The sequence below is a fragment of the Mercurialis annua genome, linkage group LG6 (genome assembly GCF_937616625.2).
Source record: "Mercurialis annua linkage group LG6, ddMerAnnu1.2, whole genome shotgun sequence".
Lineage (NCBI taxonomy): Eukaryota > Viridiplantae > Streptophyta > Magnoliopsida > Malpighiales > Euphorbiaceae > Mercurialis > Mercurialis annua.
The window spans coordinates 40,876,769-40,998,664 of NC_065575.1; the positions used below are offsets into that span (position 1 = coordinate 40,876,769).

The 121,896-nt window shown below is 31.2% G+C and overlaps 11 protein-coding genes and 1 long non-coding RNA gene across 21 annotated transcripts; 8 read left to right on the top strand and 4 right to left on the bottom strand.

Moving 5' to 3' along the window:
• The first annotated feature begins 10,831 nt into the window (after positions 1–10,831).
• Positions 10,832–12,888, top strand: LOC126686339 (bidirectional sugar transporter N3-like). Its single transcript, XM_050380378.2, has 6 exons — positions 10,832–11,024; positions 11,099–11,135; positions 11,252–11,462; positions 11,542–11,703; positions 11,787–11,906; positions 12,415–12,888. Exons 1-6 carry the CDS (start codon positions 10,979–10,981, stop codon positions 12,658–12,660), a joined length of 822 nt encoding a protein of 273 aa, XP_050236335.1. The 5' UTR covers positions 10,832–10,978; the 3' UTR covers positions 12,661–12,888.
• Positions 12,889–14,816: 1,928 nt separating this feature from the next.
• On the top strand, positions 14,817–16,196 carry LOC126685939 (uncharacterized). The gene is made up of 2 exons (XR_007643753.2): positions 14,817–15,003; positions 15,930–16,196. It is a non-coding gene; the product is annotated as an uncharacterized LOC126685939 (long non-coding RNA).
• Positions 16,197–18,313: 2,117 nt separating this feature from the next.
• LOC126685843 (rRNA-processing protein FYV7) lies at positions 18,314–19,519 on the top strand. Its single transcript, XM_050379816.2, has 3 exons — positions 18,314–18,599; positions 18,688–18,797; positions 19,066–19,519. Exons 1-3 carry the CDS (start codon positions 18,425–18,427, stop codon positions 19,342–19,344), a joined length of 564 nt encoding a protein of 187 aa, XP_050235773.1. The 5' UTR covers positions 18,314–18,424; the 3' UTR covers positions 19,345–19,519.
• Positions 19,520–24,240: 4,721 nt separating this feature from the next.
• On the bottom strand, positions 24,241–27,925 carry LOC126686942 (protein TRANSPORT INHIBITOR RESPONSE 1-like). The gene is made up of 3 exons (XM_050381246.2): positions 27,314–27,925; positions 25,796–26,288; positions 24,241–25,492 (listed from the first exon to the last, which is right to left on the bottom strand). The coding sequence occupies exons 1-3, from the start codon at positions 27,775–27,777 to the stop codon at positions 24,695–24,697; spliced, it is 1,755 nt and encodes a 584-aa protein (XP_050237203.1). The 5' UTR covers positions 27,778–27,925; the 3' UTR covers positions 24,241–24,694.
• A 26,913-nt stretch (positions 27,926–54,838) lies between these two features.
• On the top strand, positions 54,839–55,640 carry LOC126653869 (uncharacterized). Of its 2 annotated transcripts, none has more exons than XM_050347860.2 (2): positions 54,839–55,153; positions 55,245–55,640. In XM_050347860.2, the coding sequence occupies exons 1-2, from the start codon at positions 55,126–55,128 to the stop codon at positions 55,505–55,507; spliced, it is 291 nt and encodes a 96-aa protein (XP_050203817.1). In that variant the 5' UTR covers positions 54,839–55,125; the 3' UTR covers positions 55,508–55,640. The 2 variants fall into 2 exon arrangements, with proteins under 2 accessions (XP_050203817.1, XP_050203816.1); XM_050347859.2 differs by having other exon boundaries at positions 54,846–55,153; positions 55,256–55,640.
• A 269-nt stretch (positions 55,641–55,909) lies between these two features.
• On the bottom strand, positions 55,910–59,211 carry LOC126653865 (tubby-like F-box protein 3). Of its 2 annotated transcripts, none has more exons than XM_050347849.2 (6): positions 58,511–59,211; positions 58,024–58,111; positions 57,652–57,784; positions 57,386–57,565; positions 56,774–57,259; positions 55,910–56,283 (listed from the first exon to the last, which is right to left on the bottom strand). In XM_050347849.2, exons 1-5 carry the CDS (start codon positions 58,859–58,861, stop codon positions 56,785–56,787), a joined length of 1,227 nt encoding a protein of 408 aa, XP_050203806.1. In that variant the 5' UTR covers positions 58,862–59,211; the 3' UTR covers positions 55,910–56,283; positions 56,774–56,784. The 2 variants fall into 2 exon arrangements, with proteins under 2 accessions (XP_050203806.1, XP_050203807.1); XM_050347850.2 differs by having other exon boundaries at positions 57,652–57,781; positions 58,511–59,210.
• A 4,624-nt stretch (positions 59,212–63,835) lies between these two features.
• Positions 63,836–68,392, top strand: LOC126653864 (sodium/hydrogen exchanger 1-like). Of its 3 annotated transcripts, none has more exons than XM_050347845.2 (15): positions 63,836–64,094; positions 64,557–64,752; positions 65,422–65,540; positions 65,623–65,720; positions 65,818–65,877; positions 66,192–66,238; positions 66,331–66,525; positions 66,608–66,654; positions 66,738–66,804; positions 66,901–67,001; positions 67,088–67,189; positions 67,302–67,440; positions 67,525–67,587; positions 67,720–67,803; positions 67,891–68,392. In XM_050347845.2, exons 2-15 carry the CDS (start codon positions 64,591–64,593, stop codon positions 68,221–68,223), a joined length of 1,617 nt encoding a protein of 538 aa, XP_050203802.1. In that variant the 5' UTR covers positions 63,836–64,094; positions 64,557–64,590; the 3' UTR covers positions 68,224–68,392. The 3 variants fall into 3 exon arrangements, with proteins under 3 accessions (XP_050203802.1, XP_050203803.1, XP_050203805.1); XM_050347846.2 differs by lacking the exon at positions 63,836–64,094 and adding an exon at positions 64,192–64,432; XM_050347848.2 differs by lacking the exon at positions 63,836–64,094 and adding an exon at positions 65,287–65,320 and having other exon boundaries at positions 64,660–64,752.
• Positions 68,393–68,891: 499 nt separating this feature from the next.
• Positions 68,892–73,779, bottom strand: LOC126653868 (classical arabinogalactan protein 26). Of its 2 annotated transcripts, none has more exons than XM_050347857.2 (2): positions 73,230–73,779; positions 68,892–69,273 (listed from the first exon to the last, which is right to left on the bottom strand). In XM_050347857.2, the coding sequence occupies exon 1, from the start codon at positions 73,681–73,683 to the stop codon at positions 73,249–73,251; it is 435 nt and encodes a 144-aa protein (XP_050203814.1). In that variant the 5' UTR covers positions 73,684–73,779; the 3' UTR covers positions 68,892–69,273; positions 73,230–73,248. The 2 variants fall into 2 exon arrangements, with proteins under 2 accessions (XP_050203814.1, XP_050203812.1); XM_050347855.2 differs by having other exon boundaries at positions 68,892–69,278.
• Positions 69,313–72,503, top strand: LOC126653866 (protein NETWORKED 3C-like). Of its 4 annotated transcripts, XM_050347852.2 has the most exons (4): positions 69,313–69,457; positions 69,592–69,758; positions 69,872–69,998; positions 71,559–72,503. In XM_050347852.2, exons 3-4 carry the CDS (start codon positions 69,902–69,904, stop codon positions 72,281–72,283), a joined length of 822 nt encoding a protein of 273 aa, XP_050203809.1. In that variant the 5' UTR covers positions 69,313–69,457; positions 69,592–69,758; positions 69,872–69,901; the 3' UTR covers positions 72,284–72,503. The 4 variants fall into 4 exon arrangements, with proteins under 4 accessions (XP_050203809.1, XP_050203810.1, XP_050203811.1 ...); XM_050347853.2 differs by having other exon boundaries at positions 69,313–69,494; positions 69,592–69,998; XM_050347854.2 differs by having other exon boundaries at positions 69,569–69,998.
• Positions 73,780–76,918: 3,139 nt separating the features above from the next.
• Positions 76,919–80,103, top strand: LOC126686196 (probable indole-3-pyruvate monooxygenase YUCCA10). The gene is made up of 4 exons (XM_050380246.2): positions 76,919–77,657; positions 77,952–78,185; positions 79,197–79,319; positions 79,819–80,103. Exons 1-4 carry the CDS (start codon positions 77,046–77,048, stop codon positions 79,978–79,980), a joined length of 1,131 nt encoding a protein of 376 aa, XP_050236203.1. The 5' UTR covers positions 76,919–77,045; the 3' UTR covers positions 79,981–80,103.
• A 15,834-nt stretch (positions 80,104–95,937) lies between these two features.
• On the top strand, positions 95,938–98,879 carry LOC126686487 (probable indole-3-pyruvate monooxygenase YUCCA10). Its single transcript, XM_050380545.2, has 4 exons — positions 95,938–96,589; positions 97,617–97,850; positions 98,441–98,563; positions 98,638–98,879. The coding sequence occupies exons 1-4, from the start codon at positions 95,984–95,986 to the stop codon at positions 98,797–98,799; spliced, it is 1,125 nt and encodes a 374-aa protein (XP_050236502.1). The 5' UTR covers positions 95,938–95,983; the 3' UTR covers positions 98,800–98,879.
• Positions 98,880–99,067: 188 nt separating this feature from the next.
• On the bottom strand, positions 99,068–108,223 carry LOC126686485 (protease Do-like 2, chloroplastic). 2 transcript variants are annotated; one of them, XM_050380544.2, is made up of 21 exons: positions 107,863–108,223; positions 107,630–107,776; positions 107,474–107,524; positions 107,292–107,365; positions 107,127–107,190; positions 106,820–106,864; positions 106,356–106,463; positions 105,678–105,755; positions 105,303–105,369; positions 105,075–105,133; positions 104,738–104,837; positions 103,882–103,961; positions 102,802–102,858; positions 102,174–102,277; positions 101,613–101,700; positions 101,440–101,525; positions 101,302–101,326; positions 100,555–100,626; positions 99,928–99,982; positions 99,799–99,855; positions 99,068–99,714 (listed from the first exon to the last, which is right to left on the bottom strand). In XM_050380544.2, the coding sequence occupies exons 1-21, from the start codon at positions 108,049–108,051 to the stop codon at positions 99,467–99,469; spliced, it is 1,854 nt and encodes a 617-aa protein (XP_050236501.1). In that variant the 5' UTR covers positions 108,052–108,223; the 3' UTR covers positions 99,068–99,466. The 2 variants fall into 2 exon arrangements, with proteins under 2 accessions (XP_050236501.1, XP_050236500.1); XM_050380543.2 differs by having other exon boundaries at positions 99,799–99,859; positions 99,932–99,982; positions 107,863–108,222.
• Between the last annotated feature and the right edge of the window lie 13,673 nt (positions 108,224–121,896).

Below are 121,896 nucleotides of genomic sequence, written 5' to 3' on the forward strand. Positions count from 1 at the left end.
TTATTTAAAAAAATTCATCTTATAATATTTTTTCGTTTAAACCCTGACCTATGAAAAAGTTTATTTGAACTCTTTTTTTTTTTTGAATTTTTATTTTCGTCTCTACCCTAAAAAGCTAATTTGACTTCTTTTTATTTAGAAAAATATTCAAAATGATCCTTTATATTTAGTGTATATTCTAACTAAACATTAATATTATTAATTGTACAAAAACACTCTCTTCCCCACAAAAATCAATAAATAATTTACGTTTTTTTAAATTAAATATTTTACTATTCCAAAACACGTTCCTCTTTCGGAGAAGTAGCTGCTCCTCCTTCATGAATGAAGGAGGAGCAGCTCCGCTCTTCCTTCCATGAAGGAGGAGCTGGAGCTGCTGCTCCTCCCTGAGAGGAGGAGCAGCATCTCCTTCTCAGGCGAGGAGGAGGTATTTCCTCCTCGTCTGAGAATCGGAAAAAAAATGAAAAATTTCATCTTTTTTTTAAATTCAGTATACGGTTTGTAAATTAAAGAAATGTGGTGGTTGATCGGAAATATTGTTTATTTTATCTAATTTTTAAATAATTTTTTTAAAAATAATTAATTATTAGAACTTATTTGAATATTTTTAAAGTTGGAGAACATGTTTGTATTTTTTTAAATAGAAAAAAATATGATATAGCCCTTCTATTTAATCATTTATAATGTTTTCGTCCTATAATTAATTTAATTGTCAAAAATTTAAATTTTAGGGTAGAGACAAAAATAAAAAATCAAAAAAAGGATACAAACTAATTTTTTCCTAGGTCAGGGTATAAATGAAAAAATATTATAAGGTGAATTTTTTTTTAGGTAAATATTCCTATTTAAATTGAGTAGTTTGTATTATTTTAAGGACATTGAAGATAGAATCTGATACCAATGAGTTTATAATTCAAATGGTAAACTATTAGGTCGTTGGTTCAAATTCTCTCACAAGTATTCCCATTTTTTAATTATAAAAAAATTAAAACCTGATACGGTCATAATTTCATGAAGAAAGCTATTTCTTTGATGTGTGATTATAACTAGGGCTGTCAATTTCGTACACGGCCCATTAATACGACACGACATAAAGTTAAACGGGTTCGGGTTGAGTTTATATGGGTTTGAGTCATAAACGGGTTTATGACTCAACCCGTTTATGACACGGTTTAATAGCGGGTTAAACAGGTTAAACCCGTCTAAGACACGTTTAAATCTATTTATTAATTATAATAATTAATTAGATTATTATATGTGACCAAATATATTCATATAATGCATATCATTTACTAATTGTTGTTTGTTGTATTGAGATTTATGGTTATTTCGGTGTTTTGTTGTTTAATTATACTCATTTAATTAAAAAGTACGTTAAATAGATTACATGGGTCATTAATAAACGTGTTAAACATGCTAAACATGTGATCTGTTATGACCTGTTTTAATAAACGGATTAAACAGTTCAACACGTGTTAACCCGTTTATTGGGTTTGATATTTTGACACGATTAGTAAAACGAGTCAGGTTCGAGTTTAGAGAAATTATCTATTTTAAAATGGATACACGACACGTTTATAATACGGTGACACGAATTGCCAGCTCTAATTATAACCACTCGTAGCATGACCCATCGGAAAAATTAAGAGCAAGGTAGTGAAGCAAACACCAATGCTAATTACTATTCATTCACTTAAAAGAATGCATTGGCATTTCAAGTAAAAAAATTTACCGAAAAAATTAAAATCTTCATTGACAATTCAACTATAAAAATTTCAAATCTAAACACAGCAATTCCGCTAGATATTATAACAACCTTCTAAGGACTTTTGAGCTATTAAGTACCACCCAACAAACTTAACAAACACTAAATCTAATAATAGATCTAGCTAAACATATTACAAACTTTTTTAAATGAGCTCTTTTAAACTCTCAGAGCATCCACAATAGAGTGCTACTTTTTATGCTAAATTTAGCATGAAGAAATGGCAAAACGCTAAATTTAGCATAATTTTTTAATTTTAACTCCAATGCAAAATTTTAAAATAAATACTATAATTGCTTACTATGATAATTATTTATTATTATTTTTATTATATTATTAAAATTTAATCATATGTTTTATAATTTTCTACAATATACTACGATCACGTACAGAAGTGATACTCTTCGGCTTGTCAATATGGAACAAATAATATTTATTTTTATTTGATATAATAATGAGTTATTTTAAATAGATCAATTGTTATGTGAATCAATAAATTAAAAATAAAATATTTTAATATGTTGGCGTGCGGTCTATAATTAAAAAATTTAATCAATCGAGATCGTAAAAATAAAAAAGAGAGCATAAAATTTAAAATAAAAATAAATAAAAAACAACGTAAAGAAAATAATGAATGCTAAATTTTGATTAGTTGTTCAACTTTAGCATATACTATAATGAGTGCTAAATTTAACATGCAATATAGCATATGCTAAATTTAGCATGTAGTATAGCATTGCATTGAAGTTGAATTTTATGTCTTAATGTTAAATTATAATATTAGCATGCCAATTTAGCATTGTATTGTGGATGCTCTCACACTGAAAACCATTAAAATCATATATGACCATTTAAAAAAAAAATGTTTTGGCTTAAAAGAGTCATTTAAGAATGTTAGTGGTCGTTTTGCACCTCAATCATGAGGAGGATATAAGTAATCCTTAATCTAAAGGTTAGGAACAAAGATAATCCTTTTTCCTTTTACATAAGCTAATCTTTTAATCTCCCTTTAGCAACTATAAAATATTTATGACTATGTTTGTTCGTAAAATTGATGAGAAATACAAATAATATTTTATTTTGGTAAAAGCTCTGAAAAATTACCGACCTTTTATTATTTTTTCAATAACACCCTCACCTTATAATTTTTTTAATAGCACCCTATTTCGTATTTTTTGATTTCAATAGCACCCTAAATTTAAAAAAAAATGATTTTATTATTATAAGGATTAAACTTTTTAAAATAATTAAATTTAAGAGTCATTTTATACTTTTTTTCTACTTGGACAAATTCAAATAAATCCCTTAACTTAAAAACCTTTCAAATAAATCCAAAAAAATAAATAAATATATATTAATAATTTAATTTTAAATAAAAAAAACTGAACCCGCTCCGGAAGAAGACGAGCAGCTCGTCTTCCTCCAGCGAGTTGCTGGTCTTCCATGGGGAAGACCAGTAGATCCGGTCTTCCGCCATGGAAGACCAGATCTGCTGGTCTTCCATGGAGTAGCTCGTCTTCCTACGGAGCGGGTTCAGTTTTTTTTTTAATTTAAAATTAAATATTTATTCTTATATTTTTTTTATTTTATGAAGAAGATGACGTTTATGTATAATTTAAAACATTGTAGAATATTTAAAACTTATGATATATATGAAGGATTTTTTTTGAATATTAACCAAATGAAAAAAGTTCAATTTAATGCTTCAGGGTGCTATTGACACCGAAAAATATGAAATAGGGTGCTATTGAAAAAATTATAAGGTCAGGGTGCTATTGAAAAATAAATAAAAAGTGGGTAGTTTTTCAGCCTCTTTGCCTTTTATTTTATATAAAATAATCATTTTTTATTTTGGTTTAAAATTTAGAAAAATAACGATAATTGTCATGAAATATTTTTTTCTAAAAATTAAAAAATGACTATCTTATTTCTTTTAGAAATGATTATTATATTTTATATGTATCCATTTACTCAAACCAAATATCGCTTAAGTTTTTCAAAAGATCTGATTCTAAATTAATCATAATTTTCATATCAATAGAGTAGGCCTAATTGTAAAAAGAATGTAAAGTTTTACGGGTAGTTGTAATTTAAATCAAAATATTTAATTTCAGTGATAATGTTTCGGTTTCATTATTTTACTGCAATTTTAGTCATTTTTTCTATCAATTTTATTTTTCAATCTTTTACCTCATTAGATTACCTATTTATTTAATTTAATTTTTCTAATCATTTTTAACTTCAATTTTTTTTCGTCAACTACCTTAAATAAGTAGTAGAAGGATCATCTCCCATTTCGAAATAGTGAAGCAATGATGTATAATAATATTGTTTGTTCAACCAAAATGTCTATTGAACCCTCCTTTTCTTGTTATCAATTATCATTGGTTCTTGTTGAACCAATGTTTCTTTTAATTTCTTGAAAGGGTGAAATGCCCTGCAGTAGGCCATCATCCTCGTCTGGCGAGTTGTGGAGAAGCAGTCTCCCCCATGGGAGAATTCATCAGCCCCATGATTTTGTGTTTCTCCACACTGGACACCAGTGTTAATGTTGACTGAGAAAATTTTAGATATTGTGTTAATTCAGTTTATAATTATATATAATTTTATTTTCTGGATTAGCGTATTGTTAATATTATAATTCATTCGAATCCTATTGACTGCATCTTACTACCACAATTAAAAAATCCATGTTAATTTCTTCCAATAACTCAAAAATATTTAGTTCTTATACTCTATAATATTTGTGATGATACATTATTAGTTATCTCTGTTTTTTTTAATCATTTTAATATATTAGTTTATCATTATAATCTTGTGTCTTTAATGCTCATAAAATTATCATTAGAATAGTTAATACAGTACTTTCAAAAAAAAAATAGTTAACACATTTCATGCACGAAAGATGTTTTAAATGAATTGATTAGGTGTTGGCCAGAAACAATCGTAGTCTTACTGTCTTATTCTTATGAATTTCAAAGTGCAAAGACTAATACAAATATATTAACATTCGTATGAGTGTTTTAAGCAATGTTTTAAAACCCGGACCGGCAAGAGAACCGCTATGCCTTTCGGATTAAGGTTCAACCGGTTGAACCGGTCCAACCGTTGGTTCAACCGTTTAAGTAAAAATTAAGACATCTTAATATAAATTATAATATATTTAAAAATGAATCTAAAATACATAATAAAATAGACTTAATGTGATTTTTACTGGACTTGAATAGTTTTTTTATAAGTAAAAATGAATAAATTAATATAATTTTTATTGGACTTCAATAGTAAAAAACAAATTTAACCATAACTCTATAATAAACCTGGCCCAATAGGCAACTTATGACCCCCAACCTTAACCTAGCTATTACTATTATTTTTCTCAAAACCTCACCCAGCCGCCACAACCATCTATTTTCTCACCATCAAAATATTATGTATCACAACTTATAGACTCTACTGCTTAAAAGCATAAGCATGGATTTCTAAAGATAAAGCTTATAAATAATTTACTACTGCACTTTCATTTTTTAAGGAACCAAAAAATGGCTGCACTTTCATTTTTCATGCTGAGTCTATCTGAAAGACTCCAACCGCACCAACATCGTCCCTACGGCTGCCATCTTAAATCATCCCTTTTGTTTAGGTTTATAAAAAACCGGCCGGTTTTAAAGGTTTTTCCGGTTCAACGGGTTACCGGTTCTTGCGGGTTTTTCCGGTTCAATCCGGTTGAACCGGAAATCCGGGTATTAAGGTACAATTGACCCGGACTGACCTCCGGTTCCCGGTCTAACCGGTTGAACCGGCCGGTCCGGTCCGGGTCTGAAAACACTGCTTAAAACCTTTCTATACTATATATAAAAGTACGGATGGGGGGCAGGCAAATTTACTGAATAATCCTTTTTAATTTAATTTATCGAATAATCCTTTCTAAGTTATTACTAAATAAAGGTTTTATAGTCATTAACTAATTAGTTATTTAATTAATCACTAAATATATATTATAATTAAAGTTCTAATTAGAATAGATAGCTAAATTATCTCCTATTCGCTAATTTTTTTATCAAATATTTGCTAATTTAATATAGAAAAAATAACTAAATTGTCTCCAAATAAGTAGGAATAGCTACCTTTTAATTTTAGATTGATTGAAGTTGAACTACAAAATCAAAATACTAATCAATATATTATTATTTAAATTTCTATCATATTACTGTTATATATATATATAATTAATAAAATTAAATTAATTATTTAATTATGGTTATATTAAACCAAAAAAGAAGAAATTCAATATATCAAATTTTTAATTTGATTGGACTCAAAATCAAAATTTTCCAAATCCTTATTTATATCTATATCTATACTATATATAAAAGTACGGATGGGGGGGACAGACAAATTTACCGAATAATCCTTTCTAATTTATTACTAAATAAAGGTTTTATAATCATTTACTAATTAGTTATTTAATTAGTCACTAAATATATATTTTAATTAAAGTCCTAACTAGAATAGATAGCTAAATTATCTCCTATTTGCTAATTTAATATGAAAAAATAGCTAAATTGTCTCCAAATAAGTAGAAATAGCTACCTTTTAGTTTTAGATTGATTGAAGTTGAACTACAAAATCAAAATACTAATCAATATATTATTATTTAAATTTCTATTATATTACTGTCATATATATAATTAATAAAATTAAGTTAATTATTTAACTATGGTTATATTAAATTAAAAGAAGAAAAGATTCAGTATATCAAATTTTTAATTTGATTGGACTCAAAGTTAAAATTGTCCAAATTTTTGATTTGATTGGACTCAAAATCAAAATTGTCCAAATCCTTATTGGTTATTGGAACATTTAAATGGACGGGTTGTACACCATTAACAAGTTACTATAATACTAGCTTTAAGGAGTTATCAAGTGGTGGTTGAACCGGATGACGTGAGTTTACGGGTGATGGGTGATGGATGAAGTTTGATCGAAGATTGATTGAAGATTGCACTTAATTAGCGAAACAGTTAATAATTAATTTTTGTTTTCGTAAGTAAGATCTGCGAATCAGACAGCATGTTGTCTGTTCCATGTCAGGTCATCGGGTTTCGTTTTCGAATTATCCCGAATTTCTTACAAATGTAACTGTTTCATATTCGATTTAATGAAATTTGATGAATTCAAAAAAAAAAATACTAGCTTTAATGTAGGTTGTTGGTGCCTAACTTAATTATTTTCAAAGAATAAAATAAATTATTATATATAAGTTTAGCTATTTAATATCTTCTACTTTGCAATACGGTACATAATTATAAATTTAATTATTAGTTCAAATATTAAATTATTCAAATTAATTATTCAAATATTAAGTAAGATATATTATTAATTAAATCTATATGTTATTGAAGTTAAGTAATTAAAAATTTATAATAGGATATATTATATTATTTTTACAAAAATTCTAACTAATTTACTATTGATTATACATAAAAAAATCAATATAATTATAATAAATTTATTAATATGTACATTGACGAGTTACGCTACGAACTACGTGCGTAACACGTAATGCGAAACTAGTATGATGAAAAGTAATAATAAGATAATTAAACGTAGAGAACTTCAAATCTATTTGACATTATTTTCTTTTTTTTGTCTATGTCTTGGGAAAGCAATTGTAGTGATTGAAACACGAAATGTTAAGTTTTTTTTTTCTATAATTGGAAAGGGAAGAGCATTTGTGCGAAAAATTGAACTTACGGCCTTAATATTTTGTGTTCGGCGCTTATACCATTTGAACTATAACTCATTACTTATTGGTACAAAATGTCAAATTCGGAGTGCTTTTTTTTCAATAACATAAATTTTACTTTAATTAATCTTTTATACCCAATTTTGTTGGTAATTAATCTTAAAAAATCACTTCCTCAAAGTTTCTATTTTTATGATTTACTTATTCTAACCAAAACTTTTTTTTAGGAAATTACTCTCGAACAGTTATTAACCACATTGTAAAATCATTTAACTAGACTAATACACCGATCTATTTAGTACTAAATTGACCGGCAATGTGTATGCTTAATATATTATGTAATCTCTGGATACTATACCCCTCCAATTCTGAACTCTATCATATTTTGATGAGTGCATTTACACATAGCATTTCTTATCACTTAAAACCTAATCAGTCTAACCATATTAATTAATCATTAACGTACACGACATGCTATTCTTCATTAAAAAGAAATCACAAAATTCCAACAACAACTGTTGCAAACTCTGCCTAAATGACAATTTGTTTGTGTGCTTTCCAACGTTCTAAATGGAAAAACTTTTAGGGTTTGCATGTAGAGCAAAATAGAGGAAACTATATAATACCAAAAAAATCAAATACAGAAGCATTAATTAAATTAACACATAGACAATATATACGCGTAAGATTAAATGATAAAGAGAGTTCGTTCTTATAACAGAAAAATCAATTCTAAACTTTCTAAAAGCTTTTAAAGTGTATTTGCTGATATCATTTTTAATTTTATTCTTGCAAATCGATCGACATATTTTGTGCTAAGTGACGAGGAATATATTCAAGTATTACTCACTAAAAACTTAAGTATAAAGAATAAATAATAGTATGATAGTAATTGAGATAAAATATTAATATAAAATTATTGACAAAAATAAGTAGAGGTAGCCACGGTTCATAACTCAGCGGTTCCAGTTCGGAACCGGCGGGTCACGGTTCAAAAAATGGAACCGGCCCGAAACCGCCTAAGTGACGGTTCCATGCCGGTTCGGAACTGGACGGTTCCGGTTCCGGGTTCTAGACGGATTAAAAAATTGAAAGTAAAATTAAAATTTTATTTTTTAAAAAATATAATTTGAAAATAGAATAACATGTGATAATATTGCAAGAAAATAACGAAATAAAACAAATTATAAATATTATGTTAACCAAAAAAATTAATTAAAATAAATTATATATATATATATATATATAAACTCGCAATTGTTTCGAACTTTCTCTTTTTTTTGGAGGAGAATTCAGATAATATTTTATTTTTGTAGCATCATATTGAAATTTTTCAACATTAACGATAAAAAAGTAAAAACCGAGGTCTTTCAAAAGGGTTTCTGCCTCCTCAGTGAATGTTTTGGTAGACGATATGATTTTTTAGAACTGTGGTTTTTTTCAATACCTCAATGTTGGGTTCCCGACTGATTCTACCATAGAGGCCAACGATAGACAATAACTCCGCCCCGAACACAGCTTACAACTTTCATCGTACTGTGCTATACATACATATATATATTACAATTAATTAATTTTTATCAACGGGTTGACATTTGAACCGCCGACTCACGATTTAAAAAAATTGAAACTGGTACAGATCGGTTTTTTAGTAAGGCACGGAATATATCGTTAAATATTCAATATGATTCCACAAGATCTAGTTTCGTTCAAGAAAGGAATTTTAGCCCTTGGATCGATAGAGAAGGAGGGCAGAGCTTTTGGTTTTTTCATGTTGTCAAAGAGTTGAACAATTAAAATAGATGGCATCGGTTTTTCCATGATTGCAGGCCGATTTTTATCTGGTTCCGAATTTGAACGGTGCGGAGCCGAGTTTGACCGGGCCGATTTTGGGCTGATTTCAAATTAGTTTTGAACTGGTTTTTACGGGCTTATCCGGCTCTAGAAATAAGGACTGAATGAAATGCCGTTGGAGATGTAACGGCCTGTGGGGCCTTCTTGGGAAACTGTAATTTATTCTCACGTGCAAACTCCATCCCTAAGCAGACGTTTAATTACGATTTTAATAAAATGATTAGAGTTAATCATACACTTTTACCGTTTTGTCTTCTTTTGTCTCAATCATTTGCTTCACGTCAGCCAATGGCTCAAGCTGCCTTCCCACCTGGCGCCCTAAGCCGATCTCCTCGGCTCTCTTACCATAGTTTGTCCCCAACTTGAAAGAATTAATTAGAATAATTTCGTGTTTACTTTTTTACAGTTAACTTTAAAAATAAGACATGCACATTATTTAAGAAAGTACTAATTTGTAAATCTAACTTGATTGGTAAAATGAACGTATCTACCGATAACTATAACGTTTTTGCCAAATATACCACGATTTTTAAATCTTACCAGTTTAATTTGTCGTCTTTTAATCTTTTGCCAAAATATACCCATGTTTTATTTGGAACTGATGTAGTGCAAGGTTGTATATATATGCTACATAAGATACATTTTGCACATGTAAACGAATAATTAAAATTACGCTATATCAGCTCAAAACGAGTCTTTGGTATATTTGGTGAAAATTAAAAGATAAAGGATTAAATTGGAAAAATTTAAAGATCGTGATATATTTGACAAAACACTAAAATTGTGGGAAGCTAAGTTCATTTTGCCTCATAAATTCAGTTTCTCTTATTCAATTATATAGTTGAGCAAGGAACTTATTGTCTCAAGAGAAACAAACGCCAAATTTAATTTACCTTTACACGACATCACAACGTCAATCTAATGAAACCTGGCAACAGCAAACTACCAAAAAGAGAAGAGAATGGGACTCAAAAGACTCATTTATCATGCTCTCGATCATCAAAAGCTGATTCAATAATCATATTAAGTAGAATATGACGAGAGAAAAAAGGAAAATAAAAGATAGAAAAAATTTAAAATTCGCACTCAAACTATCAAAATTTTAATTCGTTTTATTCTAATTACTAAATTTAAATTTATTCATTAATGAGCTATATCTTAAATGATATAAACGTCGAGCAGCAAACTTTTAGGTGGTGGGTTTGAACATAAAATTTTTGGACAAAAATACATAACTAATTAATTCTACTTATTTTATTTATAGTTTTAATTTAACGTAAAATTTTCGGTAGAAATAAAATTATGCATACTAAACAACTAAGTACGCTAGGTTTTATATTAGCTTACAAAATATGCGAGAACGGCTTAATTGTTCTTTATAGTTTTAATTGAAGAAGTGTCTAAAGTATGAATAGTTGCCTTGTCAGCTCCTTCCTCTTTATAGCCTTATATAAGGAAATACAATTTCTGTAACGAAATAAGCATTTTCAAGCAAGCTAAATTAATTAAGATAGCTCTTCTTGCTTGGTGATCTTGCTTTTATAAATAAATTAAATTAAATATCAGCGGATCACCTCGCGGAAGAGCTTCTTATTATCTAATTTATTCCAAGAATGGCATTAAATGATCCCCGTTTCGTTCTTGCCTTCGGGATTCTTGGTATATTTCTCTTCGATTCTCCGATTCAAGTTCTTTAATATCGATACTTATTTTTTAATGTTTTGCATTTTCAGGTAATGTGGTGTCATTCCTTGTATATCTGGCTCCATTGTAAGTTGATGAAATTAATATATAGTTTAAATTTTTACAAACGAAACGCTGAAACGTAGAAGTCGATATAATATATTATAAACTTAAGTATTGTTCTTGAATATGTTTTGTTTCAGGCCGACGTTTTACAGAGTAATAAAGAAAAAATCAACAGAAGGGTTCCAATCGATTCCGTATTCAGTTGCACTGTTCAGTGCTATGTTAACTCTCTATTATGCGACTCTAAAGGAGAATGCAATTCTTCTCATTACTATAAACTCAATTGGCTGTCTCATAGAAGGCATTTACGTAACTATATTTCTAATCTATGCAACACAGTCAGCAAAGGTATTAAATGTTTTAGGTTTTGTTTTACTTGTAGTACACGTTAACGAAGTAACAAACTGAATCATTTATATTTCTGCAGAAGTTAACGGTGAAACTGCTGGTGTTTTTCAACTTGGGAGCTTATTTGTTGATAGTATTATTAACGGCAAAGTTGAGTCATGGGTCTGTTAGGGCACACATTGTTGGATGGATTTGCGCCGTCTTCTCCGTTTGTGTGTTTGCTGCTCCACTTAGTATCATGGTATCAAATGTTATTTCTGTGTATGTTTGAATGAAAAATAGTTAGGATTGTGAATATTAATTATGATTGAATGTTGATTACAGAGGCTGGTTATAAGGACAAGGAGTGTGGAATACATGCCATTCTCACTCTCGTTTTTCTTGACTCTTTGTGCTACATGCTGGCTTGGTTATGGACTTGCTGTTAATGATTACTTTATTGCTGTAAGTACTCCTTTAATTCATCAACCTTTTGTATGCAAAAATTGGGTTAATCTTTTCATTTCAGTTACTGAATTGTAAACTTTTTATATTTTTATTATCATTTTTATTTCATTTTTTTTCATTTTAGTAAACCAATTTTCATTTTCCCAAAACCAAAATTTATTATTAGAGTTTTTTTTTTTTGGAATAATTCTAGTCTACCACGTTATCTATAGAATAAGTCACTTATGTCATCAGGCCGCTTAGTTTTAGTTTGGTTTTATGATTCAGTTTAGTTTTAAAAGTAAAAAGATTTCAGTTATTCATCAAAAAAAACATCAGTTAAATATTTGTACAAACCAAAATAATAAATAAACAAAAATCAACCAAAGAAACTAGTTTAGTTTGGTTTTATATTTGAAATTTTCTAAAAGTTCGGTTTGATTTGATTAAAAAAAATTGAGTTCGGTTTAGAACCGAATGGTGTACTTTACTTAATTAACCGCTTATTTTTGTTTGATGATTTCAGTCACCAAACATCCTAGGATTCTTGTTCGGAATAGCTCAGATGGCGTTGTACATGATCTACAAGAACAAAAATAAGGAACAGATCCTGCCTACCACCAACTCACAAGAACTAGCAAAAATTGAGCCTCAAAAGAGCAAAGATGGTCTTCAAAATTCTAATGCCACCAACTTAAACCCTAAACAAGAGCAAAAAGCAGCAGTACTCGACGGAGGAGCAGCAGCAGCTACTGGACTCAACAATGCGTAAACTTGTAGCCTTTTCTGTTCTTATGAACCTCACATCAGACGCACTATATGATGCTGATTCAGAATAACTGCTCTCGAGCGGATTATTATACATGTTGTTCATCTGTAGCTTCAAATTCTTCGGCGATGAGGGTTTTCATTTCCTGCATATTTGACCGGTTATACTGGCCTTCTGTCAATAACTACTGCATTTTTTATGAGCAATAAAATTCAGAGTTTACCACCATTATTTGATTTCTCTATTCGACGGATATTTCTGACAAATTTTTATATAGACTTAGTCTATCACGTCATCCATAGACAAATCAATCTCATTATGACACGTCATTAAAATGGTGGCGTTATTGTAATATTACTATTAAACGGTGTAAAAAATAATAAACGAAATTACAATAACGCCAATTTAATGATGTATTATAATGTACAGCCGACCCTCTAATAATTAATAACATGATGGATCAAAAAATTATTAATTATTAGAATTATTAATTTATAGAATTTGTATATGAAAAATTATGAAAATTATAAAAGATATCAGGATAATGTTAAAAAAATTTATAAACTATACATATTTTTTCACTTTAATCACGAATTTTAAAACGTCCCAATTGTATGAATTTTTTTCTCAATCTGATACATGAGGTCATAATATGCTTACGTGGCTAACAAATATGATGTTCACCTAAATAAAATTATTCCAGTGAATGAGTGTCACGTCAACATATGTATCAAACTGAGAAAATAATGCAGCTATGTGCATACAATTGAGACGTTTTAAAGTTCGTAATTAAATTGAGAAAACATTTATAGCTTATAAATTTAATTAATATTGCTCAATATATTTTAAAATATTTGCATCCATAGACCTAATATTAATGTTATATTATAAAAAAACCAATTAAATACACTTCACAATTATTCAATTTAAAATAAATAACTTTGTATTTCAAAAATATCGATTTGATATTAAATTAAAAAATAATTATCAAAAAGATATATTGATAAAGTACAATAACTTTTAATATCTTTTTTTACTGGCATATGAGAGATCTTTTATTTTAGTAAATAATTAAGTTTACATAACGCTTTTATCTCTCACATATAAATTAAATTAATATATTATATTTATACGTAAATATATACATTTCTTTAAAAAAAATCTCTCTAATAATTAATATTCATATAAAATATATTTAAAATTTTATTAATTATTAAATAATAGAATTATTAATTATATCCGACGTGTAACAAAGTTGGTTCCCTCAATTTTCTGTTAATTATTAGAATTATTAATTTATTGAATATTAACTATTAGAGGGTTTACTGTAATTGGCTTAATATATAGATGACGTGGTAAATTAAATCTATGTAAAAAATTCTCGAAATTTTTTCTCTAAATATCTGTATTTTATTCATTGGACTCAACCAATTAAATGTTATAAGATTTTACATATTTTCAATGATATATAATTTTCTAACGTATGTTGGCTTGAATCGATAAATAAATCACAAATAGGGTCTATATAAGAACTTTTTGCAACATTTTTCAATTTTATTTACGAAAAATAAATTAACGGCTTAATATCTTAAAAATATCATTATTTTACGGATGAGTGGTATCCATTTAGTGGCTAATCAGTCTCTTCTGGATGCCTGCTTTCTTTGTATCATTATTTATTTTTAGACGAGCTCATTCAGTTATATTGAGGAGTCACATATTTTTATAGTTCTGACAATTTTATTAATAAAAATTAACCTTTAACAAAAACAAAATGCATATGCTAATCGTTAATCAGTTTTTGGCCGATTCTGATTTCTGATTTTTTTCATTTCTTTCACTAGTTTGATCTAAAGAAATTTTAAAAAATAAATAAAATTTATTAAAACGAATATTTTTGAAATCGCCGAACCGTCTAGTTGGTAATTATATAATTATGTGATCTCTATAATTATTGAGATTTATGTTTTCATTTTCAGTTTATAAATTACTAGTATATAGTATCTATTAAAAAAACTTAAAAAGAATAAATTAAATTTTAAAATTTGACATAGAATATAGTAATTTATTTACCTTTGAAAGAATGATGAGGAAATTAGACGGTACACATAAAAAATTAAAATAATTACACTCTGCACTTAAGTAGTCTTTTAATTGGGATCAACACTTTCTAAATTGAAGAAATTAAATATAACACGTAATTTTTGAAAATAATTCCAAGGATACGTGTTGTCACGTGATAGACTTGATATGTTTGGGACCGTTCTCTTCCATTTTTTTCCCGTTCTCTTCCATTATTTCTCTCTATCTCAAATCTCCGTCGGAGAATCGGTTGGATTCTGGCAGGTAACGATAGATCTTCAGAGTCAAATTCTGATGCTCCACAACCCATTCTTAATTACAGAACGTTAAAAGTTTAAGACAAATTTAAAATCAAAATTTACTTTTTTGATCCTTAAATAAATCTCTGCTGCATTAATTTGTTGTCATATGAGTTTTGGATGTTGTTGGTTTAACAATAGAAACAAGTTGTGAACAGATTTATGGAAACATTATTTTTCCACGCTCATCGAGTGTTCGATAAAATTCCTCAAAGGAATTCATTTGTGAAATTATTCTTGTCAGTGCAAGAATAATCTAAGAATGACTCTCAATGAGATTCGCAAGAACTGAGCTTAGCTATGCATATTGGAAGTTTTATTTCATTCACTGAACAAGAGAGGTGTTGCTTTTCCATAATTCTTGTTTCTTTTTTATACGTAAGGAAAGAGTTGAGTTATATTAGTGGAAAGTGACCTTTATTGTGATCATTGCCTATATTATTAACGTCATGGTATAAGAAGCAAAAATTACAAGGTTGTAGCATTACAATTATGGGTTACTTTGCGGATTCGTTGGATGTTCTAGAATAAGGACATGAAAGCAAATGGAGCTGATTATTTTGAGCTCAGTCAGGTGCTAAATTGATTTGACTTTTAATGGATATAAAGTCAAAAAGATGTTTAGTGTTTCTTGTATTGATATTTATAAATCTGCTTCACTATAATGCTTCTCTGCTGCTTTTTATTGTTCTACAAACTGTTGCAAGACTATTTTCTTATCAAGCTACAAATGTTGCATACATGTCTAGTTTGAGGGGGGCTAACACAGTTACTTCTCAACTGCATCACTAAACTTATGTGGATGTGTTTGATAAAAAGGCTTAACAAATAGTGAATCTTTTTTTTCTCCTTTCTTTCTTTCACTTATGATTAGTTTTTGTTTAAATACAGGTTAGTGCTTTTGGTATGGCTCATCATGATGAAGATGATAAGAATAAGGTCGCCGGTCATGAGCATCACACTACTACTTATAAGGAAACTAAGTTTTAATTATGAAATGGACCTAAACTTGTTTACTATGTTTTAGTTCCTTGTTGATGGTTTTTCTTGTTTATGAGACCTGTGACTATATATGTATTGGCTTCTGTAAAAATAAAGAGTCTCTCTAGGGAGATTGTTATGAATTGCTGCCATTATGATAAATACTTTGTTATTGTATACATTATTGTCTTTACTTGTGCTAAAAAAGTTTTAAATTTGAGTTGCTTGTAAGTATATAATTACTCACAAATATGTTTATCTAATAATTAAAAATGAAGAAAAATAATAAGTATATTTTATGTATATTTTATATATATTTTTATAAAAAAATACTAATAAATATACTCTATGTATATTTTGTGTATACTTTATAAAAAATAATAAGTATACTCTATTGATTGTACATTTTGTATAAATTATATTTTTTTAGAAAATAATAAGTGCATTTTGTGTATATTTTATGTATACATTATAAAAAGTAATAATTATACTCTATATATTTTTTATGTATTTTTTGTGTATACTTTATAGAAAATAATAATTATAGTTTATTTTATACTTTGTGTATATTTTGTAACTCCAGTCTGTGTATTCTTCATATACACTTTTTGTATATTTTTTAATTTTAAAAAAATAAATATACTATGTGAATTTATTGTGTATATTTTGTAATTTTAAAATAATATATATATTTTGTATATATTTTGTATATATTTTTTGTATACTTCTAAATTTTAAAATAATAAATATATTTTGTGAATACTTTTTAATTAGAATATATTTTCGAATAAATCTTGTACTTTCTTTAGAAAATAATAAGTATTCTTTATATATAGTTTGTGTATACTTTATAAAAAATAATAAGAATTTTTATGTATTTTATATATATATATATTATAGAAAATAATAAGTATTTTTTATATATATTTTGTGTATATTTTGTAATATCAACATAATTAGTTTTGATACATTTGAATAATAAATATACTTTTTTTATAAAATAATAAATATACTTTTTATATATTTTGTGTATACTTTGTGTATGTTCTTATAAGAAATAATAGATATATTCTATGTACTTTTTCTGTATACTTTATAAAAAATAATAAGTATTCTTTATATATACATTGTGTATACTTTGTAATGTCAAAATAATTAATTTTGATACATTTATATATATTTATGGTAAATAATAAATATTTTTTTATAGAAAATAATAAGTATATTTTGCGTATTTTTTATTTACTATATTTTGTGTATGTTTTATAAGGAATAATAAATACACTCGAGGTATATTATGCGTATTTTTCGTGTGTATTTCATAAAAATTAATGAATTTTATTTATTTTAATTGTTTAAGAATTAATGTAAAAAGATAATAGTACAGTATATATTAATTATTACAGTAACTTAAAAGTCAAAAATATAGTTTATTGCATGAAATCCATGTGTCAAATGAAATTCATTAGAACACTTTTAGCCACCCACCTATTAGTAAAGCATAAATGTGTACTGACATGTCAACTAATTAAAGTAGTAATTAGCTATTTTTTTTAGTTTCGGCACTCTTCATCTTCCTACCCTATCTAGTCCTTTTTTTCTTTTTTATCTTGTATTTTTTTTTGACATCAAGGGCGGTAGCAGTGTGACCAGGACCAACAGTAGAATTGGTTAGAAGATCATCGACTTGACCAAAACAGCACCAGTTCTTCTTCTCCATGCACCTGCTACTGCTTAAGCTCCAGCTCGCCAACTTCTCCGGCCCCATTTCACCACCGCCGTCTTCCTCCATCTCCATCTCCGCTGTTTTCCAATTCTATTTTATTTCTTCATATTCTTTTTCAAACACTGATTAAGTGTTGGGTGAGAAAGATTTTAATAATTAAGTGTTAAAAAAGTTTTTGAAAGTTAATCACGTATTGACCCCAATAAATTTGAGATTTCCGTATATTTGGGATTACTTTTTCCTTTTTAAATAATTTTCAATTTTTCCCAAGAATGATTTACAAAAAAAATTAAAACGAAATAATTGATTACAAACATTAGTTTGATACAAATATTACTTAAACAGTTAAATAAACAGAATAAACGTAGAAGATTTTAGATGTTCAGACACTAGTATAATTGTTTTAAAATATTCTCAAAATAGTTGTTTTGTTTTTTGTAAAACTCCCGGAAAAATTCCAAAACGATTAAGATGATGCCGTATAACAGAGCAAGGAAATCAGTGCAACATTTGGGCCTGGCCCATGTAACCCTTTCCACAAAACTACATCGTATCACTTCCTATCATCGCTTTACTAAATTTCATGCTTACTGGTCAAAATTAGGGCTCCAGAATTGTCCCCTGTTTTCTTCAATCAGACTCATCAACTGCACCAAATTAAACCTAATCGGACAAAATCATGAAGAATCGAAGCTCAATTAACGACGAGGTAAACAAGAATGAGAAGCTTAAAAGCTCAAAATCCGTAAACATGAAAAAGAAGAACATGACGCGATTAGGAGGGCGTGGGCTTTCTCTTGAAGTGTTTGCTAATGTAAAATCAACGAGCAGTCACCACAATCCCGCAATTAAAAGTAACAAATTTTCAATTCTATCATTTAATTTTATGTTTTGCAATTTGCAGGTTGTTTATTAAATTTCTTCTTAATGTTTGATAATCAGAGAAGCAGAGAGAGTTTTACAAGAATGCTAAATGTGTGAACCAGTATAGGAAAAAGATAAAGCAGCAAATTCAACCCAATGATTTGTCTTCAGCTGTTAGACCACGGGAGGTACGGACCATTTTGGAAACGGTAGACGTTGATTGAATGAAGTGTCGGTTGAATACGGATATGGAGAAACAGGACATTTGTTTGTGCTACTTAGCTTAACTTAATAGTTTAGTGGTCAAACAGTTGGTCTGCTTATCTGGTAGTACTTTTGGTTTTACAATCAGCTTTCGATACATGTTTGAAAATCGAGTTTTAGGTGTCCCGATGAAGTGGAGATTTGTGTGTGTGCAGAATTGTAATTTTCGTTTACTACTTTGTGTTAATACAGGGTACTAAGGAAACTGCAGAACCTAGTAAAACGATCAATAAGAATAAGAACAAGCAGAAGCACGGTTTGAGAGAATTATATGAGAAACAACGTGAAGAGAAAGAGAATGCGAGAATTGAGAGGGAGGCAGTTTTCAAAGCGAAGAAAGAAGAAAGAGAAAAGGCTGAAGCTCGTAGAAAAGCTGAAAGAGTGAAGATGTTCAAGAAAACCCGACATGGTCAGCCTGTTATGAAGTATAGAATTGAGCATCTTTTGCAGACCATTCAAGGTTCGAATTAATTTTGCAATCATATAAATCCAAGCATGGTTCTTATTGTGGTTTTATTGCGTGAAACATGGTAAACAAAATGAGTTGCTGTTGTAATAGTTTTGATGTCTGAGCAAAAATTGTTCTTTTGTCATGCTAGAGTATGCTATTTAACCTTAACGAGTCGAGATATATTGATCATTGAAATAGTTCTGAGATCCGATTGCTTTCATAATCAACACAATTCAAAGTATAAAATTCTTAATCTGAATATAAATTAAGACAAAGTTTAAGTATACATAGAAACAACAGAAATGAATTACAAAATAAAGTCTCACAACTGCAAAACTTCAAACTACAAGTCGTATGTGTTTATAAATTTGGTTGCACAAAAAGAACATTTAGAAATGCTACAGAAGAAGAAATTTATGGATAATGAAGCATGACTACGAATTCTTGATCTTAAGCAAAGCGACTCATCACGAAAGTTCTGCGACGAGGAGGGGCGCTGCAGATGAACATGAGTGTTAAAGCAATGAGAAGAGCCATTAAAAGTCCCTTGAAATCAACTCCATCTTCTTCAATTGACTCTAAGATAATCAACTTCCCCATTGTTATCTATTATAATGAACCAGAGAAAAAATGGTTCCCCTTAAATGGAGTCTATTATTTTCGATTAAGAAGGTGATGATGTATGCGTTTGCTGTGACTTTGGGCAGGTCAGTGTAATTACATTTTCAATATAGCCAGCGTGGAATTTAAGCTTTTGAAAGACTTGATGACTCAAAAAAGAAGACTTGATGACTTGTTACTTGTTAGAATGGTACAACTAGTGGCTGTAATTTAACTACCCAAGTTGTGTTTATATTTGTCATTCTTCTACTTTAGAGTTTAGACTTTGGCTCTTGGTCTTTTGTTTATTATATATTTAGATTTCTAAGGTCGGTGGTATATTTTTTAATCCAATGCAAGAGGAAAAAATTGAGGTTTTTACCCAATTAGACATCAAGATTAACTGTAGTCTCTATCACTCTAAAATGGGTTTTTGTTTTTTATGATAAAGAGGAGTACAATTTATAATTTATAATTATTACATCATTTCAATTTATTCATCCTGATAAATTTTGTCATTTTGATTTTGATGACGGATGTTGTAAAGTAGAATTCGTTCTTCTAGTTTTAGGCTTCAATTTTCAAGTATAAGCTTTTCAGATTGGGATTCTCTTAAATTCATTTCAGTTTGAGAGAGTTAAGTTCACAATGTACACCGTTTATTATCAAATAAATGAAGTAGATGAATTTAATTAACTTTTTTGCTTATACAATTCATTTGGTAAAAGATGGTGTAAATTTATTGAACTTCATCTCAATATCTTTATTTAATGTGTTATAGAGGAAAATACTCCTTTAAGGTATTTATTTGCAAAAAAAATCCATATCAAATGATTCATTTATCTTTCCTATCTAAAAAAAATCATCATTTTTTTGGTTCCAAGCCATAGATGGTGTTTTTGTTTTAAGTCATACGGGGTCTTTTTGTAACATGGTTTTTGTATTTAAATAATTGAGCCCGGTTTGCCAATCATAGTTTAAAGGATTCAACTTAATCTAAAGCTATACACTCCGCTTGAACCAAATTAGTTTTTTTTCTTCTTCAAATCCGATTTTTAAAGGATTTAAATATTTTTAAATCAAATCAAACTACCCGGTTCAATTAATTTTTTCAGCTCGGTTCTGTATGTACTAAAACTTCACTGAGTATTTTTACATCCTCAATATTAAACAAAACCCGTAAATAAACTATTTTTTTATTAAGTTAAACCTAACTGAGCTGAAAATATCGATTAAATTTGTGTTTTGTTATTCATCAAAAAAAAATTGTGTTTTGTTCGAATTATACATGCCCATAGGTACCTGGAGCTGGACTAAGTTATAGACCAAGCCCAATTTACTGTTCAAGATTAAGGCCCAAAATGAGCCTTTTTTACCAATGAAGATAATAATAGCATGGCAATCAGTCCAGTAAATCAATGAGAGGGCCAACATGACCATTCCGAGCCTAACTGCAGTTTCACTTTCAACGTTACTATAAAACTTAGGACTAATTACTATAACTCCCTAAATTTATATTTTAAATTACTGTTTTTCTCTAAACTTTTCAAAAATATTATTTTTACAATCTTGAAAAATTACTAAAATATTAGAGAAAAAAATAATATACATTTCTTCCAAAATTCAGAAAATAATAATTATTATTTATACCTAATAGTGAAATCCTAAAACTTGAGCACCTTCAAATAATTAAATTTTGGAAAAATGGAGATAAAGTAAAAAAAAAGTATGGCAACAAAATGATTGAGATGATTATTAATTGAGCCCAGAAACCACGATGCTACAATCATTGATTCGATTCCCTGAGTTGGCTCTGTTTTTCAAGTTTTATTTTCTCTATAAAACTATTCAAACCATGCAATACTATCATTTATTTACTGCGTCTACTCATCATGAAACCAAAACAGTCAAAATTAAAAAAAAGGTGATGAAATCAGATTTGAGCGACAATCATAGTAAACAGAATATTACATTATGATAGATCATAAGTACATCAAACGTGTGGCCATCATCACCCAATAAAATTGATTTTTTTTTTTTGCTGTGGTAATACTAAGAAGTTAATTTTGATAAATGCCCCACTAGCTAGCAGAGATGTACATATACATGTAGTTTTATTTAATTTTAAGGATACCCTTTTCTTATTATATGGGTCAGTATGTTTAAATTGGGTGGGGGAAGTTGGGTTTGTTGGGACATGTTTCACATATAGGATTGTGTAAAACTTAAATCTAACAAATAACTAAACTTAATCAATAAATTTAACTCGATTCAATTTAATAAAAAAATGATCTTTTTGGTTTGTTTCAAAATTACTATAAATCAAATGGAATTGATCTAAAAACTGACTGAATATATTCGCTCGATTTAGTTTGAATTTTTATTTTTTTCCGTTTCAAAATTGATAGGTGATTTAGGATAAAAATAAAAATCTATAAAACAAGTCAATCTTAAAAATTATCTTATTTTATTTAATACAGTATTATTTCGTTTTTTATCTAATTATAGTTTAAGGTAAAGTGTTATACTAAATAAAAAAAATACCATTAATTATGTTTTTTAAAATTTATATAATAATGAGAAAGTGAATAATTTTATGGACATAAGGGAGTATAAAATTATTGAATGAGTTATTTTTAGAACCAGTAGCAATTTATTATAGTAGCAATTTTATAGCAATTTTGTCTTTTAGCATCTTTTATGTTATTTTCAATGCATTCAAACTATAATTAATGAGGATATATATGACAATTAGTCATTCAAACAATAAATTACTGCCTATAATTTGGGACAAAAAAATGCAAATAGTGCCTATCAATTTGGGACGGAGGGAGTATATATTTTTAAGAGATTTAAAATTATAAAATTTAAAAAAGTAAGAGATTAAGATTAATTTTTTTTTTGAGTCCTGCTTAGAATTGTATAGTATTTTCATACATAAATCTTGTAAGTTTTTGTGTAAAGTCTTTACACATCAAATAATACGGAATAAAGAAAGTAGTAAAAAGTACTAGTGTTACTGTGAGTAAGTTAGGGTTGATGGGTCATCAGAGAGCAGGTGAAAGTGGCGGTGGTGAGGCGGTGGTGGCGGTGGTGGAGGAGGGAGGATGGAGAAGCAAAAAGTAGTGGACACAAACCAATGTGACCGAATCTATCACATGGCACAACAGTCGATAAATTTGAAGAAACAATTTCAAATATATTTTAAAAATACAAATTAAAATAAAGTGAAAGTTACAATACATTACCAATACACCTCAAGGGCCACAGAGGTCAGGCCACCAACCTCACAGTACGCAACCTTTTTCTTTCTTTTACTTTATTATTCACAGTCACTCTGTGAAAAAAAATTCACTGAGGACATTCATATAGTATAACTAATAAAATAAAAATCTACAACTTATGTCATTTTTTAAATCATTTTTCACAATCATTATATTCAAGTCTTTCAGCTGATCGCATTTAATCATGTAAATTTAAGTGTATAAGTTAAACTTTTTAATTGTATTTTGAGAATTTTTTAAGTAAACTCGGCACGCCGCGTTATTTTAAATTGAACCAAATCTATCTAAAATTTTCTCATCTATTTTTAGCTAAAATAGTACACAAGCTAAGTCCTTTTTTTTCATTTTTTAATGAGTCGCTAGTCTAATTTAATGTATAGTGGAATTAGATTTGATCTAGTCTAACTCAAATTCTAATCTTCTTCATCTTTTTAGTTAAGAGATGATGAATTTTTGAGATTCAAGAGAGTTGGATTTCCGCTACAATTATGGTATCATTTTTTTCAAAGATCCGAAGACTTGTAATTTTACCAGGTATGACAACACCAAAAACGTCCGTTCATTTGACATTTCTCAATTGTATATCTAGGTAGTAAAACTATAGTGTATGTATTGTTCGTAATCTCTATCTATTTCTCCATTTTGGAGCGGAGCTAAACATGTATTTGCCTATTATTAATCATATTCATTCTGATTAAAAAAAACAAATGAGTTTCAAAATGTCGGTTGATTAATAATCAGGTAAATTTCACTTCCCAACGTAAAACCTGACAGGAAATAGCAGCAGCCAGTTTGTACAACATGTTAATAACACATCACATGACAGGGCTTTCATTAATCAAAATCACAATCTGACAAGCAACCAAAGATTAGACAGTAACAGAAAGCTGACCCCTTCTTTTATTACAATCCACCTTAAATTTAACCTATAATTCTCAGGATTTTCACCTGAAGCCTATTCATTACCGAAACTAAATAATTATGATTGCAATTTCTGCCAAAGATAATAAAAATAACTCGGTCAATTCACAGTTGAGCTAGAAATCATAATTATTCTTGGAGATAAGAGGACCAAATGTTGCAATGATGACAATAATTATGATAAGTTTTCAATTGCATAACATTCCAATTAACACATCATCACTTCTTGTCCATTCTTCAAGAAATAAAAAATGCATGAACTCTTAGAAATTCTGCAAATAAAACACGTAAATAACGAGTCTGATTAATCAGTGCTACAACGAGCAGCATCAGTTTCTATCGCTTTATTAACAGCTAACCAGTAACCAATAGCTCAGTCGATCTGTAAAACGGATGGCATTCGAGCTTTCAAGCCTTGGTTTTACCTTCCACACCTTGTTTCCGCATACGTACCAAGCTACAGGATATAAAATGTGTGATAATGAGTAGCATATGGAGCATGTACCTGCTGCATTCACTTGCCGAAGTAAGGCCTTTGGGACTGAGAAGGAAGCGCTGAGATTTTTCATGAGAATCTTAATGCAGAGTCTTCGTCCATTGTCCAAACAAAACCAGGCATGTCAATTCTAGGCCCGGCAACAGTTCTATAAATATAAAGCTTCTCAACGGGACAACTTTCTGGTCTCGAATCCGGAGGTCCCCTCTCGTCGATTACTTCTACATTTAGCCTAGGCATCTTTTGACCTAGCAGTTTACATGCTCCAAAACTCACAGAGCAAGAAGACATCCAAAGGGATCGCATTGTCTCCAGCTTTGCAGCATTGGCCAAAAGAGCCTTGTCCCCAAATGGGCAGTCTCTAATCTCTAGTTTGCGAAGGTTTTCACATCCAGACAGCACATGATGGAGTCCAAGATCACTATCTCCGGCAAAAGCTACAGATAGCATCTCTAGCTTTTTGGCATGAGTTCCAATGTACTCAAACACGCGGTCAGTGAGAAGACCTGACAAGGATAGGCGCTGGAGATCCTTGCAGTGTTGAACGATAGCTCCGAAACCATCGTCCAGTGGCTGAAGAGTTACATAATCAGGCGTTCGTGGTTCAATAATGCAAAGACGAAAGCGAGTCATGTTTGGACGATTCCTAGCTATTGTAAACAAGGCATCATTAGTCATCTGGCGGCAGAAATACAGAACAGACTGAAGCTTAGGACAGCCTTCTGAAACAACGACAAGGCCCTGTTCCGTCAAGGATACATTTGGTTCGGGGCCGAATGGATCAGATGGGAATACCCTCAATTCTTGCAGGTCCTTACAGTTTTCGGCAAGAGCTTCCAGGCCAGCATCTTCGATGTAATCCAGGACCTGCAATCATTCCCTCATTAGCTTAAGAAACTGAAACAGAGACTAAACACTCAAATCTAATCCTATATCAATTTTGCACCTGAAAACTTTGTTTCAACAGTAACTAAAATGTTCTAGCACAGTCAAATGGTGCAAACAAATTGTCAAACCAATATCTCATCTGCGACCAAGTCAGGATAACATTTTAAAGTTACTTAAGACTACTAACTTTATTATACTTATCACCAATAGCAAAGTACAAAAAACATTGCACACAAACAAAATCCTGGCGAAAACTAACATTCATTGTAGAAACAAACTTACCAACAAGCGCTGCAAACTGTGACATTGACTAACGAGTTTAATAAGATCAGGGCTTTGAATGGTGGCATAGCTCAAGTTCAATGACATTAATCCAGAACAGATAGGGTAGATTACTGGAAGGTAACTTGGGACCACATCCCAAAACCCAGATAAACTTTTTAGCTCCTTGCACCCAGAAAAAGCTCCAGACAAAGTTGAGAAGACATCAGGCCGCAGCTCAGCAGAGTAGGCACCTGTGCCCAACTCAACCAGCTGAGGAGCACGGCGAAGTATGTTAGCAAGCCTGTCAAGGGGCACAGCACGGTTGAGCCGAAGAGTCATCAGATTGGGGCACCGGCCCACCAGGCGCTCCAGGGATGAGTAACTCACCTCAGACGCTAAGCAGGAAATGTTAAGGGAGACCAACGATGTGAATGAGTCAGGAAAGTGGCTCAACCAATGCCCACTAGGATCATCCACTTCACTTTCCCGCAAATCCAACTCCCTAAGATTCCTACAGACAAGTTGCATAGCTAATAAGAACAAGGTTCACGAAATTGAAACAAATATTTAAATAAAGTTGTTTTATAACTCCATGATAAAGATTGTGGTCCATAATTGTTGCAATCACTGAAAATGACAAGACTACCTAACTTTCCTCAACAAACATGGTTCCAACATACAGTCATTCAACTTGTATACTAAGCCGGCCAAAATTATCACACATTAAGAAACAATCATCTCCAATCCAACCGTCCAAAATTCAAATATGAAAAGTACATTGGAGATGTCATTCCTTGCTTTAACTCACATTGAACATAATAAATATCACAAATAAACTTACAGCAAGGAAATAATCTATCACATATAAAAAATCCATCCTTCTCACTGTAGCAAAAGGAAATAATGCAACAAGAATATGCGCCCGGAATCTAAAACAAACCCACATTGTACAAGAAGCAAGCTTCCAAAATCTAGACAATCTTATACAAAACTCAACCACAAGAACACAAATCAACATACCGGAAAAGCAATGTAATGAAATCTTCACTGGATTTCGAGTTATTTTTTTATTACAGGAACAAGTAAAAGCCCCAGATCTAACACATATAACCAGAAGCAAATGTTCCCATTCAAGAATTTGAATCTATAGGTAAAAAAATCTAGAACTAAATCCAACTAAACCATAACAATAAGTTAATAACAGTACCTGTTCCACAGTTCAAACAAAAAAAGTTGGATTTTTACACACATTCATCATCATCATCATCACACTCATACACAGTCACCATAAAGCCATAAAAAGTAACAAATCTACACTCACAAACTAATAAAAGAAAAATCTCCCTTGTTGCGAAATCTAAGCAATTAAAATCTACTATTATAAGAATTATCAATGTTAAACTATTCCACTTCTAAAAGTAGATATAAAATTAAAACCAACTCAATTTTCCTCTTTAACATCCACATTTTTTCACTAATCCAAAAATAAAAACACTCATCTTTAATTTTAAAAAAAGGATTAAAAAGAAAAAAAACCTGCAATTAGAAGCAATGGCAGCAAGCCCATCAGTAGAGAAACCCTCACAAGAAGAAAGAACCAAAACTTTGAAATTCTTAAAAGACTTAGAAATCAACTCCAAAGCTTCATCACTAACCACCATTCTCTTCAATCTGATCTCCTCCAGCCACGGATAAGCGCTGCTCATCGCCACTATCCACGGCAGCACATACCCGCCCCATCCCTCCGGCACCAAGTTAAAATCCGCAAAATGCGGCTTCCCCTTCAGCTCCACCGATCTCACCTCCGGAAACCGACTCACCACCATTCTCGGACTCACCGCGTAGCAGTTTCCGATGAACAGCTTCCTCCGACACCATCTCTCAATCTCGTACCATGACTTACAGACCACTGATATAGAGTTCCTGTCTTTATCGCACTGTAGGAATGAGAATACATGTTCGAGAACTTCTTCCGGGAACGAGCTCGCCATTCTCAACATTAATGCCGGTACTGTGACGAAAACGGTGTCGTTTTTGGAGTTTGGAGTTTTTTGGTTTAGATCTGAAAGGTTAGACTCTCACTGAGAGAAATAATGAGATTAAAAAGATGAAGAGACCATTTTTTTTTTAGTTTGGAGCAAATAATGTTGTAGTAACCGGGTAGTGAGGTTAGGTTTTAACTAAGGTTAAACAGTGAGATTTAAGTGTTGCGGTTTTGACACGTGGATGTGAGATGAGTTCTTACGCCGTTGGATCTGCGGTGGATGGAGGAGAGATCTTATCCGTTGGCGACGAAGAAGAGCCGCAGAAAACGGGTGTATGTCAGAGAGAGCGTGGAGCCACTCTCAAATACGTGGCGAGAACTTGAAATTGAACTTCTCTTCAATTTATCATTTATTGTGTGAGAGAGAGAAATGATAAAGTGTGATGACGTGCAGAGAAGGGATGGTGGAGAGGGAATCTCATGATTCGCGTTGCACGGCTGGATCTGAGGGATCGGAGATCAACGGGGACCACTTACCCTTAGGAGAGAACGAAAGAGTGTGATCAAATAACATGATGAATGATCTGATGTGAGATATTGTTATTTGGGTTGTAGGATGACATCATGACCGTCCAATCATATTTGACTCTTTCATCTGATGATTTTAATTTGACGACACAATTGTACACTGTGCACCCTCTGTACAATAGTCGGTAAAATCTAAATCAAATAGTATTCAGCTTCAACGGCTCTGATCTCTTTACTATTAATCAAAAAGTACAAACGAGTGCATATAACACTTTTCTCGACAGCGTACGGACTGCTGTTATTAGCAAAACAGTTTTTTCTTTTAATTTTATGCACATTAACCTATAAGGGTAAATAATTCATCTTTTTTCACAGTAAACTGTTACAATTTATTTACCTCAGGTGTACCGTACACTACCATAACACAAAATTATTGAGTGATTCTCAGCTTTTCGATTATTGTAAATGACGAGATTGTCCCTTATCTCTTAGCCATAGTTACCGCCTCTTTCCAGGAAAATGAAGGGGTACTATTGTCAGTGTCTGAAAAGGACATGGTATTATGGGATGGCCCTGTCTCAAAGCATGGAGTCCATAGACCTGTCCTTTTTATGTCTAAAAGCTGATGTGGTTAAAAATCAACGGTTCAGATTATAAATTTATTTGAAGGAAAGATCTGAGCTGTTGGCAATGTAAACGCAGCTTTTTGTCTTACTTATGTAGAGATGAACCATTTAGATTAGCATATACTAACTACAAATATTAAATAGATTAGATTAATCATTGGAATAAAAATAATGCAGCAATGTATTAATTTAATCTTTTGAATTTTTTATTTTAATATCAAAATTTATATTTTATTTAATTAAAATTACTACTGGTTTGCTCAAAATAACTTATTTATTTAATAAAATAAAAAATAACTTAAGATTCTCATAATTATAAAAAAAACTGAAGACTCTCATAATTTTATTTTTCTATATATAATCACATTTTAAAAGTAATGTATTTATAATTTCATATCTATAAAAATAGTGAAAGTAGATTTAAAATATTAATTTATTTTATCAAAATAAAAATATTCTTAAGCTCTTTATTTTCCTTTAAATATTAATTATATATTCATTTCTTGTCGTATATTTTTTAATTCGTTAATATTATGTTTATATTTTTTTTAATATATATTATATTATTTTTTTATTAACATCAAATAAAAAAATACTTAAAATCTCACAATTTTCTGATGTTATTTATGAATATAGAAATATACAAAAAAAAAATCGGGCGAAAATATATGAGTTAATATAAGATTAACTATTCTATTTTCTTAAAATCATATGTGAAGTTAGAGGGTAGTCAAGGGGCAACTTTTACATATAGACAAAAATATCGCTGTATCTTTGAGTTAATGTAATTAAATTAAATGTTAACCTGCGAAACTTAGGTGTTAATGAGTTAACCATATAAAAATGTTGAATTAAAGAAAGAACTGAGAAGATGAGTTGGCCAGATTAAAATTAATAATAAAATTGTGATTAAGACTATGATTAATTAATTAGAAGATTATTAAGCCCACGCTTGGTTCTCCGGGAATCTTTCTTGCCCTCGAGTGGAACAACTTTTTTCTTTCAAATTTTATAATTTTCTTAATTAATTAACTAAAATATCACAAAATACTACATCACTATCGTATTTCCTAGTATAATTTAAAAAATAAAATTATAGCAATTATCAAAAAAAATTATCATAGCAGATAATTCATTGTTTATTTTTTCTTGTTCAATATAATTTTGTGCATTATTTATAGTTTTTGATAACATTGTATTAATCTTCAAGTAATTCTATAATTTTATGGATTTTTTGTTTTGGAACAGATGTATTAAGGTTAATTAATGCTTTGAGGGATTTAATTAAATTTTAAGATATCGGTCCACTTTGCTTGTAGTTAATTTCTAAACATATAATATAGTAGTATATTTTATTAAAACAACCACACGTGAAGTAGTGGTGCTTCCGAGGATAAATTGCAACTAAGTACGAGATTGCATTTAGGGTTTATGTAGTTCAAAAGAAAAGTAATGTAACAATGGAGATTGGTTCAAGTGATAAGTGGCTTGATATCGTTTAAATAAGATTTCGGGTTCGAATCTTGTAAATGCAAAAAATCTCTATTGGCAGACTCATCTACCATGACAGTGCGCGACACGGGTCAAATTCGGATTAGTCAGGGCGAAATTTTGGAAACCGGATGGGCAGCCAAAAGAAAAAAGAAAATTAATGTGCATGTTTATATAAATTACTTTTAGATATTAATTGATTTGTTAGTTTAACAATATAATCAGATCAAATAGAATAAATAAAATCGATAAATCTAAATTCAATTAGATTCTAAAATTTAAAAATGAATTTGAGTGTAAATATATATTTCCTTCGTTTCTCAAAAATAGATAAAAGAATAAAACATCACTTCACATCCTGATAAAAAGATTTGTCGCCATCAACAGCAGGTATCGACCCCATACCAGACTTAAATGGAGCAATACTTAATGAAGGGTTAACACCCTCAAAAGAATCCGGAACCTCCTCAGCAACTGGCTCCAAATCGATGACTATAACTTCAGCAACCTCTCTTGAAGAGACAGCCAAAGTTGGGGGCAAGCACCTCGACAATGTCAGCATTAACCACAACAAATTGAACCGCCTTAACTTAGATAAGAGCAAATAGGTTGAATTGCCCCAGCTAGCTTAGAGATGAGCAATTTCGCTCATAGGAACGTCCATATCTATTTTAACATCGGAAAGAATAATACACATGACAAATTCATACGATATATCAGCACGGCCTTTTGGAAGATACTCCTGTCACGACCCAAATTATTGAGCCGAGACCGGCGCTAGGGAATGGGAGTGGTAGCTCCGAAACCCGTAGCAAGCCTAAAACCTCTAATAATTTTTCGCAAATAAAAGTATAGTACATAATATGTATTAAAACATTTTCATGAAAACCCCTTTCAGATAATTCATTTATAATTATTAATATCATATTAAAGTTTACAATATAAAAATATTGTTTGAAGTCAAACTGTTTATCTAGTACTGACACCTACTGACTACTGCAGCTTTAGGAACTCACACTTGTGCAAGTCCAATGACTTCTGGCACAACGGAGATGATTTGTCTGATCCGACTTCTAATACCTGCAAACATCAGAGTGAGGGGTCAGTATTTGGGAAAATACTGAGTGAGTATGCAACTTATCATCGGTATTATCAAAATACACATCGCATACTCAAACTTATATATATCTATCTCGATATGATATAAAAATAACATAATATTTATAAATAACAGATCCGACCGAAACCCTAATCTTAAACTCTGAACTTATCTTATTCCGAATATTCGAATCAAACTGATCCAAATGGTCCGACCCGGGAGTGTTCACACTCAACCACGTCAGCCGCGGCCAATCTCTTATTCTCCAAGTGTAAGTTCAATTCACTGGTACATTCAATCCACTAGATACGGGGCTCAGGTTACTTAACCGAGTTCGCTCTCGTGGGGCTCAGGTTAATTTAACCGAGTTCACTCTCGTATCGCATTCTTATCGTATGCGCATTTCGTAGTCTCATAGACAATCTAGACACGCTAGACTGACTCAAATACTGGTGATCACACAGCCTATTGACACCCAATAGGTAGTTGATTTCTTCGGATCGCATGCTAGATACTCATATTCAAACAATGAATATAATGGCATTCATATAATCATATTCATCAAACATACCTTCTTATATAAGCAAATCATATAAATGCGACGTATTGATAATCATATTTATAATATATCAAAATAACTTTAATAATGATAATACGCGAAAGTAAATTGCCACTCACAGTGACCGCTATCCAAAATTGCACTATTATAATCCCGCAAGCGTAAGCTCCATGCGTCGTTCTATCCCTTAGCTATTCTGGCCCGTCGATCCGGTATTTCACCGATACGCCAGTTACTTATTCGGGTGACCTATACATTAAATCCGTAAACGTAGGTTTAGTATCAAAATCCTAAGTTATAAACTTAGGTTATCACGATCGTATCTCAAATACGACTCTCAACTTTCTCTTAATCACACCTCTCTTTTAAACGTCCTAATTTATGTTTTGATATTCAATCGAATCGTGATTGTTTATGCGACTTGAAACTGTCTGAAATCAAGTTTCCGCGTCGCGTCAGGGCCCAGAAGGCCCGATTCGAAAATCCCCCTTTGGCGAAGGACTGCACGTTCGTGCAGCAGTGTACTGCACGTTCGTGCAGTAGAACGTGCAGTACGCTGCACGTTCGTGTGCTCCACGTTCGTGTAGTGTACTACACGAACGTGTGCTACACGTTCGTGCAGTCTGCTACACGAACGTGTACTGCACGTTCGTGCAGTCTGCTACACGAACGTGTACTGCACGTTCGTGCAGCAAACGGCTGCCGATGTGCAGCTCCGGGGTTCATTCCCCGGGCCAATTCCGACGTGCTTAAACGTCCAAAATCGATTCTAGCACGATTTCCATTAATAACCATCTCAAATATCATCAAAAACGCCAATAGAAACGCGATTACGATTCGTTTGATTCGTTAAAACGAAATAACCCTTATTTATCAATTCTCATAATAAAAACGTCAAGCTTACCTCGATTTGAAGCTTAGCGATGATAGAGAATCGAATTCTGAACGAATCGATATAAAGAACTCGCGATTTGAGCGAGAAACGGCGAAACGGCGGCGGAACGTATCGATCGCCATTTTCCTTCTGCTCCTTCCCCTTTCATCTGGAATCATCTGATTCCTTACCAATTCATATATACATAATTGGCTAATTGTCCATTTTGATCCTTTATTTCTTTAACTTAAACCAATTCTCTTTTAAACTTTCTAATTTAACCAAACGGTTAAATTATTCTTTTAACTCAATTACTTACGTATTATTTATATCCAAATAAATAATACTAATCCATAATTATTATTTCCCGTCAATAATCTTTTAATTACTATTCTCGAGATTTATTTGGCTAATTTACGTTTTGGCCCTTGAACTTTTCAAAAGTTACAATTTAGCCCAAAACGCATCCGCGTCCAAATTTTAAAAGGTCTCCGATTGACCCGAAACTTTTACCACATATACTATAAAATATTTCGCGGGCTTTGGCGAAATAATATCCCTTCGGGTCTTATATGGTTAAATCACCATTTTAGTCCCTGTACTTTATTTTGCGACTTTCTTAATATTTTTCTTTTCCAATTCTAATTCCAACTCTAGAACTGAAATATAATATTAAATCTTTCGCAATAATCCTTTCGAGTCCGTCCTGCTAAAATTTAATATTTATCCTAATCTCTCGGAAATCTTTCTGATATCGCCACTCTAGCGACTTAACACTGGACACGTGGTCCAATTAACTACTTAAATATTTTGGGGTATTACATTCTTTCCCCCTTATAAAAATTCGTCCTCGAATTTTCATATAACTCCTTGACTTAACTTAAACCCTTAACTTTTTGAACTTCATTCATCCCTCCATTTCTGTACTCCTTACAGATTAATGTTAATCGTCATTGACGATTTTTCATATCGTCTCCGTCTTTCATAGTGTTTTTAGCCATTTTCTTATGTACTATAACTTCTTATAGTCGTAATTGAACTTTCAGTCCCTTATTGATGTTCAATGATAGCTTATCTTAATAATATCCTGTCCATTCTCCTTAATGGTTACACCATACTTGTCTTACGGTATTTGTTGGTATATGGAATCGTTATTCCAATCCTTGTACCTCTGGTGCAATGACATTACTATAAATGTCAGACCTTTCTTGATATCGTATTTCTAATCTATAGTGTCTCTAGAAGTCACTTGTTATCGTCATCCTTTGACGGTCTTTTCTACTCACTTATTGTTAGCAGAGTTTCTTAAATTTACATTACTTGAATTACTTGTTCTAAGTAATTGCCTTACTTTCAAGTTGCAAGTCACTTTCGTAGTATATCCTTATCAATAGCTACAAGTGTTATCTATACTACTTCGATACGTCTTTTGATGTATCGTTATTCTTTCATATCCTTAACAACTCGTTCTACGTTGGTCTATAAACCCGTAGATAACTTATACTTGGAGTTATTGAGGTAATGTCTTTAGATTTCTATAATAACTTTTTATTCCTTTCCTCCTAGTTCCTTGTCATCACACTCCTTATGAGTACTCTTATTCACGACTTATTCTTGTCGTCGTCTTACATATCATTCTTTATTGCCGCATCTCCAATCGTCACATCTCTAATTATCGTCGATAATCTTAAGCGTTGTTTACATTGGATTACTTCAGTATCCAATGTACTAACGTTCACTAATACTTATGGAATTCCTTATGGAATGTATTCCCACACTGACATTTATTCTGTCAGCACAACTAATATCAGGCCCACTTAACATACTCTTTTAACACTTCTTAATCCTTAATGCGAAATTTATGTCAATTCTTACATTCAGTCTTCGCAACATCTTCCAAATCTTTTTCCTTTATACTATCATGTAGCGTTAAGCTTACTTCTCATTTTTGTCCATATCGTAGATGCACTCCTTTGTAATCTTTCTTTGATTCCTTGTTCTTAGTTAACCAATAGGATAAATAGTCTAAATGCTATGATCCTATGGTATTCCTTTTTGTGTTCCTTATTCACGCTCTAATCGTGTTTCTTAATCCTCTTCTATTGTATTCCTTGCTTTCCTTTTCATCGTATCTCATATATCGCTTATCACTTACTTTTAATATCCACAACATCGATCACTAATAGAGAGTTTGTGGCTTTCCTCGTCTAAACTTTTCGATGTAGTGCGTTTCAATCGTACCTATATCATTTTATCGTATTTGTACTATCATCATGGCCGTCTGTAAAGCCAATCATATGCGGGTATCACCTCTATCGCATCTCGTATTCCTGATATTTCTCATTTCAGCACCATAAACGTCGATCACCAACTAAATACTGGGTCGCAAATCTTTTGCCTGAATTATCGACGTAGTGCGTTCTTAATTACTTATATACCGTTCTTTTGTACTCTTACTGACATTTTAACTGTCAGTAAATCGCATTCTATGTCTATGTCCTCTTTATCCTTCTTTATTTCCATATGTCTGTGACTATATAGAGTTCTATTTCTCTAATCTCCTTGTCGATTTTCCACGTGACTTTTCTCTTTTTCTTTTCCTCGATCACTCTTATCGAGTCCCTTGCGTCATACGCAGGTTATCCGTACTTTCCTTTACTCTGATTAATTTATCATACTCATCATGCACCTTTGGCATTCTCTCGAGCATACACAGAAAGTCAGTGGAATACAGTCTCACTAATAGTGTTCCTTGTGATAAGGAGCGCATTTGTCTCCTAACCTGATTCAGAGCCCCTTGTGCCTGACCATTGGCTATCTTTGCATCCTCCCTCGGCTTGTGATATTTCCATACACTGGACCAGAAATGCTTACTCTAGTATTCCTTGACATCGGACTAGTATGATAACTCTTCTTCCTCGAGTCCTCTTCCTGAGGATCCCTTTCTGGGAATGTATCAAACAAGTTTGATCGTACTTAATCCTCTAAGGATTATAGTCAATTTCCTATATTGATCACGTCATACACTTTACTCTTTATTTGACCTAACTTGAAGTTTAAGGCTAACACTTCACATACATCCATTACATTTGTACTTTTCACAACTTACTATTCCGCTTCATAACCGAAATCTTAAGGTGGAAGTTTCAACTCTCAATCCACCGATTACAGTTCTTGTTATTTGTCTCTTGATTTAAGTACCTTGATCTTTCCCGATTATCCTTACCAGAACTAATAGTCCAAAGAATTTTCCTAATCGGGTTATAAACTTAATTCATATTATCTGGTCTATCACTGCTCTTAATCACTTGTCGAAATTAATCATGGGTGGAATCTTTCATCAAGACCCTAATTCGGCAATACAGTTTGTCCTTTATCTGCTTGATATATATGAGCATCTTACTTTACTTTTCTTAGAGAATCTAGCATACCACTTGATCCGATAAACTCTTTTAGTCTTATCTTAAGTAGACTAACATTAAATCTCTATAGGTGTTCATTTCTTCACGTCGATACTATCTTTATATCCATCGTCCTATCATTGTCACACAATTCCTTATATCGGTTGTTTTTACGGCTAACTGATTTATAATGACGTTGGGTACTGCGGCACTCCCGATGCCTGTACATTCCCACTTTATCGTGTTGGGTTCCCGTTGACCTTCATCACATTTCTGGCCTTTGCAGGCCAATTGGACTAGGTTGCATTCACCTTTGTCACCTCGATCTTCTTCTTGCGCCTCATATACTTGCTGTACAACAGCACGCGTTCGTGCAACTCTTCGTTCCTTGTATAGCGATTATATAAAGGAATACTGATAAATTCCTTAAAATATAATCTCTACTAATCATCACGTCTAATCGCTGTCCACGTACGTTGGACTTTAGGAATATCTCCTTCCTTTTTACCTTTTATGATTACGTTGTTTATTGCTAGTCTTCTGAGTATTCTAACTCATTGTAGACTTAGCAATTTACTAAAACATATACTCGCGTTGTATATGTTACACACATATATCATCATAGCTAATAGCATTTACGTGGTCAGGATTCAAGAAAATCAGCGTCCCCTAGATTTTCTTGACTACACATTGTAATTTAAGTCTTGCGAGCATTCCGCTCACACAGATTTAATCAAACATCAAGAGTATTAAAACATAGCATACATGTCACACATTGTTAATCATATATGTTTTACTATCCGAACACATATCTATTATCCTAGTCATATACTAGTCTGTCTAATCAAGGCTAAGTTCATTAACTAGAGGCATAAATCATATGTTCTCATAACTATACGTATTCATTCGCCTCATAGCCTAGATAACAGCTTGCTCGCGAGCATCTCACTTCCGTCTCAGAGTTCTGGTCTAGGTATACTCACATTAAAAACAAAACTCTTTGAAAACTCTTTCAAATAAAACGACTCATTTAAAAATTTCATTTAAATCTTAGCAAAATTGTGCACTAGGGTGATGACGTCTCTCATCCCCAAAGAGTTGCCACATCTCACCTCTTCGTTTGAACATAATGCATATGATGCATGTCTTATTAATGCATGTATTGATGTATGTAGTGATGCATTTCTATCAATGTCATGGCAATTATCAATGACTATTACGGGTCTAGGCACAATTAGGCTTTTAGAATCGTTGAAACAAATAACTTTTAAAAGTTATAAACTTCGAGTTTTGTAAGTTCTCTAGACCTTTAAACTCTGCTTCTGGAAAGTTCCTCAACTTCTACAACTTTACATTTTTCCTTCTCACTCTTTCTGAAATTTCGATCGATCGAATCCAATAACATCGCTCATGCTATCTGGTGCTAAGCACACATGTATATATAACATCAAATCGCAATCATAACAATTATTTTCTATTCAGAGGAGGCAATACATCTCCCAGAATCTTCATCTGAAGTGCATATCATATATGCACGTCTCATCAAAACAATATATACGTATATATCTCGTATATACGTGTCACAAGAAACAAGTAAGCATTTCATAAATCAACTTATCATACTTATCTCAAATCAAATCACACTAACGACTTGGATCAGACAAACTCCAACTCTATAGCTGCAGTAGTTCCTAGGTTACTCAACCGACAAACACATTTTAGCAGAGGTAACTGGACCAACTGCTCTGATACCACAATTGTCACGACCCAAATTATTGAGCCGAGACCGGCGCTAGGGAATGGGAGTGGTAGCTCCGAAACCCGTAGCAAGCCTAAAACCTCTAATAATTTTTCGCAAATAAAAGTATAGTACATAATATGTATTAAAACATTTTCATGAAAACCCCTTTCAGATAATTCATTTATAATTATTAATATCATATTAAAGTTTACAATATAAAAATATTGTTTGAAGTCAAACTGTTTATCTAGTACTGACACCTACTGACTACTGCAGCTTTAGGAACTCACACTTGTGCAAGTCCAATGACTTCTGGCACAACGGAGATGATTTGTCTGATCCGACTTCTAATACCTGCAAACATCAGAGTGAGGGGTCAGTATTTGGGAAAATACTGAGTGAGTATGCAACTTATCATCGGTATTATCAAAATACACATCGCATACTCAAACTTATATATATCTATCTCGATATGATATAAAAATAACATAATATTTATAAATAACAGATCCGACCGAAACCCTAATCTTAAACTCTGAACTTATCTTATTCCGAATATTCGAATCAAACTGATCCAAATGGTCCGACCCGGGAGTGTTCACACTCAACCACGTCAGCCGCGGCCAATCTCTTATTCTCCAAGTGTAAGTTCAATTCACTGGTACATTCAATCCACTAGATACGGGGCTCAGGTTACTTAACCGAGTTCGCTCTCGTGGGGCTCAGGTTAATTTAACCGAGTTCACTCTCGTATCGCATTCTTATCGTATGCGCATTTCGTAGTCTCATAGACAATCTAGACACGCTAGACTGACTCAAATACTGGTGATCACACAGCCTATTGACACCCAATAGGTAGTTGATTTCTTCGGATCGCATGCTAGATACTCATATTCAAACAATGAATATAATGGCATTCATATAATCATATTCATCAAACATACCTTCTTATATAAGCAAATCATATAAATGCGACGTATTGATAATCATATTTATAATATATCAAAATAACTTTAATAATGATAATACGCGAAAGTAAATTGCCACTCACAGTGACCGCTATCCAAAATTGCACTATTATAATCCCGCAAGCGTAAGCTCCATGCGTCGTTCTATCCCTTAGCTATTCTGGCCCGTCGATCCGGTATTTCACCGATACGCCAGTTACTTATTCGGGTGACCTATACATTAAATCCGTAAACGTAGGTTTAGTATCAAAATCCTAAGTTATAAACTTAGGTTATCACGATCGTATCTCAAATACGACTCTCAACTTTCTCTTAATCACACCTCTCTTTTAAACGTCCTAATTTATGTTTTGATATTCAATCGAATCGTGATTGTTTATGCGACTTGAAACTGTCTGAAATCAAGTTTCCGCGTCGCGTCAGGGCCCAGAAGGCCCGATTCGAAAATCCCCCTTTGGCGAAGGACTGCACGTTCGTGCAGCAGTGTACTGCACGTTCGTGCAGTAGAACGTGCAGTACGCTGCACGTTCGTGTGCTCCACGTTCGTGTAGTGTACTACACGAACGTGTGCTACACGTTCGTGCAGTCTGCTACACGAACGTGTACTGCACGTTCGTGCAGTCTGCTACACGAACGTGTACTGCACGTTCGTGCAGCAAACGGCTGCCGATGTGCAGCTCCGGGGTTCATTCCCCGGGCCAATTCCGACGTGCTTAAACGTCCAAAATCGATTCTAGCACGATTTCCATTAATAACCATCTCAAATATCATCAAAAACGCCAATAGAAACGCGATTACGATTCGTTTGATTCGTTAAAACGAAATAACCCTTATTTATCAATTCTCATAATAAAAACGTCAAGCTTACCTCGATTTGAAGCTTAGCGATGATAGAGAATCGAATTCTGAACGAATCGATATAAAGAACTCGCGATTTGAGCGAGAAACGGCGAAACGGCGGCGGAACGTATCGATCGCCATTTTCCTTCTGCTCCTTCCCCTTTCATCTGGAATCATCTGATTCCTTACCAATTCATATATACATAATTGGCTAATTGTCCATTTTGATCCTTTATTTCTTTAACTTAAACCAATTCTCTTTTAAACTTTCTAATTTAACCAAACGGTTAAATTATTCTTTTAACTCAATTACTTACGTATTATTTATATCCAAATAAATAATACTAATCCATAATTATTATTTCCCGTCAATAATCTTTTAATTACTATTCTCGAGATTTATTTGGCTAATTTACGTTTTGGCCCTTGAACTTTTCAAAAGTTACAATTTAGCCCAAAACGCATCCGCGTCCAAATTTTAAAAGGTCTCCGATTGACCCGAAACTTTTACCACATATACTATAAAATATTTCGCGGGCTTTGGCGAAATAATATCCCTTCGGGTCTTATATGGTTAAATCACCATTTTAGTCCCTGTACTTTATTTTGCGACTTTCTTAATATTTTTCTTTTCCAATTCTAATTCCAACTCTAGAACTGAAATATAATATTAAATCTTTCGCAATAATCCTTTCGAGTCCGTCCTGCTAAAATTTAATAATAATCCTAATCTCTCGGAAATCTTTCTGATATCGCCACTCTAGCGACTTAACACTGGACACGTGGTCCAATTAACTACTTAAATATTTTGGGGTATTACAACTCCAAAGGTAACAACTGACACCTAATATGGCTATATACTAAAACAGGCAAAAGCAGGCGTTGGAAAATACAATGAGAAGACAAATCAAAATCTAGAATAGACTCAGACAAGCTCAAAGGCGAAGGCAAAGTCTTCACCAACTTAATTGAAAAACCCCTTTGGAAAACGCAAAAAAGCGAAGTCATGTGTAATAATAAGGTATTTCGATCTCCACCCCTCTAGTAAACTAATATCCAACCGTCCTTTTCTACCATTGGCGAAAATCAAAACAGTATCATTCCTAGATGAACAGACAAAGTAATGGAACACGTTCATATAATGTGATTGCCCCCGAAGCCTACATGATTCTAGAAAAGCAGCTAAAATCTAGATAGTTTCGGGATGAAGCTCCCCGGGGGCAATCTATAAATCATAATAAAGTTCAAAAATAAAAGGATCGAGTGGAATTCGAAGTCCATCAATAAGTTGTTCTTAAAAAATGGCAACCTCCCAAGGCAAATCAGGATAGCCAACAACCCTTATGCGATAATCGGGTTTTCTAACCCCATAATTTGAAGAAAAGTTATATTTAAAAGGAATCTCTAAGATTTGAACCTCGGATAGGGACGACTCCCTAAGGGACATACAATCAAATTTAACTTTCACCCTCCTAACTGGCATTTTTAGGCGAGGAAATTGACGAACAACCAAAATTGAAAAGGAAAAAGAAATCAAATCAAAGAAAAAAATAGAAAATGAAATAAAATCCAAAAAAACAGAAAATCGCAATAAATAAAGTGCTATTAGAGAAACGCAATAAAGGCTATGAAAGTATTTGGGATTGAATAAACAAGAAACTAAAGATGAAAGATCAACAACAAAAATTTAAAAATCCAGAAAAATTATAGGAAAAAGATGATGGTAAAAAAATAGATAAAACAAAGAAATGAAACGAAGGAAATTTTAAGAAGAAGGAACGGACAAGACGTACACAGTATAATGAAGCCACGTGGCACGAATCCAAAAACACTTAATAGACACATGTCACAAAGTGAAAATAAAGAAAAGTCAAAGGATCCAAATGGCAAGTAAAACGACCCGCCAAAAGATAAAACGATTCGCCAAACAAAAGTTAAAAGCATACAAGGCATAAATAATAAGGCTTTAGTTTACTTGTGTAGGACTAATAATGGAAACTAAATTCCAGCATATATATAATGGAACCGAGTCGTAAAGGATCCACTTTTTCGAATAAATCTCAGAACTCGCCTAAGGTGAAAACCCAATAATAATATTCAAGTCCATGAGACGTCGCCATGCCCAAAAGTTAACGAGGGATTCGCCTGAATCCCCAATAAAACCGAAGGATTTGGTAAAGATCTGAAATCAAGTCCAAAACGTGTCCTCAAAGACCTGATTATACGAAAATATAATAATATCTAAAAGACCAGATATACAAAATCACTTTTTTATTTGGAGACTGACTCCTATCTGGGAAGATATAACTCTATTTAGGAAGATATTCCTAAATAGGATTCTTATTGAATAAGAAATCATTTTCCTATTCAAACACACCCTACTATATAGGTTTCACTTTCCTATTTAGATTTTATAAAGTATTACTTCACTACTATATAAGGAGTTTGAGGTATGTCTAAAAGAGAATTATATTTAATACGCAAATACTCTGCTCAAAGCTCAATACTGAACTTTGGCATCAGAGAGTTAATCGGACAACCATCGTCTGATTAACCTTCTACCATGTTTTGCAGATTTAATGAAAGATACAGAAGGCATATACATTATTCACCATATAAAAATGTTGTAAAAATTACCCTTCGTACATGACCACTTAAAAATAATTTACTTTCTCTTAATTTTCATTTATAAAATATTGTTTTTTAAAAAAATCATAAACACCAGAAAAACATCAAAAATACAATTCTGGAGTTTGGTGGCCGGTCGTTGGAATTTGGCTCAAACAATTTTGGTCAACGACAGTCAACACGTGGTGTGCTCACTATTAACCGGTAGATTTTTAATTTATTAACTGTATTGTCTGAGTGTTTTACAAGTGTTTTTAGGTGCATTCTAATTGTTTTTTTTGTGTATATTTGATCTTGTTGACGGTTATGCATGAGTGTGTGTTAAGTATTTTTAGGTATATATTAAGTGTTTTATTTGTATTTTTTAGTATTTTCGGTGTACTCTCAGTGTTTTCATTGCATATTTGATTTCATTGACCGTTATGCATGGATATGTTTAAGTATTTATTAGGTGTACCTTAAATGATTTCTCCGGTGTTTTTTCTTTTGTATTTTTTAAATACTTTTGGGGTGTATTTCTGGCATACTAATACTGAAAATAAACTAAAAGTAGACTTAAAATAAATCAGTTTAATTTTGATTTACTTTTAGTTTATTTTTGTGTTTTTTAGTCCGGTATTTTTATAAATATCGTTTTAGTATTTCAAAAAATTAATTTTTTTGCTAGTATTTTTATAAATAATTTTTTTGCTTGTATTTTTATAAATAATTTTTTTGCTTGTATTTTTATAAATAATTTTTTTCAAATAATTTGAAAATACCACTATGAATTGGAATACAAATTTTCATCTTAAACATCAATTAGTAAAAAATTGAGTGAGCAATATTTTAAATCTCTACATAAATAAATTAAGAATATGATAAAAAAAACTAATTTAATTTTATATTTTCGTACAAATCAAACTTTATATAGGTTTGCGGGATTAGAATTATTCTTAATTAATTGAATATGATCTATCATATTCAATCAATTTACACTCTTTTCAAAAAAATGAATAATATAATTTAATTTAATGTTTTCTAAAAATTAAATTTATTTTTTTATTTTTTTAAAATTAAATTATTTCTTTTATAATAAAAAATACTATAAATTATATTCAAACAATTTCAGGGAATTTTGATCCATTTTACACTGAGTAATTATTATTTTTATGTTGGCCATTGCATTTTGCATTGAAGTCTAATGGGTTGCTTTAACAACCTCTAGCAGATTGAAAATTCTGCATCTAAACAAAAGTAGTTCAAAAATTAATACCCATTAATTTTGATGGAAAGTTATTTTTCCATTATATTGTTGAACACGATAAATGTAAATGAAAAAAAAAAAGTGATATAACAACAAAGATTGAATAGAGTGGCAAGAGATTATTCTTTTTTTAATGGCTAAATCTATGCTGAGATTTCTATATTATATCATTTTTATTTCCGAAGTCTTTATGCTATTTTTTTTGTTTTTCCAATCTCTTTTTTTTTTAGTTAACTTTTGATTTGTATGCCCTTTTATGTGATTGGAGGAAACAAAATTATCAATAGAAGGACTGAAAAAACTAAAAAAAATTAGCTAAGTAGAGGAACTAAAAAAACAATAAATTAGTATAAAGACTTCCAAAATAAAAATGACATAATAAATTCTTGTATGAGTTGTGTCATTTTTAATCAAAAAATTTGAATTCAATTATAAAATTTTATAATAATTTTCAAAAATTTCCAAAAGAAATTTTATTTTTAATTCAGTCCAAATGTATATGTACCAAAATAGTAGGGATGATAATTGAGACACTTAATCACCTGAATCTTTTTGATGGGCATACAGCCATTAAAGCCATTGATTACATCTCCCCAACAGCAACATCTGCATTTAGAGCTAACCATGTGATCTCCACAAATATAAAATTCAAAATCTACCCATCCAACATCATTAATCATAATGCCTCAAGTTTATTTAATTGCAATCAACACCTTTACTCAACTTTTCCCAATTAATTTGGTCCCAGAAAAATTATTCCCAAATTATTCTTATAAAAATAATTATGTAAGTATCTTCTTCAAACTAGAATGATCTAAATTTTCTTTTGCATTATTATTGTGACGATAATTAGTGGAGATTTATTGTCTGAACAAATAAATGGAATAATTGAATTAAAAGATACTCCATATGGCTTCCAAATTGAGTTTTAAACAAGAAAAGAACATCAACTTTTATAATTTGGACCACATTGAACATTTAATAAAACCATTTAAATGTCATTTTTAAGGAATCAATATTCCAAAAACCATACGATTCCCTTGTGCCTTTGTACGATGTTTAGTATTCCCCTGGACCGCATATTTTTGGTATTTCAGAAGATAATTTATATTCTTATACTGTGAAAAAAATTAATTTGAAGATAGATGTTAGATGGATTTTGAAAGGAAAGAAAATGGAGTCGCTTAAAGAATGGAAATGTGGATAGCCTCACCTAGTAGATGGATTAGAGGTTTGCAAAAATTTAATTGGACTATAAAATCAAATCAAATTGAATCGAACTAAATTGAGTTGTCTCGCTCAATTCAACAGACTCGAAATGATTTGGTTCTTAGTTCATACAGGTTCCGTCTTTAAGACAAATTTTGAGCTTGTTCGGACCATCTTTTGGTCTAAGTAAATAAAAGTTGTACAGTTATTTGTCATCTTTCCATGAAAATTTTAATCACATGATTTGAATATTTCTAACTACAGATATGGTCTGGCACTATATCTAAATTTTCAACTATCGATCTAAACTTTCCGATATTGATTTAATGGTTACTTTGTTTGCATTTGGCTTTTATTCTCCATTCTTTTTCTCTTTTGAGTTGATAAAAATCAATTTGTCGCACTTTATTTCATTTGTAAAATTATCATCCAAAACATTAAGTATTTAAATTTTATATAAAATATATACAAATAAAGTGAAAAACTAAGTACATAAATCTCCAAATTATACGAAATAACACACTGAAACATACTTTATTAACAATATAAAATAGGCATAAAATAGAAGCTTATCAGTATTTTACTCCTTTTTTAGAGTTAATTACATAAAAAAAATCACGACCTTTACACGGAGTTTTATTTTAAACACGAACTTTAAAAGTTGGCATTTAAAGACACGGCCTTTCATTTTTTCCAAATCTATCACCAAAGTAAATGTTACGATCCGATTTCACGAGGCAAGACCGGCGCTAGGTAATGGGAGTGGTAGCTCCGAAATCCGTAACAAGCGTAAAAATACTTGTAAATTTTTCGATCTTATATATCATGTTTCATATATGAAATAATATCAAAATACATGTAACCCCATTAGAAACATACAATAGAGTTAAAACGCATTATACAAATACATAGTCAAAAATATCTAGACTCATGCGGACTATTAGAATGAAAACCTTCTTTCATGTCTTGTAATCATTTGAGAATTAAAACTTTGAAAACTTGACTCTCCAAATCATAGCTTACTCTTCCTGTAAAATTGGCGGAACAACGAGGTCAGTGTAAAACTGAGTGAGTTCACCGAATTACAAGCAATATTACATAAAGGGGTGAAAACGTTTGAAAACTGTTTTATATAAAAAATACTCTTTTCAAATCATACTTTTCATATTCTTCATTTTCTTTCATAATTCTTATTCACTTCATAAACATATAGTTTATGTTATATTCATACTAGATATCTTTCATTTCTTAATTTTGGAGTTTTTCTTGTATCTAATAGTTTCTTAGATTTTCGATTGAGATCCTAGATCGTATCGTCGTAGTAGATCCTTATCGAACTGAACTTCTGAAAAGTCGATTGTAACTTGATCCTGATGGTCTGGTCCCGAGATGGTTCCATAGTTAAACACAATCATCTGGTACAATCCTGGAATAGTTCCACCGAGTTTAAGTCGTACCATTCTTATAACTTCATCCTGATTGTTTGGTCCCGAGATAGTTCAATTACAATTTTACTGTGATTTGCAATTACAACACGAATTTTAAAACTTGACAATGTTAGTCAACTTTCATTTTTGACAAATCAGAATACAAAGTTAGGAAAACACTAACGTGAATATTATAATATACAGCCATATCAACATTTCTATTGTTGCACGATTGGTTGGTGTTATAATTTATCAAAAAAATAAAAGTTGATAACTAACATTGTCAAATTTTAAAATTCGTGTTGTAATTGCAGAACACGCTAATTTTTTTAATTTAAATTGCAATTAACCCGTTATTGATAATCCAGTTTTTAACAGTAATTTTACATTTGAATTGCAGTTAACTAGACAAATTAATATAAAATCATTCATTTTTATCATATACGACCAAGTATAATCTTCATATAATTGAAAAACATCTATCAAAATTATATTACGATTGACGAAATTAAAAGATTAGATTATAAATTAAGAAAATTATTATTTTTTTTAAATTAACTACAGTTGAGTTTGTTCATGTAGATTTTTGGGTTGCTCGGGATGTTTTTGCATTTATTTAAGCTTTAAATTCAATTATTTTTTGAGATTTAAGGTTTCTCAAAGTTTAATTGAAGTATAGTCCAAAAAAAAAAATTACAAGCGTAAATAGTGCACAAGATATTTTTAGTTTGTTTTATGCGGCCAACTTTTTTTTCTAATTTTAAATTTTATTTATAGTTCATGGGATCAAATGTCAAATTTAATTTGATATTTTTAGTTTTTTTTATATATTTGATTTATTTCAATTTATTCTGTTTTTTAATATAATTTAATTTTTGATAAAAAAAATATTAATAAAAAAATATTTTTAAACAATTAGACCAAAAGAAACTGAATGCATCAATTGGGAGTTGTCAACCTTTTTCGTCTTTTATGCTGAATTCATAAATATTGTTGCTAATTAGATGCTTCTTGAGAGGCGAAAAAAACAAAATGATTTGTGGGCAACTTATTTTGACCATAAATTAAAAGGGAAGAATGGGTTTGAGATGAGATGAGGTTCACTTTCTCAATTCATTAGATAAGGCTCCCGCCCAAACCCTAGAAATGGATTACTTCAATTTACTTATTATACATAATTTCACCTTTTTTTAAGGGCTTTTTACACAAACAACCTACATTTGCTAATTATTTACTTTTATACATGACATACTTTCCACTTACTAAACTACCACACACGGAGCTAATTATAACTTTTATACGGATCTTATATATTCAGCCCTAATATCACAATTTCATTTATTTTCTCTCTCCTCATCATTCATTCTCTCTTCTTCTCAGCTCATATTTCTCTCTCTTCCTCTCACCTCATTTTCCTCTCTTTTCTCTACCGTTCTTTATTTTTCTGTTCTGTCGTCTTCCGCTTCGCCGTCCTTCGCTCCTCCGTCATCGTTCTCATCATCATCTTTGTTGTCATCTTCGCCAACGTCATCATCTCCTCTACTCGTCGTCGTCATTTATTTGATTTCAGATCTACAATTTATCCATTCTTCTTCTTTTTTATTTTCAGATCTATACTTTTTTTACTGTTTCTCACCATTAAACATGTATAGAGATTATATTTCAAGAATATAATGCTAATTTCATGTTATGTAATATCAATTAATGGTTATATGAAATAATTTTTTGTTATTTCTGCATTTTTTTGTGTTTGGTTGTATTTCTGTGTTTTTTTATTCTGCAGCTCGATTTGTTGATGATGGTTGATTGCTGAAATATTATAATAATTACAGTGATGTTGATTTTATGTTGATTTTGTGTTGATAATCAGTTGGTATTTCCTTAATTTTAACATTGAAAAAATTTATTCTAAAAAATACATTAGCAAATTAGATAATTTTGTGCGTGAAATAAACTGAAAAAAAAAAACAAAATTTAAATGAGATTAGATAAGAATATGTTAGCATTATCATGTTGACAAGTTGTTGATTTCTTGTTGATATTTTATCGATTGTCACAATTTTTCAAAAAAATATGTTTTATTTTATTCCTTATGTTGATTCGTTGTTGATTTATTGTTGAAATTATGTTGATATGTATTTCAAATTTTTTTGATTTTCAATTTTATGTTGACATGTTGTTGATATACTGTTGATAACATGTTGATTTTTCAATCATTGAAAGAAAAATAAAGTTAGTCTTAAATTGATGTATTAATGAACTATTGATATGTTTTTGATAATATGTTGATTGTTTTTGACGTAAATCAATCAATGTTCTCATTTTACAAACATCTTGACTAAATTAACATTAATTGTTGATTCGTTGTTGATTTATTGTTGACATTATGTTGATAAATATTTTAACTTTTTTTGATTTTCAATTTTATGTTGACATGTTGTTGATATACTGTTGATAACATGTTGATTTTTCAATCATTAAAAGAAAAGTAAAGTTAATCTTAAATTGCTGTATTGATGAGCTGTTGACATGTTTTTGATAATATGGTGATTGTTTTTGACTTAAATCAATCGATGCTCTCATTTTACAAACATCTTGACTAAATTAGCATTAATTGTTGATATCATGTTGACATTATGTTGATAACTTGTTAATATGATAGTAGTAATTCTACTAAAGAACAATAAAGGTACAAAATGTTTAAAATAAATGAATCAGATAAAGATGTTAGCAGAGTAAGTAATCAAAACAATATGAAAAAACAACAACAATAATTCAAATGAAAAAAATAAAATTATTCTTACATATAAAAATAAAAATATATTAAATATACACCAACACAACAGTTCACAAATTAAAGAAATCTATTTCAAAATATATTTTCCTCAATTCTCTTTGCAGTTGCACAATTTCTTCAAAATCACTTGTATAATTGTTTTGTGTTCCACCTCTCATACCTAACTAAATTTCGATAAAGACAGCTATGATACAGTTTCATTTCATCCAACTAAAGTTTATTTCACAGACAATATTATCTTATTTGTCAATGTTAAAATAAAAAGAATCAGTAGATATCAACATAATATCAACATAAAGTCAACATAAAATCAACAACACTGTAACATTACAATAATTCAGCAATCAATCATCAATAACAAATCGTTCTGCAGAATAAAAAAAACGCAGAAATACAACAAAACACAAAAAAATGCAGAAATAACAGAATTTTATTATATAAAATCACAAAATTATTATATATAACATGAAATAAGTATTAGATTCTTTAAAGATACTCTTTATACATGTTTAATGGTGAATCAACAGTAAAATATAAACAAATTACAGATCTGAAAATAAAAAAAAGAACAAAAAATTTCAGATCTAAAATTAAAAAGATAAAAGAAAGATGGCGCGGCGAGACAAAGGCGGAACGATGGAGGCGAAACGGCGGAGGCGCAACAGCGGAGGCGAAACGGCGGAAGTGAAGGAGTAGAAATCGTGAATTTTTTTTCACAACTCAAAAGAATTTACTGTTATATAAGCAAGAACGATTGAGATAATGATGAAATAGAAATAAAAATGAGAGAAGCAAGAGGAGTCGTGCAGTAATGGAGATAAACGCACAACAAAATCGTGGAGAAGAGAAGCGAAAATGGCGGAGAAGAATGAAGAAACCGTCAATTGAGAAGGAAAATAAGAAAACGGTAAAAAAGAAAGAAATCCAAAAAAAAAGGTTAGGTTTCATAAAATTGATGGTGTGAAAAGTAAAGATATGCATTGGGCTGTATAAAAGTAAAGTCTAGCCCAAATCCTGTATTTTATATAAAAAGCCCTTTTTTTAATTGTTGGTTTTTGAAGACTAATCACCTAACTTTGCAAAATGGCAATATATAATTGGACCATAATTCTAATCCTTAATAACTTTGGATTGACATTGTATTTTGGAGGGCAAAAAGAAGCCTTTCTAGACTAAGTTTAGTACAAAGTTAAAAGCAATGTTGGGAAAAATGCATTTATCCAATCATTAGAATATCCTACTTTGACATGCTAATTCCTCAATATAGAAAACTAATCCATAAAATTACTTCAATTTATTTAAAAATTTATTGTCCTCAAACCAGTGGTAAAGTTACTATTTAAATTTGAGACTTTCATATTCAATCTTTCTTATCCCAAAATAATAGCTACAATTAATACATAATTTAACCTTCAAATTATATTATCTTTAACACTTTTAGACTAATAATCACTAATGACTTCTAACTTTTAGGTCTACGATCACTAAACCTCCTGATTTTTATAGCGGCGCTCGCTAAATCTTCTAAGGATGAAAATACACCTGACACCGTCTTTGGTCAACTGTCACGTCACCAAACTACCCTAAAAAATTAAAACACTCAGAATACCCATAAATTTAATTTTTAAAAAAATTCACATAGCCTAAACTAATTACTCCTAAACAAACCACTTCATCCTAACCGCCGCCCACATTTTCACTGTTCTCAGGCCACCGCCACCCGCCGCCACCGTCAAATTTTTTTTCTGGCCGTCTTTTTTTATTTGTTCTTCAAGAAAGAACAGATCTGAGTTGTTCTTCAACAAAGAATAGATCTGAGTTGTTCTTCAACAAAGAATAGACCTAAGTCTGCGAAGGATAAATAGCGGCATATTTGTGGTAGGAAATAGGATTTCGAAGCCTTCTAGAGGCTTCTTATACGCGTGGTATGTGGGAATAAAACGATGTCGTTTTATGATCTTCGGTTCCCTCAGTTATTTCGGTTTATAAACGCCCATAACCAACCAGTTCACTAATAACCGCAATTCCTTCTATCTATAACCGAACCATACCATTTTAACTAAACAGCCGAACCAAAGAGCAAACTTCAGTTTGATTTTTAGATCTGGTTCCGTTCCTGCACATCCGTAAATGTCAATCCATAAAAAAAATGAACAAAAGTTAGATATCTATTATATTTTATGATATTAAAATAATATAAAAGATGAGATGGCTACTGTGAACAATAAAATTAAACCATTAACGACAGCCGAAGAGAAATTAGAGGAAAAACTATAAACGGCTAGGATTTGTAAAAATAACACGACTTTTAAAACATGGCAATGCAGGACAACACCTTTCATTTCTTTTCAAAAATAACATGGGCACATTTTTAGTGGCTTTTTTGCTGACGTGGCATGACACGTGGCACTCCCATCAGGTGTCCAAGTCAGCAAAATTTTATCTAAAAACGTGTCCATATTGTTTTTGAAAAGAAATGGAAGGTGATGCCCTAAATTGATACGTTTTAAAGGTCGTGTTATTTTTGAAAATTCGTGTAAAGGTGGTGATTTTATATGTAATTAACTCTAAAAATAAATAGAAAACAATTTTAAAAAGGAAGAAGGTGCAGATATGATCTTAATGTATAACATATATCTCTTGTAAGCAACTCATGTACTTCAAATTTTAAAATGACTCGAATGTTTTAAAAATATATAAAGAAAAAATACAAAAATCAGACAGTGTTAAACAGAAATGTAAACAAGGTTGATTATTTTATGTGTTTATATGCCTTTTAAAGATATTTGAGTCATTTTTGAAATTTAAAATACATGAGATACTTATAAAAGACGCGAACTATACATTGAGATCATTTTTGCATTTTCTCCTTTTAAAAAAATCAGAATAGGACAAATCCAATATTGAACAATGAAAACGAAACTTGTGTTTTGCAAAGAGAAGATTCAAATGGCAGCAAGTGGTCAATGAGGTTGGTAATCAAATCAAGAGTGAAATCAAAGAACCAATCAAGAATCTAAACTGGGTTTAGATTCAATTGGTTGGGAGAGTAACATGAGAATTAAAAGTAATATTTTATGTTAATATGTTGATTTATTGCAAAAAAGTGGCATACTTAATCATGTTCTTTGGGTCGGTCTCTCTAGAAAAAAGGTTTCTTCTTCCGTGAAATATTGTCCACTAAATGACAAGTTTTGATTCGGCATGCTTCAATTTTGTTTGTTGATTGGACTAGAGACTCAAAACTTTTTGTATTTGCAATCAACATTATGGTTCTTTCATTTGTTGAATGAGTATCATTTTCTAATTATGTTGGCTTAATTGTTATTGTTTTAAGGATTTAATTTTATTGAAGGATATTATTTTAAGGATTAATTACATATAAAATCACCACATTTACATGAATTTTCAAAAATAACACGACATTTAAAACGTGTCAATTCAGGGCATCACCTTTCATTTCTTTTCAAAAACAACATGCGCACGTTTTTAGATAAAATTTTGCTGATTTGGACACTTGATGGGAGCGCCACGTGTCATGCCATGTCATCAAAAACGCCACTAAAAATGTGCTTATGTTGTTTTTGAAAAGAAATGAAAGGTGGTGTCTTAAATTGCTACGTTTTAAAAGTCGTGTTATTTTTGCAATTTCGTGTAAAAGTGATGATTTTATATATAATTAACCCTAATTTTAAATAGGGTCTTGAAAACGAAACCAATGGCTGAATCGGTAGTTTACCACTCAATCTTGTTTGAATGAGTTAAAACACACAAATAAACATTTTTCTATGAGCTTTTGTAGTTTTAGGGTTTTTTTTATCAACAAAACCATTTTAATGATAATGTTTATCAAAATAGTTCTTTTTATTTTCTCACAGAAATACGCTTTTAGTAAATTTACAAATGGTAAATAATAGTTTCTAAAAACACATATTTTTGTAAGACAACAAAAACAATATTTTTACAAAAAAAATAAAATTTAAAAATATATATAGAATATAAATTTCCATAGTTTTTAAAAAAGAAATATAAATGAATTAAGATTAAATTTATAAAAACAATTGGGTTTTACTGTTCGATCAATTCAACAGTTCACTCATCCGTATAATTTTTTCGGTTTAAGTAGCTGATAAAAAATATTAAAAAGAACGGATACATGTGAAACTTTTTAATTGTAGTCAAATTGATTGAACCGACTGGTCTAATTTGATTCTTAAAACACTGGTTTTAAGCATGTTGTTATTTTTGAGATGTTTTTTTTTCTATTACTTGCTTCATTAAATGGTCCTAAAGGTCCAATCTAAAAAATCCCAAAAAGAAAAGAAAGAAAGTTGCGATAAGCAAAGCCAGTCGAATCCCATAGTTAAAATTGATTGATTAAGCTGCTGTTGGCTGTAAATGGAGGCAAAAGAGTTGGACCACATGCCAACAAGTAAATGATGTAAAATTTGGGGACCAATATGTTTTTGCCATTTCTTTTTATTTGTTGTGTAACTAAAAGCTGACATTCATGTCCCAAATTTCTCTTTGTTGGAAAATAAATTTATATGCTTGCGAAAATTTGCATAGGTGAATTTAGCAAATAGTAGTAAATTTGTATCCTTATTCATGAATATTTTTAACTTTTTCTTTTCTTCAAACGAATTGGGATTTTTTGTTTTCTAATGAAAGTGAAACTACTAGAACAATATGAATTTAAGATGGATATAAACCATAATCAACTCACCTTTTTTATTTTTATTTTCAATTATAATTCAAACTTTTAAAATAATCAATTTTATCTTAATTTTTAATTTGTATTTTCAGTTGTAGCTATATTTTTTAAAATTGAACTATTTTTATTGAAAAATATTCAAATATATCATTCATATTTGACATATTGTCTAAATAGGTTTCTAATGAAAAATGGTTTCAAATATGTCCTATTTTAGAAAAAGAAAAAATATTTGGTGTCTTTGTTTGGTTTATATTTTTAAATTGTTTAAGCTCTATTTAAAAGAAATTAAAAATTAATTATTGTTCAAATTTTAAATTTTTTTATTAAAAAAGAATTTTATAATTCATGAATTTGTAATATAAAATTTGTATTGTAAAATTTAAAATTATCACAACTTTTTCGTGTCTTGTTAAAAATACTAAGGGTGTATCTACGTGCCAAATATGGATAACATATTTGAAGCCTTTTTTCGAATGGCAAAAATTCAATTTGAAAAATTGAGTACAATTAAACGTGAAAATTTGAAACTAGTGTAAAATTGACGATTTTTAAAATTTATAATACAATTGAGAAAAGTAAAGAACATAGGTTATTTTTGGATATTAAGCATAATGTAGCCTTCTCTCTGAAAAAAGCATAATGTAACCTAAATTTCCAGATCACTGTAGTTGGATAATAAAACTAATTTTCTTCAATACATAGCTCTTTTTTATTGGGCCAGACAGGAAAAAATAGATAGTAAGTTGCAGATTGGAGGCCCAATTCTGTTGTATCAAGATCCATAAAATACGTTACCAGAGCCCACAGAAATAAAAATACCTACAACCTAATATGCATAGTATAGTAGTTGTTATTTGTTAGGCACGTAAAAGGAGAAGAGTAGAGAAGAAGAATAGCTGCAGCCATTAAGTGTTGAATGATAGGTTTTGAATTGAAGAAAATGGATGGTCAAGATTTCCTTAATTATTAGATACTATGATCACATTCACATCTATAATACACTCAAGAGCAAGCATAGTAAACTATACATCTTATATTAATCAATATAATTTTAAGAAGAACAGTGATCGTCAGATTGTACCTTAAATCTCATTTTCCGAAAACCCTTTCGTTTAAGGAATGCATCAACATGGTGGACCTGGACCAGGACCATGGGCACCCGGAGGGCCACAATGGGGACCAGGTCCTGGAGGATTATTTGTAGGATGCGCCGATGGTATATGGAGCGCTATTTCTTCCGTGTAAGTGCCTTCTGCGATTTTACATTTTTTATTTGGCTCCAAGAAGTATTGTATTTTCATTACAAAGTAATTTCATGAAGTTTGAGGATAGTGAATTTGCAGGTTCTATTGCTTGTGCTGTTGTTGGTTAATGCAAGACTGCTTTGGTGGGCCTATTCCACCATACGCTCCTCCACCGCCGCCTCCATTCTGATCCGCTCACAATCCTCTACTTGGTGTTGCGGCTGTGACAAAATAACAATTTTCTGTGATGAAATAACAGTTTTTTCTCTTGGTGTTGCGCATGTATCAGCAAAGCAAAAGTATCTCGTTTTCTATCATGTCAGCAGATTTTGTTTTGATCTTTTCGTGTAATTCTAATTTATGTAACTCCTCAAGATTTGACTTAAGGAAATTTATATTATTATCAAAAGTAAACAAATATTTAGTGTCGAAATGCTAACTACAGCTTCATAAAAATAATATAGTAAGCCCTAGCTACAATGATCCCCCCCACATCAATCTTCCTTGAATATATTTTTATCTATTTTTATAAAAAAAATCTGATATAAACTTGTTCAACACATCAATCGTTGACAAAATTTATGATGTTACAAAATATCATAAAATGATGAGTTGTTCAATATTATAACATCATTGACTCTATCTATGAACGTGAGGGACAATCTATATGCAAATTTTGGAGTATTTACTTGTGGATTTATATGCCCGAACTTTTAGGGAAGATTAAAAACCTTATTCAGTATTGAATTACAATTTTCAAAGTATGGTCTTGAATTAGCAAATTCTAAGTGTTCAACAGAAGAAAAGCAATTGTAAACTACAGATCAATGGGCAGCAAAGCAACATCCGAAATAAAATTAGCCTTAACCTATGAAAACTCCAAGCCGACGACTCCCACTTAAGGAGTCGAGAGTCGCTAACACTCAGACCTACCCATATAAGATCCTTGTCAGCCATTGCACAACTGCACTGTTTTTGTTTCAGAATGTAAAGAGTTTATATGTACATAAATAAAAAATAATAACAATCCTATTTTTTCTGATTGCATTAACAAAGGAACGAGATTGAGCTGTCTACAAGCTTTTTGCACAATGCCTCTGTGACACAGCTAACCGCCTCTGCAATCCCTGCATCATGTGATTGAAGTCAGGAACAACTCAAAAGCTTCCGCAATATCAGGATTCAGGAGAAAATAAATATCATGTTTTAAAAGAAAAGGGCAAAAAATTTAAATGCATGACAAAAAGTTGAATCACTAGCTATATCAGGTCGACGAAGTACAAGTACACACTTATAGAAGAAATCTCTAGTTTCACGTTCAATGATTTTAAGCGAGTAACGATATTATACTAAAAGGCTTAAAGCATTAACCTAAATCAATCTGAAATTTGTCCAAAGCAAAGTAATATTAGACAACTTTTCCTTTCAAAAAATAATTTAGCGCATAGCCTGCCATAAAGCTAGCTAAACACAGAGAATACGACAGAAAAATGATTTTACAAAGATGCATATCCTCAAACTACAGCAGTGCAAAGAAGATAATTAAATCCAAAGAAGGTTCAGAAGAGCACAAACAGCAAGAGCAATATTATGAGGAGGTTCAACTGGATTTCGCACCTGATGATCTGTCATTCACAAGCAATCTTAGTGTCAAAGCTACTAAGGCATATAGCAAACGCCTGGAATGCTGAGATTGGATACTGATAATCCATTGTAAACACATCCTTCCCCACTTTTCCAAATTGAAGTATAACATTCTCATGCTCTTGCCTGTTACCACCTCCATTGTCCACAGAAGCAACCAGCTGAAAATTCTTAACTGAAGCAACCGTCACACGCCCGTTGAAATTCAGACACCAGCACTGAAGTTGCTCATGCCACCTAGGTGCCTTGTTTCTTAGCACTAGCATTGCATCCTTATTACTAGATAAAGGACCAGACTGGGTATTATCTGTTCGGATAGACTTGGATCTAAAAAAGGGAAGTGACGGCAGAGAATCCATATTGCTATGCATAAACTCAGTCTGCGTGGGGGCCACTCCTCCGGGATCAACAGCAGAAGCAGGGATGCCATCCATAATACACTGCATTCTCCTTGGACCTCTGTGATCCAAAATAACAAAGAAAGTTGGCGCCAAGAAAATAATAACATGGCAAGTAAACTAACAAGATTCACACCCATCTTCCAACGATAGGAAAAGCAGTTAATATTAGAAATATCTCCCTTACCTTGACCCCAAGACATTCAACTCATATGTGACATGTGCTACGGGATAGTTCCCTGCAGGAACCCTGGGTGAGACCTGTTTCATATTAACTACCCGACTGGAGCGACATTTGGCAACTTTGGCACCAATAGTTGGAGGTTGCGCATCATAGATAGTAAACTTGGTTCCCAGAAAATTTGATCTGTTGCATAGAAAATGAATATTTTAATGACTTTTATTTACAAAACAAGGAAAACAGACAAGTCACATTATTAGGCGGAAAAACACCTTAGCTTTCCAATGTAGGTGCTGCTTCCTCTAGACACATCTTGATAATTTAAAGAAATGATGTAATCTGTGCAAGTAGGCCGCCTGCACCTCCGGGCAGCAAGAAGGAACTTACCATTATCATTTGAAGCTGCTAATACAAAAGAAGGAAAAACAGTTTAATAGTGTCAGCTGAAAAGAAAACCAAAACCAATATCAAAAATTAAAATGCATTCATCTCTCAATTTATTGAAGAGAAACAACTAGTCTACTTAACCTAACTAAATCAAGGCACTAATAAGAATATCCAGGAACAAACAGAAAACAAATCATATAAATATATATACGCGGATATATATGATTAATATAAGGAAACAACATTCAGAAGTACACCTTGATTTAGGCTGAGGTAAAGATAATATGTTTGGTTGCTACGATTCCGTTTGATGTAGCATTGAAGAAGGGAGTCCCTTGGTCCAGGCTACACAAGAAAACAACTTTCACATTAGCTGAAGGTAAAAGTTTCTATTACTTAGATTACAAGATTTCTGACAAGATAATTAGTAACTAGACCATCACCAAAGTAGTAGTACAACAGATTCACATTAAATTAACTCAAGCAGCATTATATCAGTAACCTTGTTATACAATATCAATGGAAGATATAAAAACCAGACAATGATCCTAAAATCCAAAATACAGTTGCAATGAGATGACATTATTCCATCACATGACACAAACTCATATTTTAGCATTTGATCATCAGACAATTATACTAAAGCTGCAAACTGTTACTAACAAATCCAAATACCAATTCATAAGCTAAACACATTCATGACACAACATTAAAACCTGCAAACAAGGACTAATATGAAATAACCTGCTTCAACGAGATCGGAAACGTCAATTTGCCCGAAACCTCAAGAGTTTTAACAGTCTCCTTCATAATTTCCCTCCAATTCCTACAAACACCAGCACACGAAATCACATTCTTCCGGTCAGGCCAGCTACTCTCAGAAGCCTCAATTCTCATGATAACATCCCTCAAAAGCTCAGGAGGCATATTAGCCCAACAACTCTGCTTAAAAGCATCAACAGCCACAAAGGAGCTATCTTGAACTACCCTCTGAGACCTGGATCGCATCCCATATCCAAATTTCACATCAAATCCTTTTCTAGAAATACTCCCAAATTCACCCCTCATATCCTGAAGAATACTCTTAAACGACATCTTTATTAAATCAAAATCCTTTTCACATCCAAATTTACTGATCAAGAATACCCATCAGCTAAAAACAGCTCAGGATCTAATTTTTAACCATCAATTGAAGTAAAACTGAGAAGGTCAATCCTGACCCATCATCCACAGGAAACCAAATGAAAAACTGGAAACTGCCCAGATTCAGATCTACAGTCAATTAAAGAATTACCAGATAAAATGAAAAAGATGGGGAGTATGAAATGGAAGTGCGATGAAAGCAAGAAAGTTGAGAGAGGAGAGAGATTAGGGTTTGGTAATGGGTAGAGAGTTAGTAGTAAGTAGAGTAGAGTCAGGGAGACCAGACATTTAATTTTTAATTTTATGAGAAGTTTGAAAGGGTCCCATTTTTTCTTATCCAATTGTCTTTCAATCTGTTATCTGTCTGTATGGCCGGGTCGGAGTTTCCACGTGCCATTCGTATGGACGGGGCTACCTACTGTCCCGTAAACGGGTCACGAAATATTTAAAATAAAATTATTTTATTTTCTGATTTTTAATTAAAAAATGGTTAGTGGCTTAGTGCATCTAATTAGTAAAAGCTTAATTAAATAAATAAGTATTTTAAACTAAATAAATAAAAAATTTGGCACTTAGTTGGAGTCTAATATTCTTTCGAAATAATTAAATAGTATACATATCAGGAATATTGTTTGCTTGAAGTTTATTTTTTTAATAATTGTCTGCAAGTATTTGTATTTAGTAACACAATTTAGGAGGGATTTTGCAATCAAACCAACCAAACTCTTTACAGCACTAAAAAAAATTGAGCTGATGTTTTCGAATAATGATTAATTGAGTAAGACATGAATACTCATTCTCTTTTAAAAGACGAAATAGTATAAGCGCTAAAAAGCAAACTGCTAGATCGTGGGTTCGAATTTTCCCACAAGCGCTCCCTCCTCCCATAATTAGAAAAAAAACAAAATGTTTTACCTTTTGTGTCATCTTTTGCTGTAACTACATTTGGCTAAAGAAATTTAATGTTTAGATTTCATGTGTTTTCCATTAAAATACGGGATAGTTAAAAATAATTGAACTTTAGTCTCTTTTACAATTTCAACACTTTAACTTTTATAATTTAAAAGATTTTTTTTTGTAATTCAAAACAATAAGCAACTTTTTGATATAAAAATATAAATATAGTCGTCAGAACAATAGCATAGAATATAACATTCACATCAATATTTATTTTAATAATAAACAATTATTCGGTATTTCAAGTTATAAAAATGAATAAATTATTTAATTTAAAGTGTCAAAACTGAAATGTTAAATTATAAAATACGTTAAAATTTATAATTTATTTTACATTTAATCCTACCATTAGTTTTGGATTTTTTTTTTATAACATAAAAACATGGCACAACTAAAAGAAAATAATAAAATGACATATCTTCACGTCAATCTTCCATTGAATACAAAAGGCAAAAAAAAGTAGGGAAGTGTGAATTAATGTTTATAACAAAAAGTTGAAATGGAGGACCTAAGTTGGTAGAAAGAATAAATGAAAATGCATAATTAAGTATGAACTTTATAGACAAATAGCAAGCAATGGTCCATGACTTTATGGTAAAGTACCACCTGCTCTATAAGTTTCAGATTCTACATGTAAATGTAACTTTTTCTAAAGTCTGACTCCTCTGAATCTGATAGCTACCTTTAACCTAAAAATTTCTGATTTTTTTAAGTTAGATTGTATTAATAAAAAAATTTAAGTCATACCATTAAATTAAATATCAATAATAACAATCAGTTAAAAATAAACGAAACAACACAAGTAAAATAACATGAAGAAATTTTAATAGCACAAATAAATCAAAAAGATCCCTAAACTATTTATACCATTAAAATTTTCATAGCTTGCATAAAAATAGTGTTAGCTTCAATTTCAATCTTCATCACAGTGACCTCATTGTAATAAAAGTAGCTTTACCTGATTCAACTCTAAATTAAAAAAGTTACCCAGAATCACACTTGCTTAAAAATAATACAAAAACAAAAGAGGAATCACAAACAATGACAACTATGTATTATAAAATGTATATTTAATCCATAAAAAAATGTATATTTTGATTTAATTTTAAAATGATTATACAAATTCTCACCAGATCATAAGTGACGGAATCCATCCACATAAATAGTTAAATATGGCCTCAAAGTTATTTTATGTGAATTATAAATATTTTAAAAAAATCTTCCATGGAATTTTAAATCGAGCCTTTTTTAAATTGGTGGAACCAATTTCAACTCCCACCATCCTTGATAGTAAGACTGGAATTTGTGGTGTTCTATCGGGTGCTGATAAAACGTAGGGTAAGACTATCTCCCACTCTCCCTATAGATGTGGTTATGTGTCGGGTTAAACCGTGAACCTGTCCGAAACAGACCTAAAACCGGTTAAACTTTTAATTGTATTTAAATCAATCCGGAATTGGAGAGATGCCGAATACAGACTGGTTCAAAAATTTATGGAACCGAAATCGGAGTTTTGATTCCGAACTGTATATTCTTTTATGTATATGGTAGAGTATTAATATATCATACTATATTTGTTTATAATATACGCAACTATAATTATTTTTTTATCTATTTATGTTTTATATTTTTTTAATTTGTAATTTGTAATTTTTTTAAATATATTAGTTATATTTTATTTTTATGACTATATCTACTATAAATAAATAATTAATTAATTATCAAATATATGGTAAACTAAATGCATTTTTGAATTTTAAATATAATAAATTATATACATTAAGTTTAAATTTAATTTTAGCTTAATTTTAAATATTTAAATTTAATTATTAATTTTTTTTATTTTCCGAATTAGCCAAAACTAAAACTAGACGGTTGGTCTAGGAACGCCCAAGAGGATGTTTAAGGGTGTTTTAAGTGTTTCTTAAACCGTGAACCGGTGGTTTCTGAAATCCCCGGTTTTAGCTTAATTTTAAATATTTAAATTTAATATTTATAATTTTTTTATTTTCCGAATTAGCCAAAACCAAAAATGGCCGGTTGGTCTCGGAACGCCCAAGAGGCTGTTCAAGGGTGTTTTAAGTGTTTCTTGAACCATAAACCGATGGTTTCGAACTGAAATCGCTGGTTTTGTGAACCACAGTGAACCCCTACCTCTCTATTTTAATTAACTCTATTTTACATGAAGATAAAGTTTTTCTCAATCCTAATGCGCATTTGAGTTGATAATAAGCTCTCCAGCCTTAAGTGAGGTCGTGAGTTTAAACTATACTCATCTATGCAGCCGTTTAAAATTTGAGATTAGAATTTATTTTTCAGAAGGGACTTAAATGACTCGAGTGGAGATAATTATGAACATGAAATCTTAAATGTATAGACCTGTTCTAAAAATTTCATGGACTCTAATCAAAAAAAAAACTCTATTTTTAACGAAATATTATGCAACACAACCGTTGTGTCATGTCATTTGTGCAACAAATTAATAGTGTTTAGCCATGTGGAAAATTAAATGATAAAAAAATAAAAAATAAAATTCGCAAATATTCATCGGTTTGTTATAAAAATAACGTGGCACAACCGTTGTATGAGATAAACACCCATTTCTAACTCTAAAAAAAATATTTTCATCTTATTACTTTTTAAATTACTATCATTAAAACTGCACCACTTGATTATTGAGGAAATTTTTGTCCTTTTACATTATTAAATATAATTACAAATTAAAAAACTATTGAGATAATTATTAGAGTTAGATAAACTACTTATAATAATATGTTAAGATAATTAATTATAAATTAAAAACTATTAAGATAATTAATAGAGTTAAAGTACTAACTAAAATAAACTACTTATAATATTATGTTAAAATAATTGTTACTAATTAAAATAAATTACTTTAAATATTTAATAGTTGTTATTTTAATTATTACTTAATCATCTATAATTATAATTAAGATAAATTGCTTTTAATAAATTATTAATTTAATTTTTATTTGATATTTTCTATTTATATTCTTTATAGATATAATAAAATATTCCTAATTAACTATTATTTTAATTATTATTTATATTTTATACTTAAATACAATCAATAGTTATAAAAATAATTATTAATTTAATATAAATATAATTATCCTAATCCATAATAAATACAATTATCATTTTTTGATGAGTCATACTACGAGTGTGTAACAAATACTAGTAATATAAAAAAATAAAAAAATTATTATGACCCTTTAATATCATTTAATATATCAACAGTAATAACTGATCAGTTTTTACCAAACAACTATCATTTATCAACTATTAACTATCAGCTATATGCTAAATTATAATTATAAGTAACTTACTCATATTACTTATATGACATGTAAGTTTAAGAATGTCAGATTGTAAAATTTTAAAATATCTAATAATGACCGCATTAGATTAGAAGCAAATTATTTTAAACTCTCTAGTTATATCATAATTGACAGTTTTATATTTTTTAGTTTAAAATCATATTTAATGGTCTTTTATTTTTAATTCCGTTAACTATTAGGCACCTCCGTTAATTTTGGCATTTACATTGAAACGATTTGATAGTCCAATTTCAATTTCGTTAATAATTTGGTTCCTTATTTTTAATTTTAGTAACGATTAGGTACCTCACTTTCAAACAATTTGATATCTCACATTCAATTTCGTTAACAATTTGGTATTTAAAATTAACAGAAGAGTTTAATAGTTAATGAAATTGAAAATAGAAGATCATTAAATAAAATTTTCGGATATTAAACTGTTAATTATAATATATGCGGGAGATTTCATAGTAATTTGATCTCAGATTAATCTCAATGACTAAAAGAATTTGTTACTCCTAGTAGATAAGTATCACATCATCATTTTGAATATTCTATTACTTATATTCTGTGTTGCGTTAGATTAGAAGTTCTACAGCTGCAGCATATCTTATATGCAGAGGAAAGGGTCCCTTACAAATAAAACAAAATTTAGATCAATGAATACATTTTCCTACAACAAAACGGCATAAGGTGATTGACATATGCATGAACATTACGCAACATCGTAACGTACAAATATACATAGTCAGAGTTACCCTGTTGCTAGGTTTTACTTCGCGCTCTTCTTCTTTAAACTTATCTCTCTGTCTCTCAAAATAAATTATATTCATTTTCATATACTAAATATCTTCTGCAAATTACAGATGCTTCACTGGAAACTCAAGGTGAACAAATAAAACTCTGTTTCTTTTAATTTTTTTATTGCTTAGCTCTTAAGCTTTCTATTTCATATTTTATTTTAATCCTAATTTAATTTTTTGTACAACAATTACGTCAAGAAAATGTGAACTTCCTTGTCACTAACGTTTTATTGATTCCATCTGTCACTGGAAAGTTAAGGAAAAGGAAAGGAAAAAATTGATAATGTCTAATACTTTTATTTTCTTTCTTCAAAGAAATTACATTGCTAATGAGATATTTGTTTAATTATAGACAGTTTAGGCTGCCACTTGTTGGAATATTGAGTACCCAGTTGTTTTTTTTTGTGATTAGAAATTGTAAAGTATGAAAATTTTGTGTTTCTGTTGATATTAAACTGTCAAAGATCATTGCTTTATTTATTTATTTTTCCTTATGATGATATAACTTGACTTGGGTTTTGTTTTTTGTTTTTGTTGAAAAAACAGTGATCAGCTGCCTCTGTTGTTATAGTTCTGTAAGATGATGGGGTTAGGTTTGGTGTCGATTATAAAATCAGGACCGGATGAAGGTCATGTTGATTCAATTACTTTATTCGTGGCTTTGCTTTGTGCTTGCATTTTAATTGGCCATCTTTTTGAGAAGAATCGATGGGTTAACGAATCAATTACTGCTCTTCTCATTGTAAGTTTCTTCTTCAACCTATTTTAAAAAGTTTAATGCTTTTTAAATGTCATTCAAATTTAGGGGTGTCAAAACGGGTCATAACTTGCAAACATGATTATCTACCAGGGCTGAGGTTAAACATGTCCTGTCTATTTATGATGACACGGTTTAATACGTGATATGTGAATCCATTAACCCATTTATGACACGGTTTAAAACGTGTCATGTCATGTCAATGCGACCTAATATGCTAAAACACCGGGTTGGTGTTACTCGTATTTGATCCATTTAAGTAAATGTGTTAAACGTGTCATGTTGGTAAGAATCATATTTGACCCATTAAAGTAAATAGGTTAAACATATCGTGTTGATATAAGCATATTCAGTTCATTTATAATAAATGAGTTAAATGAGTCGTGTTGTTATAATCGATTCATCAAATTAAACGGGTTATATAGATTGACACATAATCTTTTTTAATTTTCGTGATGTGATACAATTACTAAATGGATTGTGTTTGTGTTCGTGTTGACTTTAATCATGTCACTACAGTAAGTCCCCTACGACAGAAACCCGGACAAGACCGGTCAGTCCGTTTTGACACCCCTGCTCAATTTCTTCAAGTTGTTTTGCTGTGATTTGGAAGTTATTAGAAGAAAATGTAATGTGGGTTTTGTTTTCTTACAGGGTCTATGTACTGGGGTTCTAATCTTGGTAGCAACTAAAGGAAAAAGCTCACACGTTTTTCTATTTAATGAAGAGCTTTTCTTTATATATGTTCTTCCACCTATCATCTTCAATGCTGGGTAAGTAACACTGTTTACCTAATGATTTTAAATTTTGATGGTGGTTACTGGTTTTGATGTTTTTAGTTACTATATGCAACAGTTTCCAGGTGAAAAAGAAGCAATTTTTCAGAAATTTTAGCACAATCATGTTATTTGGTGTTGTTGGGACTTTAATATCCTTCATCATCATATCACTGGGTATGTTTTAAATTTCTGAGCTATTTACAGTCTGCATTTGTGATTTCAATAGTGAATTTCAATCTGTTTTTTTGATCATGAACTGTTGTTGCTCCAGGTTCATTGCAGTTATTCAAGAAATTAGGTATTGATTTCTTGGATACAGTGGATTATCTAGGTACTATGTCTCTCCTAAAACTTATTATTTTGATTCAATACGAAGTTGTACATTCATTGGCAATTTTTAGATCTTTGTTTTCATGTAGTTAATCACTAATTACTATTACTAAGTAGCACGAACACCTCATTCAATCAACGGAAACGTGTCAGAAACTTAATGTTTTGGACACAAAACTTCCTTTTTAACATAGGAAACCTTAAAATATCAACGTTTAGCCGCGTACGTATCCAAGTGTGGCGTTTCCCATATTCATGTCCTTCCGTGCTACATTGATTAACCACTAACTATACTTTCCCTTCCCTTTTGTTTAGCATTGGGAGCAATATTTTCAGCTACAGATTCAGTTTGCACCTTACAGGTAATATATATGACTTCAAATTTTGGTCTAAAGATGAAAACTTTATAGATATAAACATAACCCACTTTGTTGTTTGGTATTTGATATGGCAGGTGCTGAATCAGGAAGAAACACCATTTCTCTACAGTCTAGTATTTGGGGAAGGTGTGGTAAATGATGCCACAGCTGTTGTACTATTCAACGCAATCCAGCGATTCGACCTCTCTCACATCACCTCAAGCATTGCTTTGCAGCTCTTTGCCAATTTCTTATATTTGTTTGTTAGCAGCACCGTGCTTGGTGTGGCGGTGAGTTTATACATTTTCTGTATCTTGCAGCAACTTCTTAATTCCTACTGTGGTATTTCTGACACTTAGTTTGTTATCTCAGGTTGGATTAGTTTGTGCTTTCATCATAAAGAAGTTATACTTTGGCAGGTATAAGTCTTAAGTATAGTGCTCTGTGTTCTTGTTTTGTCGTGGAAATGCTTATGAATGATCTAAAATATGCGCAATTTCAGGCACTCAACGGATCGTGAAGTTTCTCTGATGATTCTCATGGCTTATCTTTCGTATATCACGGCTGAAGTAAGGTTATCGACTTGCAAAGCACGTATTATGTGTTTCTTGATCCTTACTAGTTTTTACTCTAACGTTCTTCTGTTACTTAAATTTTGTATTCAGCTTCTTAATTTGAGTGCAATTCTCACCGTCTTCTTCTGTGGGATCTCAATGTCACACTACACGTGGCATAATGTGACTGAAAATTCAAGAGTCACTACCAAGTAACTCAATTCATCAATATATTATACTAAAAGCTGATCATTTTGCTTTATGTTTTTTCGCTTCCTCATCAATGATTTTTATACAGACATGCTTTTGCAACGCTATCGTTCATTGCAGAGATTTTCATCTTCCTCTATGTTGGTATGGATGCTTTAGACATGGAGAAGTGGAGATCTGTGAGGAACAGGTACTCCTCCTGCATACTCATATCCTTCAACAAGTCATTCATTTTGATGTATTGTTGATCAGTTGTGCTCCTTTTCTTAATCTAACAAGTTATTGCTATGATGTATTTTCAGTCCCGGCACATCAGCAGGGGCGAGTTCGATACTTCTTGGGCTAGTTCTTGTCGGAAGGGCCGCTTTTGTATTTCCGTTGTCCTTCATATCAAATCTGATCAAGAATTCTCCAAGTGACAGAATCGGATCAAAGCAACAGGTAGTTCTTTCTGATACCAAAATTTATAATCAGCGTCACTATAAGAATATCAACTCACTCGTGTATTTTCCTTGGAGCAAACAGGTTGTGATATGGTGGGCCGGACTCATGCGAGGATCTGTATCTATGGCACTTGCTTACAATAAGGTAAAGCGTGTACTCTGAATAATCCTGAAGATTGATGATTGAGATGAGATCCTTATTTACTAACCATGAAATTATGAAATCTAATTTATGTGTGCAATCTGTTGAATTCTGCGTTATGCTATCGATTTGCAGTTTACCAAGTCAGGGCATACTCAACTTTTAGGCAATGCAATCCTGATAACCAGCACAATTACAGTTGTTCTTTTTAGTACTGTGGTAAATTCTCATGCCTGGTTAAATAATTATGTTTTCATCTTATCGGAAATCAGAATCTGAAGCTCACTGGTTTATTAACCTTTTCAGGTATTCGGCATGATGACTAAACCTCTTATGAGGAAGTTGCTGCCAGAGAAACGATCAAGCAGCTTGTTACCTTCCGAAGCAGCTGACTTGAAATCAATTTCTTCGCCGCTTCTTTCTAATGGTAACGGAAAAGACGAAGAACATGACGCGAGGAGTGAAAGTGATAATATTGCTCGACCAACGAGTCTACGAATGCTTCTCACAGCTCCAACAAATTCTGTGCATTATTATTGGCGGAGATTCGATGATTCTATAATGCGTCCTGTATTTGGTGGCAGCGGAATTTTGCCATATCTCCCTGCCTTACCAACAGAAGAGACTCTTCTTTACTAAGAAGATGCTAACATTTTAGGGAGAGTAGGAATTACACTGCACAATGCATATAGCTAGTAAGTACAGTCCAAGGAGGGTGACGTAAATATCAATTTCCCCCTGAAATTGTAAGTAATGATCGGTTAACATCAAAATTAATTTTTTAATTTATTAGTCCAGTAATTTGTTATTGTTTTTTATCAATTAGTTTAATTATCATCAATTAATTTAAAATTTTGATCAATTAGCCCCTTGCAGTTAATTTCAAAATTGATATATTTTAAATTAATTAATAAAAAATAATTTTATCCATCTTGTATAAGTTTAGAAGGTAAATTAATACTGTAGTTAAGGAGGGGTTAAAGCTTTCACAAGTTATTAGAGTAATATGAATAATGAATCATGAATCATGATCACAGTTTTTTTTCTATATAATTTGGGGAGGGGGAGCGTTTGTGGGAGAAATCGAACCCACAACCTAGCAGTTTGCTGTTTAGCGTTTATATCATTTGAGTTATAACTCATTGGTTCATGCTCATAGTTTTGTATAGGATTTACAAAATCAGATCGATATAGACAAAATAAAATGAACCGATAAAATCAGTTATAATATTGATAATAAAATTGATTTTTTTTATTTGTTATAAAAAAATGATATTAAAAGAAAAAAAGAGACACATCACAATATATAATAAGAAATAAATCTAGGATGATTATATATGTTTGGTGAATGAGTTAATTATAGTGTATTTTGGATTTGACCAAATGCTATACATGGTTTGATTTTCCAAGCCAATGTATTAATTTGGGCAACTATTTTAGACTAATACATTATTTTTACATATATTTATACAAAAAAGATAGAACATACTTTATTTGCATCAAATTGAAATGGAAAGGTTGATATGTATGATTGACCAACAATTTCGACCGTTACACTACATGATTAGCGTTCTGTCCCCACATCCACGCTCCACACGATTCATCTCCCACACATCGCACACCGTTGGATTGAAAGCCGCAGAATCCATCCAAGAGCATTATTCTAGACGTGGCAGTTCCCTATTGGTTCTAAACTACATTTAAAAAAACACAAGTTAAACAGACAAGAAATCGAAAACATTAATCATTTCAAAGCAAAAACACACCCTTTAGTTCTGTCTGTGTATACATACTGAGTTAGCTACTAAGCAAATCGTAGCAGAGACAGAAATAAAAAAACAGAGACTCCATTGTAGTCTACTCAGTAACTCAGGTGCACTGTCTTTAATTTTTTTTTTAATTTTTTTAAGGTAATGTTTGAGTTTTACAAGTAGTATTTTGAATTCTTGATGTCCGAAACTAAATGCCGGGTTTTATGGTAAAGATTTGTTGTTTTCATATTTTCAGGTGACTCAGTGTTTTTGAAATTTTGTGGGTTTATTTTCCCTCCTTGAAGTAATGGAGTAATGACTAAACTAGCCCTGTTTAATTGCTGAGTTTCATTAATGCGGTGATGGCCAAAGATGTCATTAGAGTGTTTTTGTAGTTGCGGAAAAGGACAATAACCTCAAGAGGTAACGTTCGTTGGTTTCTGCGGATTTTAGGGTGTTGGAGACAAAAATATTGAAATCTGTTTCCTTTTTGATTTTTGGGTTTGTTTTTGTTTTGTGTTATATGTTTGTGTTAGAAAAAGGAAGAGAGAATTAGAGAGTTGAAGATGGTGGAGATGAGAAAGAAAGAAAGTTCACAGTGGTGGTGGTTTGATTCACACCACACTTCACTCTGCTCTCCATGGCTGCAATCAACTCTTGGCGGTGAGTGTTCTTTTTATTTTTTTGTAATATGTTTGTTGTTCTTGATTCTTGTTTGGGTTTTTTTGAATTTTGAATTTCTTGATTAGATAGATCATAAAGTTCAAGTCTTTTGTGAGGAATTTTAGAAGTGTTGTTGAAACCTTGTTGGGTTTTGTATATTAGTTCTAGGGTTTTTGTTTGAGATTTTCTTGATCTATCAACAAATTTTAGAGTTCAAAAACCCAAATTCTAAAGAATAAATAAAGGAATAGATCAAATTGATGAAGTTTTAGCGTTTATTTTGGCCTATTTGGATTTCTTTAAAGACCTAATTGGTGAAATATTATTAAGTTATTATCATAATTGAAGTTCAGTGAATCCCAAGAACTGGGTTCATGTTGTTTTTGCTCTTGGATTCAACGGTAGAATTAGTGGAAGTTTCTTGTAGAAATGGTGTTTTTGCCATTTTTTTGTTTTTTGCTTTGATTCTTGTCTTTGGGATACAATCGCTTTACTTTCAGGTTTTCCACTTTCCTACTGTGACTATTTGTGATGTTACACCATTGGACAAATTGTTTTAGCTGAAGGGACATTTATTTTTTGGGTCCACTCACACACATTGTGGACTGATCTAATAAATGTTATAGAATTGGGAAATATGAATAACAGCATGGAGAACCAAATCTTTGACATGGATCATATCTTATCTCCTCGAAACTAATTCTGAAGATGTTCATAACAAAACACATAGTTGTCAAAAGCGCGCGTCTAGGCGCTAGGCAAAGGTGGTGCGCCTGAGAAACACCTCAGGCGACCACATTCATCTGCGCGCGCTTAAGTGTTGCTTAAGCGAGAAGCGCAGCAAAATTAGGCAAGAGGCGCAACAACTTGAGGTTAAAGAAACCCTGATATTTGATATTTATTGTACTATTCAGCTTTTGGCTTTTAAAAAATATAATATGAACATTACAAAAAATTGGTGTACTGCTACCCTGCTCTCCTGCTCTCTTTTGATCAGCAACAAAGAATCATGCTCATCTCATCTAGAAACCCTATATTCATATATCCGTTATAGGTATTATATTTTTTATATATATGAGCCTAAAATCAGATGCACTCGGTGTGCGTTTCTTTTGCGCCTAGCGGCCCTGTGCGCTTTAGGTGCACTTTAGGTGCGCTTTAACAACTATAATGTCTAGGAAGTTGGCAATTATTTATTGAGTTTCTAATACACTTTTATGATTAGCATTGCGAGTTCACTTTTCATTCTATAGTTCTTTTGAAGCCATTACTTTTAAGCTTATAAAATGTAAAGCCTCATTATAGCCTAATAATATCATGGACCCATAAGTGATTTACTTAAATTATGTAAAGAAACCTTTTGCAACCATAAAATGTAGACAATAACATGAGAATTGTGACAGTTTGTAGGGCCATAGATCCCCTCTGATGGAATAATCAAGGCAATTTTTTGTTCTGTTAGTATAATGCTTGATGGAAATATGTTTTATTCTAGACTACATACAGTTCTGATTAGATGATTAATATGTGGATCTTGACAACTATTATGTGGTGTCTCAGAGCTTGACAAGAAGACAAAGGCAATGCTGAAACTGATAGAGCAAGATGCAGATTCCTTTGCTCAACGTGCAGAGATGTTTTATAAGAAACGACCCGAGTTAATTAACTTGGTTGAAGATTTCTACAGAACTCATCGCTCATTAGCAGAAAGATACGATCAACTAAAGTCCGACTCTGGAAACCGCCTCCTAACAACTCTAGGATCGCCCTTTTCGAACAAATATGAATCCCAGAAGTTTATGGTTGGAACAGAGCGAAGCTACGACAGTCATTCTGAAACTTATGACCTCGAGTCGGATTCTGCTGAGTCTGAAATCGATGATCCTGAACCAGAAGATGAAACTCAATCTGCAGAAGAGATGGGAGAAAACAATGATCCTGAAGAACAAGAAAAAATTGGAGATACTGACAAAACTGAAACGAAGACAGAAACAAAAGACGAGGAAGTGATGAAGCTGCGGGAAGAAATAGAAAGACTCGAGGAAGAGAAGAGGATCCAGAAGGAACAACTTCTGCAGAAAGATGAAGAGAAGAGAGAAGTAATAAGACAGCTCAGTTTCGCGATGGAAGCTATTAAGCTAGAGAATGTGAAGCTGAGGAAGTGTGTAGCCAGAGATTCCTCCAAGAAAACGACCGGTTTTGATTTCGATAAGCTGAAAGAGGTTTTTTCGGGAAAGTTTTTCGTTGGATCTTCAAGAAATCGTGTTACCGCTATAGCTCTCTAGACAAACAAGTAGATTGTAGAACACAGTTTACATGTAATCTTCAAGAACTTGTATCACCGCAATAGCTCTCTAGCCAAAGAAGTAGATTGTAGAACACAGTTTACATGTAGTATAGTGTGTAAATCACAAGTTTTTTCCTGTTCAGCTTAATTTAGGAGGTCTATATAGTGTTTGTAAACCGTTTTTGTGATATCAATGTAGTCTTATCTTTTTCTAATCACATTTCAAGGCATCTAATCTTGGTTCATACTATCTAATCATATGCATCATAATCTATCAACTCTTCTACTCTATAAGATAGAAAAAAAGATAATTCAATAGTTTTCTCTGGTGATGTGCAGAAAAACATTCATTTTCCTTGAGAAAATTGACCAGCAAATGTCATTTGATCTATATGCAGCATGGAAATAAAAATGCCGAAGCAGAAAAAAGGCGTAATGGAAAACTGCAAAATCATATTTTCTACAAGAATATGTTAGAAATATATAATTTCAGAGTTTTAAATGTTAACGGAAATTGAAAGAAAGCGCTCAAACATATGACTCGAAAATTTTCCGTGCAGCATAACATTCAATACATGTTAAACAAAGAAAATGCAGATCCAGAAATGGATGGCATCCATTAAAAGAGTACAACAACAATGAAAACAGACAATTTATTACAGTTTTTAGCAGATAGGTTTGTTCTTCTGAAGTCTTGAAAACAATCAGCTTATCATTTATCTCTTCAAAGGCATTCAACTACAAGAATTTAGATTACAGCTTTAATATTTTCAAAAAAATATTTTATTACTCACAAACTCACAAGTCACAACCAATGCCACACTAAATAATACAATTCTCACCTAACATCAGCAACATCATAGCAAAAAATATACCAAAAAAAAGAAATCAATAAGAGTTTTAAATAATTCAAATAAATAAAAGAAAAGCAAAAGCACTAGTACCAATAATGCAACTGCCACCTCACAAACCAAAACCCTGCACTAAGCAAAACACCAGAACCCCAAGAAAATGCAGACCAAACCATGAACTTAAACAAACAGCAGAAGCAACCGGCAAGGATCCAGATGGTGAAATTCCATCTTCAGGACCAGGAGCTTCAGGATAAAAAACATCAGGATTTGGAGGGCTAGGATTTGCAGGAATAGTTGGCAGAGATGAGTCAGCTGGAGAAGGAACTGAGGCTCCTCCAGTAGTAGGTAAAATAGGCTGAATATCAGGAGATAAAGCTTGAGTTGGAGATGGAGAAGATAAGGGAGATTCTGGTAAAATGGCAGGTGCTGCTGATATAGTAGAGAATTGTACTAGCTTGGAATTTAAAGCATAGATAGTAGTAGAAAAATGAGTTGTTATTATGAAAAGCATCAAAGTTGGGAAGAATGAGGAAAAGGAAGCCATTAATTATGATAAAATCTTTATGAAACTTCAATAAATGATGTGCATAAAGAGGGAGAGATATAGAAAGGTGTTAATGTTAAGTGTTTATTGGAGAGTTTGAGGAGAGTTTTTGTTGATAATTGAAGGCAGAGTGGAGGTTGGGACCACTGTTTTAAGAATCGAATTGAACCGGCTGGTTCAACCGATTTAATCGTCTTGATTAAGAATGTAACAAGTCGAGTATTGAAAAGTTTGAAATGGAGTCATTGATTATCGAGTCGAGTTTTGAATTTATTTAGTTATCAAATATTTCTCGAGCTCATCAAAAACTTACAAGTTTAATGAGATTAACCGAATCTTGTTTTAATAGATTTAAATTTAAATTAATTTATTCAACAATTTAATAGAAACTTAAATACTACTTATATTTTTTTTATACATGAACGAATTCGAAAAAAGTATCACTGACATTGAGATTGACTCCTTTACCAAAATGAGTTCTAAATATTCAAGTCCGTGTTAATTTTATTGATATGAATTTTGTCTAGCTTGGGAGCGAATTAACTTTCTCACTTCCTCTAAATTTGATCATAAATCAGAGACGAGTCTGATTTGATTTTTCAATCAAAAATAAGGTTCGACTAATTTAAATTTGAAAAAGGGTATGAAATAGAAAAGATATATATATATATATTAATTTATGTCTATATAAATGGTTTAATCGGTGATTAAACTTATTAAACTGTTAATCCATGGTTATATTAATTTGGTCACTGGTTCGGTTTCTAAAATACAATTGGGACTCAGTGGTAGTGAGGCAAAAGTTTATTGGGAGATGATAGAGAGATGCAAAGTTGGGAAAAAGACAAGAATTATATGCAAAAAATGAAACATGATCACATGTGGTTCAGTGTTTGATCCCTTTTATCCTTTTGTGCTCCGTGAAATTCCATTGTTTTTTTTGACAAGATAAGAAAATTCTTAGTAAAAGAATGGCTACAAATTGATTTGGACGATTTTGCATGTGTTCTTTGGTTGCATTGCAGCTAACCATAATTAACTCTTACAGTACTTTTTATTAAATAAAAATAGGGTAATTAAATGTAACATAACAGATCTGAAGTGAAAGCAGCAATTTTATTTATATGAGTTTGCGGGTAAACACCGTATTTATGAATGCATTCATTTAAAATTAGAATTAGAATTGGAGTTTTACCTCGATAAATAATCTATCTAGTTTGAGTGATAATTAGTTTAAATATAATTTTTTTTAAAGATCTCCTCTTACAATTGAAACATGTTCAAATTAAACCAAGAAAAATTGAACATAAACATTTCATTTTTAAAAATAATGTGATTTTTATATCAATAAAAAAAACAGAAAAAATAACTCACATTTTTTATATTTTTATTTTTTTTACTCCAAGACCTCTTTTTATTATTGTTTTATTCAAAGCACTTTTATTTTTACTCTTGCACTTATACTTCTCTATCTCTCTCTCTCTTTTTATGGTGTCTCAAAAATAGGTTTATCGAAGAACAGAAAAAATGAGGACAATCGATGAAATTTTTCTAGTAATAAATCTGTGACGAAATCCTACTCGCGAGACCATATCAGATTTCAGAGACGTTGGCCTTGGTCTTCACAGACTTCGTATTCAGAATCGGAGTTTTCTTTTTAAACGGATTTGGAAACTACATTTTCATATTCAATACTCTTTGTAGCTAAAGCGATTTTTTATGGCTTTAATATTCGAAAATGATACTCTTTTTTGCTATTGAATTGGGCAAATTTATCATATATTTAGACAAATATTCGAAGATGTTGTTGTCAAGATATATAGTCAGTTTTGGCATAGCTTCGATTACAATATATGTTTCAGAGTTCACAACAAAGAGTCGTTTTGTTATTGGTCTGATCAGTGGTGTTCCTTCGGAGTTCTAGTTGCTACTTATCCTCAGTTATTCAACCTTTCTAAGCAGAAAATGGCAAAGATTTTTGAGGTAAAAAATTGCGGGCTGGCTTCGGCGACAGCGTCTTCATTTACATGTGAAATTGGAGCTGATCAACTTTCAAGCTTCTCTAGATCAATTCACTATGTTGGACGAGATCTGTTGGAAAATTGGGACTGCTATCCTCATTGCAAGTAATTTTTTTCAGAATTTCAAGAACTCCTTCAACTGCCTCCAATCCATTTCAGCACGTCTGGAAGTCTTTATCCTCGCCCAGAGTAAATGTTTTTTACGTGTCTAGCTCTTCATGGACGAGTACCTTTTCTGATTTTCCTCTCACTGTAACATCGTGGCAGCAGACATGGTTAAGTGTAAGGTTTGCAACAATGATGAAAAATAAGAACATATTCTGATGCATTATTCGTTTGCAGCTGTTGTTCTTAAGCTGCTGCACGGTACTCTGCCTCGGTACTTGGTAGGGAAGTTGTAGGTTGTCTCTTGACGCACCACGAGATAGGTCATGAACGACCAAGATTAAACATATAGCCTGCAATTGAGGGTCTTCTATCATGATTTCCAGCGTAATCGGCATGACAGTAGCTATTGATCTCATTCATTTCTTCCTTCTTGTCTAGTATACCGTAATTGTACCTTGAAGAAGATGAAGATCGAAAAAAAGTACTCGTGAAGTGGAGTTGTATCGAGGCACTACTATCGTCTTGCCAACATAAATTATATTTGGCTGAAAAGAAATGCAATGGTGTCTAGGAATGAGATTATTAGTGATCCATGTTGGTTCTCCTCGAAGAAAATGTTTTGTAGGAGGAATTTGAAAGAGCTTCTATGACTTGGCTAACAACAGGACTTTCTGGTGATATTGTTGTTTATATATTGGTTGGGCACCTCCATTTAATACCATACCAATTGGTTTTAAGATGTAATCTAACAGTAAGACTTTTGAATTCGTAACCTTATAATCAAGAACTGCTACTTTCTTGTTAAAAAAACCATGCTGAACTTGTTTGTGTGAACTGACTCAACAACTGCACATGTGCAAGACTAGTTCATTTAATGATAACCATGGTGCATAAAAATTGATAAACATGCTGAATAGAAAAGGCGATTCACCATTCAAAAACAAACTTTATCTAAGACCATGGTCGTGTCTTTTTCCACTCTTAACTTATAGTCCTTTTTTCAAGAGCCGAAAGGATAAAAAGACAAGGACAAACTTGGCTATAAAGAAGCCACGCATTAGATATTACATCCTTGAAACACCAAATGTGAAAATGAAGATGCCAGATGTAAGCAAATGGCTGGAAGAGCTGACCTAAAATGGCCCATAGCGTGACCCTCAAGGAAAAGCAACCCTACATTATATCGCTGAAGAAGAAGAAGAAGTGAGTACACTGAAACTGAAAGACTAAAAAATGGAAGATAAAGTAGCAATCATAGTAGGAGCTGGCCCTTCTGGTTTAGCAGCATCTGCATGCTTAAACCTCCATTCAATTCCTCACATAATTCTCGACAGAGAAGACTGCTTCGCTTCTCTTTGGCAAAGATATTCATACGATCGTCTTCATCTTCACTTAAAGAAACGATTCAGTCAGTTACTTCATTTTCCTCATCCTTCTTCTTTCCCTTCTTACATCCCTAAAGATCAGTTCATTCAATATTTAAACGACTTCATTTCGCATTTCAACATCTCTCCTCTGTATAATCGACTCGTTGAGTCAGCGAGTTTTGATCAAGAAATCAAGAAATGGACCGTGAAGGCGAAGAATGTGAACTCGGGTGAGGATGAAGTTTACTCGGCGAGGTTCTTGATCGTGGCGACTGGTGAAGCTTGTGATCCTTTTGTACCAGATGTTGAAGGTTTGGGGAGCTTTAATGGTGAGGTTTTTCATTCTACTAAGTATAAAAATGGTAAGGCGTATAGAGATAAGAATGTTCTGGTGGTTGGATCGGGTAACTCTGGTATGGAGATTGCTTTAGATCTTGCTAATCATGGTGCTAAAACTTCCATTGTTGTTCGTAGCCCTGTAAGTATAATTTTTATTTCCTTTTTATTTTTTGAATGCTTTAGTCGCTTCAATTTTTCAATTGCAGTATTATTTGTAGCTTTGATGATTTGAATGATTACTCGAAAACTTAATATAAGCTTATAATCGACGTCGTTGGACCAAATAAGTTTTGAATATATTTGTTTAAATTTATAGGTCCAAAGTTTTTTAAAATATTATAAAATTCTCAAACCATCTTCGTATTTTTATTATGAGATGTTAAGATTGATTAAGAAATTTTATCTGCATATTCTATGGATGATCGGATTGCAGGTTCACATTATACCTAGGGAGATGGCTAGCTTAGGACTGGCAATGTTGAAGTATTTTTCGTTAAGGTTTGTGGACTCATTGTTGGTGTTGGCAAGCAAAATTGTTTATGGAGATATGAGCAAGTATGGAATTATTAGGGCAACAGAGGGTCCATTTTTCTCGGCATTTGCTTACGGCAAGTATCCTATTATTAATACGGGTACCTTTAGTAAGATCAAGTCCGGAGAAATTCAGGTAATTTAAAGTTTATTAGAAATTACTATTATTATATACTTTTGTCCACTTCATATGATAATCTCCTTAATGTTAAATTACTTCTTTGCTATTGGTAGAAGACTATATGGAGGTTTAACCTATCCTAAGGTATCTGTATTTTTTTTTTATTTCGTCCTTTAGTATTTTTGTTTCTTGGTCTCTGTATTCTTATAAACAATTTTATAAAAAAAAATTGTTTCTTTACTTCGTCCGTAGACGTTTTTGTTTCTTTACTTGATCTCTATACTTTCGTAAACAATTTCATAAAGTCATTTATTTCTTTACTTAGTCCCTATATTTTTAAAAATAATTTTACTTGATCCCTTACCACTCCTGCAATTTAAAAAAAAAGTTATAAAATTATTTTTAAAATATAAGAACCAAATAAAGAAATAAAAACATCAACGGACGAAGTAAAAAAAAAAGTATAAAGATCTTAAAATAGGTTTTGCAAGTTGTTAAAATGTATTTTCTGTCCATGACTATAATCAAAGGTTCAATGATGTCAACTTTTTTTTTTTTTTTTTTATAATAGGAGATTTATTTTAATTTAACCAATTCACTGAAAATTTGTCCAATTAATTTGAAATTAGTTTAATTGTGCATATATGGTTATTGAATGTGTAATTTCTTTCATAAAAATTTTGATGACAAAAGTCGCACATTGAAAAATAGTTCAAATAATTTATAACTTTTTTTTATTATACATGTTTTTCTTGTACATATCATCAAAATGATAATCTTTATGTAAATGTACAATAGCTTGATAATTAATTTTTAACATTTTATAGTTCAGTAATTGTTTTATAAAAAAGTTATAGTTCGGTGATCATTTTATAATTTTATAGTTGAGTAAAAAATTTATAGTTCGATAATCTCAAAAATATTTAATTTCATAACTTCAATTTTCTTAAAATAGGTCAACATGTTAAAAGCATGCATGAGAATGTATTTGTAATCATTAATTTTCTTTGTGTTTATACTTTATAGGTCTTGCCTGCACTAGAAAGTATAAGAGGCAATGAGGCAGTATTTAAGAATGGCTCGTCACATTCATTTGATACAATCATATTTTGTACTGCCTTCAAAAGGTCAACCAGTCAATGGCTCAAGGTAATAATAAAGAGGAAAAATTATGTTTATAGTGTCTAAACTTTTTTTAAAAAATTATTTTGGTATTAGCATTTTATTTTTATTTACATAGTGTTTTAACTGTTTAAAAACGTATCAAGAGTGTTTTTAATTGTTTTGTTGTTCACCGGTAAAAAAATCAATTTTCATCAAAAATATTGCGTTATATTAGAAAAATGGCTATCGTGTGTGTAATAATAAATTTATAGCGGAATTAAAATAATAAACCATATTTGTGAATATTGAGATCATTTATTAGTTTTATTAGCACTGCCGTGAAAAATAATTAAAAACACTCATGCAAATATGCTTTTCAAAAGTTGGAATTTTATAAAAAAGAATGAAAGTTTAAATACTGAAATTGAAGATTTTGAAAATTTTCAGACAACGTTTCTGTAATTTTTCTAGTAAAAAAGTGAAGACCAACTGATCAATTAATGCAAAATGTTATGCTAATAAAGACTAATAATTTTACTTTCAGGATGATAACCTTTTAAATGAAAATGGATTATCAAAGGTAAAATATCCAAATCATTGGAAAGGAGAAAATGGGCTGTATTGTGTTGGACTATCAAGAGGGGGGTTTAATGGAGCAAGTAGAGATGCACAAAACGCAGCCAACGACATCAAATCTCTTCTGTAGTTGTATTCAAAAAAAATACTCGATAAATATAGTTTTCCCTGCTGAATTGCAGTATCTTTATATTAGTTATTAGTGTATGTTTATATTATTTAATTAATTATTATACGACAATTCAAGTTAAAATTGGTTCAAATCCAAGCAAGCAAAATATAGCAAGTACAATATAATGCAGTATATGGTTCATGCCAACATTGCAAAAGGTCACAAGCTGAGATTACTTGTTTATGAAGCAAACAAGCTTTGCCAAGTCAAGCTAGGTGAAGTCAATATGACGAATACAAGAGGCTCAAGAATTGCAGATTGATGAGTCAGCAAACTCACAAGAAACACATGAGTTTCTGTGAGCTGGTGACAGGCTGTTGACAGCCTGGAGTTAGTTAGCAGTAGTAGCAGTTATTTTTCTGCACTATATAAGCAGCTTGAAAGCACTAAACTCAAGCTTAATCTTTGTAATCTTTTTCACTCAAAGATTAATAAAGTTTCTTTTCTCTCAATTCTTATTATGGTATCAGAGCTTGTAATGCTCTTGATTGCTCTTGATTGTTGTTTGATCGTTGATTGTTGATTGATTGATTGTAGATTCTTGGTTATATACATTGATAATTGTTCTTCGTTGATTGCTATTTTGATCTCTGGATCATTGATTAATTGATTTTTACAGTTGATTGATTGCTTGAGAGTTTTATTGAATCATCTTCCTCATCTGTGCTTTGGTTGAAGCTGCTACAATGGCAGAACACAGGTTTAGGCCAGAAGAATCCATGTCCAGTCCCTATTTTGTACATCCTGGTGAGAATCCTTCACTAGTCTTGGTTTCTAATCTGTTAAATGGAAGTAACTACCACACATGGTATAAATCTATGCGTATGGCCCTGATTTCTAAGAACAAATTTAAGTTTGTTGATGGTTCTATAGTTGCACCACATGTTAATGATGAGAGTTTTGCTGTTTGGGAAAGATGTAACACCTTAGTAATGTCATGGCTTTATAGATCAGTTTCACAAACTATTGCTGATAGTATTTCATGTCTTGACACTGGATATGAAATCTGGAGAGATTTGAAGGATAGATTTTCACAGGGAGACTCTTATAGAATTGGAGATATACAAGAGGAAATTTACTGCTTTAGGCAGAATTCTCTATCAGTAACAGAGTATTTTACTCACCTTAAGACTCTTTGGGATGAACTGTTTAGTCTGAGATCACTTCCTATATGTTTTTGTGAGCCTAAATGTCCTTGTGGAATAGTAGAAGCAATTAAGGTGACTCAATCAAATGATCAAGTGATAAGATTTCTGAAAGGATTGAATGAGAGCTTCTCCAATGTCAAAACACAGATCTTAATGAGAGAACCATTACCAGCTATGAACAAGGTTTTTTCTATGGTAATTCAGTTTGAAAGACAGCTAGCAAGTACAAGTAAGGCTGCAGTTGACTCTAATATCTTCATGGCAAAAGGAATAAATGAGCAAGAATATGATGTGGATTATGAATCCAACATTTGCTATGCAAGAGGAAGAGGCACCAATAATTTCAGAGGCAATATGCACAGAAGAGGAGGTTATAACAATTTCTATCAAAACAAGCTGAAACTATGTTCTCATTGTGGAAATTCAGGACACACTATTGATTACTGCTACAGGAAGCATGGCTTTCCTCCTGGTTTTCAACCAAGGAAACCAGATAATGCTTATGCTAATCAAACACAGTATTCAGAACAGGAGTATCCAGAATATGAAGAAGAAAGGTCCTTTGCTAACAAAGGAAACTACAGACATGAATTCTCACAATCAAGCACCAGCATTGATCCAAATAATGCTAACTCTAGTATGCATGCAGGACAAACTTTCAATTTCACTCCAGAACAATACCAGAAAATCATGTCTTTGATTCAACCTGGAGATGGATCAAATGAAGCTGGACCTTCTCAAGTCAACTCTCAAGTGAATTCACTCTCAGCTACATTCAAACCAATGGAGGAGAAACAAGGTATTATTCACACCTGTTTTTTCACTGCAAAAGATTATAAAAACACATGGATACTTGACACTGGTGCAACAGACCACATCATATGTAAAAGAGAATACTTTAAAAGTTCAAGACCTGTGAATCATGTCAATGTGAAACTCCCAAATGGCTCTCTAGTTCCTGTTACACACATGGGGACTGTGCATTTAAGTGATGAGTTATTGTTACATAATGTACTATATATACCTATGTTCAATTTTAACCTTATATCTGTAAGCAAGCTTACTGATGATGCCAAGATGTGCTTGGTCCTATATCGTGATTCCTGCTTCATTCAGGATATGGGAACATGGAAGAGGATTGGTTCAGCTGAGAAGAAAGAGGGCCTATACCAATTTACACCACTGGAAATAAAAGCAAGTTGCAACTCAACTACTGCTTCTGTTTCAAATAAGAAAGCTGCTATGGATATATGGCACTTCAGATTAGGACATTTGTCCAACAACAGGATCAAATTGTTGCAGAATTTAGATTCTTCAATTAAACTTTCTACAAACTCTGCTTGTGATGTTTGCCATTATGCAAAACAAAGAAAGCTTCCCTTTCCTGTTAGCAGCACCAATGCTGACTGCATTTTTGATATCATACATGTTGATATATGGGGTCCTATGGCTGTAAGCTCATTAGATGGTTTTAAGTACTTCTTAACCATTGTAGATGGTCATTCAAGATTCACTTGGATTTTTCTGATGAAATATAAATCTGAAGCTAGATCACATCTATTCAACTTCATTACCTATGTTCAAACTCAGTTTTCAAAAACTGTTAAAATTGTCAGATCAGACAATGGTTTGGAGTTTGATTGTCCAGATTTTTACAAAGGCCAAGGCATTATACATCAGAAAAGTTGCATCTACACACCTGAACAAAACAGTACAGTGGAGAGAAAGCATCAGCACATCCTGAATGTAGCAAGAGCCATCAGGTTTCAATCTTCTCTTCCATTACATTTCTGGAATTATTGCATACTTCATGCAGTCTATTTGATTAACAGGACACCATCACCTATCATTCAAGATTTCTCACCATACTACATGCTATATAAACAACAACCAGATTTCACTCATCTCAGAGTATTTGGATGTTTGAGCTTTGCTAGTACTTTTGGTCCTCACAGAACCAAATTTGACACTAGAGCAATCAAGGGTGTTTTCTTAGGCTTCCCTCCTAATACAAAAGGGTACATCATTTACAGTATTGAGAGTAGAAAGATCATTATTTCCAGAAATGTCATTTTCTATGAGCATGTATTTCCATACTCCCTTACATCCACTTCTGCTGCACAATCAGATATGAGCTCTTTTAACTCAGAATTTGATCTCCAAATTGCTGATACAGCTCCATTTTCCCCTTCCCCTCCTTTCTCACCCACATCTCACCCTGTTCATTCATCTCCACCTCCTTCTTCTACCATTTGGACCTCTCCACCTCAAACCTCATTACCTGCTCCACCCCTCTTCACTCCTCAAGAGTTTCCTGCTCTAAGGAGAACAACCAGATCATCTCAAATCCCATCCTTTCTAAAAGACTATCATTATTCTTTACCCAAACACACAACCACCCCACATTCTATTTCTTCTGTTATATCTTATAACAAACTTTCTCCATCCCATACACATTTTCTCATGTCAATTGATAAATTTACAGAACCTAAGTCCTACAAAGAGGCAATCAAGCATACATGTTGGAAAGATGCTATGTCAGCAGAATTACATGCTTTATCACAGAATCAGACTTGGTTATTAACAGAATTACCATCAGACAAAAGAGCCATTGGTTGTAAATGGGTGTATAAGATCAAATATAACTCAAAAGGGGAGGTTGACAGATGCAAAGCAAGATTGGTAGCCAAAGGATATACACAGCAAGAAGGGCTGGATTATCTAGATACTTTTTCTCCTGTTGCCAAAATGACAACAGTAAGAACTTTACTAGCTTTGTCTGCAATCAATGGTTGGCAACTTCATCAACTAGACATCAACAATGCATTCTTGCATGGTGATCTAGAAGAGGAAGTTTACATGCAAATTCCTCCAGGTTTTGAATCCTCTAATCCAGCTTTGGTTTGTAAATTACAGAAATCATTATATGGTCTTAAACAAGCAAGCAGACAATGGCATTCTAAGTTGACTAGTTCTCTGCTTTCTCAAGGATTCAAAACAGCTGCTTCTGATCCATCTCTTATGATCAAATGCACTGCCTCCTCTTTCATAATCTTGTTAATCTATGTTGATGACATTATCCTGGCCAGTCCATCCATCATTGATATCCAGTCAACTAAAACCTTCTTGGATCAACAGTTCAGTATAAAGGACTTAGGGGTCCTGAAATATTTTTTGGGCCTAGAAGTTGCTCATTCTTCTACTGGCATCAACTTATCTCAGAGAAAGTATGCCCTTGACTTGTTGTTGGAAACTGATTTTCACAATGCCAAACCAGTCCCTACTCCAATGATTACTTCCAAGAGGTTAATCAAAGATGCATCTGATCTACTACCAGATAATACAGTTTACAGAAAGCTTGTTGGTAAACTTCTGTATTTGTGTACAACCAGGCCAGATTTGTCATTTGCTGTACAACAGCTTTCTCAATTCTTAGATTGTCCAACCAATGCTCACATGGTTGCAGTCCATAGAGTTCTCAGGTACATAAAGGGATCACCTGGCAAAGGTCTTTTCTTTTCTGCTTCTGCCTCTACTCAACTTAAGGCCTTTTCTGATGCAGACTGGGCTACTTGTCCTGACACCAGAAGATCCATATCTGGATCCTGCATCTTTCTGGGTACTTCTCTAATCTCCTGGAGATCAAAGAAGCAAAATACTGTGTCTCGTTCCAGCTCAGAAGCAGAGTATAGATCACTTGCTGCACTCACCTGTGAATTACAATGGTTAACATTCTTATTGCAAGATCTTCATCATCAATCTTCCCTTCCAGCACAGGTTTACTGTGACAGTGCTTCAGCAATACAGTTAGCACACAATCCAGTGTTCCATGAGAGATCAAAACACATTGAAATAGATTGTCATGTGGTTAGGGAAAGGATCAACAGTGGTTTGCTTCATCTGCTTCCTGTTTCTTCAGAGAATCAACTAGCAGACTGTTTTACTAAAGCTTTATCTCCAACTGTGTTTCATGCCAACATTGCCAAGCTGGGAGTTCTTGATATCTACTCTCCAGCTTGAGGGGGGGTAATGCAGTATATGGTTCATGCCAACATTGCAAAAGGTCACAAGCTGAGATTACTTGTTTATGAAGCAAACAAGCTTTGCCAAGTCAGCAAGCTAGGTGAAGTCAATATGACGAATACAAGAGGCTCAAGAATTGCAGATTGATGAGTCAGCAAACTCACAAGAAACACATGAGTTTCTGTGAGCTGGTGACAGGCTGTTGACAGCCTGGAGTTAGTTAGCAGTAGTAGCAGTTATTTTTCTGCACTATATAAGCAGCTTGAAAGCACTAAACTCAAGCTTAATCTTTGTAATCTTTTTCACTCAAAGATTAATAAAGTTTCTTTTCTCTCAATTCTTATTACAATATGCCAAGTCTACGAGCATAAATCTCAAATTTATGATCATATCTCTCTGTTCTATGATCATATAAAGTGGTCAATAATCAATCTCAGTTGGGGCTAACTAAAAGGTAAAGAAACTTGAGTTTAATAATTAGAAAGATGAATGATAAATTGATACATTCGGCTCAAATTCGAGTATGTGTTCATTGTTCAATTGCAATTGAGAGTTTTAATCAACTAACTCGTAACAAGAGTTACAATGGTATTTTTCAAATTTACACCAAATTTAGTGTTTTTAACGCTAGAAACTTATTATTTCCAAACTCAACATCAAATATATTCAAATTAATTTTCATGACTCATCAAATAAAATTTATTCTAAGGTCTCGTATTTTTCATTTTTTTTACCTCGTCTCTAAGAGTTTTTTTTCTTTATATTTTCAAAAACAGTTTTATGAAATTCTTTTGTTAACAAAGATGCAAAAATGTTGGGGATCAAATAAAATTATTTTTAAAAGTATAAGAATTAAATAAAAAGTTAGAAGAATTTTATAAAATTATTTTCATAAGTACATGGACCAAATAAAGAAATAAAAATGCCTAACAACGAAATAAAGAAAAAATAATGGAAAAACATATACCTTAAAATAGGTTAAGCGTAACCTTTATAATGTGTTTTGATGGTTAACAAACCGTATTTTGAGCAATTGAAAATATAGAAAAATTAAATCATCTCCATCTCTATAATTTCATTTCAATCATATACGATCTTTTAACCAACTACGTAGTTTACATATACAAAGATAAAAATAAGACGGTTCGATGTTTTTTAAAGGCCTAATTACTTAAAAAAACCCACCTTGTAATATTTTTTCGTTTATACCCCGACCTAGAAAAAAATTCATTTGTACCCTTTTTTTGATTTTTCGTTTTCAACTGTACCCCAAAATTTTATTTTTTGACAATTTATTTAATTGAAGAATGAAAACATTAAAAATAATTAAATAGAAGGATTATATCATCTTTTTTATGTTTGAAAAAATACAAATAAGTCCTTCAACTTTGAAAATGTTTAAATAAATCCAACAAATCAATTATATTTAAATTTTTATTAAAAAACTAAATAAATTAAAAAACATTTCCGACAAACCACCGTACTCTTTCAATTTATTATACACCGCTATGGATCTTTTTACAAAAAAAATTATTTATTTTTTATTTTTTTCCGGATCCTTCGAAAGGAGGAGCGACCCGCTCTTCCTCCATGGAGGAGGAGGTAAGGAGGAGCGATCTGCTCCTCCTTGCTGTCAAGGAGGAGCCGCGGGCTCCTCCTTCTCCGGACGGAGAATTCGATTGTTTTTTTTTAAAAAAAGTATATAATTTTACGGTCTTGTGTTTAAAAATTATTTATAGATAATACAAATATAATAATTATTATAATTTTAATTTTAGAAAGAAGAAGGTATTTTTGTATTAATAATAATATTAAAGTCTAATTAGAATATAGGTTAAAAAATAAAGGACTATTTGCTTTAGGGTAGAGTTGAAAACGAAAAATCAAAAAAAGGGTACAAATGAATTTTTTCCTAGGTCGGGTATAAACGAAAAAATATTACAATGTGAAGTTTTTTTAAGTAATTAGGCTTTTTTTCAAATATTCAAGACGGATGGATTTAAGATATTTATCTCATGTATATATACTTAAACATTTTTATTGCTCTTCTTCAAACTACAAATGAGCATATATTGTTTTAGGATTAATTTCTAAAAAAATCACGAACTTTATACGAAGTACCATTTTAATCATGACCTTTAAAAGTTGTCATTTAAAGGCATGAACTTTCATATTGTTTCAAATTCATCATTTCAGTGTATTTTTATTAACTAAATTCTTCACTAAACCATTAATAAAAGATCCAAGTTATTAATCAACATCAAATCTTATTATCTTTTAGTTAGAGTATTTAGCAGATAAAATATACTGAATTTTATTTTGGTGATAGATTTGAAATAAAATGAAAGTTCGTGCCTTTAAATGACAACTTATAAAGGTCATGATTAAAATGAAACTCCGTATAAAGTTTGTGATTTTTTTAGGAATTAACCCATTGTTTTATAAGTGAATCTAGTAGCTAGAAATAATTTAAAATTATCAAAGCACATCCACAAATCATATTTTTCTCATTTTTAACTCCATATAGTACTAGTATACTATCGTATATTTTAAAATGTCATCATATGTCAGCTCGTACGTACTCTTAACTTTTCAAATAAAAGACTACTATCGAATAAAATCTAAACAATTGCAAACAACTTAATCGAAATAATGCAGCATTTTTTGTTCTAAAAGTTTTGGCGTGTCTGCTACAATTGTAGGTTTGCTTCAAAATGTTTCATCTTCATATTTCAAAATTTGAAAATATTGTATTATATTGCTTTGGATTTTTAAAAATTAATGATTATAGAATTTATTTTGGCAATATCAGACGTTAGTTCTAATTTTTTTATAATTTCAAATGCCGAATAACTTTTTGTTTAAAAGTTGCTGATGTGCAAGCCGGAATAGTATATTTGCATGTCCACATCAATATTGTTTTTAACGGAAAATTGCTCGGTGTTTCGGATTACAAAACAATGGAAATTTCTGTATTAAATTGTCAAATTGAAAGTTCATATTAAAATTACCGAACACGCTAAAGTTCGTTATATCTAAAGCAATTAAGCCAAAAAATATTACAAACTTTTTTAAATAAAATTACAATTTATTACATTTTTTAATAAATAAATATCGGATTGATATATAAAAGTAATACTTTCTTTTACTATTTAATAAACTATTATAAATTTACGTGTAAATTGACTTATCTAACACAACAAAATTGATTCAAAGAATTTTTTTGCATTAATTATATTTCTTAAATTGTGTGAAAAAGAGAAAGTGAACTATTATTTTGGGATGTAGAGAGTATTTTTTAACATTGTTATACACTATGTTTGTTTTTAATTTTCTAAAAAGTTAGAATCTGCTTAGTAATTAAATTTATTATCACATTTAGTTTTCCAGTTATATGAAAGGCAGGATGTTTTTAGTAGTTTTCTCATTATTTATTATTATGATTATTATTTTCAAAATAAATGAAAAAGGTAATTAATATTTGAAACTTAGGGTGTACCTTTCAAATTGTAGTATATTCAATACATAATGAATATTATTATTTATTATGCAACAAGAAAGTTAGGTGCAAGCTATATTTTACATGGTATGGAAAATCTATTAGTGCCAAAATTAAAAAGTAATATGTAATTCTTAATTTGTATTTAAAACTCTTATGGAGTTAGATATAATTTAATGGCCAAATGTTGTAAAAAGGCCAAACCTTTCACAAAAATTTCACAAAAGTCCTGACCTCTCAATTTTGTCGATTTTGGCCAAAAACTGATTATTTGGTTTCACAAAAGTCCTGATCTTTCAATTTTGTCGATTTTGGCCAAAAATGGATTATTCGGTTTCACAAAAGTCCTAACCTTTCAATATTTGGCATGCCACATAGAAGGCACATAGGCGCCACATAGGCAAATTGAAATCAAATTGAGAGTTGGCCACAATTGAAACCAAATAATTTGTTTTTGGCCAAAATCGACAAAATTGAAAGGTCAGGACTTTTGTGAAACTTTTATAAAAGGTTTGGCCTTTTTACGACATTTGGCCTAATTTAATTAATCAGTTTATAAAGTTTAGTTTAATGTTATAAACCATTGACCCTTAGTGCAAACCTCGTCGGATGAGATCAATATGACCAATTCATTCAATAATAAATAACAAATGGGATGCAACTTGTGAAAAAAACAAACAAACTAACAAAGTATATAAAATAAATGATATTGAAGTAGTTAGTTTGATTTAGCCTTATCATCTGAAAACACCCACCTTTTATTCCCAATTCGTTTGCACATCTCACCTTGTAAAATCATTAAGGCCCAATTTGAAACAACTCTTTTCACTCACTGGAATTCATTTATAAATGAATTCCACAAGAATTCATTTATAAATGAATTCCACAAGAATTCATTTGCAAATGAATTCCGCTGTTTGGAATGAAAAACTGTAAACTATAGAATTAAAATGAATTCTGCATATTTATGTTTGGAATGAATTCTAGAATTCAATTCTTTTTAATCTATTCCTATATTAACCTTATAACCATTTTACTAAACATTAAAAATTAACTAAAATACTAAAAAAATTATTATATGCTAAAAATAACTAACTATATTAAAATATATAATTTATTTTTTAAATTTCAAAAAATTAAAACATAGCAACATAAACCACAAAATTAGTATTTCTGGAAATTACCGTGGGCACGCTTTAACTGAAAAGATCTTCTGTTTTTTTTTTGTTCAAAAAATTTCCGAAGCACCGATTTTTATAAATTTTATAAATTCAAAATATAACAACATAAATCACCAAATTAAGCATAAGCTACTATTTTAAACAAAGATCAAAATGCATAACTTGTTCTTCAAGTTTTACAAATCCAAAATATAGCATATACTTTGTTAGAAGTATATGCTATATCAACATATTTAACATACATATTATTGAATATATTCATAAGCAACAAAATAACAACTAATATAAAAAATTTAAACCATTTAAAAATTATACACATATAATTAAAATCAAATACATAATATATAACAAGAAAAAAATAAAAAAAAATTCCACTAGTTTATTTACCTAATTATAAAAATCTGAAAAATATTAATAAACTATTTGAAATAGTTAATTAAAAAAATAAAGATAAGTTGATAAAACTAAACTTTTTGGTTTGAGATTTGTTGTAGTAGGTATTATAATGATTGGTTGTGTAATATGGAGTAGAGAAAATTAAAAAAAAAACGAGAAGAAAAATTGAAATCAAAATGGAAAGAAATAAAATGAGAAGGAAAATTGAATGAAAATGAAAAGAAATAAAATGAGAAGAAAAATTGAAATGAAAGTGACAGCAAATAATGTCAAAAGAAAAGAGAACCTTTAAAAAGTTGAGGGTATTATTGTTAAAAAGGGATTGTTCTTTTTGTCATGTGTTGTTCATTTGTAAATTCTATCTATTTTACTTGGATTTATAAATCCACAAATTATAACTAACATTAATTCCCCGATTTTAATTTCAAGAATTGTGTTTGTCCATTCATTCATTTCAAACATAAAAAATTGGAATTATAAATGAATTCCAACTTTTTTTAAGGAATTCATTCATTCCAAAGGGGCCCTAAATATATCCAAATTACAACTTTTCATTTTAAATTGTATTCATAAATATTAAAATACACACCTTTTAATTTCAATTACACCCTTAAACATCAAATTAACATTTTTCCCAATACTTCAAATTTTAATAAATATTTTAAATAATCTTCATAGTTATAATTAAAACAAAAAATCTTAAATTTTGAAAATTTAATAATAAATTTTCATTAAATATAGATTAATTAAAAAAATTTAAATAATCAAAAAATTTAAATAATTTTTTTAAATATAAAATAATTTTATTTTTTAAAAAATTAAAAATTAAAAATATATTCGTCTTCCTCGAGATGAATCCGGGTTCGTCTTAAGGAAGACAACTTGTTCGTCTTCCTCATCTAATATTATTAATAATGTAAAAAACCATTCTTTCTAAAATTATATCCACTAACTTTTTAAAATCAAAACTATAAAAATTTCCAATTTAGGATACAATTGAAAAAAAAAATATAAAAGTGGGGGGATTTTGAGAGGATTTTCCTACGTCAGTGTGCAATTGGAATGAAATTTAAAGGTGGGAGGGTTTTGAGAGAGTTTTCCAACATCAGAGTGCAATTGGAAAAAAAAAAGTGGAGAGCTTTCGAATGATTAGGCTTTTTTTTAAATAGTTTTATTTTTGTTTTAATATAACATTAAGTCATATTCAGAATATATGTTAAAATTTAAAATATTAATTTGAATTTTTTTTAAATGAAAAGAGTTCAACTTGATGTTTGCGGGTGCAATTAAAAGTAAAAAGTCATAATTTAAATATATTTGGTGGTTTTATAATGTGAGGGTGCCCAATGAATTGAGACTAAAAGGTGGATTTTTTTTTTGGGAGGATAAACCTTTGATTTATTAGGTCTATCTTCCTATTTGAGCAAAAAAATTAAGTATGTTTGAAGAAGAGATGACTTCACCTTATATTAATAATTTTTGATTTCGAATCACTACAAAAATAAAAATAAAATCTTTTGATGCTCCTTTTAAAAATAGAATCTTTTAATGCTCTGTTTGAATTGGTCATGTATAGAGAAAGTCTTCTACATATTTGTTGTGTCATACTGTATGTACAATACATTAATAAGATATACAAAATTTAAAATCTAAAAATACTTTTATCATTATTGGAATTTAATTTTTATATTTTTTATTAATTTAATGGCTGAATACATAGTTTGACCCCTGAACTTGTACCTTTTTACCCATTTAACCTCCAAACTTAACGTCTCACCTATCGAACCCCTGAACTTGTTAAATAACCCGATTTGACCCCCGAACTTGATAAATACGTAAACATTTAACCCCTCCGTACACAATTTCTTCTAAAACGTTTCAAGTGACAGGTGGACACGAAGGGTTCAATACTTATATATTTATCAAGTTCAGGGGTTAAATCGGATTATTTAACAACTTCAGAGGTTCGATAGGTGTGACGTTAAATTTAGGGGTTAGATGGGTAAAAGGGTACAAATTCAGGGGTCAAACTATGTATTAAGCGTTAATTTAATTGACATAGAACAACAAATGTTTTCAAAAAATTATTCCGGAATTTAACCTTCACCTTTTATATTTAATGTATTTTTAAGAATCTGATGACACTAAAATATATAATATTTACGAATATATACATACATATATACATATATATATATACATACATATACATATATACATACATATACATATATATATACATACACACATACATACATATATACATACATACATACATACATACATATATATATATATAGAGAGAGAGAGAGAGAGAGATACGACATAGATAAAAAAAATTAGCCTAAATTACCTCTTTTTTATATATAATTGGAAAAAAAGAGCGTTTGTGGGAGAAATCGATCTCACGCTCTAATATTTTACTGCTCAACGCTTATAACATTTGACATATAGCTCATTAATAACCTAAATTATCTTCAATTGATAGAGAGGGTATTAAATAAAATTATGGGTATTAAATATTTATTTCTTGTGATTTTATCTTAAATCATCAAACATATTTTATGTTAGTTGACCAATAAAAAAATTAATTTTTTTCTACTTGCTCAATTTTTATGAAAATGAAAATTATCAAAAAAATTCATTAGAGAATTTTAATTATTTTGATAATTTTATTTTAGTTAATATTACATTTTAAATTCATTATAATTGTTTTAAACAAATTATTATTGAACCCTTAAAATATATTAATTAATTTATGTATCACTAAAATTGATAAAATATGTTGGATTTAAAAACAATAATGCTTATATCATGACTAATTCTTAAATATTTGGAAAAATTAAAAAAAAAGTTTAAAAATCAGTCAAACTTATTATTAATATACTTTAGAAAATTAATTAGGGTACGTAAAAAGATGATAAATTTTCAATTTGTATGCTACATAGATATCAATTACGAGTGTATTAGAGATGTATCAACAATGTATTTTTAAGGTATTTGTAATGTATATTGACGTACTTTTTACAAATAAAAATAAAGAAAAAGAATAAAAATGAATTTATTGAATTTAAGGGAAATCTTTTAATATTAAGTTTTTTTCTTAATTTATTTGTTACTTTTAGTCTGCATCACTCTCAGCCAATCAATCTGGACCAATACGAACATGTCCTTCCAGATATTGCTTTCTATATTTTACTTCCAAATGACCAAAATTCAGCTGATATGATCCTTTGCTAATAATGAACATATTTCAGACAAACTTAGCATATACGTTATCATTCTTCACATAAATAATTATATAAACTTTACTCTATTTAGAGAAAAAAAATCCTTATGTTTTTATTTCTCACGTCTGAATAAAGATAGAAAATCCAAATCATTTTGGGCACATTAAATTTATTTTCTTTTCTACTACTATTAATTAGTAGAAGCTTAAAATGGAGTAGTTCATTTTATTTTTTATTTTTCATGTAATGTTTATAAAATAAAAAATGATAACTTCTTTAAAAAAATTACTTGAATCAGATTGATAATAAATTCATAGACCTAACTGACTAAATATTATTTTTTTCATATTTTTTTCTAATTTCTGCTTGGTTGATTATATTGATAAAATATGTATAGGGAGGAAACTTCAGAATACAGATATAATTTTTCTCTTAAACTTTATTTATTTAGAAACAATAGTATCGTCTAATATACTTTTAGTGTGATCAAAAATTAATTTTTGTCGATGTCTCTAAGAAAAATTCTTATATAGACTTCTTTCGTCTAGTAAGATTATAAAATAACCATTAATTATGTGATACGTGGTATTGGTGAAAACAATTAATTAGTCAATAATATTTTAAGAAAAAATAAGTAATATTCATTAAGTAATTAATTAAATTTAATTATACCGCGTGCATATTATACAATTAATGGGTAACTTATAATCGCACATAGAAAAATAGGTTCATGCAAGTATTTTTTTATTTATGACATCAGAAGCATAAATAGCTTGTATTTCACATAAAAATAATCTTCCATCAATTTCAAACAATTACAAATGTAAAAATTTAAAATATAAAATCACTTTTAACAAATTGAAATGGAACAAGATGCTTGAACAATTTTATGCAGAACATTGTTTGCAGATCGCCTTGTAACATTAAAATTAAAATTATATAGCTCCTCTAACATAACGAGAATCAAATTTTTAATTTTCTAATAAAATGCTCATCAATCGATCATAAAAAAATTGGACAAATAAATCATTTATAAAAAAAGAGCAAAAGGACTTTCATAAAAATAAAAATTGATGTGGTAATTGTCAAATTTTAAAATTTATGTTATAATTGCAAATTAAGGAAAAATTTATGTACTAGTAATTTATAATTAACCTTTTATTTTATTTTATAAAAATAAAATAATATAAAAAGAAGGGCTATAATATACATTAGTAACAACCAAAAGGAGAGAAAAGTAGCCGATTAGAGCTTTTCATTGACTAAAGGGTCATCCGGTTCCTGAACTTGTGATTCGAGGTGAAATACCTCACTTTTAGCCAGTTTTATCAATTGACTTTTAGTTTTTTGATTAATTAAAAACAATATTCTATATTTTTAGGCCAATTAAAAATAATAATAGGTCATTCCGATTTCTAAATTTATTTATATTATACAATGTCATCTTAATCGACTCAAAAATTAAGAATATTATCTTTAATTTATCAATATAATTGAAAAGTGCGTTATTAAACTTCATTACAAATTGAAAAATCAAATTGACCCTTTGTTTGTTTTTAATTTGAAGAAAAAAGAGATATTTCCCCCCTCATAAATAGCTTGTTCTATATAGCACAATTGATTTTTTTAACCAAAGTTAAATAAGTTATCTCTAATAAAATCAAATGATTTTGAGTTAGAAAATCCGATATATGATTTTTTGACTATTTATTTTAATATTAAATACATAAATTAAAAATAACTGGATTTATTTATCTATAACTATATATCTCATTTGTCAAATATAACATGATCTTAAAATTTAATTAGTTTGGTTCATCATCTTTTTGAGTATAATCAGATATATTCATATTTAATTTGAAACTAAGATATTACAAATGTCAAGTAGGATAAATTTTAGGGTTAATGTCAAAAAAAATCACGAACTTTACACGTTTTTTCATTTTAATCACGTAGTTTAAATTTTTTCATTTTCATGCACGAACTATCGTTTTTTTCTCAAATTCATGCATGGGTGCTGAGGTGGCATTCATTTATTAGTGTAAAATGATCCCCACTTCAATGAATTACACCAATGGAGCCGTGACACCTCAGCACCGTGTATGAATTTGAGAAAAAATAGTAGTTCGTGTATGAAAATGAAAAAATTTAAACTACGTGATTAAAATGAGAAAAAATGTAAAATTGGTGAATTTTTTTGACATTAACCCTAAATTTTATACACATGAATTTATAATATTACACTATGTTAGCTCTAAACAAACTATAAATATATTTAACAAATATAGAAAATTAATGAACCAAACTGATAAAAAAATTAAAGTAAAAATATATTTAAGAAATAAAATATAGTTGGTAGAAAAACTATTATTTTGACTAGATAAAATACACCGACACTAAGGAAAAATTCCAGTATAAATACATATATTTCTTAGGCTCTTTCCACACTCAAAAACCTTTGTCTCTTCTACATTTCTGAAAAAAATGGAAGATAAAGCAGCAATCATAGTAGGAACTGGCCCTGCTGGTTTAGCAGCTTCTGCATGCTTAACTCTCCATTCAATCCCTCACATAATCCTCGAACGAGAAGATTGCTTCGCTTCTCTTTGGCAAAAATATTCATACGATCGTCTCCATCTTCACTTAAAGAAACAGTTCAGTCAATTACCTCATTTTCCTCTTCCTTCTTCTTCCCCTACTTACATCCCTAAAGAACAGTTCATTCAATATTTAAGCGACTACGTTTCACATTTCAAGATCTCTCCTCTGTATAATCGCCTCGTCGAGTCGGCCAGTTTTGATCAAGAAAAATGGACCGTGAAGGCCAAGAATGTGAAGTCGGGTGAGGATGAAGTTTATTGTGCGAGGTTCTTGATCGTGGCGAGTGGTGAAGCTTGTGATCCGTTCATACCGGATGTTGCAGGTTTGGGGAGCTTTAATGGAGACGTTGTTCATTCTACTAAGTATAAGAATGGTAAGGGTTATGAAGGTAAGAATGTTTTGGTGGTTGGGTCTGGTAATTCTGGTATGGAGATTGCTTTAGATCTTGCCAATCATGGTGCGAAAACTTCCATCGTTGTTCGTAGTCCGGTAAGTGTAATTTATATATATATATTCGAATTTTGGATTCTTGATTGCATTCATTTTTTTATTATTATTATTTGAAGTTTTGATGATTGGTTTGAATGATTTTCCAAGAACTTAAATCCTCATCGTGGTTGTCATAAGCTTATAATGACAACCAATTTCATGCAGCAATGACTTCAGCTATTAAAGGCGTGATAATTGGTCTGTATGGGTTCGGTAGTAAAATTATTAAAACCGTTTGATTAAAAAAAACAAATAAAATTATTGGGTAAAATTCGGTTCAGTTTCCGGTTCCAGCAAAATATAAGAACGTTATTTTTAAGATAGCAGTATTTCTATATTCAGTTTTATAGTGTTTTTGGTTTTTTAAAATCCCAAACCAAATCATCCATAATTTTAAAAAAATTATACTAATAGTAATAAGTAAACTGAACCAACTGTTTATGGCTTGGTTCGGTTCAATTTTTTAGTCATTTTGGTTTGATGCAAACCCCTAGGCGTGATTGGATTGAACAGTTTGAAGAGAAATTAATATTACATAGAATTTATAGTATTTTAATTCCCTTCCAAACAAATGAAATTTATAATTTTGGAATCCAATAGTTGGAGCTTTTTATATATACATAGACTACCCCATATGCAAGAACCGAAATTGAAATTATTGATTTAATCATTTAAAAATACTCAATCCTTTTCGATATTTTTCATTTGTGACAATTTTTATTGTAGTCTAATTTTGATAAATAATTTCAATTGTAACTAACTGAATTTTCTCATTAAAAAAATAAAGCTTTTCTACCTTTTTCAATTATAATCAAATCTAATTTCAATTTTCAATCAAAAGACACTATCAAAATTAGATTACAATTGATGAAATCAAAAAGTTTGACCATAACATAATAGAAAAATTAAAAGTAGACTATTTTTAAATAATTAAACCAACATTATTTGATGGTCTTTTTCTCGGAGGGAAAGGGCGAAACATAATCGACTTGAATTTTTAATAAGTTGGATTGGTGGATGATTGCAGGTTCACATTGTAAATAGGGAGATGGCTTTTTTAGCACTGGCAATGATGAAGTATTTTTCATTAGGGTTGGTAGACTCATTGTTGGTGTTGGTAAGCAAAATTGTTTATGGAGATTTGAGTAAATATGGAATTACCAGGGCAGCAGAGGGTCCATTTTTCATGAAAGTTGCTTACGGCAAGTATCCTGTTATTGATGTGGGCACCTTTAGTAAGATCAAGTCCGGAGAAATTCAGGTAATTAATTTATGAGTTTAGTAAAAAAAATGAAAATTTTAATACAATTAAATGTCACGTCAATAAAATATTATAGATATATGTCATACCTTTAATATTTGTTGATTGTTTAAATACAAATAAATAATTACTTCAATAATTGCATTAAAATATTGTTGAAATGAAATGACTTTCTCGCCTTTTAAATATCTATTTTGTTTTATAAGAATTTTCCAAGGCATGAAGTTGGGATCTTTCACTAATCACATACATCTATTTAATTTTGATGGAAATTATTATTATAGTTTGGTCCACTTACAATGATAATCTCCTAAATATTAATTTTTTTGCTTGCTATTGGAAGTTGGTATTGACTCTTCTTTTTAATTTGATTGAATATGACTTGGCGTAAAAGACTATATATTTGATTGAATAGCAAGTTGTTAAAGGTATTTTCAGTCAATAACTAAATATTTAAGGTTAAAACAAATATTTATTTTTTGGGTTCATCACATCAACTTCATAGCTTTAATTTTCTTAACCAAGGGTCAACATCTGAAAACCATTAAAAAAATTATTTCTTAATCACTTTTTTGTGTGTATATTTGTAGGTCTTGCCTGCATTAGAAAGTATTAGAGGCAATGAGGCAACATTTAAAAATGGCACGTCACATTCATTTGACTCAATCGTATTTTGTACTGGCTTCAAAAGATCAACCGGTCAATGGCTCAAGGTAATGATAAAAATGAAAAATTAAACTAATTTATCACTTAATGCAAAATATTATGCTAATGATTTTAATTACAGGATGATTACCTTTTAAATGAAGATGGAATATCGAAGGTAAATTTTCCAAATCATTGGAAAGGAAAAAATGGATTGTATTGTGTTGGACTATCAAGGAGAGGAATTTATGGAGCAAGTTCAGATGCACAAAACGCAGCAAACGACATCAAAACACTTCTCTAGTTTGTATAAGAAAAACATATCCAGTGTATGTTTTATTTTAAGAATTATTATACAATAAGACAAGTTTGAATTTTGAACAATACGTTCTCACCACTAAAATGTATTTGCAAGCACCAAATTTATGATGTTTGAAAGAGACTTGTTATCAAAATAATTTTGTCAACTCATACATTCAAGTTAAAATAGATTCAAGTAGATATATAACCTGCATAAATTAATGTAATAATGGAGCAGTCCATTAGTTAATTTTATTATGCCAAGTCAATACTACAGTAGAAGCTGATCAATATAAATTAATGGTACATTATTTTTATTGTTCAAAGAAAAATTAAAGGCTGCTTGCAGCTCTCTACCTGTACACAGTACACAGCACACTACTAACTAACTACTCCCTAACTTGAACAATGCAACAGAAAATCGGTACAAATGGGTTTTGGAAAACCAAACCACCCAACCAAAATTTAAAGGAAAAATAAAGAAAATGGTGAAAATAAGAAAGAAATAAATAAAAAATAAATTAAAGCTGCAATAGCAACTCAAGAAATGTGCAGAAATTGTGCCACCGGTTTGTAGACTCTCAAGCTTGTCAACTATGCTAGGCTCCGTAAAAAAGTAGGTTTTTTTAGCTATGGGCCTAGCAAAAGAAAAATTGGGACGTAAATTCAAATTACGCCCAGAGGATTCCGTCGTTGACAATTTCCATATTTGAAGCCGGACTGTCACCGAGTGAATCAAGTTCTGTGACTTGGTTATTCCCCTGTGAATCCACATATGGCTCCAACAGACAGGGAGATCTTTCTGACGGTATCCCGTAATCTCTGAGAATACAGGATGAAGCAGCAGTAGCTGGTTCTCTCTCCAATACAGCAAGATAATTGTCTTCAAACTCAAAAATTAAGTATTTGTCTTGGCATGCTGATCAAGAATGCGCAAATTTGAGAACGAGGATGTGGAAATATAAAAGCGGATAATATGGGTAGAAGATGATATATCACTTACAATCAACAAGATAGGCCAAGTGATGAATGTTTTTTATCCGGACACCGTTAAACTTCACTACCTGAAATTTTATGGTCCGTCAAGTACTGTACATATAGTGAAAGAATTGACCAATTTAAAGTGAATAACTTGCCTGCTGATTGCTCATGTCCTCGTATCCAATGTTGACTTCATTTGCTAAGACCTATACAAACATAAAAGTAAAAGATAAAATAGACTGAAGAAAAGGGTAAATAACTTGAGCAAATTTATGCCAAAGAATACAGTTAGGCTATACAATAGAATGCCCATGAATTGATCTATCTTAAAATAATGTAAATGCCGAAGAATACAGTTCGGCTATACATTAGAATGCCCATGATCTCTCTTAAAATAATTTAAATGCCAAAGAATACAGTTAGGCTATACAATAGAATTCCCGTAATCTATCTTGAAATAATTTAAATGCCAAAGAATACTGATGAAAATCTTAGCATGTTAAACTTCGAGTCAAGGGCTTTTTTCTACATTTTCATTTGTGTTAACAATCTGAATTAGAACAATCCTTGGCAAATTGAACATCCATGATCTATCTTCATGATGCAATAGAACGTCCATGATATATCTTCAATATTTAATCATTACAGAAAACCTATAATATTCCATTCATAAATATCATAGAAGTGATTCTAATGTTTAATTGCATTTCATACGTACATGGAATTATATGCAGAAGCACTTCAAGCTACAAAAAAAATGAGAATGCACAAAACTTACCTGTGATAGGATAACCATTTGTTCCCCTTTGAATCTCGCCAAAGAGTAGCGTGCTTTCGCTAGTAGTTTCAACTGAGCACAACATGGAACAAAATTAATTTGCAAATCATATAAAAGAGAGAGAAAATTGCATTCTGGAGTAACAGTTTTAAACTAGGGATAATTACTAAAACCCTCTTGAGATTAGAAAATAATTACAAGTAATCACTTATCCAATTATTTTTAAATTTAAAAGACTTTTCCACTGGCGTTATATGCTAATATTGGTAAAGGATTTAATTGAAGAAAACAAAAGTTTAGTTTAGTCCCTTAATTTTAGTATAAATAAGTACAAATTAAGTAAAATAAGCATACTACATAATCATATTAATTGCAAATAATTAAAATTAATTATTTTTATAACATATCATTTTAATTTTAATAAATACATACTTTATTATAACTATGTAAGAAATTAGTTCAAAATTAAGATATTATTATAACTATTCAGTGTACATTTTCTATTTATTGTTTAATTTTGAACTCATTTATACTAAAAATAAGTTGAAGGGATAACTGAACTTTATTTCAGTTAATTAAACCCTTAAGGCAAAACAATTCAACAATTCAATTATGATGGGGACGTGACTCACTTTCAAAAAAATAGAAATGAACTAGTAATTATATAACCTAATTTCAGAAGAGTGTTAATAATTATTCCTTTAAAACTATATGTGATAGAGATATTGTCCAATTGTCGCTGCTTACCCCTATAGTCTCTTCACACTCTTCACTGTTATTGAAAAAGGAAAGGAGAGAAAAGTCACCATTAGCATAGTATTAACTATAGTTTTATGTGTAAGAAGATTCATGCAAATTGCCAAAGCACCAGGAAGAAGTACGTACTCTATCAGTGGTTCTGAGAGGGGCGTAAATACCAAACCAGCAATTATTAAATAAGAAGGTTGACCTCCATCAATATGATAAGGAACCTTCAACAGGGCACAAAAATATTGGAAGTTAGCAACTATCTATATATGAAAACTAGAGCAAAAAGCTAAAGCTCCTAATGGTATTACCAAGTGCGCTCTTGGATTCAGAACTACTTTAACCTTCATGAGTGAGCCTGCTCTAATGATACCAAGTTCTGCCACATCACCAGCAAATCTGTGTATAACATACTTACACATATGAGGAATAGTCTAAAGACTAAATATCAAAAAACAATACTTCTAGCAAATTCTATAAGATTATGAATACAGGAAAATAACAATAAGAACATGGATTCCAATATACTGTTAATATTCTATCATATGCATTTCCTGATTTATATTTCCTTTAAATCAGAGTAAAGTGAGTCATTAGAATCTGATCATTCGGTTCTCAGCTTCTAAATATCACACAGCAGATTCTAGCAGGAGACACCTCTTCATATGCAGTAATAAATTGTAATTTTTATGATACATTTTACAATGGTGATCATTTATGCACATGAAAAGTATTCAGGCAGTGCCCAAGGGTAGCTACATTACATAACAGGACTGAAATTATCTGACGTTTATACAAACTATAAAATTAATAAGAAAGTAAGAACAGACGCACAGCACTTTGAAATTGTTTGGGTGTGTAAGGCACCTTACTTTTGACTAATGAGATAACGGAATGCAATGCGCTCATTCGATCTAAAGGGCACTGTCCCTTCACACCCTACGTTAACGTCATCAAAGCTCACAATCACATCCCCCTGCATAGAACATTAGCATCAACTTTCTGAATACAAGTTCACATAAAAAAGATTGTTCAGTGCAGACAATTCAATTGTCTAGACAGAGATTGCAGTGGAAGGCTTATAGTCAAATTGGTGAATTTTTAACTGGATTTTACATACACTTCCATCAAATAATGGTAACTTATGGACATACTACTAGCCAAAGAAAAGAAAAAGAAGTGTAAGTTCACTATCAACACATTAACCTCTTGAAATCTAGATTAACCCAATTGAAACTAATTTGGAAATGCACAGGTTTGATTCAGAGCTATTGTATGTAGCCATTTTGATATCAACTTCCTCTCTTATTACCATGAATTTGCATTTCACTGCTTCTCTTCTATTATCATCAATATTTTGTTTCTTCAAAGATATCTTAGGTTAAACATCTTGAGAAACACTATGATAACAGGTTATGATTTATATTGAGGTGACTTAACAAGATCAGTAAACAAACAGCTCAAGTAAAGCCAGAAATCAAAGTAATTATGACCACTTACCTCCTTTAAGACATTATTTGCATCAGAAGTTGGTTCAATTCGCCGTACCAGCACACCCTGTTTAAGTCAGGCGACATACAGAAATTGTTCAGCACATGTCATCCAGTGGTGCGTAGAGGAAGAAAAATAAAACAACTAGTCAAATACACCTGTAAATGAAACTTCATGCAGATAAAAGGCTAATGGAGGCATTCAAAAAGAATAAGGCAAAACTACTTGTGAATTGTTTCTTCCATTCTCATGCCACAATATTTGAGGAATCAATTCTTCCATTCTCATGACACACAAATGTTGATCCCGCTATTCACCATGCCATCCATTGTGCAAGTTTCCAACATTAAGATGACAAAAAGTTTTCTACTTGGATAGCAAATAACAGATAAGTTATCTTTCCTCAAATCATATTGCACTCTTATCATATTGGAAAAGAGTGCAACTTAATTTAGTTTCCTCACCAAAATCATGCTATTATTGTTCCTCAATCTTCAACATCTTCACTATATCTGCCTCAACTGCTATTCCATCCACTCCAGAACATGTCAGGCCTCCAACTCCATCTTCCTTAATTCAACCACCAAACCAATACATGCCCATGCTAACTAACAGAATTTAAAATAACTTATAGTGCTAATATGAATGATTGTAAGCACACTCCGGGAAAGACATGACATAGTGTTAGATTCCATCTTAAAACCAATTGGTGTTAAGTATAGGTGCCCAACTAATATATAAACACATGTTTCACACACACAACCAATGTGGGATTTCCCACTTTAACACTCCCCCTCACGCGTAGCGTGTACGGGCCGAGCAACAAAGTCCCCCCTCACGTAAATCTCACGTGAGCCGGGCCAACTCAAATTGTGTGAATGGACAAGGCTCTGATACCATGTTAGATTCCATCTTAAAACCAATTGGTGTTAAGTAGAGGTGCCCAACTAATATATAAACACATGTCCATTCACACACACAACCAATGTGGGATTTCCCACTTTAACACATAGCAAATGAGCAATGCCTATACTCTGAAAGCATTTGAAGCAAACCATCATAATATGTTAGTTTGAAAATAATACACACCTCGTTAGACTCTACTTTTAGGCATGTGCGCAGTGCTGGATTTTCCAACTTTTGCAACAATACACCAAGGCAAGGGAAGCCTGAAAAATGAAATAGTTCAATTAGGATGAAGTGAAACAAGTTTAGTTTTTATTTTGGTTCATTAATAATCTGATAAATGCCATTTTATTTTGGATTTTAATTTACGTTTCCATATAAACTGGGAAGATTTCTAAATAACTTGATTTAGTTTTGGTTTATAAAGGTCCGAGTTGGGTTGCATCCTTAATTATAGCTGAAACTATGTTGCCACTAAGCAGATCAAAAGTAGCAAGAATGTCCAGAAAGCAGTAAGAAGAGGTAGGTGTTTCAGGGACATTCAATACCCAGTCATAACACTGAAATATCAATTACTGAACTTCAGCATTTATTTAGACAGGTTTATATACACCTGTCTCAGTTCCTTAAGCACGAAGATGAAAAGACGTCATATCAACAAAAAAAATGAACAAATCTCGCCATACTGGAAACCAGGCTTACAGATGCAAAGACTTGAAAAAGAGTGAGATGACATGTGCTGAAACATAGCATGTTAGTTTGGTCTTAAAGAAAGCCAATAATCAATTATACAAAAAAATGATGACAGCGGTTACTTCATTACAACAGGTTCATAGCATGAAGCTATGTATCTGGATTCAATCAAAATCTGAATAAGTAGATGCAAAAGATGTTTTGTCCTTGAGATTGGTGAAACAGAATACCCTATTAATTGTCAACATCCAATTCATAGACAATGAGATAAGAACTCTACTGTAGAAAACATGAGAAAATTTCACAGTGTCAATGTTAGTATATACAAGAAGAATAGGTAACTCACCAGTGTATTTTCCATTCCTCTCATAGTCATCCAGAAAATGAGACACCACAGTTGTTGGAATCACATATCCGATATTCTCAGCTTCTTCAGATCTGTAAACCTAAAGAGAATGTCTCATGAAAACTAATAAGGGAAGAGAAACTGCTTTTTTTTTAAGAAAAAAAACAGATTTTGCAAGAATCGGAAACAAGTAATGAAACTTCCAAGTAACTGAACTATGAGGACTTCTTTTTAAAAGTATGATTGCAGCTCATGCCAGGAATCATCCACTACAGATGGTTCACATCAGGCTATATGTATAAACAAGATTAACAGAAACAAATGCCAGAGAATGTACCTGAAATGCCACCCCAATGCATTCCCCTTGTTCATTGAATGCAGGACCACCACTATTACCTAAAATCTAGCAAGTATAAGCAATGATAATCACAAAGATATGAAGCGATGCCTCAATATAATGAGAAAATGTTCGAATGAGGCAGACAATTTACCAAATTCAAACATGAAAACAAATAAACTTTACTATTTACCACAAGGATAAACAGAAAACAGATGGTCCACTAACCAGGATTTATGGCCGCATCAATTTGAATACCCAGCAAATCTGATGATCCATGAGCATAAGATGTAACCTGAAGGGTAAAAAGTAAAAAACATGGAAATTAATCTGTTGAAACATAGTGCTTAAATATGAGCTTTGTTACAGCAATAAAGTTGCTCCTTTTGGTTACCCAAGATAAGGGGTACGGGGTATCTTACAGAATGCAAGGGAAAGGCTGCGTACAAATATGCCAATCTCCCCCTACCCTAAAATAGCCTAGGAGCACTTTGTGCACCGGTGAGCCTTTTATAGTACTCAAATTCATTATTAAAAGATCAAACAGAAAACTTTTAAGAACTATAACAACAATCATAGGTATCATTGTGGGACATGTCAAACCTCTATACGTGATACAACTCCCTTTGTCACTGAAATTGTGTCGCCTCCAAGAGGATATCCCACAACAGTTACTGCATCCTGCCCATGCAAAAAAAAAGCATTAAAAGTAGTTTAATATGATACCATAAGTAAATATTCAGTGCAGAATTTAAGATTCCAACCTCTGAAATATGATGGATTTTTTACACCCCGCATGTATGTTTCAGTTGCATATATTTTTCTAAACTAGCAAAGTATCTAAGCTTGGTATAAGTGGTAAATGAAATGTATTGTACTGTTTAATTAAACTGCCATAATGACAGCCAAAAGACTTCCCTTTCTTTTCTATCTAGAGTGTAACATGGACAGGAGGGATCTTGTAAACCCCAAAATTATCATGCAGGTTTCAACTAGATGTCAAATGTAGTCTTTGTCAACATGTTCTATTTTATGTGAATTTTGTTTCAGTGGATGTTAGAAGAACTAAAAGAATTAAATAACTGAAACGACTCATCTTTGCAACTTTAATAGATCAAGTAATGTGTTTCAAATATCTAATTCAAAAATGTCAAAAAGTTTTATAATTTGAAACTGTTTTAATGCACAGAAAGAATAATTTGTATAAATGAGGATAAAACATGTCATGGGATGGGAGCACAAAAATGCTGTCATGACCCCATGTAAAGGGATGACTTAAACCTGAAGACGAGGCAACCGTCCCAATTGAAGTGGTTCAGCTCCTTCCCAGAATGCCTTATCCTTTACTGAAAGTAATGCTATATCACAATCAACTCCTCTGGCTAAGACCTGCATATTAAATCACTGAGAGTTGATCAAATTTCAAAATCCTTTCATTATCCAATCTGGACCAACATTACAGACAAGGCAGCTTAAAAGCATTCATTAGATTTCAGCAGCGAAGCCAACTCAAACCCTATTATTAAGTCTGACTGTGAAACCAAATATGGAAAGCTCCAATGTATCAAGGACTCAAAGGCAAATGTTATGATAATAATAAATTTTTGCCGTCAAATATTATGAAGGGAAAACCAAATCAATAAGTTTCAAATAGGACGTTCACCCACGGTTACTGCCTTACAAATAATTTAAGTGCATTCCTATTATTTATGACCATTCGAAACTCTTAAAGAACGGAGAAATACCTTTGCCACATATTTAGTATCATCTCCTCTTCTCTTCACTTTGACCTGCAACACATAAAGTTAAAGGTAAAGTGTCATATTCTTTGCATGCACATCATTTTATAAACTGAAAGAAACACATATAATAGATATGAGGCCTTGACTAAATGGGAGTCTAGATTCTAGAGAACAGCCAAGAAAATGTTAATGAACCTGCAAATCATATATAAAGACAGATGGTACCAAAATATAAGTGATAACGTAAAATCAAAGAATTATGAATATGATATGTCAATCATATTAAGATAATTTTGAGAGAGTAGCTAACTTGTGTATAATGTTCAACACAATGCGCATTTGTCAAAAGTTTTCCATCCCCAATCATAAATGCACTGCACAAGAGATTTTAAAACAAATGAATAAGACGATAAATAAAATAGCAAATGCAACATTTAAAAGGCAAGACAGAATTCAAAATTAGAAATAAAATCACCTTCCAGTGCTTGTATATTGCCTTTGCTTTTGCCAAGGAAGTGAATAATCAGGAGCAGTATGAGTGCAGTAAACCTACATAAATCAAACAAGCAACAAGTTTTTAACTATGAATGAGCAATAGCGATTTGGATTGGATGGACTCTAAACAAGTGTTAATTAGTTGCTAATTTAAACATTTACCTTGACAACAGCATTTAAAAAAGCCATATCCTGAAGGTTTCCTGACTCAATCTGAACATAATTTTAAAAGAAACAACCAAATAAATCATTCATAAGTATAATTAAACTTCGCAGTTAGCTAATCCATTTAAAATCAAACTCTAACAAAAATCAAACCTGATGCTCATTAGAATCAAATTGAAACTCCTTCTTATCCTTTCTTTGCAATCCAAATGACCTATAAGCCGTAGATTGAGCTTTCTCGCTCTCCGAACTACCTCCATTTCCATTCCGATACTTCTTCTTCTGCGACGCCGTTTCTTTCTAAAATTAAACCAAACACAAAACATCAAAAAATCACTTCAAAAAACGAAGAAAAAAACAGAAAAAACAGAGTCTAATTTGCTTACATTTTTACTATTGGCTTTATCAGTTGAAGAAGACGATGAACCTCGACGTTTACTGTGTTCGGAAGCAGTGATAGCGGTAATGGACCGATGCGACGTCGTGGCGAGGTGCCGTTGAGAAGAAGCATAACAGCGGAATTTAATGGTGGAGGTTAGAGCAGTGAAGCAGCAAGTAGCCGCAGCTATTGCCATGTTGCTTGCTGCAGCAGATTGAAAAGCTTTTTAAGATTCGCTGTTATCTTCTTCTTCTTCGTCTTCCTTATCCTTTTTGCTGCTATGCTACTGCTAACAGAAAATTGGATTGGATTAGGTTACAGATTTTGGCGCGTCAGTGATACTTTTAACCAATCGGATAATAAAGTGAAAAATATTGTATAGGGGGATTCTACTGGAGAGTGGAAATGATTTTAAACGTTGCGTTTTGATCATAGATTGAGGCTAAAAGCCTGCTGTAAATAGTTCGGGCTTTTTATCCAATATACTGAAAATTGGCCCAAATTTACTTTTATACAGTCCAAAGCTAAAGTTTACATTTCATACCATCCAAAATTAAAATTATAACCTAATTCTTTGAAATCTTACTTTTCTACTGTTTCTTCTTTTTTTCTTGAATTTTGGCAGCTCCTTCTTCTTCTCCACGAGTCCAGCAGAGTTTCTCCACGTTCTTATTCCTTCGCTTCCGTCGTTCCGCCTCTGCCGTTCTGTTTTTGCTGTTCCATCTCCGTCGTTTCGCCTCCATCGTTCCACCTTTGTCTCGCTGCGCCATCTTTCTTTTATCTTTTTGATTTTAGATCTGAAATTTTTTGTTCTTTTTTTTTTCATTTTCAGATCTGTAATTTGTTTATATTTTATTGTTTATTCACCATTAAACATGTATAAAGAGTATTTTTAAAGAATATAATACTTATTTCATGTTATATAGAATAATTTTGTGATTTTATGTAATAAAATTTTGTTAACTCTGTATTTTTTTGTGTTTTGTTGTATTTCTGCGTTTTTTTTATTCTGCAAAACGATTTGTATATGATGATTGATTGCTGAATTATTGTAATGTTACAGTGTTGTTGATTTTATGTTGATATTATGTTGATATCAACTAATTTTTTTTATTTTAAAATTGACAAACAAAATAATATTGTCTATGAAATAAATGCCTCCTGTAAGTTTGCGGAATAAATGTTTATTTGAAAAGCAGCAGGATGGAATATGGAGTGCACATATTTGTTTGAATGATTGATCTCTTTGTGTTTTTTTCTCGATAAACGTTCTGGAATTCCCTACATAAACATATGCTATTGGTATTCAACCATTTTTTATAACTTTCATTTTTTAGAGTGTTAATTTATTAGAATGTACTAAATTCATTTCGGCATTTTTGAAATTTGGTTGGTTTTTTTGCTCCTTATATTATGTTCTACGTATAATAAAATCAATGTTGAATTTTATTGATGTACAATTATTTAAGCTATATTAATCAAAATCAACGCAAAATCAACTCGATGTCAACCTAAAATTAACATGCGCATATCCTTAAAATTAATTGAAGATCAACACAAAATCAATATAAAATCAACATGTGTATACTATTTGTCATTAAAATTAATCAAATATCAACTCAAAATCAACACAGAATCAATATAAAATCAGCATGTGTACATTAGTTATTGTTGACATTTTTGTCAGTTTTAATATCAACACAATATCAACATAATATCAACAACATTTAATAAACTGGATAGTATTAATTTTGTAAATTTTTTTTAACACTAATTTTTATTTTTAATATTTATTTGCCTTTATTTTTGCTAATAATTAATCAAAATTTATTATTTATCATACATTTAATTTTTTATATATATCAATATAAAATCAACATTAAATTAACCAAAGATTAATAAATTATTTTTCCAATTTAAAATACCAACACAAAATCAACATAATATCAACATAAATTCAAATTTGTAATATTATAATAATTCAAAATTATTATTTATATTTTTTACCAATACCAAAATCAACACCATGTCCACACTATATCAACATAAGATCAACATTGTAACATTACAATAATTTAACATTATTATTGTCTTCTTCACCGATGCTAAAATCAACAAAATATCAACTGAAAATCAACACCATATCAACATTGTAACATTACAATAATGCAACATCATTATATGTCTTTTTTCCCGATACTACTATATCATTATCTAGTCTCAATTTAATTTAATTTAATTTTTTAGTTTATTTCACAGACAATATTATCTTAGTTGTCAATGTAAAAATAAAAAAAATCAGTTGATATCAACATAAAATCAACAACACTATAACATTACAATAATTCAGCAATCAATCATCATCAACAAATCGTTATGCAAAATAAAAAAAACGCAGAAACACAAGAAAAATGCAGAAATAACAGAATTTTATTCCATAAAATCACAATATTATTCTACATTACATGAAATGAGTATTACATTCTTTAAAGATAATCTTTATACATGTTTAATGGTGAAAACAACAGTAAAAAATAAACAAATTACAAATCTAAAAATGGAAAAAAAGAATTAAAAACTTCAGATCTGAAATCAAAATGATAAAAGAAAGATGGCGGAGCGGCGGAGGCAAAACGGCGGAGGCAAAACGACAAAAATGGAACGGCGGAAGCGGATTGGTGCGAAGAACAAATCTGAGATTTGTGTGAAAGGTGAATTGAAAGAGAAAGGAGAGAGAAATTTGAGGAGAGAGAAAATAATTGTAATTATGAAGGTTTGTGTTATTAGGGTTCTATTTATATGAATGGTATAAAAGTAATAATTTCTCCCTTACATGATAGTTTTAGAATGTCAAATATATATCGGTATAAAAGTAAATCAAATATGAATATTGGCTATTTGAGTAAAAAGCCCTCATAGTTATGTATTTTCAGTGTCTTATCAAAGCCCACGTAAATCCGTATATGGACTCTTTCTCTTGAGGAAATTGTGCCTCTAAGCCATTTTAGTTTTATATTAATATACTTTTTTTATGAAAGACAAATTATTATTGATGATTAAATCGAAAATAATAGAATCGAATCTAAATCTAGTCATGGTATTGGGTTGGATAATTTCACAAAATGAGACATTTTTGGTTATCTAATATGTCATCCAAAACATTCGGTTTATGAAATCCGAAAAAATAAATCAAAAAATGAATCTAAATAAATGAGTATAACAATTTATTGATATGAAAACATACATCAAAAATCCTAGATTTATAATAAATTTAAAAAACATTAATAAAGTTATAAAATATTCAAATTCTTAAACTGAACTTCCAAACAAAACGCAACAAACTGTCAAATTCACTAATTGTAGACGTTTTTTAAACGATATCTTATAAAAAAACTTCATGTTTGGAGAAAAGTAAAGGCTTAACCTATTCAAAAACAGTTTTATGAAATCTTTCTATTTCTTTACTTAGTACTTGTATTTTTGAAAATAATCTTAATTGGTCCTTGAAAGTGCACCGCAGTTTTGTATTTTTATTAATAAAAGGAATTTATAAAATTGTTTTCAAAAGTATGAGAACCAAGTAAATAAAAAAAAAACTTTTAGAGACGAAATAAAGAAAAAATAGAAAGTAGATGGACTTTAGGATAGTTTTTATCAAAAGTAAATTCATACACATAGAGAACACCGAAAAAACACTAAAACTATTGATATATAGTAAAAAAATCATTTATTATTTGCAAATTTTTTAAAAATTAGGAGGTCGATGGCGATTTTTAGCCATTTTTATGTCGTTAGGATTAGAGGAAGCCTGGAAAGGGAGGGGAGCTAAGAGCGGGAGGCGAAGCTTGATTGGAAGTAAAAATAACTGTTTTTTGTTTGGTTTCCTGTTTTTATTATATTTTTTGAAAAATCAAAATATCTACTTCGCCGAAAGTTAATTTTTCATAAAATGTACTAAAATGGACTAAGGCTCATTTCAAAAAAAAAAACAAGGCTTAGAATAATTACTTATTTTTGATAAAAAAAAAAACTTATATCAATATAATCAAATCCAATTAAATCTTCATTCGCCATTACTTTATTTTTTTCGTCATTACTCAAATTTAATCAGAAGCATGAAAACAGACAAAAGTAAAAAAAAAATTATAAAGCCATCGTTGCCATGAATACCCCTAGCAAAAGCAAGGTTTTTAAGGACAAGTCATTTTCGCCGCTGTAAATGCGACGTGTAGTGTTTTGTCGTGTTTGTATTATTTTTGGTGGCAGATTCTTAAGCATTTACAACAGTGAGCTAGGTCATCCATAAAAACGAGGAACAAAATAAAGGAAGGATCGAAATGGACATTTGTAGAGTCTCGTTTTTAAAACCAAGGAAATGCCCGTGTGTCCACGGACAACTATACTCAATCACTCTCATAAATAGTTACTCAAAAATAGTTTTAGTGTTCGCAGACAAAAACATCACAAGCCAATGGAATTCTTTGGTTTTGGGTGTCACTCGAATGCACAAACAAAGGAGTACAGATCAGCAAATATATTCTTAACAAGTCACATAACCTGCAATTGCACGGAATCAGTATAATTTAAACAAATATTTTTTTTGTAATAATTAAAAAAAAAGAGCGTTTATAAAAAAAATTAAATTAAAAACTTAATAGAATATTGTCTAACATTTATATCATTTGAGATTGTAACTCATTAGTACATTATAATTTTTTAAAATTTCTATATTATAAATAATTCTAACAATTTTGCTACATATCACTAATAAAAAGTTTATTCGATAAAATTTGATAAGAAAATGTAAGGCAAAATGTACAATTTTTTTTTCGTAATTTTTATAAAAATATAGATAAGTTCTTTTATTTTTTCTGGATACTATTATATCATCTTTGTTTTCAGATAGAACAAATAATCTCTTTCATCCAATATCATAAGAACCATTCACTAATGGCTGACGTGTTTCTTATAATCATATAGGAAAAAAAAATCAAAAATAAAAATTTTAATGTTTATAATATTTATCAAAAATTAAAAGGGGTAAGTGTCCATAAATTAGTTAAAAGGGTTTATTTGTTTGATTTTAAAACAATAAGGATCTAATTATTCAATTTTAGAAGCACGATAGCTTAATTGTGCCTAAAAAAGTAAAAGGGTTGATCTGTACTTTTAAAGAAAAGTCAAAGAGTCTTTTGTACCTTTTGCAAAAATGTAAACCTAATTTTTTTTTATAATCTATAAACTAATTAGAAAAATTAAGTTTCAAATTTTTTTTATTCCAATTTAAATTTATTATAATAATTGATAGTTTTGTAATATTATATACAATTCAAACGATTTCTTTAAATAGATAATAAATTAGTTCAAATATTTAAATTATGGTTTATAACGATCAAACTATGATTTTTATTTTGGCTTCTTGAGGTATATAGAATAGAAAAATATATACTATTATCTTAAATAGTTTTAAAAAAAATCCAATTAATTGGCTAACCACATCTTTTAAAAATTAAAATCCTAAACCTAAACCATTATCTATAAAATTTTAAACTTCAAGTCTAAACTTAATTTTTCAAAACCGGTGAACAATATTTTTTGGGTAATTTCTTCATTTTTGGTTTGATTAATCGATTTGATTGAATTTTTTTGTTTATCTTTACTTTTAAAGGGTTCGTAAAAGGACTGTCTTATGACAATAAAAAGTGTTAAGGGAGCTTTTAAAATGCCAAACTTGTAAATGGACCAACTCTCAATTTTCATTATAGTTGGAGGATCAAAGAATTAATTTAGCCTAAATTAGAGGATTGTAGATGGTCCATACATATATACATATGTTCATATTGATCAGCCAGCTACATTACATTACATAAATGGTTAGCTCAAGTCATAATTTCTTGTACTGTGATCGTATCCCGTGGATAAAATTAAACAAGACAGAGTAGTTAAGCTATTTCATGTAGGGTTGTAGGTGGACAAGACATGCATAGAAGTAGTACCCCAATTCAATTAATTATTTTGCTAATAAATCAAAAGGAAATAAAAAAAAGTATTTGTGACACATAAAAGAAAATTGGATAATAGTATTAATATCAGATTATTAGCTTAATTAATTGTATTTATAATCAATAAATCACTTTTTTTTGAAACTAAAAGGACCAACTTTATTGAATACCACATCAAAAAGAAACTGAGGATCAAAAAGAAACTGAGGTGGGCTATTCCATTCGATACGCACGGCCATAAAAGTGATTGTTTTTTGCTAAACAATGAGTAGCCGAATTCGCTGTGCGTTTTTTAAAAATAAAAAAAATATATTTCATACTGCTTAACGAAGACTTACAATCTATCTATACTATATATAAAAGCACGGATAGGGGGAGGGGACAGACAAATTTACGGAATAATCTTTTCCAGTATACTACTAAATAAAGGTTTTATATTCATTAACTAATTAATTATTTAATTAATCACTATTATAATTAAAGTGCTAATTAGAATAGGTAGCTAAATTATCTTCAATTTAACTTTTAGTATGTAAAAAATAACTAAATTGTCTCCAAGTTAGTAGGAATACCTATCTTTTAGTTTGATTGAACTATAAAATTAAAATATTCTATTTGATCAATATATTATTATTTAAATTTCTATCTTATTATTTTTAAAAACATTACTAATAAAAATAAGTTAATTATTTAATTATAGTTATTATAAAACCAAAAGAAGAATAAATTCAGTATGAAAAAAAATTTAATAACTAAATATATATATTTATTAATAATTATAATAAATTTACTAATATGTTCATTGACGAATTACGTTACGAGCCACGTGCATAGCACGTAATGCGAAACTAGTCAGATAAAACATCAGCAAAATAAGAAAGGTTTTGACAAGGATTATTTGAGGCAAGGAACAACTCTTGACAATCAGTTTCCTAGAGAACATTTGTGTATCCTTTGTTCTTCAACCAGCTCAGAGCCTCACAAAATCCTGTGGCCTCCGTTGTACGTAGTTCAATCTTATCAAGTAAACCAGCATGCTTACCCTCTAAAAACGTACAATTATAGTCTCGAATCAGACACTCAAAAACACTAAAATTACATGCATTAGAAATTGCAGCATCTACGTTACAAGGTGTGAACCTAGAACTGGTTTTTGCCAAGAAGAAATAGTTTGGTGGTTTCCATGAGGAATCGAGCCCAATTTCTGCATTCTCGTTGCTCGCCATTGGGTTAGAAAGTTGTTCGAGAGTAGAACCACATCTACAGGAGAATTAAACTTCTGGTTCCAGGCCTTATCATTTCTGTTTTTCAACATGCTCCAGAAAAGTACACACAAACAAACAAATGATTCAGAATCTAACAAAGTGTAATACCCCAAAATATTTAAGTATTTAATTGGACCACGTGCCCAGTTTTGAGTCGCCAGAGTGACGATAACGGAAAGTCTTCCGATAAAAATAAGATAAAGAAGTTTTAGTAGATCGGTTTTGAAAGAGATTATAGCAAAGACCTAACATTATATTTCAGTTCTAAAGTTGGAATTGAAATTAGAAAAGAAAAATGTCAAGAAAAGCTCGAAATGAGGTACAGGGACTAAAGTGGTAATTTAGCCACTATGACTTAAAATAGAAATTATTTCGCCAAGGTCCACGAAATGTTTTATAGTATATGTGGTAAAAGTTTCGGGTCAATCGGAGACCTTTTAAAATTTGGACGCGGATACGTTTTGGGCTAAATTGCAACTTTTGGAAAGTTCAAGGGCCAAAACGTAAATTAGCCAAATAAATCTCGAGAATAGTAATTAAAAGATTATTGACGGGAAATAATAATTATGGATTAGTATTATTTATTTGAATATAAATAATACGTAAGTAATTAAGTTAAAAGGATAATTTAACCGTTAGGTTAAATTAGAAAGTTTAAAAGAGAATTGGTTGGAGTTAAAGAAATGAAGGATCAAAGTGGCTAATTAGCCATGATATATTAAGGAAACCAAATGAATTAAGAGAAGAAGAAGAAGGAGCAGAAGGTTACAGAAGAAGGAAATGGCGATCGTTACGTTCCGTCGCCGTTTCGCCGTTTCTTGTCCAAATCGCGAGTTCTTTATATCGATTCGTCCAGAATTCGATTCTCTATCATCGTTAAGCTTTAAATCGAGGTAAGCTTGACGTTTTTATTGTGAGAATTAGTAAATTAGGGTTATTTCGTTTAAACGAATTAAACGAATTGTAATCGCGTTTCTATACTCGTTTTTGGTGAGATTCGAATTGGGTTATATGTTAAAATGAAGCGTAAGCATGTCGGGAGCGTCGGAAAGCGGCGCAGCGCCCGGAAAATGACTTTTCCGGGGGCTGTCAAGGGTGTGCGTTCGCACACATTGAGTGTGCGATCGCACACTCCTTGAATTTTGGGGTGTGCGTTCGCACACTCATTGTGTGCGTTCGCACACTACCTATATGTTGCCAGATTGAGAAATCCTACGGTCAGTTTATAGATTTGCCTCTTAGGAACGCCTCTGTCAAATTTCAGCTCGATCCAACGGTTCAATTGGGAGAGATCGTCGTTTTACTAAACAGTGTCAGTGCGCAGGCAGCACCTGCGCATTGTCCTGAAAACTATTTGAAACTTCATCGGAATGAAACTAAACCCTAAAGTTTGAAGGTATCATACGTATTGGAATACGACTAAGAGATATAACAAGTATCTCGACTAAGTATTAGAATACGATCAAGGTTAAAAGTCGTATTTGAACTACGATTATATTAACCTAAGTTTATAACTTAGGGTTTTGATATTAAGCCTATGTTTATGGATTAAACATACATATGATTTGAATAGGAACTGACGTATCGACGAGCTACCATACCGATGAGTTGGAATAGCTGTGTGATCAAACGACGCGTGAAGTTCATGGGATCTTTATATTATTATTATTCGGAAAGCGGTCACTGTGAGTGGCAATTTACTTTTGCGTATTATTATAAAAGTTATTTTCTTATATTATGAGTATTGATATTAAATATCTCGTATCTATATGATTTGCTCGTATAAGCTGTTTTGTTTGATAGATTTGATTATATGAATGTTGTTGTATTCGTTGTTTTGGAGATAAGTGTCTAATGTGCGGTCCGAAGAGACCAACTACCTATTGGGTGTCAATAGGCTACATGATCATTGGTGAATCAGTCTAGAGTACTTGACTTTATGATTAAGAATTTATATATGTCTATGCAATATATATTATGATTTAGATACGCAGAGTGAACTCGGCTACGGTGTAGCCTGGAAGTCCCCGTATCTAGTGGCTGGGCCACCAGTGAGTTGGACTCACACTTTATGATTTAGATACGCAGAGTGAACTCGGCTACGGTGTAGTCTGGAAGTCCCCGTATCTAGTGAGTTGGACTCACACTTTTGAAATTAATAATGTTTGCTTATATCATAAAATTATATATGTATTAAGCGTGTGACGCTATATTTTGATAATACTATAAGTAACTTGCAAACTCACTCAGTATTTTCCCAAATACTGACCCCTCACTCTGATGTTTGCAGATAAGCAGAGTCGGATCAGACAAACCATCTCCATTGTGCCAGAAGTCATTGGACTTGCACAAGCATGAATTCCTAGAGCTGCAGTAGTCAGTAGATGTCAGTATTAGATAAACATTTGGATTTCAAATAGTTAGTTTTGAATGTAAACGGTAATATGATATTTTAATATCTTCAATTATATTATGTAAAAGAGTTTTTTTAAAAGGTTTATATATGATATTATACTTTTAATTGCGAAAAATTAATAGTGGTTTTAGGCTTGCTACGGGTTTCGGAGCTACCACTCCCATTCCCTAGCGCCGGTCTCGGCTCAATAATTTGGGTCGTGACAATTGTGGTATCAGAGCAGTTGGTCCAGTTACCTCTGCTATGATTTGTTTGTCGGTTAAGTAATCTAGGAACTACTGCAGCTATAGAGTTGAGCTTTGTCTGATCCCAGTCGTTTGTGTTAAGTGTTCTGTGATAAGAATAATAGATTGACTTGTGAAATGTTTGGTTGATTTTCGTGACACGTATATACGAGATAAGTATACGTATAATTTTGTTTTCGATAAGGTGTGCTTGCATGATATGAGATTGATTTGTATGAATTGAATCGGATACATCGGTTGGCTTTGCTATCGATGTCAGACATATCCGATACATCGGTTGGCTTCGCTATCGATGTCAGGCAGATAAGATACATCGGTTGGCTTTGCTATCGATGTCAGGTATATAGGATACATCGGTTGGCTTTGCTATCGATGTCAGGCAGATAGGATACATCGGTTGGCTTCGCTATCGATGTCAGGCAGATAAGGTACATCGGTTGGCTTTGCTATCGATGTCAGACAAAAGAGTGAGAAGAAGGAATACAAAGTTATAGAAGTTGAGGAACTTTCCAGAAGCAGAGTTTAAAGGTCTAGAGAACTTACAAAACTCGAAGTTTATAACTTTTAAAAGTTATTTGTTTAACGATTCTAAAAGCATAATTGTGCCTAGACCCGTAATAGCCATTGATAATTGCCACGACATTGATAGAAATGCATCACTACATACATCAATTCATGCATTAATAGAACATGCATCATATGCATTATGTTCAGACGAAGAGGTGAGATGTGGCAACTCTTTGGGGATGAGAGACGTCATCACCCTAGTGCACAATTTTGCTAAGATTTAAATGAAATTTTTAAATGAGTCGTTTTATTTGAAAGAGTTTTCAAAGAGTTTTGTTTTTAATGTGAGTATACCTAGACCAGAACTCTGTAAAGGAAGTAGAGTGCTCGCGAGCAAGCCGTGATCTAGGCTATGAGGCGAATGAATACGTATAGTTGTGAGAACATAAGATTTGTACCTCTAGCTAATGAACTTAGCCTTGATTAGACAGACTAGTATATGACTAGGATAATAGATATGTGTTCGGATAGTAAAACATATCTGATTAAAAATGTATGATATGTATGTTATGTTTTTAATACTCCTGATGTTTGATTAAGTCCATGTGAGCGGAATGCTCACAAGACTTAAGTTATGATATGTAATCAAGAAAATCTAGGGGACACTGATTTTCTTGAATTCGGCCAACATAGATGCTTATAGCTACGATAGTAATATGCGTTTAACATATACAACGCGAGTATGTGTTTAGATAATTGGCCAGTATACGATGAGTTATAACACTCATAAGACTTGCAATAAGAGACGTAACCCTATAAAGTCTAAAGGAAGGAGACGTCCCTAGAGTCCAGCGTACGTGAACATCGATTAGACGTGAAGATTAGTAAGGATTATATTTTAAGGAATTTATCAGTATTCCTTTATATAATCGCTATACTAGGAACGTAGAATTGCGCGAACGCGTGCTGTTGCACAACAAGCATACAAAGCGCGAGAGGAAGATCGAGGTGACAAAGGTGAATGCAACCTAGTCCAATTGGCCTGCAAAGGCCAGAAATGTGATGAAGGTCAACGGGAACCTAACACGATAAAGTGGGAATGTACAGGCATCGGGAGTGCCGCAGTACCCAACGTCATTATAAATCAGTTAGCCGTAAAAGCAACTGATATAAGGAATGGTGTGCCAATGATAAGACGATGGATATAAAGATAGTATCAACGTGAAGAAAGGAACACCTATAGAGATTGATAATGGTATACATAATATAAGACTGAAGGAGTTTGATGGATCAAGCGGTATGCTAGATCCACTAGAAAGGTAAAGTAAGATGCTCGTATACAACGAACGGATAAAGGATAAACAGTATTGTCAATCAAGATGTCGATAAAAGGTTCAATCCATGAGTAGTTGCGACGAGCAATTAGAGCAGTGATAGGTCAAAGTTGTGACCTGATTTTTGAAATTCTTTTTACCATTAGTTCTGATTAAAGATGATCGTGAAAGATCAAGATACTTAGATCAGAGGATATGACGAAAATGAATAAGTGAAGTATATAATAAGAAAGATCAAGAGTTAAATAACAAGAACTGCAATCAGTGGATTAAGAGTTGAAACTTCCACTTCAAGGTATCGATTACGAAATAAAATAGTAGACTGTGAAAGGTACAAAAGCAATGAATACTTGTGAAATGCTAAACCTTGAACTTCAAGTTAAATCAAATAAAGAGTAAAGTGTATAATGTGATCGATATAGGAGATGAAAGTAAAGTATGCCAAAGGTATGCAACGTGTATGATAAAGTATAAGGATGTAAAAGTAGATTATGGATAAGAAGAAACCAGTCAAGGTAATTAGAGTTAAGGAAAGTACGAACAACCTGCGTATGACGCAAGGGACTCGATAAGAGTGATCGAGGAAAAGAAAAAGAGAGAAGTCATATGGAGAATTGACAAGGAGATCAGAGGAATAGAACTCTATATAGTCGCAGACATATAGAGATAAAGAAAGATAAAGAGGGCAAAGACATAGGATCGAATCCACTTACAGTTAAGATGTCAGTAAAGGTACAATAGTACAATATTGATCGACGTTCAGAGTACTGAAATAAGAAATGTTAGATATGCGAGACATGATAAAGACGATATCAGCATAGGATCGGCTTTACAGATGGCCATGATGACAGTACAAATATGATAAGACGATACGTATATGACTGAGAGCACATTACATCGAGGAATTCAGATGAAGAAGGGCACAACTCTCTATTAATGATTGATGTTGTGAATATTAAACGCAAGTAGTACATGAGGTGCAAGATACGCTGAAGGGGAAAGTATAGAATGCAAGGAAAGATAATGAAGAAACCCGATAATAGCATAAATAAAGAACGCAAGAAGAACACCAAAGGATCATAGCATTTAGACTATGAATCCTATTGGTTGACTAAGGACAAGAAGTCAAAGGAAAATTTCCAAGAAGTACATCTACGATATGAATAAAAGTAGGAATAACAAGTGAAGTGGAAAGAGCATAGATGGTAATGAGGAGTAAGCTTAACGCTATGTGATAATAAAGATAAAGGATTTGGAAATTAAGATCCAAACTAAGATTGAAAATTTGAAAGAAGATATAGATAAGAAAGAGTTAGTTTATGACAATAGATGCTAAAAGCATCTTTGAATGTCAAAAAGACGACGAAGAAAAGAAAACATAGATGAAGCATGATAGAATGATGAATAAAAAGATCAAGCATGGAATAAGTAACGACGTCATCAGAGTACATTCTGATGTAAATATATGATTGGAAAAGGATTAAGATCCTCATTTAAGGATTATAAGCAAAGAAAGCTTACCAGAACATTGGTCACACGCTGTCTTATTAAAATAAGAATTCAGCGACCAATATGACGATCCTATCTGGCTGAAAATCAGATTAATGAAACAGATTGATGTAAGGTAAGAAGAGACAAGGAGTTTCAAAGAATAGTACGTCATGCTTAAAGGAAATAGATCAATGAATATGCAAACAGATAAAGAGGTATACGAGATATCAAGATGCAAGAAGAAGATTAAGTAAGCTTTACAAGAAAAGTGAAGACCTCATAAGGATACGTCCTGAGGATTTACCTCATGGATAACCATGATTTACGACGATAGCGAAAGAATCTTCATATGGGAAGTGAAGTAACGAGATAAAAGGAGATAACAAATAGTGGGATAAGTTCCTAACGCTAGTGTAAATAACAATCAGACGACGACAATAGCCATACAAGAAATACTACGTAAGTAGTGAAGCACGAGTTGTTTGAGTGTCCACATCACTCAACAAGGAACGATGATAAGAATAGACGATATTGGAGAACAAGATCAAGTCGTGACAACGACCAAATAGGGAAGATCAATGGGTTATCGAAACGAAGAAGTCTGGAGACCAGGATTATCGTCCTTAGTGATAAAGTATCGCTAGAACGAATTATCATTGGATATAAGCATTAAACTAAAAGTTTATAGTATTGAAGGTTAGATAAAGGACGAACACAAGGATTGTGTTATAGAATAAAGAAGAAAAGATCAAAGATAAGGTTGTCAGTGATAACTGACGTT

Coding starts and splice junctions, on each gene's coding strand:
- LOC126686196 (XM_050380246.2), top strand. CDS start 77,046: ATGGAAGATAAAGTAGCAATCATAGTAGGAGCTGGCCCTTCTGGTTTA. Junction 78,186..79,196: donor TCAAGTCCGGAGAAATTCAG/GTAATTTAAAGT, acceptor TATACTTTATAG/GTCTTGCCTGCACTAGAAAG. Junction 79,320..79,818: donor CAACCAGTCAATGGCTCAAG/GTAATAATAAAG, acceptor TTTTACTTTCAG/GATGATAACCTTTTAAATGA.
- LOC126686485 (XM_050380544.2), bottom strand. CDS start 108,051: ATGGCAATAGCTGCGGCTACTTGCTGCTTCACTGCTCTAACCTCCACC. Junction 107,191..107,291: donor CAATATACAAGCACTGGAAG/GTGATTTTATTT, acceptor TCTCTTGTGCAG/TGCATTTATGATTGGGGATG. Junction 101,701..102,173: donor CGTTATCTCATTAGTCAAAA/GTAAGGTGCCTT, acceptor TGTTATACACAG/ATTTGCTGGTGATGTGGCAG.
- LOC126653869 (XM_050347859.2), top strand. CDS start 55,064: ATGGGCACCCGGAGGGCCACAATGGGGACCAGGTCCTGGAGGATTATT. Junction 55,154..55,255: donor TGGAGCGCTATTTCTTCCGT/GTAAGTGCCTTC, acceptor GTGAATTTGCAG/GTTCTATTGCTTGTGCTGTT.
- LOC126653868 (XM_050347857.2), bottom strand. CDS start 73,683: ATGGCTTCCTTTTCCTCATTCTTCCCAACTTTGATGCTTTTCATAATA.
- LOC126653864 (XM_050347845.2), top strand. CDS start 64,591: ATGATGGGGTTAGGTTTGGTGTCGATTATAAAATCAGGACCGGATGAA. Junction 65,721..65,817: donor CTTCATCATCATATCACTGG/GTATGTTTTAAA, acceptor TTGTTGCTCCAG/GTTCATTGCAGTTATTCAAG. Junction 66,526..66,607: donor GCACCGTGCTTGGTGTGGCG/GTGAGTTTATAC, acceptor TTGTTATCTCAG/GTTGGATTAGTTTGTGCTTT.
- LOC126685843 (XM_050379816.2), top strand. CDS start 18,425: ATGAAGAATCGAAGCTCAATTAACGACGAGGTAAACAAGAATGAGAAG. Junction 18,600..18,687: donor CCACAATCCCGCAATTAAAA/GTAACAAATTTT, acceptor TTTGATAATCAG/AGAAGCAGAGAGAGTTTTAC. Junction 18,798..19,065: donor CAGCTGTTAGACCACGGGAG/GTACGGACCATT, acceptor GTGTTAATACAG/GGTACTAAGGAAACTGCAGA.
- LOC126653866 (XM_050347853.2), top strand. CDS start 69,902: ATGGTGGAGATGAGAAAGAAAGAAAGTTCACAGTGGTGGTGGTTTGAT. Junction 69,999..71,558: donor GCTGCAATCAACTCTTGGCG/GTGAGTGTTCTT, acceptor GTGGTGTCTCAG/AGCTTGACAAGAAGACAAAG.
- LOC126653865 (XM_050347849.2), bottom strand. CDS start 58,861: ATGTCGTTTAAGAGTATTCTTCAGGATATGAGGGGTGAATTTGGGAGT. Junction 57,566..57,651: donor ACCTACATTGGAAAGCTAAG/GTGTTTTTCCGC, acceptor TCTATGCAACAG/ATCAAATTTTCTGGGAACCA. Junction 57,260..57,385: donor TTGAATGTCTTGGGGTCAAG/GTAAGGGAGATA, acceptor TTTGGATCACAG/AGGTCCAAGGAGAATGCAGT.
- LOC126686942 (XM_050381246.2), bottom strand. CDS start 27,777: ATGTTGAGAATGGCGAGCTCGTTCCCGGAAGAAGTTCTCGAACATGTA. Junction 26,289..27,313: donor GCCATTGCTTCTAATTGCAG/GTTTTTTTTCTT, acceptor ACTTGTCTGTAG/GAATCTTAGGGAGTTGGATT. Junction 25,493..25,795: donor ACAGTTTGCAGCGCTTGTTG/GTAAGTTTGTTT, acceptor GAATGATTGCAG/GTCCTGGATTACATCGAAGA.
- LOC126686339 (XM_050380378.2), top strand. CDS start 10,979: ATGGCATTAAATGATCCCCGTTTCGTTCTTGCCTTCGGGATTCTTG. Junction 11,463..11,541: donor ATGCAACACAGTCAGCAAAG/GTATTAAATGTT, acceptor ATATTTCTGCAG/AAGTTAACGGTGAAACTGCT. Junction 11,907..12,414: donor TTAATGATTACTTTATTGCT/GTAAGTACTCCT, acceptor TGATGATTTCAG/TCACCAAACATCCTAGGATT.
- LOC126686487 (XM_050380545.2), top strand. CDS start 95,984: ATGGAAGATAAAGCAGCAATCATAGTAGGAACTGGCCCTGCTGGTTTA. Junction 97,851..98,440: donor TCAAGTCCGGAGAAATTCAG/GTAATTAATTTA, acceptor GTATATTTGTAG/GTCTTGCCTGCATTAGAAAG. Junction 98,564..98,637: donor CAACCGGTCAATGGCTCAAG/GTAATGATAAAA, acceptor TTTTAATTACAG/GATGATTACCTTTTAAATGA.